We start from the raw sequence: 133,281 nt of genomic DNA, 5'->3' as shown, positions 1-133,281 counted from the left end.
CAGGGCTCTTCAAGTAAAAGGAGAATGGAAAATAAGATAGGCCCGGACCCCTGAGTGATACCTCCTGCTTCCCCCTTCTGTCTCTGAGACAAGGAGCTAGAACAGAAGGAAGAAGAGGTCAGGCCAGAGTTGTCCCAAAGGGCCTGGCTCTCCAGGAAACAAAGGCTAGCTGGGTCCCCTGTGAATCAGCCGGCCCGCTCCGGGGTTTGTGGGGGAGCTCTGTCCTTGGGAGCCAGCTCCTAAGGCATATGTCCTAGTCTTTTGGGGCTGCTTCAACAGAATACCATAGACCGGGAGCCTTATAAACAACAAATTTATTTCTCACAGCGCTGGAGGCTGGGAAGTCCAAGATCTCAGTGGTGAGAGCGGCTTTCTGGTTCAGAGAGCCATCTTTTCGCAGTGCTCTCTCATGGCAAAAGGATCGAGGGAGCTCTCTGGGGTCTCTTATAAAGGCACTAATTCCATTCATAAAAGCTTCACCCTCATGACCTAATCACATCCCAAGGGCATCACCTCCACACTTTGGGGTTAGGTTTTCAATATACAAATTTTGCAGGGACACAAGCATTCAGTCTGTGGCAGCACAATAGCTACCTAACTTCATGGCCTAGTGAAAGCCCTGTTTTGCCTTTTTTTGGGGGGGGGGAGGTGGAAGGGGTACACATTAAGCAGGGTTCTCCAGAGAAACAGAATAGGAGGTATAGATGTTTATATGAAGAGAGAAGCTGGAAAGTCCCATGATCTGCCATCTGCAAGCTGTAGACCAAGGAGAGCCAAAGGGGACGTTTCAGTCCAAGGGCAGGAGAAGGCCCGTGTCCCAGCTCGTGCTGTGAGGCAGAGGGAGAGAATTTGTCCCTCCTCACCTTTTTGTCTTATTAAAATCCCTCAACAATTTGGATAATAACCATCTGCTTTGGGGGGGGGGGGAGGGCAATCTTTCCTGAGTCCACTGGTTCAAATGCTAATTTCTTCCAGAAACACCCTCAGACACACCTAGAAATAATGTTTACCAGATATCGGCATCCCAAGGCCCGGTCAAGTTGGTAGGTAAAATTAACCCTCACAGGGTTCTTGGTAGAGGAAGTGAGCAGAGAAGTGAAAGAGTGGGAATGGGCCTAATGGGGTCACTGCACAAGGCCCTCACCACTTCCTCAGCCACCCATGGTGCCATCGGGTCCCTCCTTCCCACGAACCTGAGTATGTTGGGCACTGAGTTAGATACGGTGAGTGAAGGAGGACTTGTCCTGAGCAGGCTCATCTCCAGGAGGGGCGAGGAGCACATAGTAAAAGACAGCTCTGCACCTTGAACAGGCCAAGGGCTGGATAGGAAGGGGCCCCTGAGAGCAAGTCTGGCCGGTGTGGCTGAGCAGGCAAGGAAGGTGTCACCCAGGTGGTTGCACTGAGATGATGGGCCCTGAAGAAGGAGGCAGCAAGGACAAACCAGTGGTGTCATTTAATAGTCTGGGTCCCCAAGAAAACATCCAGGAAACTCTAACCACTCATTGTCCAGGTTGGGGTGGAGGCCACTCCTGGCAGGGGCACCGTTAGGTGGCCCGACAGCAGCTGGGGTCCTGGAGAGCTGGGCCTGGCAATTGGGGGCAGGAAAGGCCCAAGCAGGAGGGCAAGAAATACCCTGGAGTCAAGATGCCGACAAGTTAGGTCTGGAATCAGTCCCAAGGAATGAAGGGCCAAAATGAGAGACAAAGGATAAAAAGGATAAAAAACGGAAGTAATTCAAGAGCACAAAAACAGAGATTAGAAGCGCTCATGGGCCCCGGACAATTGCCCCCAACACATCCTTGGCCATGTGGTTTGAGAGGTCAGCTTGATTCAGAGGCACAGGGTGGAGACAGGTACCTTGAGCCCACTCACGCAGTCACCCCAGGCCAAGGCCCAGGCCTCTGGCTTCCCTGGTCACAGACGTCCTCTCAAGCAATAAAATAAACGGGGGCGTTCGTGATACAACAGGTAAAGTGAAGGGTCTGGAAACTGAAGTACAGCGAAGCCTCGGGGTTACTGGACATGAAAAGCTACCAGTGTCTCAAGCTTCTCTTTACTCCAGAGAACCGATCAGTCTCTCATCTCTCTTCTCTCGGTGGCACTGACCTCTCCTCTCGTGATCAACATCTTCTGTTTGCACAGGGCAGTGTAACAGGGCTACCGCTCACCACCAAAGCACCCGGCCCCACCATTTCTAATTCCCAACCCTGGGAGAGCAATCGGATGGCTACCCTCTCGCATCGGGGGTCTGCCCTTGATCCCACAGAGAGGGGGGTAGAAGCGGAGGAAGAGGGGGCATGTGGTAAACGAGAGTCACAGAGCCAGAGAGAACATGAGCAAAGCTGGACAGGAAATCTGCACTTGGCAATACAGGACTAGGAGACTGACTTCGACAACAAGCACCAATGGAAGGGTTACTAGGCACCAGAATTCAATTCTAAGCACTTTACAGATACTAACTCATTTAATCCTCACTACGATTTATAATGTAGCTAGTATACCTATATATATATATATATATATATATATATATATATCCATGTATATCTATCTATCCATCTAGCTCTGTATGTACTATTATTATTCCCATTTTACAAATAGGGAAACTGAGTTTGGAAAGATTAATTAACTTCCCGCAGTCACATAATGACATTTTTAGACATATCTCCATTGAAACTCAACCTTGTGTGAGTTAATCTCTGTGCATTTCTGCTCCTCCCTGTGGAGTGGGAATTATAATTGAACCTATCCAGTGATGTTGCTGAGGGGGAGGTAAGATGATTCTTTTGTCCAACTGCCCAGTGTATGAGTCAGCTCGGGCTGCCATAACAAAATACCACAGGCTGGGTGGTTCAAACAACAGAAATTTACTTTCTCAGAGTTCTGGAAGCTGGAAGTCCAAGATCGAGGTTCCAGCTCTTGCTGGCTGGTAGATGGCTGCCTTCTTGCTCTTTGCTCACATGGTTAAGGGAGAAAGAGTTGTGGGGAAAGTGGGGGATGTGGAGAGAAAAAGAGAGTGCTCTCTCTTCCTCTTTTTAGAAGGCCACAGTCCTATTGGATTTGGGTTCCACCCTTAGGACCTCATTTAGCCTCTATTACCTCTAAGACCCCATCCCCAGAGAGTCACAGTGGAGATTAGGGCTTCAACATGTGGATTTTGTTTATAGGACCCGGCATGGTTGCCATTCCAGAAACATCAGGTATTCTCATGATGGTCCTAATTACCCAGAGCCGGAGAGTCTTGAATCACAGGGGTGCCAGTTTCCTCTGCAGATGAGGGGCCAGAACTGGCGGCCCTGCACTCTCCCACTCCCACATTCCCTTAACGCTTAGAGCTAGGACCGAGCTGGAGAACCGGAGGCTCAAACACTTTACTTTTCAAATGAGAGACCAAAGGCTGAGAGCAGCTGAGGGGTTTACCGCCCATCCGGGACAGCACTTAGGTTTCTTGGTTCTTGGTCAATGCAATTTCTCACGTCTCTGGTTTTGCCACTATTCCAGTTCTCAGGCCACTTTGCTGTTGGGTAGAACCATTGGGCAACTCCTGCTGCACATTCCCCCAGAACAGTACCTGGGCCGTTATTGGTGCTGCTGAAAATCCCAAGAGCTGACCCCGGGCTTGGTGGGGCAGGCAGTCAGAACCATAAGGCTTGTAGCAAACACTGTGAGTCAGTATGTTGACCTGTGCATAAACTTGGTGAAATGGATCCAACTGCATCAGAATGAGGAGACTGGGTGGGCTCCACAGTGGAGTCTCTCTGTGGACATGGAACCGGGGCAGGTGGTGCTTCCTGCCTGCTTGGCCCTTCATTCGCTGTGGGACCAGCACTGCCCTACTCTGACCCTCAGCTTGTTATCAGGAAACAGAGAGTGGCCCGGTCTTGACTCCTTCTAGGGATCCCATGGAATGTGCCAGGTTCCTCTGTTCTGCAGTTCTAACCAAGTGTTCTTCCTCCTGCCCGGCTTGGTGACTTTCCTGGAACTTGCCAAGACCAAGGTGATAAAGCCTGACCCCAGACTAAGAGGTGATAGCTCCCAGGACTGCAGTCACTGGATTAAAATCATGGCCTTTGCTGTTGAGGTGTTTTAATCCCAACCAGATCTGCAAAGCCTTGGAGGAGCTCTTTGGTCTCCTAAGGAGAGCAAGAGGGCTTCCTGGAGGCCACAAGCCTTGGGCACATTTGTGAGCACCCCTAAAAACTCCAGGCTCCCCGTCCTTCTTCCCCAGCAGCTTCACTGCCCCTCCAGCTGGGGTAGGACAGTGGGCTGGGCAGAACCTCCAGGCCTCCTTTCAGTTCCTCTTCCCTGGCAGGGGCTCAGCTAGCTGGCAATGTCTGCGGCACCAGCCCTGGATACACCTGTCAAAACAGAGCCATGGGAGCAAGAGCAAAGAGATGACAAACCACACTTTCTAGCAGGGTTGGGCTTGGCTGGGCTGACAAGGAACTGCCTGGACACATATAGGGAGGGTCCACTGAGCAGCCCCTGGGGACTACTTGACCTGCAGAAGCACAGCTCATTTGTTTTCCTTGCTTTCACCTGTCCAGTCCTTTTGCTTGCTTTTCAACACTTCAAAGTGCAAGGTTCAGTGTTTGATGCCCTAGGGGACCTGCAAAGCTTGGTGCTGTGGTCTTAGTAGGGTAACCACCTAGGACCCCATAGAATTGCAGACAATAGGCCTCCACCTGAGACCCACTGCCTCAGAATCGCAGAGATGGGGTGGAGTAGGAGTCAGGGGGAGGATTCCCCAAGGAATTCTGACTTTCCATATAAAATTTGAGAACCACAGGTATAAGAGATAAAGAAAGAAAAATACTGTTTTTTGGATTTATGTATACTATCTCATTTGATCCTCACAAACTAAATGTATTTTCATTTTATAGGTCAGACAACAAGGCTCAGGAAAGTAAAGTAATTCATTCAAGGCCACATAGATGTTAAGTGGATTTGAACCCAGGATTTATGGAATAGTGGCACTGGGACTGCAATGGGCCTGTGTTTCCTACCCGAGAAAGCCAGAATCGCAGAAATGGACTTGCTGAAGGTCCCAGTGTAGCTAGTGACAAAGCTATAACAAGGCCCCAAACCTCAGAGCTGCCAGGCTTCCCCTATTCTGGCTGCCTTGTCACTAAACATAACTAGTGCTTAGTGTCAGCAGTGCAGGAGTTAGACACAGAAGCACGCTTCCCACTGTGACAGCGGGCGGCTCACAGGAGGAAGCCAGATGCCAGTCCTCAGCCCTGTGGCCTTTCCCTGAAACCCAAGGTCTCCCAAATGGGTGCCCAACTACACCCTCCAGGGTGAGCAACGAACTATTACATATTAAAACATCTTCTTATTGTGTTTCATCCATTTGAGGTCACACTTTGTTTTCCACATAAATAGATATGACATAAAGCCAGCCAAAAAGTTTGGAATAACCAAGAGGACGATTTGAAAATGAATTTGTATTTACTGTCCTTAATGATAAACATCACCCTAAGTGCAATTATGCCCTAAGGCATTGGCCAATAATAGAAATATAGACAATAATTTCTAAATACATTTACATATGGATATATAGATTCAATGTAATCTTAATAAAAATCCCATCAGGATTTTTTCTTAGGAACTGAAGCTGATTCTAAAATTTGTTTGGAAATGCAAAGAACCTACAAGAGCCAAAACAAGTTTAAAAAATAAGAACAAATTTGGATGACTCACACTACCTGACTTGAAGAGTTTCAAAGCTACAGTAATTCAGATAATGTGGTATTAGTATAGAGATACTTATAGATCAATGGGACAGAATAGAGAGTTCAGAAATAGATCTATATATACAGCCTATTGATTCTCAACAAGGGTGCCAAAAGCAATTCAATGGAGGAAGAATAATCTTTACAATAAATAGTGCTATAACAATAGTGTAGTGATATACAATGTATGAACCTTGACCCTTATCTCACAACATATATAAAAATTAACCCCAAATGGATTATGGACCTAAATGTAAAAGCTAAAACTATACAACTTCTAGAAAAAACAATTTAAAAATTTTGTAGTGACAATGAATTTGGCGAAGATTTCTTAAATGTGGCATTAAAAACACCAACATAGACTATAAAAGACATTTTCATATAAACAAAGGTAAGCATAGATACAGAGAACAGCCTGATGATTGCCAGAGGGAAGGGGGGTTGGGTAAAAAGGGTGAAATTATTAAAAACTACAAACTGGTAGTTACAAAATAGTCACAGGGATGTGAAGTGCAGTGTAGGGAATGTAGTCAATAATACTGTAATAACCATGTGTGGTGCCAGGGGGTACTTGAAATATTGGGGGGTTGGGGAGTGTCACTTTGTAGAGTATAAGATTGTCTAACCACTGTGCTGTAGACTTGAAACTAAAACAAAATAATATTGAATGTAAACTTTAATTGAAAAATAAATTTTTAAAAGGCAGAAAATGTTAGGCTAGATAAAAAAGAAAAATTTGATACACTTCTTGAATATATATAAAAAAAGATAAGCAAACATTTTAAAAATTTGTATTAAATTTATTGGAGTGACACTGGTAAATAAGCATTTTTTTAAAAAATGTAATCAATATACCTTAAATACTAATCATAAGAAGGCTGGAATGACTAATAAATATCAGACAAAACAGACTCCAAGACAAGGACAATCACCAAAGATAAAAGACATTTTAAAAAAATATTTAAAGTTTCAATTCATTGAGAAAATATAAAAATCCTAAGTGTATAAAAACCTAGTAACAGACTTTTGAAATACCCGAAGCAGTAACTTGACAGAATTAAAGAAAACATACAAATATTCAACTGTAGGTGGAGGTTTAACATGATTTTCCAGGAAATGAAAGAACAAGTAGACAAAAAATCAATAAGGCTATAGAAGATCTGAATTAGGTCAATCAACTTGACATAACTGACATTTATAAATTACTAGAACCGTCAACTTCAGAACATACATTATTTTCAAGGGCACATGGAATATTTACCAAAATAGATCATATACTGGGCTGTACAATAAGTCTCAACAAATTTCAAAAGATTGAAATTATACAGACAATATTCTCTCTCCATAATGAAATTAAATTAGAAATCAGTAACAGAAAGATATATATAATGTCCAAAGTTCTTACATATTGTTTTTAAAACCACACTTCTAAATAACCATTGGTCAAATAAAAAAATCGCAAGCAAACTTAGAAAATATTTTGAGTTGATATTGTAAACACAACATACCAAAATTTGTTAGATGCAAATAAAGCAGTGTTTAGAAGGAAATTTAGCACTTTCAATGACTATATAAGAAAAGAAGAAAGATTTTAAATCATTGCTTTATGTTTCTACCTTAAGAAACTAGAAAAAGAAAAGAAATTTAAACAAGTTCAAAGAAGGAAACAATACAGATTAAAGCCCAAATCAACAAACTAGGAAACAGACAAACAATAAGGAAAATCAACATAGCCAAAACTTCGTTCTTTGAAAATATAAATAAAATTGATATACCTCTAGCTAAACTCATCAAGAAAACAAAGGGAGAAGAAATAAATTAACTATATCAGGAATGAAAGAGGGAGCTACACTATGGAGCCTACAGATAGTGAGGGGTAATAAAGGAACATTGTAAAAAGATTATGCCACCAAATTTAACAAGTTGGATGAAATAGAAAAACTCCTTGGAAGACAAAAATTACAGAAACTAATATAAAATAGCTGACAATCATTATAGCTTTATTTATTTATTTATTTATTTACTTAAAATATATCTTTATTGATTTCAGAGAGAGGAAGGGAGAGGGAGAGAGAGTTGAAACATCAATGATGAGAGAGTCATTGATCGGCTGCCTCCTGCTCGCCCGAGACTGGGGATCGAGCCCACAACCCAGGGGTGTGCCCTGACCGGGAATTGAACCCTGATCTCCTGGATCCTAGGTCAATCAACGCTCAACTGCTGAGCCATTCCTGGCCGGGCACCTTATACATATTTTTAAAATTAAATTCATAATTTAAAGGTTTTCCCTGAAGAAAACTCCAGGCCCACATGGTTTCACTAGTGATTTATTTGAAACATTTAAGAAATAAATCTCAATCTTACACAAGCTCTTTCAAAAGAGGAGGAAGGAACCAGTAAAGTACAAGAAGATAAAATCATAGATCAATAATTCTCATGAATATAAATGCAAAAATTCTTAACAAATTGGCAGTATTAGCCAGTCAAATCCAGCCATACACAAAGATAATCATTCATTATGAATAAGTGAGGTTTATCACTGTCATACAGTTTAACATTTTGAATATCAATTAATATAGTTCATCATATATACAGAAAAAAGGAGAAAAACCACTTAATCATCTCAGCAGATGCAAAAAAGTTGTTAAAACTCAACACTTCATAATTAAAACCCTCAACAGACTGGGATCAAAGGAAATTTCAAACTTGATAAAGCTGTCTTATGAAAACCCTTCAGCTAACATTATACTTAAAGGTAAAGACCAAGTATGTTCGCTCTATAATCAGAAACGAGGCAAGGGTGTTGGCCCTGCACTTGCTTCCAGCATTGTACCCGCGGCCCCAGCCAGTGGAATCCGGCAGGCCAGGCAAAAACAGAGGCGGGAGAAGAAAAGGGTCTCTATTTACAAGCGAAACAATTGTATATGCGGAAATTCTTAAAGAATCTACAAAGAAACCTTCCTTTTACTAAAAAACAAACTTATCAAGGTCACAGGATACAAAATCAATATATAAAAATCAGTTGTATCTTTATATACTAGCTACAGAAAATTGCAAAGTGAAATTCAAGAAATATCACTTATAACAGTATCAAAGAACATAAAATATTTGGGAAAAACGAACAAAATTTGTGTTAAATCTCAACATATAAAATGCGGCTGATAGAAAATTTAAAAAGCCAGAATAAATGGAGACATAACATATTCATGGATTTTTAAAAATCATTTTTTATTTTGAGATTATAGGACATATTCATGGATTGAAAGACTCAATATTGTACATTCTCCCCAAATTGATCTATTGTTTGTGTGTTTGTTTGGGTTTGTTTTGTTTCTGTTTTTGTTTTTGGTAGAAATTGAGAAGCTGACAAGGCAGAAGTGAGGAGAAGAGGGTACCCCAAAGTGAGAAGTATGGCTAATAAGATTCTTGCTGTTGCAAGAATCTGGCAGTAATTGCTCCCATCCTGCGCATTACAGATTTCCCCACGATTGGGAACCAGCTGTTTTCTTGTGAAACTGTGGTTGACTCAGAAACACACCATTTGATATTTGTTTTTCCTCCTTTCTAGCCTTTTTTTTTTTTAAATATATATATATATATTGTTGACAGTATTACAGAAGTCCCCCATTTTCCCCTGCTTTACCCCCCTCTGCCCAACCCCTCCTCCTCTCAGGCCTTCACCACACTATTGTCTGTGTCCATGGGCTATGCATATAAGTATGTAAGTTACTTTCCATTTTATTCTTGCTTCCGGATAATAAATTAGTACCTAAATGTGAAAAACAACAACAAAAGGTGCTGGAACAGCTGGATATCAATATGGAGGGAAAAATATATCTTGACCCTTACCTCATAATATAAACAAAAATTAATTCAAGGTGGATACATATAAAAGTTAAAATTATAGAGCTTCTAGACTAAAACACAGGAAAACACCTTCATGATTTTGGGATAGCAAAAATTTCAGAGCTAAAACAAGAAAAACATTAATCATAAAAGAAAAGGATTGATAAACTAGATTTCATAAAATTCAAATCTACACATTAAGAGATCTGGTTAAGTAAATAAGGTGTGTTACACAGTTGGGAGAAAGTATTTGACAAATAATTCATAGATAGAAAATTTAAATATCTCTTGCAACTCTTATTCTCAGTAACAAGAATATAAACAACCCATAAAAATGGTGAATTGCTTCAACAGACATTGCGCAAAAGACATTAGTGCATGAGAAGATGGTCAGCATCATTAGTGATCAAGGAAATACAAATTAAAACCACAATGAGATATCACTATACAACAATCAGAATAGCTAAATTAAAAGGACCAGCCATGCTGAGTGTCGGTGAGGACGTGAAACGACGGAAACCCTCATATACTGCTGGGGGACAGTTTAGTAGTTTCTTAAAAAGTTCAACATAAACCTATCAAGGGTTCAGCCATTCCACCCCTAGGACTTTATCAAGAAAAGTAAAAACATATATCCAAAAATATTTATGCAAGAATAGTCATAGAGCCCTGCCGAGCGTGGCTCAGTGGTTGAGCGTCGACCTAGGATCCAGGCCATCGGGGTTCGATTCCCGGTCAGGGCACATGCCCGGGTTGTGGACTCGATCCCCAGTCGGGGGCCTGCAGGAGGCAGCCCATCAATGACTCTCTCTCATCACTGATGTTTCTCTTTCTCTCTCCCTTCCTCTTCTCTGAAATCAATAAAACATATATATATTTTTTAAAAACCAGTTTGCCCAGCAGGGTGTGGCTCAGCAGTTGAGCATCGACCTAGGATCCAGGAGATCTTGGTTCGATTCCTGGCCAGGGCACATGCCCGGGTTGCGGGCTCGATCCCCAGTTGGGGGCGTGTAGGAGGCAGCCAATCAGTGACTCGCATCATTGATGTTTCTAGCTCTCTCTCCCTCTCCTTTCCTCTCTCTCTGAAATCAATAAAGATATATTTAAAACAAACCAAAAAAAAGAATAGTCATAGAAGATTCATTCATAATAGCCAAAAAGTAAAAACAAACCAAATGTCCATCATCAGAAGAATAGATGAGCAAGTTGTGGTACATCCATTCAATAGGATACCACTCAGGAGTAAAAAGAAAAATGTAATGCTAGACACAAAAGTATGGGTGAATCTTAAACTAATTACACTGAATGAAAGAAGCCATACCAAATGAATGGTACATAGTGCATGACCCCATTTATATGAAATTCTAGAACAGGCAAAACAAATCAGATGTGGTAGAAATATGATTAGTGGTTACCTGGAGCATCAATGGGGCATAATTGACTGTAAGGGGCCATGAGAGAATTTCCTGAGATGATGGAAATGTTCTATATCTTGATTAGAGATGGTGGTTTTTACAGGTGTACACATTTGTCAAAATTCATCAAATTATACATTTTAAGTATGTGCATTGTATTGTATGTAAATTACATCTCAATAAAATTGATTATAAAAAACAACTGGGACACCACATTTTATTCACTAGGATAACTGAAATGAAAAAGACTTAAAATGTCCAGTGTTGGTGAGGAGGTTCCTGATGGGAGTGTAAAATGGTAGAACCTCTTTGGAAAACTGTTTTGCAATTTCTTATAAAAGTAAACATGCACCTACCTCATGGCTCCGGTACTTCCACTCCTAGATGTTTACCCAAGAGAAATAAAAACATACTCCACAAAAAAAAACTTGTACAAAAACATTCATAACAGCTTTCATCATCATAACTGCCCCAAACTGGAAACAACCCAAATATCCATCAACAGAGGAAGGGATAAACGAATTGTGGTATTTTCATGCAATGAAATGTGAACTCCTCCAAAAGAAGGGGAAAGAGAAAGGGGAGAGGGGAAGGGGGGGCGAAGAAGAGGAGGAGCGAGAGCAGCCACGGGATGCAAGCAACGGCAGAGAAAAGTCGAGAACACTGTACTGAGGACAGCTAGATACGAAAGGGCAGAGAGCACATATAGCCCGATTGCATGTACATTAAATTTTAGAAGAGACAGAGCTACTCTACCAGGCGCAAGATCGGAAGAGCGGCCGCCTCGGGTGCAGGGGAAGCGCAGGGGTTGATGCAAAGGGCAGGCGGGAGGTTTCTGCCGTCATGGAAATGGCCTGTATGTTGACAGGCGCATGCATCTGATAACACTCAGGCTACACATGATCTGCCCATTTCCCTAAATGTACGTTAACACTCCCTTTTAAAATTTTTATTTATTTATTTATTTTTAAATATATCTTTATTGATTTCAGAGAGAGGAAAGGAGAGGGAGAGAGAGAGAGAAACATCAATGGGAGAGTCATTGATCGGCTGCAGCCCGCAACCCGGGCATGTGCCCTGGCCAGGAATCGAACCAAGATCTCCTGGATCCTAGGTCGACACTCAACCGCTGAGCCACACCCGGTCGGGCTACACTCCCTTTTTTTAAATCATAAAAAATAGAAATTCACTTCCAAATGCTGCTGAGTCAAAAGAGAAATTAAAATAAAATTAGGTTGAAATCAATATAGAAAATACTGTTAAGCTATTTTATAAGGAAGAGACTAAATCTCAGAAGTTGAGGAATGTAGCCGAGGCAGGCCTTGGAGAGAAAACACTTATACTGAAAAAAAGAAGAAAGGTTAAAATGAATGAGCTAAGTGCCAGACTTAGAAAGTTTGAAGAAGTGCACCGGAATACACGCGAAGAAAGCAGAAAGAAGAAAATAACAAAGAGCACAAATTAATAAGATGGGAAAAAGAGGTTTCGAATAGAGAGCGTCGAGAAAGCCAAAAGTTGGTTCTTTTAAAAGGCTAATAAAATTGATAAACTCTAGGCAATACTGATCAAGAAAAATGAAAGAAGGCAAAAATAAAGAACATTAGAAATGAGAAAGGGAATGTTATGAACATTTCATGTCAATAAATTTGTAAACTTAGCCGAACAAACAAATTCATAGGAAAATGTAACTCATCAAAACTAACTCAAGAAGTAGAAAACAGGAATATTCTGAAACCATTAACGAAACTGAATCAAGTGGTTTAAAATATTCCCACAAAGAAAACACCAGGTCCATACACAAAGACTTTCAGTCAAATTCTACCAAAACATTAAAAAAAGACAATTCCAATCTAAACTCTTCCAAAGAACAGAAAAAATAAGAAGTATTCCCCAATTTATTCATGAGGATAGAAACCCTTGTTACCAAAACCAGAAAAGAAAATGGGTAAATAGATGGGGGGGAAAGCACTTAGTAAATCAAGCATCCATTCATGACTTTTAAGAAATTTTATCAAACTAGGAATAAAAGGGAACTTTTACACATAAAATATAGTTCTACCAAAAAAGTCCACAGTAAACATCTTTCATAAAGGTGAAACCTGAAATCATTCCCTTTAAGAGAACCAGACATCACATACCTCCTGATATGATGCAATAGAAAGTACGCGGCACACCTACACAGACTTGCCAAAAAAAAGAAAGAAAAAAAAACTGACCCTAAGAAATCAAGTCTCTAGATCTATCTTCCAGTTTATAAACAACAGCTCCAAAGAGAGAAATATGTTAACACCACCTCCACGATCTTAAGATGTTGGCCAGTCAAACCAGAATGACTCAGTTTGTTCAACAAGTAAATGCCACGGGATGAGTGAAGAGTAGAGGAAATACTATAGATCAAAAGATACTTACATTCCACTTCTGGGAATTTATCTGAAGAAAACAAAACACTAACTAGAAAGGATATCTCTACCCCCGTGCTCACTGCAGCATTATTTGCAATAGCCAAGATATGGAAATAATCTAAGTCTTCATTGATGGATGAATGGGTAAAGAAGACGTAGGACATACATACAATGGAATATTACTCAGCCATAAGAAAGAATAAACCCTTGTCATTTGCAACAGCATGGATGGACCTTGAGGGCATTATAAGTGAAACAATTCAGACAGAAAAGACAAATACCATACAATCTCACATATTTGTGGAATATTTTTTTAAAAAAGCTCATAGATACAGAGAACAGATTGGTGGTGGTGGTGGGGCAAAACAGGAGAAGGGAGTCAAAAGGTACAAATATCCATTTATAAAATAAATAAGTTACAAGAATGTAATATACAGCATGGCAACTATAGTTAATTAATACTGTATTGCATATTTGAAAGTTGCTAAGAGAGTAAATCTTAAAAGATTTCATCATGAGAAAAAATCTGTAACTCGCATGGTGATAGATGCTAACTAGATTTGTTGTGATGAAAACTTCACAATATATACAAATATTGAATCATTATGTTGTATACCTGAAACTAATATAATGCTGGTATGTCAACTACACCTCAGTTTTAAAAAGAGAGACTTAAAGTTATCTTCAAGTCAAAGTTTATTCATGAGAGAGACTTAAGAGATGTATCAACCAAATGCAGTGTTTGGACTTTGTTTGGATTTTAATTCAAACAACAAACCAAGTTATAAAGACATTTGTTTTTAGTAAATCATAGAAATGTGAACACAAATTTGTTAGTAGACCATATTAAGAAATTATTAAGAGTGATAATGTACCTCCAGGCTTAAATCCTGCCTTTCCTGCAAAGCCAGCTCAGATGCGGCCTACAGCAGATAGCTGTTGTTAGTTTGCCTTTGTTTAAAGAACTGTAACCACTTCATGTTGTCAGGATGGTATTGCCCTCGCCACCCACATGCCCTCAGGGGTGGACCAGGCACTCAGGTTTGACCAGGGAGAATGCCATTGCTCTCGCCACACTGTGGGGATGAGCATGTTACCCAGGCGGGACCAATTAGCTTAAGAGTGTCACCTCCACACTTTTGCTGGAAATATGAAAAAAAGAGGCACTTTCTCTTTATTGGGTAACCAAGTCAGGAGACTGAAAGCCTGGAGTGGCTGTGGCCATTTGCCTAGAAATGAGATAAGACCCTGTGTAAGAAAGAAGCCACAATAAGAAAGCAGACTCAGAGCCTGATGACAATATTATAGGCCCTGAATACAGCCACATCTCCTTCCCTCCAACCACTCCCCCCTCCAATACATTAATTAGTAAAATACTCTTGAAGGAGGGAGAAAAGGAAGGAAGGAAGGAAGGAAGGAAGGAAGGAAGGAAGGAAGGAAGGAAGGAAGGAAGGAAGGAAGGAGGGAGGGAGGGAGGGAGGGAGGGAGGGAGGGAGGGAGGGAGGGAGGGAGGGAGGGAGGGAAGGGGAAGGGGAAGGGGGGGGAGAGAGAATATGCATTCTCTTTAGGATCAAGAGCAAGGGTGTCTGCCTGAAACTAATATATTGTATTTCAACTGTAATTGAAAAAAAAAGTTAATGCTAAAAAAGAACAAGGGTGTCTGCTGCTATCGCCACTTTCATTCAACACTGAACTGGAGGGCCTGTAAACTTCAATAAAGTAAGAAAAAGAAATAAATGATAAAGGGCATAGGAGCTGACATGTGGTAATAAAAAGTAAAAGGCACATGGTGTCTGAGATATTTTTTGCTTATTTTCTGCAACGATGAGCTCATTCAGTCAACATCCCTTATTTTGCCATTTGCCTTTCACCGTGAACTTAATAATAACCTGGCTTTCACGTGATCCCATGCCTGCCATCCGAGAATTCACAGACTCCTCCCACCCCTCCAACAACTTGGAGGAGATTTTCTTTGGCCCCTTCTCTTCCCTACTCACCGGGAAACAGAGGAACAAGGCTGCGGCCTGGGGGGCCTCGTGTCTAGACTTGAATCTCAGCTCCGACCAGCTGTGTGACGTACTGAGCCTCACTCTCCCTGTCTATAGAGGGAGGATAATAATTCCCTCCACAGGGTTGTGGAGATGTAGGTGACATATGGGTGTAAGACCCACAGCACACTTCCTAGCACACTCTGCTCTGCTTCCATTCTTGGTGCTGTTCTCTTTGGAACAACTAGTTTTGGGTTTTGTTTTAGCATAAATCAGACCACACCTATTCCGTGCCTAAATCCCTTCCAGCAGTTTCCCATCACACTTAGAATAAAATCCAAACTCTTTAACAGGGCTCCTGAGGCTCTGCCTGCTCTAGGCCCTGCTGAGTTCTCTAGCCTGTCCCTCTGCCCCTCACTCACTCCCCCAGACACAGTGGCCTTGGTCTTCCTCAAACAGGCCAGCAGGTTCCATTCTCGGAGTATAAACACTTGTGGACTTTGCCGCCTAGAACTCTCTTCCCCATGACCTTCATCCGGCTTACTCCTTCTCATCCTTCAGAACTCCACTCAAATGTCCCCTCTTCAGGGGGGCCTTCCCTGATTAACTCTTCAAACGGAGGGGGAGACATTAATAGTGTGGCGATGGGTGAGCTGCGGAGAGGGAGCATTTCACACTGACTGCTCGCCCCGTTATAATCTGTGTGAAGATGTGCTCTCCCACCAGGCTGTGAGTCCTTGAGGGTTGCACTGCGTTTCATACGTTCATCTTCGCTTCTCCAGAATCGAGTGCTCAGTCCAGGTGAGCCGAAACGGACCCAATACAGCCCTCAGCTGGTGGTTTCAAGGGAGCCCGTCCTGGCTTACCTGGCTGACCAACTGGGTCGGTTACTATTAAGCAACCGTCTCTCAGTCCCAGACTCTGCACTCCTCCACACCTGCTTCTGATTCTGGCCTCAGGTCTCTTGGCGCCTGCCCAGGGGCACTAGATGGAGGGGGAAAAGGGGCTCACTCCTTCCTGCCTGCCTCCTGGAAACCTTTGGTTCTTGTGAGCATCACCCCAACCTCCCTTCTTTACTAGTAACAGCAACTGATTCCAGTTCTAAGTTTGTCCAACACAGAAAGAGCCGACTGCAGGCCCTTCTCACGTTGGACACACCAGTACCCCGTGGCTGGTGCCCTTCTCAGAGGGCTGGGTCCTCTTTTCCAAGCTCGGAGACCCCAGCATCAGCTAAGCCAAGCCCCCTTCCTCAAACATCTGATTTTCAGCTTCATGGGCCCCCCTCCAAGTTTTTGAATTTTGATAGTTGAATCTCATTGCTTTGTTCCACCAGCCCCGGAGGTGGCCGCCGCGGCCTGCAGTGCCCGGCTCTCTGATGCCTTAGGGCTCTCGCCTTGCCTTTTCTCTAAGGGACAACTTTATAGCAGCCAACACTTCTTTGTATTAAATTCTCTCCATGGGATAACTGGTGTGGTTTCTGCCCCTGAGGGGACCCTGAAGATACAGCAAACCAAGAAGTAAAGATGAGAAATCAGACCATTCTGTCAAGGCCTCCGCCAAAAGAACAGGAGGAGACTCAAGTTAGACAACAGGGAGAAGCCAGGAACCGCCGGGAAGCTGGCTGGTTTCTTGAGGTTTCAGGTAGGAGAAAACCCTGAGCCTGGGAAAAGGCTGGACAACAGGAACGGGTCCAAGAAAGTTTTATTTGTTCAAAACTATTTATTGAACGTCTCCTGTACTCTAAGCATTCTAACTAAAAATGATGGACAGAGATGGATCCTGTGCCCAGTCCCGTACCTATATCTGGTTTTACTCTGAAGTTATTTTCATCTACGGTAAGGGATGTTTCGCTATACTCAGGACTGATGGCCAGTCATGACCTATCGTGAAGAAGACGAATAAAAATGACCTGAGATAAAGGGAAAAAACTGCCAAAGTCCTCGATAGTGGCTAAAAAAACCCCAAAATACTTTTTTTTTTAAAAAGGGACTCCGTTGGCCAGGTGACTCAGTTGTTCGGAGCACTGGCCCGTATACCAAAAGCTTGTGGATTAGCTTCTTGGTCGGGGCGTGTGCAGGAGGCAATTGATCATTGTTTCTGTCTCTGCTTTCCTCTCTAAAAGTCAAGAAAAACATATCCTCAGGTGAGGATTAATTACAAAAAAGAAAAGGCAAAGGGAAGATTTACCATAGCAAACCACGTCTCCTTCCCCTATGCATTTTATTTAAGTTTTTTTACCTACTAATGACTTATTCCTAAGCGGTTGGGTGGTGGGGTGGAAGGCCAGGGTTGGGAAAGAGCAAAGTTCCAGAGCTTCGTAGACCTAGAGAGAAGACAGCAATGTGTGTGATTAGATGCTGTGAATATGGCAAGAGGGCCGTTCAGGAAGGGCATTAACTCTGTGTTTTTCAGACTTGCTTAAGAGGACAAATCTCCCCTGAATTTCAATTATTAAATAGATTAGGGAGGGTCACAAAGGGGGCTTCTGGGGAACTGGCTATATTCTATTTCTTGACCTGGTGAAGGGTACATGGGTATTGGCTTTATAATTATTTTTAAATGACATATGTATTTTTATACTCTTCTGAATGTAGGATATATAGTCCACAATCTTTGGAACTCTGTGGTTAAAAGAGTTCCAAAGCAATTCAGGGCACCTCCTTAGAACCTGGAATTCCATGGGAAATACTCTGAAAACACTAGTGACTAAACCAATCAATCAGAAAAGCCTGAAAATCAGAAGCAGCCCTAGAAGGAGTGTGTCCAGACAGCCCAGAAGGGTCCCAAGTGAAAAATTTGATAAGCCAGTTCCAGAAGGGTCCAGGAGAGCCACTCTCTGGGTTCAGGGGTCTACAGATCCTCCCCCCCCCCCCCCCGGCCCCAGGTTCCAACCAAAAGACTGGCTTGGGGGGCCAGCAGGGACAGCTTTGGTTTCCTTGGAATCTGGAAAGCTAAGCGGGAAAAGGCTTTGAGCCAGCTGGGGGTGGAAACGCCTGAGGAACGAGGAACTAAAACAGGGGTTGCTGATCTAAAACGTGATTACTTTGTGGCAGTTCCAAGCTAAACCAAGTGACCCGATGTGCTGTTAACGCACTGGGCCGTGTCTCATTTATATCTCATGATCTTCCCACACCACAGAGGACAGACTCAGGTGGACAGAGCAGGCTTCTCAAGGCCCTGTCTTTGGAAACAAAAGTCCCCTTATGCTTAGATGTGGGTGTGAGGGCACTGAGAGGACACGCAATTGCTCTAGAATCTGTGTTTGGGGTGGTTTGGCCGGGTCATCTCAGGGCCCCAGGGTGTCACAGAACCTGGTGCGATGGGAACAGGCCCAGGTGAGCTCTCTCACCTCTGCTCAAGCTGAGCCAGACCCAGCAGAGGATCCCGAGCCCACCCCTAAGACCAACTTGGACCAGAAAGCTGATTTAGGTTATTTATCATGAAGGATACAAACATACTTCTAGAGATCAAATATCTCCATCCTTTATCCAGAGAGATGCAACTTTTCCCTGTATTAGGGTACCTGACAGGCTGATCAGAAGTTGCCCAGTTAGCCCTGGCCAAGTAGCTCAGTTGGTTAGAGCATTGTCCGAATACGCCAAGGTTGCAGGTTCGATCCCCATTCTGGGCACATCCAAGAATCAACCAATGAATGCATAAATAAGTGGAACAACAAATCTCTCTCTCTTCCTCTCTCTCTCAAATCAATAAAATAAATAAATAAAAGAAGTTGCTCAGTTAATTTGGAATTGCCAGCACCTTGCTGAGCTTGACTTCCTTGGACAAAACATAGGATTTACTTAACTCCGTACCTCACAGCATCATCGGAAGAACTGAGACAAGTTGCATATGTAATGGTATCTCCGCTCAGTTTCCTCCCGTAAGTCAGAGAGTTTACAGGCCAGCTCCACCTACTCACAAATGAGCAGCGAGCACGCATTTCAAGAAGGGAGACAAACATTCTCTATATTTTAAAACACATATATCCTTTGACTCTGCACAGCCACTCCTGTGTATGTTCAAGGGTGTTTATTGCCCAGTATGTAATAGCGAACGATTGGAAAGTAACCTGAATTCTTATTAATAGGAGACTAGTTACATTATGATACATCTATAAGATGGAAAATTATGTGGCTGTTAAAAAGTAATAAGGCAGTTCTCTATGTACTTTAAGGAATAATTTTCAAAATATGCTCTAAAACTTAAAATTTATAAAAAGCAAAAGGGAATATACAGTGTGCTATCGCTTTTGTGAAAACCATAAATATATACGTAGCTTTTTTTGAATGCTGAGAATGTCTTTGGAGGATCCCTAAAAGCTTGATAACAGAAGTTGCCTCTGGAAAGGGGAACTGAGGAACTGGAGGCAGACCTACTTTTTCCCGTATATTCTTTTGCCTCTTTTGGATTTTGTGACTGTTTTAAGGAATTATTTTTATTTTAAAATTAAAAAAAGTAAAGAAGTCAGTCTGCCTTTCCAAAGCAAGGAGTATTCACACTTAATCCAGACAGGGGAGAGTTTAGCAAATCATTATATTCATCCAAGACTACAGCTTTCTAGGGAACAGTCTTGTGGGTTGTTGTTTTTTTAATGTTTTATCTTTATTGTTGAAAGTATTACAGATGTCCCTTTTTTTTCCACCATTGATCCCCTCCACCCAGCACTCCCCACCCCTTGCAGGCCTTCACCACACTGATGTCCAGGTTATGCATATATGCATATAAATTCTTAGGGTAATCTCTCCCCACCCACCCACCCCGGCCTTCCTAGGGAATGCATTTTTTAATCCCCCGACTCAGTCTCTCTCCCTCGGCCAGGGTGGCAGAATCTCTGAGATTCTTTCTTCCCATCACTTTTTCTCTCTTTTTCAAACTCGCCGGCACCGTCCTTTCTTCTCGCGCTTGTCATGACATCATGCTTCATTTCGGTACACTTCCATAACATGCTAACATTTCCAACCAGACCAGTCGTTTGGTCCTGATTGTAGGTGATGGCACCCTCCTGCTGAGACAAGGAGCCGGCTGCACTGGCCGCTTCCTGCTCTCCCCGGAGAGTGGCTTCTGGGAACACTCCTGACCCCTGCGGGTTCCTGTAAGTTTCAGTGCCCAGTGACCCTCTTATCTGTCGCCTGAGGGTTCTCTTCCCCCTCCTAGATCTTGGGCCCATCCCCTTCGGAGTCCTATGATTCCCTTTCTGCACTTTTCAATTACTTACACCCCTGAGCTCCCCTGCCAAGTTCTCCCACTCTTGTTCGCTCTCCTGTGCCAGATCTCGACCGCTCCCAGGCCACTCAGGTTCCAGGCGGGAGATTATAACACAGGCCCCCCGCGATGCGACAATTTCCTTCAAAGCAACGCAGGACCGTGGGTCTACTGCGCATAGATCTTTTTCCCTTCATTCTAAACTCATGAGTCCGGGAACTACACGCCCTTTGAATGCATTTCTTAACAGACATCTTTCTGGGAAGAAAGTATTGTTTAGTAAACAGAGTCCACCTTTGAACCAGAGAGTTACCGGTTTGAATCCTTGCTGTGTTGTTTACCAGCCGTGTCTTGGGCAAGTTACTTTTCCCTCATTGAGCCCCAGATTTCCTTCTGAAAAATAAGTGTAAGACTCCTTACTTCATAGAACAATAATGAGGATTAAAGGAAATTTGTATGTAAAGGGTGTATTTTAGTGCCAGTGCTTAGTAAATGTAGTTCTCTCCCCAGGGATGTTCTCCAACTCTTTTCCCAACTAATTCCACAGAAACTTTGTCACATACACTCTCACCAACATATGCAGAAACACCCCTCATCAGGCATATATATGTAAATCAGTTTGCTTATATTAGTCATATGTAATATATATAAATATTCAAGTTTATTATAAATATAAATTTATTTCCATCTATAAATTGATTTACATAAATATATATATAATTTACACAAAGATGTATAAATCATACTCATATGACCCAAGAGACAAGAATTTTTTTTTAAATAGGAAAAAAAGTAGAGAAAAAGCATATATTAAAAAAATAAGGAAAGAGCAGAGAGTTGAAATGAACAGCTCAGAAGGGGAAGGGGAAGGGATGTGTGGGAATAAGAAGTAAATAGAGCTCGGCCGGTGTTGCTCAGTGGTTGAGCATTGACCTAGGATCCAGGAGATCGAGGTTGGATTCCAGGTCAGGGCACATACTCGGGTTTCGGGCTCGATCCCCAGCAGGGGGCGTGCAGGAGGCAACCGATCAATGACTTTCTCAACACTGATGTTTCTCTCTCCCTCTCCTTTCCTCTCTCTGAAATCAATAAAGACATATTAAAAAGAAGTAAATGGAGCTCTGATCAATAAGAAGCTTACCTCTATGATAGTTTGGTAACTATGGGTTATTTATGATTTAATTTGTGAATGTGACCCATGTAGGATGACAGGAGACGTGGAGGAGGAATGGAAGCTGGCCATAGAAAGAGAGTGGTGCCTATTTATGGCCTGTTGGGAGTGACCCATTCAAATACTAGCAATTGACTTTCCTCAAAGTCACCAAAAATTTTCAAGGAGAGAAGAGTCTTGTCAACAAATATTTTTTTTCCATTTGGAGAAAATAAACCTTGATATTACCACACACTATACACAAAAATTAATAATTCAATTTCTGTAATATATATGGGACTATTTTTTAAACCAAAGTGGTGTTATTTGTAGTATGACATTTAATTTACAAGTATTTGGGAGATTTTCTAGATATTTTATTTTTATCAATTTCTAATTTATTTTCATCGTAATCAGAAAACATATTATGTAAGATTCCAATCTATTAAAATTTATTGAGACAACTTATGACCCAAGATATATTCTATTTTGATGGCAGATATTTCCTTGAAAGGAATGTTTATTATACTGTTACTTGGTGTAGTTAGTTCAAGTGGCTCCAGATCCTCTATATACTCATTGATTTGTTTTTGGTCTCTTTAATTCTATCAATTACTGAAAGAGGGGTGTTAAAATACCCACCAATGACTGTGAGTTTGTCTATTTCTTTCATTGATTGTTATTTTTGCTTCATAAGTTTGAAGTTCTGTTATTAAATTTATACAATTGTAATATTGTTATGTCTTTCTGGTAAATTAATTGTCTATTTTATTCAGACACATCCCTCTTTATCTTGTTTCCTCCCTTTTTATCTCTTATAATGTCTTAAAGTCTGCTTTATCTGTTGTTAATATAGCCATGACAGCTTTCTTATGCCTGCTGTTGCCATGATACAACTTTTGCCATCCTATTACTTTCAACCTATCTTTGTATTTAAAGTATATCTTATGTAGACAGTACCTGATTGAGTCTCTTTAAAAAATCTAGCCTGACAATCTCTGAGTTTTCATTAGAGTGTTTAGTCCTACAACATTTAATGTAATGATTGGTATGTTAGGGTGTAAGTCTACTGTCTTGTATTTGTTTTGCATTTGTTCCTTCTATTTTCTATTCTTCTGTTGTTCCTTTCCTGTCTTCTCATGATTAATTTAAAAAATTTAATATTCCATTTTATTTTTTTCTAATGGCTTCTTAGCTATAAGTATTAAATTTTAGTGCCTGCTCTAGGGTTAATAATATGCATTTTAACTTACTAAAGTTTATTTAGCATGAATATTGTAACCCATCAAACTTTATAATTCACAATTTCCACTTCACACTTCCTATTTCTCATTTCATACCTGACATCCCCACTTCACACATCCCATTTCACTAATGTAAAAACTTTACAACAGCACAATTTCATTTACACACTTCCCCTTATCTAACATGCTATTGTTATAATATCTTCCTAACACATTGTAAGCACATACATTATAAATGTCTTATGACCTTATTATTTTTCTTAAACTGTTAGGTGTCTCTTAAGAAAATTCAGAGAAGATAAAAACTCCATAGATTTTAATGCTTATCCACTCATTCACCATTTCTGCTGCTCTTCCTTCCTTCCTATAAATACACATTTCTATCTGATATTTCCTGTTAGCATTAAAAAGAACCTTGAGCCATTCTTATAATGCAGATATTCTGGCTCTGAATTCTATGAATTTCCATGTTTCTGAAAATATATTTGTTTTCCCCCCTTCATTTTTGAAAGATATTTTTACTGGATATAAAATTCTGTTGACAGATTTCATTCCATTGTCTTGTCTCTATTGCTTCTAATAAGAAATCAGTGATATTTCATATGATTGTTCCTCTATATATAATATGTCTTTTATTCTCTGATTGTTTTCAAAATTTTCTCTTTATCTTTGGTTTTGAGCAGTTTGACTAGTAAGTGCACAGGTGTGATATTTTTCCATATGTCCCTAAGGGTCTGTTCACTTTTCTGCTGTATTTTTCTCTTTATTCTTCAGTTTGGATAATTTCTATTGATTTGTCTTCAAGTTTACTGACTTTTTCTTTTCCATCACCAATGTGCTGTTAATTCCATCCAGTGAATATTTCAGTTTATTGTAATTTTTAGTTTTGAAATTTCCACTTGCTCTTTTTTATAGCTTCCAATTCTCTTTTGATATTCTGTATTTTGTCACTCATATGAGCATATTTTCCTTTAGTTCTCTGAACATATTTATCTGATATGGACCACAGACCTAAATGTAAGAAGTAAATCTATAAAATTTCTAGAAGGAAACATAAGAGATCATTTTCATGACCTTATGATAGGCAAAGATTTCTTAGTATACAAAAGTGAAAAGCCATAAAAGAAAAATCTTGATAAATTGGACTTTATCAAAATTAAAACTCCATGCTCTTCAAAATATACCTTTAAGAAAATAAAAAGGCAAACTATGAACCAAGAGAACATATTTACCATACATATATCAGACATAGAATGTGCACTCAGGATATATAAAGAACTCTTAAAAGTCAGTTTTAAAAAGGATATACAGCCCAATTTTAAAATGGGGAAAAGATTTGAACAGACATTTTTTAAAAGAAGATTTATGAATGACATGTAAGTAAATGAAAAGTGTTTAACTTCATTAATCACCAGGGATATGCAAATTAAACTATGAGAGATCATGAGGATGGCTAAAATGTTAAAAACTGACAATGTTAAATGTTGGCAAGCATATAGAGCAACTGAAACTCTCATACATTGATGGCATGGTTGTAAAATGGTACAACCACTTTGGAAAATTTAGGCAGTTTCCTATCAATTTGAACATATATTTAACCTATGACCCACAATTCCACTTCTAGGTATTTACCCAGGAGAAATGAAAACATATATTCACACAAAGACTTGTAGGTAATATTCATAATAGCATTGTAATATTCATAATAACATTTTCATAATAGCAAAAACCCAAACTGGAAATAACCAAAATGTTCATTCACAGGTAAATGGATAAACAAATTGTGGTTATGTCCATACTCTAAAGTAAAAAAAGGAACAAACTACTGATGTGCACAATATTTTGGTGAATCTCAAAAATGTTATGCTGAGCAAAGGAAGTCAGACTCTAAAGAGCACAGATTGTGTGAGTTCACATATATGATGTTCTAGAACAGGTAAAACTAATCTATAGTTACAGAGACCAGGTAAGTGGTTATCTGGAATGGAATGGTTAGGATGGGATTGACTACAAAGGAGCCCTAAGGAAGTTTTTGGGGTGACAAATATTCCGATTGGTGTCATAGTTACACGGATATATGCATTTGTTAAAATTCATTGACCTGTACATTGAAGTATGTACACTGTATTGTATATAACTTATACCTCAATACAGTTGTTTTTTAAAAAATCTACCCATAGTTCTCCATTATTCACAAATGTCAGCATGGTAAAATTTCCCAGCTCCCCTGCCAAGAGCTAGTCTCTGCCACCAAGGAGTTTCATGCCTTTGTATACCCTCTATTAGACCATTCATCACACACTATTTATTATACATCTGTCACTGTTCCCAAGTCATGAGCTGCTTGCAGTCTAAGGCTGGCATCACCAATTGACCAGGTTTTGAATATTAAAACTGGGAGAGCCCTAGGCAAAACGAGGCTATCGGTCACCTTATCTGGGACCTTGGGTTTAGTATCATATCAGGTACATGATGTATGCTAAGTAAATGTTTGCTGAAAGCCTACAATGTGTGGGTTAGTAGCGATCTCAAGGTTGTGCAACCTTAGTGCCTTCAGGCAAACTGAGGCCCAGAGAGGTAGTGGCAGATCCAGGCCCAGATGGCAAGCTGTTGTGTCCTGCCCATGGCTCATGGCTCCAGCCTCTCAACTATGCTCTTGGGTGTTCTGGAAGGCAGATAAACAAGCCCTATTTAAGTTTTATGTAGCGGCCAACGTCTTCCAGAGCCTCCTCTACAGGAAGCTCCCCTCCCTGCCGCCTGGCCTGCCATCTCCCCAGCTCCGGTGAAGTCATCTGACCCAAAGTGGCCTACAGTTTCCTTTCTTCCCCCACCTCCAAACCCAATCCCCAGTGCTGCCTGGGATTAGCACTGACCTTTCAGGAAGCAGTTTGCTCGGAAAGTGCCTTTATGTAAACAAAAACAGCCTTCAGGTTTTCCAGAGGCCTGCTTGTTTTCCCTTTCAGGTCCTTGGTAGAAAAATAACCAGTGGGAGGGAGGTGAGAGTGACAGAGGGAGTGACCCTGCCTCCTGAGACCTTGGGCCTCTGTCCTCTCAGGCCTGTCCCTCAGGGCCTCCTTTCTCGGAACTCAGTTCTCAGTGGGGAGAGGGTATGGGGGGAGGCCAGGGGTATTAAAACAATGCCACTGTGTCTGGCAGCTGGAGCTGGATGCTTGGCCCGATTAGGCTCCATGAGCCTGGGGATAGAGAGGGAGCAAAGGCAGGCTGGAGAAACTGTTTTCCATCCCCACCCAAAGGATTTTTCTTCCTTGTGTTTCCGCCAAGGCCTCTTCATGGGTGCAAAGATCATATTGTCTTATTGCCACAGGGCCACGATGGTCTCTCTCCTCTCAGCCCGGACAGACACTTTGACCTGCTGGCCCCATGCTCTTGCCTTTCCTTCCCACCAACCAGCTCCCAAACAGAGAGTGTTTATCACACTCACAGCTCTCCCTCCTCAGGCCCTGCCAGGGCCCGAAGCTGGGCCTGGGAGTCCAGCTGGCACCCACATGAAAGCCCTTCCTGCTGAGAACCCACATGGAACCGAAACTGCCCACACCACAGCCCTGGCCCAGGGTCCCTGAACACAGGGCCACGGAAACTTGGCGGCGATCCTCCCGAGGAAAAAACAGCCCTGAGCCACACAGGAGAGGAGCCTCCTGAGCGGAGCGAGCCGCACCACCACACTGGGCACCTCGATGGGGAACGGAGCCATGCCCGGGAACACTTAGCGCCCTATTGTGCAGCACCTGTGCCTGGCACAGGACGCAGAACGTGGGGAAAGTGCTTGGAGCAGCACTTTGTGTTTGTTAGTACAGGTGGAGGGAAAACAGGAGCAATTCCCAATGTGTTGGCAGAAAAGTGAAAGCTGAGAAGTCAGGGGTGAGGCGGGAGGGGATGTAAGGGGGTGCATGGCTGGGCCAAGAATCCAGGTCCGACTCTTAAAATGGTGGCAAAAAGCAACAGGCTGGGGCTTCCTTGAGAGAAAAAATCTCGTTTCTCAACCTGGGTGTGGCCTGTTCCTGCAATGTGGGCACAGCCTGGGGAAACTGAGATCTGGGCTGCTATTGGGGGGTGGGGGTAGGGGGCTGAGGGTGGCAGGGGTTGTGATTTGCTCAAGGTGGAGCTTCAGCTACAAGCCCAGGCCTTCTGACTTCGAAAGCATCTCCTAGTAGATTTTTTAAAAATATGTTTTTATGGATTTTAGAGAGGAAGGGACAGGGAGAGAGAGAGAAATATCGATGTGAGAGTAGAACATCGATCGGCTGCCTCCCACACGCCCCCTACCAGGGATCTAGCCCACAACCTGGGCGTGTGCCCTGACAGAACTGAAGCGGCAGCCTCTCAGTGCATGAGACGATTCTCAACCAACTGAGCCACACTGGCCAGAGCAAGAATCTCCTAGTAGATTTGGAAGGGGTTATTCTTATAGAGAAATCTGGAGGAACATACACTGAAATGTCAACAATATGATTAGGAGATGACTTTTTTTTTTTTTTTTTGGTTTGTTTTGTTCACCTGAATATTTCTAATTTATTTTTATTTTTATAATGAACAAGAATTACTTGTGTAAAAACACTTAAGGGGGAAAAAGAATTTTTATTAAATGACATACCACACACAAGGTGTTTAGCAAAATGAGGGGCTGGCATGTAATAATATATAAATAAGTGTTAGATATTATCAGCTTAAGGTGAGAAGATGAGAGCAGGATGCAGGGGGAAAGGGAAAAGGAGAGGATCATCCAAAATGAGGAAGGAATCAAAGCAAAACAGGAGCGACAGAGGAAAGGGAGAGAGAGCAGCGTGGACATGAAGCTAATACTCTCCTCATGCGTTCCTGGGGCTCCTGCGGGGCCTCTCAGAGGGTAAGGCCTGCCGGGGTGGCTCGGTGGGCCGAAGCGTCATCGCATACACTAAAGGCGGCAGGTTCGATTCCCGGCGGGCACATGCGTAGGTGCAGGTTTGATCCCTGGTTGGGGTGTATGGGGGGGGGTAACCAATCGATGTTTCTCCCTCTCTTTCTTTCCCTTCTCTCTTTCTAAAAAGCAATAAAAACTTATCCTCGGGCGAGGATTAGAAAAACGAAAAGAGTAAGGCCTTAGGAACAGCTAAAGAAATATTAGTCAGCATCCCTTCATTTTCCTTCGGGTCAATATTATAGATCCTAGGCCGGGCTGGACTAGAGGGAAGCTTCCTGAGCTGGCTGTGGTTCCAGCTGTGAGGACACTTTAGAGCATTTGCAGAACCCCTGCACGGGTGTGTTTCACAGCGCTGGTCAGGGGGACCCTCCCTGCCATTCTCTCTGTCTCTCTCCCTCTCTCTCTGTCTCTCTGTCTCTGTCTCTGCCTCTCTCCCCCCCGACACACACACACACACACACACACACACACACACACACACTCAGGAGACACTGGGCCAGCCCCTTCAGAAGCACCCCTCTGGCTCTGAAAAGAGTGTTTTTCTCCTATTTCTCCTGAGGACGAGCTGGAGCTGCGAGAGAGGTGCCTTTGCTGCCAGCGCCCCACAGAGTAATCAAACCATCCTTGGTGACATCATATTTTCTGAGTGGATGTTTGTTTCAAAAGCTGCAGAATAATCTGAACTTTCTGCCCTGACTTCTCCCCAGAGGGCAGCGTCCTCTGGATTTGACCAAAATGGGAACTCACACCTCGGCTCATTAGGGAGCCATTAGTGAGGGCACTGACAAGCTGCCTCCCTCCCACTTCCCACTCACCATCCGCCACAAAAATCCTCAGTCTGAGTTTCGCTGGGTGTCAGGGGCGAAGAAAATGAGTGCTGAGGGGAGCTGGGGGAAGGAGGGAGATGTCCTGCTACTGGGCTGACCCCTATTGGCCTCTGTTGGGGGCCAGTGTCTTTCATTACAGGCACTTGCCTGGCAGCTGCCCACTGCAGGGCCTTGGCAGACCCAGGCAGGAGCAGCTGGATAAAGCCACCCCAAAGGGCCCCGGAAATATAACCCCCAAGGGGATGAAAGCCAGCATCTCTGAGCCAGAGGCCAGGGGTTTTAGAAAAACAATGTAGCTCAAGAGATGAGGTACCCATCACCCAATAGGGACTCAGGCTTTGGAACCAGAGGGGTGTCAGTGCAGATTCCGGCTGTGTGACCTTGAATGATTTGCTTGGGCTCTCTAAACTTCACTTTCTGCATCCTGAACCCGGAATCCAATCATTTATTCACATATTCCTTTGTTCAACACATATTTATGGAGTGCCTACTATGTGCCAGGCACTATGCTTGTCACTGGGGATGCACTAATAATCCTCTATTGCCCCTGCTCCAGATGAGCTTGTAGCTGAGTGAGGACAAGTGGTGTTACTACAGAGATGTACACAGGAGCACAGGAAAACTTTTCCTGAGGAAATAACACCTACGCTGAGTCTAGCAGGATAGGTAGGGTCTTAAAAAGAAAAAGGAAAGCAAAAAGCAACGTGTGCCCTGCCCAGGTGGTTCTGTTGGTTGGAGTGTCATTCCATATACCAAAAGGTTGTGGGTTCGATTCCAGATCAGGACACATACCCAGGTTGCAGTTTCCATCCCTGGTCAGGATGCGTATGGGAGTCAACCAATTGACGTTCCCCTCTCACATGGATCTTTTTTCCCCCCTCTCCTTTCTTCTCTCTCTCTAAAAAATAAAAAACAGCCCAGCCGGGCGTGGCTCAGTGGTTGAGCATCAACCTAGGATCCAGTTGATTGGGGTTCGATTCCCAGTCTGGGCACATGCCTGGGTTGCAGGCTCGATCAATGACTCTCTCATCATTGATGTTTCTATCTCTCTCTCCTTCTCCTTTCCTCTCTCTGAAATCAATAAAGACATATTAAAAAAAAAAAAGAACAAAACATATCCTGAGGATTCAAAAAATAGGCTTAGTCAGAGGAGAGAGCACGGATTCACAAAGGAACAGAAATAGTTTGCCCCAGCTGGCGATAGCGCGTGTGCAGTGGGCAGGAGATCAGGAAGGGAGAGGGTGGCCTGGGCAGTGGAGACCTGCCTGTCCATGCCTGAGTTTAGACTATATCCTAAGTCTAGACGTTAACGGAGGCTTTCAGCAGGGGAGAAGATGATGGGATTTGTGTGGCTATAGGGTGCAGAATGACTGAAGAAGAGATACACACAAGGGGGTGAAGGAGGCTGTTGGAGGGAACCAGGCAAGAGACAACAGGGGTCTGACTGTGGAGGAGAAGTGAGGCAGAGAAGGGGGAAACGGGTCAATGTGAGAGGTGACTGAGAGGAAGAATCAGTGGAACTTGGAAATGGAGTGGGTGTTGCAGGAAAAGAAGATGCTTTGTTGGTGGGAGGAGTAATAACTATCGGAGCACTGAGGAGGAGAAATGGGCTAGTTGAGAATGGTACCTATGAGAAAAGAGCCAAGCCATGCCGCAGGCCCTGGAGAGGTTCAGAATGTGAAGGCACCAGGAAGGGAGGGGGCAAGGGGAGGCGTGGGAGGAAAGTGAGGAAATAGATTAGAAACCTATCTGCCTTCAGAATGCCAACAGCTAGATACTTACTCCCTAGGCAGGAGACAGGATTCATTCTTAGGAGAAGAGGTTATGGACTTGGGGGCTCCAGGCACCGAATAGTGAGGGTGAGATTCAGGGCTGAAAAGCAGGTATTAATTGAAAGTCTGACTATGGAGCACGTAGGCCTCTAGCTCTTCCTCTTCTACCCTATCTGTTGGTGGGCATCCTTCCTCCAGGTAGGAAAATAGGGTGCTTTAGAGAAAATGAATAGTCCCCAAGGAAAAATATTCCAGATTGTAATACTTGGGGAGGCATCTTCCAAAGAAATGGCAGTCTCATCTCAGTCACCATAAAGTGACAAGCAACACAGAACTTCCAATCAACTTCTGTAACTTCTCATTCTTAAATATGAAGAGACAACCTATCTCATATGTTCACAGAAATAGGAGAGGCCGTGAAATAAGATCAAGGTGCTATGAGAAAGGAACACTCATTCAATAGGAAAGAGTCCTTGGAAAGGAATAGGTAAGATAAAACATTCAACAGAAGGCTTAGAAGGTAAGATTAAGGACATTTCCCAGAGAGCAGAGCATAGAAATAGGAGAGAAAAGACAAGAAAATTAGGGGATCAACCCAAGAGGTTCAAGATCTGACTAACAGAAATTCCAGAAAGAAAGAAAATAGGAAAAAAGAAATTATCACATAAATAGCATAAGAAATGTTCCCAGAACTGCCCGGCCGGGTGTGGCTCAGTGGTTGAGCATCGACCTAGGGTCCAGGAGATCAGGGTTCGATTCCTGGTCAGGGCACATGCCCGGGTTGCGGGTTAGGCAGCCGATCAATGACTCTCTCATCGCTGATGTTACTATCTCTCTCTCTCCCCCTCCTTTCCTCTCTCTGAAATCAATAAAGATATGTTTTGAGAAAAAAAAAAAGAAATGTTCCCAGAACTAAAGAGTACATGTCACTGAATTAAAACAATGTGCCAAGGGTCCAGAACAAAGAATTTGAAATGGCTTAAACCTGGGAGCTTGATCCTAAAATTCCAGGACACCAAGAATCAAGCAAAAAGTTTACAAGATTCCAGAGGCAGAATAAAGAAAAAAATTACACACAAGGGAATAAGAATGGTATTAAACTTCTCCCGAGCAAATGTATCTCAAACTTACGATAGAAAATTTTTTTTAGTCTACGTTTCTGTACCGAGTTAATCTATCAGCCACGTGTGAGAGCAGAAAAGAAATGTTTTCCAAGCATATGAAGATTCAGAAAATTTAATTCCCATCCACACTGTCTTAGGAAACTATGGGAACATAGGTGCCAGCAAAACAAAAAAGTAAACCCAGACAGAAAAAGATGTAGATTCCAGGAAATGGGGTTGCAGCTCAGGGGAGTGGTAAAGAAGTCTCAGAGGATGTTCTAGAGCAGATCTCGGGAGTGCCCGCTCCAGGCTGGAGAATGGAGGGTTCTGAAAAGGAACTCTCTAGAAAAAATATAGACTTGATAACATAAGTGATAAGGTAGATTATATGATGGAGCTTCTGGAAAGAAGTATGGAAAATTATGCAATTAAAAAAGCAATTAATAACTCCAGGAAAAACAAAAAGCTACGGGAAAGAGAACTTAATCATAATGTGCTACTTGACTCTGCCACAAACAATATTTATAAAGTCTTAATGATGTAAACCCTGATTACTGACATAAAATAAAAAATAGTAATTCAACTATATTGAAATCATGGGGAGACAAGAGGTAGGGGAGGTAATAAGCCAGCTAATAGCTCATATACTATTATAACAAATGTCAAGATATATTATGTCAGCTCCAAAAGAAGCAGTATAAGCATATTATTTTTATGCTATAAGGATAACTAGCCAAAGAAATGGGTGAAAGTGGTTGTCTGAGTGGTGGGTGGGGGACAGTTTTGGAATGTGGGGAGAAAACAGATAGTGACTGTATTTCATCACCAACTTTTAAAACCACATATGGATGTTTCTTAATATAATTTTTTAGTTTAAAAAAGTAAATGTAAATACACCCCCCCCCAAAATAGTGAGTTCCCATTTTCCCCCCTTAGAGTGTGAAGAGATTCCCAGCAGAGTAGTAGCCCTTGCATTTCAGAGTCAGGAAAAGGGAGAGAGTAAAGTTGCAGAAAGTGTATCTACAGTCTATGACTATTGCTTCTTGGTCTTTTGGCTAAGATCAAGTGTACAGTTTATAACTGTCTTCTGAGCAGGGAGCTCTAAGATGAAGTTGGTAAAGTACCCAACACAGAATATATCCTTAAGAAATGTCAGCTTTCCTTTCTTCCTCCTTGAATGAGCACTTCCCATATATTTGTTTATTTAATTAAATAAAGGATCAGGCAGGATCAGATTCCAAAAACCAAAGTCAGAAGGAGATGGGTTGAGTGCATGGTTTTAATGTGTGATCATCAGAATCACCTGAAGAGGTTTTTATAAGAAAAGACTTCTGGACCCTACTCAAGACCTGGGGTAACTTGGACCCAGGGAGGAGGGGTAAGTGACCAGGCCAGGAAAGTGGCCCTGGAGTCCTGCCCACAATGCTGTGGCCTCCACACACCCACCTAGGCTTCCATGCCATCCTGGTTTTCTCATTAATTCCCCCAACTGGGTCCAAGAAACTTCAACCATGCATCTCTTTGGACAGAGCTGTTGAGATTCAGTGCTGGGGCAGGGTGAATGGTTGAGGGGATGCTTCAAGTCCCATGGAAGCCAGCTCAGGCTCACTTGCCCAACCTCAGATACCCTCAGCCCAGTAGAGCCCCTTTGCTAAGTGGGCAGCTGCTTGGCTTCCCCAAATGCCCTCTGTGCCCAGAGGCTTGGGGTGCTGGCCCAGGGCTGGAGCCAGAAAATCCAGCTGTGTGATTTGCATGGCCAACCTAGCGCTGATGCCTGGTTCCAGCCAACTCTGATTCACATACTTCATCACTTGGCTAGGATCCCACCCGCTGCCCTTCCTTCCTTCCCTCCCTTCAGATCTCCCTCCCTGCTGGCCCAGGCAGCTCTTGCCCTAGGACGCAGATGTCAGGATCCCCAGGTCAGCAAATTCAGTGGTATATGGTTGCAGGAAATCAAAGGGAGACTTCTCTTAGGCTTGAATAATTCCCCCATACACCTTTTTCCTATATTCTTATAGCCTGAGGCCAAGAAAAATCCTCTTCTGGAGAAGGAATTGAAAATAAAAACTATCTCGCCTTACATTTGAAAATCTTTTTTACATACAAGCTCTTTCGTATATATTATCTCAGATATTTGAGCCTCCAAGCACTCTTTACAGTTGTTATTGGAGGCTTGAAACCCAAGACCTTACACTGCCTGCGGCCTCACAACCTCTTCTCTTATTTCTGCTCCCTTACTGTTGGGTGGAGGGAGAAGGAAGGTTTTTGGTCAAAGGCAATGCTATTAACACAACATGTCAGAGGATCTCCTGCCCCCTACGAAGAGTTGGGAGGCAGGCTAAGGGAGGCACCAGAGCTGGCACAACCTAGGCAGAAATTAATAGGCACAATGGGTTTGACGACATTTAGCGGTATTATGGATAATTTAAAGCATACAAAAGTAGACAGCAATGGACTACGATGTATTGATCACCCAGATTTTTTTTAAAAAGATCAGCTTATGGTCACACTTCCTTCAACTGTATCATTACCCACTTACTCTTCTCATCTCCACAAATGAATTGTTTTGAAGCAAATCCATACTATCATCAAATAGTCAGTATTCAAATTTCCCCAAATGTTCATATAGCATTTGGGTAATAGGTCTCTTAAGTCCCTTTGAATCTATAGGTTCCTGGTCCCTCTTTTTATTTTTTTCTTGTAAACTTCATTTGTTAAAGAAGCCGGGTCATTTTTCCTAGCGTATCCTATATTCTGGATTATGCTGGTCACATTTTTAAAACATGTTCTCATCCCAGGTAGCTCCTGTAAACTGATAGTTAGATGTATAGATGTGAGGTGTGATTTTGAGCAATAATACTTTACAGTCATGTGATGCTGTACCATTAGGAGGTACATAATATCTACTGGTCTCTCTTTTTGTGATGTTAGTGGATATTGAAGATCATTATCTAGGCCCATTAGCACATCAGGACTTCAAAAAATGGTGATTCTCGCATTGCATATTCACTTACCAGCTGGAATTCTTTCAAAGAGAAACTTTTCTCCTCAAATAATGATTACAGTTCCTACAGGAAAGGCAGAGTGAATTCCTGATTCCCTTCCTCATTTTCCAGTTTTCAGAATGAGTTGGTTCCTACACTGTATCATCCCAAGATGACCCATGAGTTCTTTTCATTATTTTTATTATCATGAACTCATGGATTTTAACAATTTTGACGTGTTTTAATCAGTTGCACTTATTATTTTTATTGTGCTCTAATAGTCCCATCTTTGGCCTCTTACGTATTCTCCAAATCCTTCGATTCCAACCTTAGTAGTCTTTGATAGCTTCCTTGCTTTCAGGAATGACAAAATGTTCTTGGCTTATCTTGTATGTTTCCTGACTTGGACCTCTAATCTGACATTCTTTAAGGAACTCAGATCCCTTTTGATGGAAAATGGTATTTAGAATTGATAATCTGGGCACAGGAGACACTCATTGCTACTGGTTAATCACTGTTTCTGAGTCACTTTAATAGAGAGATCTAAGAAATGTACAGTTTTTAATGCTATCGCTTTTTAGTTTTGAAAAAAAATTTCAAACTTACAAAAAAGTTGCAAGTAAAGTACAAAGGACTTTCTTTCCAAACCATTTGAGAGTAAGCTGCTGGCATGAATGTCATGTAACTCTCACTTTAGTTGTATTTTCAACAAACAAAAACATTTTCCTCCATAAGCACAGTAGAATCACCAAAACCGGGAAAGGAACACTGACTGATATTTTACTACCATGTAATAGTCACACCACATTCAAGTTGTTTTGTCATGATCTCAATGACATCCTTGATGGCAAAAATTCAATTCATAATCACACATTGCATTTAGCTGTCATGTTTCTTTTGTCTCCTTCAAACCAGATTAGTTCCCTGTCTTTCCATGAAATTCATGCCTACTATGAGCCAGGCACTCCTAGGTATTGGGGTACAGAGTTAAAAATCCCTGCCCTTAGGGAGCCTGCGTGGGATTAGGCTCAACAAATAGACAAAAAAATATGTAGTGTGGCAGATGGTGATACATGCATTGAGCAAAATAAAGCAAGAAAAAAAATTTTTTTAAACCAAAAAATAAATTAAAAAATAAAGCAAGAATGAGAGCAGGGTTGGTTTACTGCCCATAAATGCCGTGGGTTTTCAGTGTTCTGACCTTTGGTAATGATTGATAAAAGAACAATGAGGTTGGCTCTGGTGGCTTTTGGTGAGACTGGGGGCCTTGCCAGGAACACTCAGGACTGCAGCTCAACCTTAATTCAGGGATGATTCCGATGTTGTTTGGCTTAACTCAGTTCACAGATGATTAAGATTCTTCAGTAATCAATGCGCCTTGCTGACGAGTGTAAAATGGAATGAGATGTTTATTAGTGCTAAATCTAAACATAGGGATGGTAATACATCTATAGACATGAGCCAAGGATGTGTTAGACTGTGCTGGCTTCTATACGATGTGGGAAGCCAATGTATGTTTTTAAAGGCCTCACGTTTTTGTGTGCCCTGGAAAAGCTCGCAGGTATTGTGCCCAGTGGATAAACCATCTTGTTATGAACGCCCCCCACTGGGGCAGGTGCTCCTGTGGGCGTGAAGATGAAGATCCAGCAGGCCCTGGCGCAGAGCACGCACTGCTTATGTTCCCTTCTACTCTGGGCTTCTGCATTTATATCAAGTAGAACATCTGCACCCCACAGGGTGTTTTGAGGCTTCAACATGATCACTCCTGGTCTTCATGCAGATCTCCCCAATCTTTGTGCCTTCACCCCTATTATCCACACCTCTCCTTGAAAAACCATTCACCGCCCGGCAGGGTGTGGCTCAGCGGTTGAGCGTCGACCTAGGATCCAGGAGATCGGGGTTCGATTCCTGGTCAGGGCGCATGCCCGGGTTGCGGGCTTGATCAATGACTCTCTCATCATTGATGTTTCTATCTCTCTCTCTCCTTTTCCTTTCCTCTCTCTGAAATCAATAAAGATATATTTTTAAAAAAAGAAAAGAAAGAAAAACCACTCACCAGCTCCCCTACTATGTCCAGCAACTCTCCAATCCCCTCAGCCCTGTCCCTGACAGCCTGCCTCCCAGAGCTGCATCTGCCCCTACGTGCCAGCTCTATCATCGTGCCTCTCCGTCCACTCTCAACCCCTTTCTCTTCTTCGCCCATCTCCGTAGCCAGAGCGGCTTTCCCCGGTACCGTGGGGACATCTCCCACTGCATCACATTCTACGATCAAGCAGGACACTGCTGTGTTCCCCGCTGCAGCCTGTGGGCCATGAAACTGTAACTGTCTCCCTGCTCCTCTTTTGAAGTTTGCATCGGTTCTGGCACTTTCCCCTTCAACTCTGTGACTCTGGCACCTAACGTGGGGGCTTGATGCCCAGACGCCAGTGGCGCTCACCTGCACGGGGACGCCCCACCTGAACCTCCTGGCATCATTCTCTGCCGTCTTCAGCAGCATGCACCCCACTTCCCCAGGCCACACTGTCACCCTACTGTGTGTGTCCATTCACCCAGGGTCTCACTCAGTGTTTCCCCTTTCCTACCAAAACCAGAACCCACGCACCTCTCATCACATCGCCACAGAACCTGTCCTGTTTTCCCAGTCCTACCCCCTTTTGTCCCTTGGCTGCTGCCCTCACAAATGGCCTAAACTCAACTAAATTTACCCCCTCAGCCTTGGAATACTCTGCCTTCTTCCTCCTCTCCTGTTTCTGGGCTGGCGGAGAAAGTTATGATTCCATGCTAAATGGACTGAATACACAATCATCCTAACTCCGCCGTTCAATTCATGTCTCATGATTGCACGCTTTCATTACTCCAGTAAATATCCCAACCGTGCCCCTACACCCTCAAATTCCTAAACCCACTCCTATGGCCAATTTCTTACAAGTACTTTAGCTATGACTTTCCAGAAGCCAGTCATCAAGAGCTTTGTCCTGTTTCCTTTTCTGTGCTAAAAATGCCTTCCTTGTCTCAGCGGATTAGTTGTCTCCTGTTTTCTCCAAGTCATAATTTCCTGGCCCAGAAAAAGGACACTCCAGGTATTGAAAACCTGTGAAGGGAAACCACCCAAATGTTATTTGTGAACTTTGAGAAATCATGGCAAGCAATAGATCAGAAAGTGTAGTGCTGATTTTCCAAAGGCCAGTTTCCCACAACTATAGGCTTGGTGAACCTGCCATCAATCTCAGGCAAAATTACAGGAAACAAAGGGCTTCTTTGTTATTTAGAAAATGGTACAGCAATTACTAGGAGGCATCCTGAGTACTCTAAGCTTCATTTTAACAAGGTTTCTGGACTGGTAGATCAGGAAAATGCCATAAATATATTTTATCTGGATTTCAAGCAAGATAATCATCATCAGAGCAAGTAGGGAACTAGAATCTGGATTAAAATTAAATCTGGAGGATTAGGTATGATAAATGTGCCCAAAGTGTGCTGAATAACTGATTCATCAGAGCCAAAAAGGATGTCTCTAGAAGTTTGCTGAAAGCGCTACCGAGACCTACCCCATTCAATGTTTTCCCAATTTTTTTTGGATGACAATATAGAGGGAATGCTTATAAAAATGTAGATAATATTTGTAAAGGGGATTATGTTAGACTCTAATAACGTATCTTTAGTAGGGGAAAGTCATTAAACACAAAATACTGAAAGAAACAAGTAATAGAAAACAATTACAGTAAGATTCCATTTATATAAAGTTCAAAACAGGCAGAACCAAACAGTGTATTGTTTTGAGAAATGCACGTAAGGGATAAAAGCCAGAAGAAAAGCGAGGGAATGGTTATCACAAAAGTCAGGAGAGTCGGCAGGGAGGAAAGGGGTGTGATTAGGAACGTACACAAAGGGGGCTTGGAGTGGGGGCTGTTCTATTTCTTAGCTTGGGTGAAAGAACACGGGTATTTATATTATCCTTAGAAATGAATACTTATTTCCATGTACTATTTTGGGTGTTTGTTAAATTTACAGTAAAATTTCTTTTTAATTAATAAATCTAAAGTCCTCTGGTCCAAAACCCCCCCGAAGTCCCAATAGTCTAATCAACATAATGTGTGGAAGAGACTTTGGGTTTTGTTGACAATATTCGTCAGTCAGGTGATCCAGGCTGCTTGTGGGGACAATGGTCTCTACCCTGCCCTGTGCAAGCCGCCGGGCCCATGGTGGGCCCGCGCACAGTTGGGGAGCACCTCTTCCCTTGGGAGTCAGGCAAACAGGAGAGTTGGGGGAACTTGACCCACGTGATGTGAGGAACCATCTTCTGTCCTCGGATGCCCGCTTTTCTTGCCACTTGGTGATAAGCAGCAGTCACAGGTGGCAATTGTTATCTTCAAACCTTTCAAGGCTGTGAGATGGGAGAATTCAACTTGCCCTGTGTGACTCCAGAAGACAAAATAATGGCAGAAGTCACTGTGGGTGGACTCTGGCTCAGTAAAGCAACTTTCTAATGGACAAATGGCTTTATAAAGGACAAGCTTTCCATCTCTAGACGCATTCATGCTGAGACTGGAGGAATTCTGTTTCAGGGTGTTGTAACGGCATAGAAGTGCATGCTTGGCTTAGACGACCTTTCCAGTCCCTTCCAACCTCCACTGGCTATGACTCTATGAAATTCTATGATTCTATGAAATCTGTTCCTTATGCTTAAAAGCTGGAAGCTGATTCTGAAACAAGAGATTTGTTTTTAAATATAAACATTATATTTTGACAGCCATTTTCTTTTTAAATTACATGGTACTGGTTTAGAAGGTTCGGGCATTGTCTACCTCACATTTCTAAGATTTCCGTGGCAAAGAACCTTGAAGCCGATCTCCCACCCCCAGAAGTATAGCTTTTCTAGATAGACTCACAAGGACATGGAAGCTGAGACCCATGCTATTCTCTCCTGCCACCTGCTGGCCCTTCATCTCTTGTTTCTCCAGGACACTGGTGGTGTGCACTCAGGATAATACACTTCCAGAAGGCCTCTGCCACCCAAAATTCCCAGGTGTGTGTGAGGGAGAGCTGCCTAAGAGGGTAAAGCCTGGGTGACTTCCAGTGGATCTTGCTAAATCTATGAAAATCATAAATTCACAGACAATGAGGGCTGCAAGAGACCTTAGAACTTGTTCTAACCCAGAATCCTCAAACTGACAGCTCACGGGCAATGCACAGCCCAGACAGGCCTGGTTTGGTCCAGCAGTGTGGAATAATTTTGAGCTAACATATACGAATTGGGATATTTGACTTAAAAATCAGATTTATAATGTAATTTGCTACTGTGTATCAGAAGTGTCAAAGCTGAGAGCTGTAGGTAGTTGAGTACACCCATATTCTAGTTGCAAGACACACCAATAACCAGATTACAATAGTGACTGTCACAAAAGACCCCTACCCTTGGCCCCCGTGGAGGAAGATTAAGCCTTAACCTTCCTTAAATCTACCTTTTTAGCCTCTGCCCGCTTCTGGAGAAGCCGGCTGCTGGGGAGCATGGGGGCTGAGTTGGAAGAGGCAAAGTGAAGGATCAGACCTGAACTAGAAGGTGGGTTGATGTGTTGAATTATATTTATGATTACAAACGTGAGTTAAATGAGACTGGGACTTAATATACACAGGGAAGTTGTAATTTTAAAATGGAAATTGTTCCTGTATTGAGAAGTGATTGGAAGGTCACAGAATCTGGTCTATTCATCCAAGATGTCATCAAAGGGCTGGGAAGAGAAATCAGAGTATTGAAGAAAATGACTGGAAGAAAAAGGCCATTTCTTTTTTTATTGCCCTATCAAGTTCAGCCCCTTCAGTGACTCAGTCAGTCACTGGTTTCTCTTATAAACTCTGTCTCCCCCTGGCAATTCTTAGCCAGAGCAGAGGAGCAGCTGTCCTCTTTGGCAGAGCCAGGAGCTCACACACGGGGCATGCACGCACTTGCTCACCTCGCCTCACTGGCCCTCATTTCCATCACTTGCCTGACCGCTATAGCACTGGAATTTATAATCCTTGCTCTAGTCCTGTTCTACGTTTTCCGGTGGGCACGAGGAGGCCGAGAGGGGACAATTGACTTGTCTAAGTCAGGTAGAAAAGTAGCTGAGTTGTATTCTATAACCTACACTCCTAAAGGTAAAATCTAGGGGTGGAAGAGGCGTATGGCTCCCTGTGCTTCATTCTACTGTGCACACCCTCCCCCACATCTTCCCTCTCATCCTTCTGTCTCGGTAAGAAAATGTGCTAGGGCCCTGGGTCGCTCAGGTGGCAGACTGGGGGTGGGAGAGAATCAAAGGGAGTTGGGGCGTTGACATCTTCAGTTGCCTGAGGCCAGTCCTGAAGCACAAACTGAGACGAAAGCAAGTGGCCTTCTTCCTGTCCTTGGTTCACTTTCCTGTGGGCTGATTTTAATTGGAACACAGCAGCGTATTCAGAGACAACCTGTTCTGTAACTTGGTACACAAGCAGAGGTTGCTTAGTAGGCGGGGACACCGAGGCACTCTCCACTCCCTTGTTCCCGTGCATTTCTGAACTCACCACCTTTCCCTAAGCCCCAGCAGCGAGGTGTGATGTCTGGGAAGTGGCTGAGCATTTTCTCTTGGATTAAATGCCCCAGGTATGCAAAGGTTCCCTTATTCCTTAGCTGAGCCACTGGTACATCCAGGCCATGAAGCAGGCGAGAATCTCCAAGTTCACCGAGTCCAGATCTAGAACTACTGCCTTTAATAAAACACAACCACCACCACCTAGTAATACTGGTTGCCTCCAAGAACGAAAACTGGAAACACTTATCCCCTTATACCCTTTTCTTCTTTTCAGTAGACTTTTTTAGAGCAGTTTTAGGTTCACTGCAAAATTGAGCAGAATTACAGAGATTTCCCATTTATCCCCTACACACACATATTCCCAGCCTCCTCCATCATCAAAATCGCCCACCAGAGTGATACACTTGTTACAATTGATGACCCTACGTTGAAACATCATAATCATCCAGAGTCCAGTTTACACTGGGGTTCACGCTTTTTAAATTTTTTACCTTTTTTTTTTTTTAATTTCAGAGAGAAGATGGGAGAGACAGAAACATTAATCTATGATGAGAGTCACTGATCAGCTGCCTCCTACACGCCCCCTACTGGGGATCAAGCCCGCAACCCAGGCATGTGTCCTGACCAGAAACCAATCTGTGACCTCAACCACTGAGCCACGCCGGTTGGGCTGGGGTTCACCCTTGGTGTTGAATATCCTGCAGGTCTGGGCAAATGTATAATGACACATACCTACCGTTATAGTTCCACTGCCCTAAAAAGCTGTGCCCTATGGCCTTGCATACCTTTCGAATTCTGAACCATGCGTACCTACTCACATAAAGAAAAACATTTGAAAGTCTTCCCAACTCTGAACCCCAGGGGGTCCTGGGGGCCACTCCCCCAGTGGAGCTCAGGGTCACAAGGTGGAAGGAGTCGGGTTGGCATGCTAAAACAAGGGAAGGTTTGCATGTTTGCTTTACCCTCTTTATTCCCTGATATATGAGCGGTTATCGGGTAAAAGTGAGGGAGAAAAAAAGGTCCGGGTAATCTATGTATTGTTCTGCTCACCAAGGTTTTACTGTCACAAAGCCCCAGGAACAGCTCGTTTTAAATGCGGCAGCATAATGCTTCCCACCTGGCAGAAGAGGAACCAAGGGCGAGGGGCTTCCCTCTGGGCAGTGCCGGGAAGAAACATCTTTTCCTTTCTTGTTGAAAAAAGAAATATCTAACCACAGGCACCAGGAAGGCTTTTTCTGTAACCAAATCTAAGCTTTGTCTGCTTCAGGCCTTCTACCCCTTTCTAAAGACTCTTAAAGCAATTCTAGTTTTGAAAACAGTTATGTAAGCCTCATTGATGCTGAGTACACTAACCATAAAATAAAAATGTCAAAGTTTAAGGGATGTAAAATAATGAAACTAAGAGCTTCCCAACTGAAGAGACGTCTGGCAAGGCTGAGCAGGGTAAAAGGACACCACTTCTATATTTTTCTCTTTACCTTTTTCAGTCTGTAATTTTGACCTGTTGACCCTGAATTTGACCAAAGAGCCAAAAAGGTTCAAGACCAACAGAACAGCCTGTAACACCTGAAAAATGCTGTTCTCAGAAGCATGTCCCAGAAACGATAAGGAAATGTCTTAGCCTTCCCTGTGCAAGGCGAACTGGGGAGGCAGAAACCAACACCCCGGCAACAGCGCAGGCAGCAAAGGCCTCCGCTAGGCAGCATGTGAAGTGTCAGGCCATGAGTCTTACATTCTTACTGCCGTGGTTACAGGACGGGGTTGATGTGGGAATGAAAAACAATACTGACTCGGGAGAATTCCTTCTTTTCTCCAGCCTTAAACACTGACACCCACTCACCAGGTTTGGAAACTAGCAGAAGCTGCACGGGCTTCTCGGGCGAGCATTCATCTCCCCTGGCCTCCATCCCTTGGCTGTCAACAAAGGCAGAAAATGCCAAGTCAGCGCCAATCGGTGCATGCCAAGAGCAGAGGGCAGAGACCTGTTTCTTTTTTCATCTGGCTGCATGAAGAGCTAGTCACAACCGCTGAGGTAGAAAGCTCAGTTACCCCAATAACTGAGGCCACCATGAAGTCAGAAAGACAAACAAGGTGAGACCAAAAAACAGAGGTGCATACATTCTAATGATAAGCCACAGTTAATAAACGGCATTTGATAGCTTTTTGTATTTTCAGTATACTTGAGTCCACTAAGTATACACATGCATCTCTACATTTTTCTATATGAAAATTCTGGTTTTAACCTAACATTCCCCCATGTAGAATAATTTACTCAAAACCTTAAATCCCAGAATTCTAGTAGCTAAGGGTGTTATAACCAAAAGGATGTAGGTATTGCCCTGATTAGTGAGAAATATAACCCAAATGCCCACTTAATAAATATTTAAGAATTCAAATATGCTTTTACCACTGGGAGAATGTTTTGGGAGCTCCCTCTACCCTAATACCTCTCTGCAAACATACTGAGTGATGTTAGAATAAGTGCTACCATGGAAGGGGTGAATGTATATATAGAACCCAGGTCTGAAGCCACCGCCTTCACCAGTGATACCATTCCAACAAGTCTTCATGTTGGCAGCCTCGCCCTAGTCAAGACCTCAGGCAGAATCCTAGGAATTGGGGAGCGGGGGGAGAGGGGAGCAGAGGGGATCAAGTTGTAAACTTCAATTACTAGAGCTCAAACATCCTGATCCTTGAGCTCCGGGTTCTATGGCTCTCTTCCAGGAATACTTGGGCAATCTTCACTAATTTGCTCTTCTCCTCCTGCTAAAGAGCAAAATTCAGTTTGAAGGCATCACGTCAAGTAGCCAAGAACCTCCTTCTCCCTACCTGCACATCCCTGGACTGAGTCTTGGAGGAGAAAGGTGAAAAGTGAAATCCCACACACATACACACACTTGGTTTTACTTAAACTAGAAGCTTTTATTATATTTTACATATCATTCATCCAGGACATGATCAAGAGGCAGCTGGCACCATCTCATTTGTGAAATGATACAATGCACATAAAGTCTCTTGCCTGTGCTAGGCCATGTGCTGGGCAGAGAAGAGCTCCCACTCAGTGAACTGGAACGGGAGCCTGTCGGGCACGAGCAGTGCTGCCCTCATTTCTGAGCTGTCACATGCTTGCTGGAGTTAGATGGGTCGAGACTGACAATTAGCTTGGACTTTAAGTTTCTAATTTTACACTTTTAATTACAGTTTGATTGTTTTACAGTCTACTTTAAAATCAAAAGGTCACCCACTCATTCTAGTAGATCATTCTGAGTATGGGATATGTTATACACAGCGCCATACTTCAAATCTGAGAAAGAGCAGGCTTCAATTCACAGCTCAGGAAAAATCGGACAGGTGTTCTTTCCATTTCTCCATCCTGCTCAGTTTTTCCCATAACCTATTCCAGCCTGGAAAACGAGAGCAACCCCTCTCAGACAGGTGCAAAAGTGGAGGAAGAGCTTTGTTCTGAAACTGGAGGCCAGAGCTGAACTCGCCCTCTCTAATCTTGCTGTATGTGTGCTCCCCCTCCTTCCTGAGGGAAACCGTTGGCACTAAACAGTTACAAGTCTCACCAAAACCCTCGCTTCAAGAAAGTAAAAACAATGTAACAGAAGATACTGAAAGGGTTCAGCTACAGCCTATGGCTGCCTCCTAATGCACAAACCTTCCATATGTTGGTAAACTTCCCAAGCTCTGTGACAAAGCTCTTGCCCAAAGGTTGTAACTTAGGTGCACAAAGGTGGATAAGAAACGAATTCTAAAGCTATAGGGATGTAACAGAGCAGTTTATGAAATAAAATAAATGACAAAGTGAATTTTACCTGCATGCACATCTGAGTACAGAAACTGGAGACAGAGTTGGAAAGAGAAATCCTCAAGATGCACGAATCTGATCAAGGGCACAGCTCATAAAAATACCAATAATTTGGAATTTTCTGATAGGAAGTTTAGGAAACATGTCAACAGCAAGAAATGAGATGACTTCAGAGCCAACAGTCTGACCTGCTGGTACTGTCATGTTCTCAGAAGAAAAGATCCTTGCTTTCTCTGGGTCCAAGAGAGCTGTGGGGGAAAACTACCCAACACACAGGCAGAGGTAGGAGGAAAACAGCACAGAGCAGCTGAAAAGGTCTGAGAGCTTGGAATTCAACTTGGAGAATTTGGAAGAGAGGCCTTGACATTTTAAAGCTGAAAGTTATAAAGCGTTTAAAATTTGGACCCTTGGGACTCTTAAACTCTAGCAAAAATAGATGTGGCTTTCAAAAGCTCCATCTACTACATGCTGTAACATGGGGTACAGAGGAGTCCTTCAGAAGCAGTAGGAAGTTGAGGTGACACAGGTGATGCTGGAGAGCACAGCTACTACCAACATCCATCAACAGTGTGTCTGGGAAAGGTCACCACTTTGACCCAGTGGGCATCTGGGGAAGACACAGTTATCAGTGAGAGAGAAGATACCCCTGTAGAACTGGCCAGAGACTGAGCCTATGACAGGTGACGTTTTTTGCTGTGTGTTTTTTATAGCCAGAGCCCCCTTAAAACCAGCTTGGGGACAGAGATAACAAGCAAATTCTAATACTATCCTTCCAAATAAAAAAAGATTCTTTATTATTACATTTTTAAATCACATGACTCCAGGTTGAATATCATTAGACACACACACAAACATTAATTTCTGGAATTGTCTCCCAAACTCTGTCTCAAAATTTGGCCAACTTATGCCTCAGAGAATTTTCCAGTTCAACCCCATACCCCAACTTGAGATACATAGAAACACTGAAGTCTTTTGGTTTTAGCCACAGTTCCAAAGTGCTATTACAGATAGAAAATTTGTTAGAGGTCATTTTTGCTGTGTTAGAACAAGAATGCTCCATGTACACTTCTGGGTGTGGTTAAAATGTGAATTTGTATGCCTCCTAGCCTTTAGGCTTTGTTCTTGTTTCTTTCTGCAGGGGGTTGCCTTACACACTTTAATAAAAATATATCTTCTATTCAAAATCACACTGGAAAGCAGGTGGTTTGAATGAGTAGTACTGTTACATAATAAATTACTGAGTCTACAATGGAGAAATCTGAACTCTTGGGTTACAACTCAAAATAAATATTATTTCAAGGTAAATAAACAAACTACTTGGCTGGCTAGTGAAAGGCTTAATTCTTTTTAAAATCATAATTACAACATGGGACTTCTGCTTTATACTGTATTCCAAGACAAAAATCAGGTAGCCTCCCTTCTACTTCTCCCCTCAGGGCTGAGAAATAACTCCAGGGCCTGGAAGTTGTAATCTCTGTGGCTTGGGTTATTTGGTGTTCGGGTAAAAACTGCCACATGGTCTAACCTAGATTAACACCAACTATTTATTTAAGTCTCATGGTACCTTAGATAGAGGCCCTCACTCAGAGATAATAAGGATGAAGAATGTATAAGCCAGGGCAAGCTGAGAGCAGAGGACAACTCTGCTAATTGACTCAGACAACACAATGGAACTTGAATGAAAATATCACTATCATCTTTAAAACCCATATGCTTCTTTTTCTAATCAGGAAATCGAGGGTAAGAGGAACATTCCTATATATTGCTCACCAATACCTTCATCTGAAGAGAAGTGAAGCTATTTTAAGAATATGAAAAGCTTTTCAAGACATCTGTTTTCAGGGACAGACCACAGTACCAGAAATACTTTTCAGAGTTGGTTCGTTCTAAAGTCTATCCCAAGAACAAGGGCAGCCAACTTTCGTGAGCTACCAAGACATGTTCAGGCACATATATTTTCACTTTCCTAAAGTTATATTCTGTCTTCAAGTCCAACTATATCTGATTATATATATATATGATCCTTTTCTGTCATCAAAAAAGGGAACAAAATTTTTTTAAACTCCCAAGTTGATATTTGTGTAGACTGAAGGTTGGTTGTTTTTCATAATTCAGAACATGGATGACATCAAAACATCTGCAACTGTCCCTAAATTCACATCTTTAAAAGGTCCATTTCTCCATTCACATGAATTCATCTGAATCATTGCCGTCCTGTAGGAAACAAAAAAGTGAAACCATAATAGCCTTCAAAATAAATAACTCGATTTGTAAATTTACAATTAAGTCTTAAGTAACAAGCCGCCTTATGCCTAACTGTAGTTAAGAAAGAAAAAATAAAATAATTAAATTCACTCATCACTTCTCTATCTTAAATTGTTAATTGTTTAGAATAGGTGATTAGCAGCTATATTCTCTAAGGTGTCATTACACGGCCTGGATTACACATCAGGCGACCAATGATATCCAAACTATGATATAAGGCCCAACCGACCGAGTATAGGAGGTAACAAAAAAATGCAATTGCTCCTTTAACAAATATGCCATATAATAGGAGACCAGACAAATATTGCCTCAATATCCTTATGCCAACGATGCCTATATGCAACAATACTTTTGGCCTAAATTGCACTCTTTTGAGTTTCAAGGCTGTCACATAATTGTGACTTCACAGATGGCTTTGAATTTTTTTAAAAAAAAAACTAGGAAAAATTATTAGGAAGCCATAGGCTAGTTATCAAGTCAGCTGGCTTGCCAAGTTTTTGATTAAAAAACCTTTTATGTTTGTGTACAGCATAAAGGAGCTGATTTGATTGTGTGGAATATAAACAAGTCCTAAAGATCAAATACAAAAATAGAGCCCAGACTCATTTTTTGAGATACTTGCACACCCTAAGAAACTGCACTGAAGGCTAACATTCACTAATAGCGCAAGTTCTGGTACATTAGCTTGAAAATGTCACCACTTGAATGTCATTTGTTTCAGCTTCTCTCACGTTCCCACTGCATCATACCCGAGCTGTCAGAGAGGACTTAGGCTTATAGGTATACATGCTTTTCTCCTTCTTAGTAGCTCCTACTTGAGGTAAGTAGGCAAATACAGATACAGGTAGGAAACAACAGTTTCCGTGAAGCCTGGTTTAATCTCCAGTTTCACTCAGGAGTTTTCTGTGAGCTTCTCTTCAATTACCTAACAAACTGAGGCCATATTTAAAATGCCTTATATAAAAACTATACAAAGAGCACACTAATGTTTGTCTTTTATGCAAGCACAAGAACTGTGACTAGAGTCCTGAACTGACTAATAGCATTAGAGAGGTTGAAAGAGTCATCCTCTATCTCTGAAGGTTAGCTTTAGATTCCAAACACTGAGAATGAAAAACTCACCAAGATAATTTCAGTTGGTGACGATGAAAATGCGTAATTCCTTATAAAGTCCATGAGTTATATCTCATGTGTCTAAGAATCTGTATTTTAGGATTATAGTAACTTAAATATATATCTGAGCTCCAAGACTTTATTAGAACAATTTTTATATTTTAGATTCTCTGTAAGAGTGAATATGCTTTTCAATATAGCAAAATAGGTTTCCTGTTGTCCACTTATAAGATGCTAAGCGCATAAAATGTTAAAAGTAATTGTTATGGTTCCTGATACCAAATTTAGAAAGGGTAGAAAGAAATTATTCATTGAAGAGAACTAATCTAAAATAGGAGAGCACAAACTCAAAATTAAAACCAACTTCAGAGCGGAAGACTAATATTTTTCCCACTTAAACACCGGCCTTTAACTGAAAATTAACTGATCATGTTGCCAAAATGGAACATAAAAGGTCTGTATCCCCTTAACAGAGGATGGTTACAAGGAGAATTAAAGCTTATTCTTTTGAAGTACAAGAAAAAGCTTTAAGAGCCCTTCCACTGCAAGAAATAATCAAAACACCAAGTGCAAAACTTCCTTGGAAACTTGAACGTGATTCAAACCTGAGCTCCGGAACAGGGGTAGCAAGCAACAGAGGGAGAGGAAAAGCAGAAGGATTAGTAATCCTTTGATCTACAAATCTGATTTCCTAATCCTAGAACTTTTAACATCTGTTGACAATCAAATGGTATTTGTATATATATGTACATTCATGTGTGTATGTGTGTGTTTACTTAATAATTCCAGATCAACATCCAAACTTTAAAAATCTATAATGATGGGAATGAAAATGCCTGAAATTACACATAATATAGGTGCCAGATTTCTGCTGGAGAGTAGCCCCTAAGGGAAACCTTCAATAAGCAACCACCACCACAACAAAGATATTAGATTTGGGGCATGTCAAAGACTTCTGTTCAACTGTTAAACTACTTTAACAGTTTCAAGAAATCTAAGAATAGTTTCCAGAAGGGATTATATACATCTCACCTTTTGATACTGATACTTTGTGGGAAAATAACAACTAAGGACTCTATGAGTAAGAAATAACAATGACCATTTATATTCATAGAGTGACTAAGGAAGAACTTTCACATATGCCCTTGTTTAAATTTTAGAACAGCCCTATGAGGTAATATGTCTCCTTTTTATTGCTGATGGATATACCCTGAGAGGTTAAATAACTTTATTAAGCTTATTCAATTAGTAAATGACAGTTTCCATCTCTAAACTTCAAATTCAAGGTTCTATTTAATTACTGTGGAATTTTTCAGGAATAAATTAAAAGATACATCTCAGACTCATAAAGAAGCCTCATAAATTTAGTTCTCCTAGGAATAAAGATATTATATTACATTCAGAAGGATATATAGATATGAACAAGATGTAAAATCCTATTAACAATTCCAATTCATGCAATAAATATGGGCTCTGACTAGATGATCTTTAAGGGGATTTCAATTCTGTTAATTATTTCCAAGTATTAAGGCAGTGCTGTTTAATAGTATTTTCTGTGATGATGGAAATATTCTATTTCTGCACCAATATGGTAGTCCCTGGACACATGTGGTCAACATGACTAAGAAATTAAATTTTTAAGTTAAATTAAATTTTAATTAACTTAAATTTAAATAACCACATGCAATCATGCCTAGCATATTGGAAAACACAAATCTAAAGCACACTTGTAAACTATATTAGACTGTTTAACAATAGCTAAATTGTGCTACCTCCAAACACTTCAAAATAAACTTTGGGAAAGATAGTACTCATGGACAATAAATCCTTGACATAGTTCCTGTAAAATAACTAGGTAATGCTAAGAAGATCCTTTCAGTACTATAATACAGATTACCATTTCTCTTAATCTCAGGTCTTGAGGAACATGAAAACAACCAATGTAGTTACACTACAGATAAGATCTTAGGGTTAATACTTCTGTTTTATTTTTTAATCAAAGGTGATAGTTTTGTTCTCGCTCAGTTATAATATAGAATCTAAAGTCACATTAATACAAAACACTAATAAAACAGGCACTCTTGTATGCCTGCAACTAGGAAAGAGGGAAATGAGGAATGAGAAAGCCCTGTAAGTACTAACAGACCCACACTTCACAACAGACAAGGTATGACACAAGGTGACCCACTGAAAAACAAACACAGGAGGAAGTCCACAAGGAAGGAGGGGCAATGTCTAATAGAATCCACCTGAGTGTTCTATAGTTGTGCAACATGTGAGTCAATATTGGCCAGTAACTCTATTAAAAATTTAGTGAATTATTTCAAGGCACGACATTAGAGCAAATAGCTTGAGCATACCTGATTTGAAGACATATTCTCAACTTTCATTAGTGATGAATAGCTCCTGGAAGAAAAACATTGAAAATAAGGTTATCCAGCTGGCAAGAATTACATGAACACTATGTGTATCTAGCACTGCTGAGGGTCTTTTGAAAACAAAAAATACAATCCCTGCCCTCAAGGAGACTACAATATATGCATCAATGTAGGATGGGTTGTTGGGGCACTCTGTTCAGATGAGGTAGAACCCAAACTGAGCCCAGTAAGTGGGGATGGGTGAGGGGACAGATTCAGAGAATGGTATGAACAAAGGCGAAAAGGTGGTATCCACAGTGGTATTTTGAACCAACTCAATCAAACCAACTCAAGTGGGGTCTAAAAGCAAAGTACTGGGAAATCAGGCTGGGTGTGTGAGGCCCAATTATATTGTCCTAATTGCACGAGTTAACACAATGTGATCAGCAAGAAGCCACAACACATGATAGAAAAGAGACATATGAGGTTTGATAAGTATTTATTAAGTAGCCATGATATGTAAGACCCTGTGCTAAGCCTGGTGAAGGGTGGGATAGGAAGAAAATAGAAAAAGATGAATAAAACAAAACCTAGCCCCCAAAGAACTTACCAGGAGGGGAAATAAGATCTATTCAGCAATAGCTATGCAAAAAGTTATATTAAAAATACACAGAGACAAAAGAAAGTGAGACAGTATGATACCAGTGTTTTAAAGAATAATAATCTGTAGCAGACAGGAGAGAGGAAGGGAGACTAAAGCAAAGATCAGTTAATAATAATAGTATTTCCCATTTACCAAGTATCCTTTATTTGCTAGGACCTCTGTTATGTACATAATAAATTACTGCCAATTCCTACAACCACCTCATGAAGCAAGGGCTCTGGTACCATGCCCACTGTACACACAGTCAGGGAAGTTAGGGAAGCTAGCCAAGGTCTCACAGCTAACAAGCAGAGAAGCTAGGTTTTGAACCCAGCTCTGCCTCCTAAACTCACACTCTTGCCATCATGTTCCAGTCTACTGCAATATCCCAACTAGAGGACATGAATCCACAGCATTGACAGCTGTGCTGGTAAAAAGGGATAAATCTGAGAGGAATCAACAATGACATCAAGTTTTCTAGCTTGGGTGAAACAATGGTACAACTGAGAGAAATGAGATAATGTTGCAAAGATGTGCTTGGTTTGGAACATGCTACTTCTGATGTAATGGTGAGACATCCAAGTAAATATGAACTGTAGAAACTGAAAATTGAGGACTAAAGGGCAAGAGAACTGTCACAGTTAAGAGACAATGAGCTGGTAGATGACATCCAGAAAGAGATATTAGTAACAGTAAGTGGTATTTATAAGAAATAAACAGATAAAATCAATAAGCTGCACGAGCAGAAAGTAAAAAGTGGTTATAACAGAGAATCTCAATCCTGGCTGCATTTTAAAATCACCAGTGAAGATTAAAACATACAGATGCTCCACTGTGGGCATCTATAACCCAGGTTCAAGAACCACTGGATCTAAATACCCACTTATACGAAAGAAACACAAATTTACCCTTCTTTAGGCCACAGGTTTCCTCTGAGATCCATCAATCCCATCCATCCAACAGCCTGACTCTTTTTAAAAAATATTTTTATTGATTTTGAGAGAGAGGAAGGGAGAGAGAGAGAAACATTGATGTGAGAGCGGAACATCGACTGGCTGCCTCCTGTACTTGCTCTACTGGGGATCGAGCACACAACCCAGGCAAGAGCCCTCACAGGGAACTGAACCTGAGAACTTTTGGTGCACAGGACAACACCCAACCAACTGAACCACACTGGCCAGGGCCCTATTTTTTTTGGATGCCTCAAAGGTATTTTCAGTTTCTTATATCCGCACCCAACTCATGGTCTTCTCCACTATCAAAAATGGTTGATGCCCTAGCTCAGGGCATCAGTGGCTCACTGGTTAAGCATTGGCCCTTGCACCAGAGGGTCTCGAATTTGATTCACAGTCAAGGGCATGGGTCTGGGTTGAAGGATCCATCCCTGGCCCCGGCTGGGATGCGTGTCGGAGACAATCAATCCATGTGTCTCTCTAACATTGATGTTTCTCTCTCTCCCCTTCCCCCACCCCTCCCTTCCACTCTCTCTAAAAAGATTAATGAAAAAAACCTGTGGATACTTCCATCCTCAATGGAAAAAATATCCTAAGGATTGACAAAAACAAAACAAAAGGTTGGGTTCTTTTCCAGTATCCCCTACCTCAAAGAACTGCATGGCTATCCATTCCATTTCACAAATCAGAAACCAAGGAGTCATTCTTTTTCCCCAGTCTCTCCCCTCAATCCAATCTATCTCCATTCAAATCCTGTCATTTTATCTACAAAATTACTTGTCATTGGTTCATGTCTCTCCACCTCCACATCACCACCACAGTCCAAGGTACCACTGTGATGCGGATAACTGTGTCCTACCTGGCCTAGTCACACCCACCTGGGTTCTTCTTCCAATCAGGTCAGCAAAGTACAAACCTTATCATACTACCTCTTGCTTAATAACCTTACACAACTCTTAGGATGAAGACAAATATGGTCTATGGGGCCTTGCATGGACGGGTACCCTGATCCAGTGATCCCTCATGCCAGCTGCTCCAGACATTTGGGCCTACTTTTAGTCCTGTGTTTTGCCTCGCTCCCTCCCACACAGGGTCTTTGCACAAATATTCCCTCTGCTTAGAGCTATATTTCCATCTCGCCACCCCTTTTAACTAGCAAACATAGTTTTGATCTTAGCTCAAGAATCCCTGTATCAGGGAAGCTAATCTCAGTTACTTATTCATTCATAATATATTGACTAATCACTCACTGTATATGCAAAGCACTGGGTCACATATAAGGGGACACCAGGATGCATCTAAGTGCTTCTTTGAAAGAGCTTATCATTAAAAGGAAGAGTGGTGGCACACAGCATTATTTATAGAAGGCAGCAGTAGTAGTGCGTCAGAGAGAAAAAGAGGTACAATTAAAGGAGTCATTTCCACATCAGGCTATATCATCCTTTTAATCAAGGTCTCACCATTATCTCTTTCTACATGTTGCCACTAAACTCATCATCCTTACAAGTCTACTTCTTCCTTATATCTCAAGAAACCTCCAAGGGCTCCTTAACACTCACAACATGAAATTTTGGACTGAACCAAACCTTTTATTCTTTTTATTTCCCTAGGTATAACCTTGACTTGGGCCTTGCCAACTTGTTCATTCTTTGACTTACAAGCAGCATGGTATTGCAGCAGTATGGACTTCGGAATGACAGACTTGAGTTTGAATTCCTGCTTTGCCATTTATCAACTATAACCTTTTACATTTCACATATTAACCTCCTTGCTGAAGTAGTCTCTGCCCCCAAATCAAGTTCATGTCAATGTTCAAACTGATGATGCATGTTACCTGTGTGACTTGCCATTTTACCTGGGTCTTGTACTTCTGACTTCAATCACCTGAGCCTTAGGTTCCAATTCTGATCTCCCAGATGCGTACTTTAAATATCCCTATCTCAGGTTGCCACAGTTCTTACCTTTTGTCTTTTCTGACCCGTTACTCACTTATCCTCTATTAACTACATTTCCCTGACTCTTGTTTATTTCAACATTCACATGGTGAGCTTGACTTTGATGTTTGCTACAGTCCCACAAAAACTAAGTAAGAGAATACAAAGTTAAAATAGAGCCAGGTAAGCTTTCACTGGACTATACCATTGGACGTAACCACTGAGGACTTATAAGAGCTTTAATATCATAACCTGTGGCCCAATATTTAGATTTTTGCAGCTTGAGCTCTGAAGCTGCTTACAAAGCATAACTTTGCCCTTCTGGGCTTCTAAACCACCTGCAGAGCAAGCAGCCCCCCTTGTGCTGTTTGTACTGTTTGATAAATCATACTCTTTGCGTTGTCAATAAATAACGTTCCCTGTACTGTAACTGTGTGACCAACAAAACTTTTTGTTCAACATGCCTGGGCTGAAACTAGGACGTTGAGAAATACCTGATCATATATTACCATCATTCTCATCTCACAACCCCACTTGCTTGACCAGAGTCAGCCGACTGTTGAAAGTCCAGTTGCCCACACCACTCAGAAAACAAATGATGTAAGTTTGTGGTCTCGTTTCCCCTAACAAAGCATCTCTAATCATCAGCCCCTTGCAGCTTCTGCAAGGGCACATACCTAGGTTGCAGGTTTGATCCCTGGCCCTGGTCGAGGCGTGTGCGGGTGGCAATCAATCAACGTGTCCCTCTTACACCGCTTTTTCTCTCTCTTCCCCTCTCCCTTCCTCTCTCTTTAAAAAGCAATGGACAAAATATCCTCTAGTGAGGATTAACAAAAATAAATAAACAAAGGAAGGAAGGGAGGGAGGCAAGCAGCAGGGATAAAATTATGAGGAAAAACATGGACTAGGAGAGTGACTTCTAGTTTATTCCACTTACATTTTCCTTTTTATGTACATGTACCAGAGCGATATAAAGATTTATGTCTGAAGAAACAAGTGGAACAACTACAAATGACTAGAAACAGCTTAGAAAATGGGAATGATTAAACTTTTGAATCCAAAATTTTATTGAATAATGAGAATTGTTTACATGAGTATTTTATATATTGTTGACACTATAAAGTAAGTCCAGAAGATATGAAAACTGTGTTTTAGCAAATGGATTCTTCTGTTTAAATGCTTGTAACTTTTTAAAATAGTGAAATCAAACATACAAAATTCCCTAAATTTTAGCTGTATACAGCTTAATATGAAACAAAAATGTAATGTAATTTAAGGTAAATTATGGCATCTATGTATTACTTGATTGATATATATGGAATAAATACTTTAACATTGAATAGACTAAACAGAGGGCTGCAGAGTATGGTAATAGTGTATGTAAAATTGAGAATCAGACTAAGACTAGCTACATGAGTTTAGGCAAGTTACTTAACTGCTTCTTAGTCTGTTTCCTCATCTACAAAGTGCAAAAATTATCTACCTCATATGGCTATGGTTAGCATTAAATGAGATAATGCAGTAAAGCACAGTACAGTGTTTGGCAGATGACAAGTGTCCAAAAATGTTAGGTATTCTTTCTTATTAAATATTATAAGAAAATTAAATGACACTATATTTCTAACATATAATATTATGTATCCAGACAAAATTATTTCAGATTTGTAAAGGGCACAAAAAGACATGTTTTCAATTTTTTCCCCATGCCGAACTAAAAACAAAAAAGAATAAACTACTCTAAATCCCACATCACTCAAACTTCCACAGAACTGATGAGCTGATCATTTTTCTTTCACTACTAACAGAAGCAGACTTACAATTCTAGATCGTATCAAATGTTTAAATCTAGTATTAGTCTGCCCCACATTAGCAAATATAACTCAGGATAACATTTTGGGAGTTCTCCGTTTGAATATTATATTTTAAATGTAGTCCCTCATTCTGTTTTAGCAGAATCCCCAACAGGAATATGTGTGGATAACTAGTAAGTTCCACTACTTGATCATACCACAGAATTCTGACAACCTTTCTAATAATCCAGATGTTCAAGGCAACTGGGTCAGGACATGGCAAGAGAGCTCACTTTGATACTACACATTCCCAAAGGAATAACATCAACACTTTTTTTCCTTCTTTTTGGTATATTTAACACATAATATCTATGGACAACTGTGGGGAAAATCTAGGAATTAGAATCAACTTCCTTCTTTTCACGAAGAAAAATTATGGGCTCTTCAGGTATAGTACTATACATCTATAGATTCAGTGTGAGAGACAGAATAATGATACTACCCCAAGACGTTCACATGCTAATTACCCAGGTTGTGGGTTAGACCCCGGTCATAAATATGTTACTTCATATCTTCTCTGCAGATGTGATTAAGTTAAGGATATTAGATGAGAGATTACCATGGATTATCTGAGTGGGCCCAAAGTCATCATACTAGAACTTGAAAGCAAAGAAGCTGTGATTAAAGAGGGGGCTATGACTGTGGAAGAAAGGTCAGAGAGATGCGATGTTGCTGGCTTTGCAGATGGAAGGGGGTCACAAGCCAAGAAATGTGGGCAGCCTCTAAGAGCTAGAAAAGAAAACAGACTCTCCCCTGGAGCTTCAGAAAGGAACACAGTCCAGCGGATGCCTGAATTATAGCCCAGTGAGAACTACATCAAACTTCTAACATAAAGAACTATAAAATAATATATCTATGCTGTTTTAAGACACTAAGTTTGTGCTAATTTGTTACAGTAGCAATAGAAAATTAATATAGTCAAGTATGCTTATGGCCTTATACACTAGAATTTCAGGATCTGAATTATATTTTAGTTACTATTTATTATTTTTAAATGTAGTGTTTTGATGCCCTGGCCAGTGTGGCTCAGTTGGTTGGAGGGTCATCCCATGCACCAAAAGGCTGCTGGTTCGATTTCTGGTCTGGGCAATTACCCAGGTTGTGGGTTAGACCCCTGGTCAAGGTGCGTATAGGAGGCAACTGATGGATGTTTCTCTCTCTAAAATTCAATAAAAGCATTAAAATATTAAAAAAATGCAGTGTTTTGAAAAAAAAAAAATTATAGACACAGACAACAGTATGGTGATTACCACAGAGAAAGGGGAGGTGGGGAGAGGTAAAAGAGGACATGGGGGGGTAACTGGTGATGGAAGGAGACTTGACTTGGGGTGAACACACAATGCAATATACAGATGATGTATTATAGAATCATACAACTGAAAACTATTTAATTTTATTAACCAATGTCACTTCAATAAAAAAGAAAAAAAATGCAGTGTTTTGGAGCAGACCTCACTACATTAATTACTTTGGACTTTCAAAATGTAAAATAAATATATAAAATGTAAAAAAGAGGTTTTAAAAACAACTTTTAAGACTTATTAGCACTGGTCTTTAGAGCAAAGACAACTTTATTCAAATATCATAGCTAGTCAATGTTAAACACTCAATATAGCATTTTTTCTTTTCCTGAAGATGTTTATAAACAAAACTTTGAGGATAACTTATTATGGTTTATCCCGAGAATAAAATTAGCTATTTTATTTCATACACTCTCATATCCTGCCCCTATAAAAGGGTAACCCATTTGACCAACACATGAGTATAAATGTCTTTTTCTAACTCATATAAAACACAGTAAAGAATCTTCAAGGTCAATACCAATGCTATAGCTCCAACATACCTAAGTTCGTCCATTTCCCTCTTCTTCTTCATCTCTTCCTTCTCTCTCTTTTTCATTTCCTGAATTTGGGCTTTTTTCTCATTCCTCTCCTCTCGGTCTCTGCATTCCTTCTCTGCTGCTAGGTCTGGGAACCGCTCCAGTTTGGTTTTTTCTAATCTGTTCAAGATCTCATTCACTTTCTTCTCCACTGTCACAATTTTCACCTTTGAGGGATACGGGAAAAAACACTGAATCTTTATTATATGATTTTCTCCCCAGAACAGGGAAGAGGCTTTCCAGGGGCTTAGCAACCCAGCTTGATTCCCTTTAGAAAACATACAGTATGCTGAGCCCTCAACAAAGATGTTAGACAGAAAAGATGACACTCCACTCGTAGGGCTCCGCCCCCTCAGTGCGGACACTTACATCCTTCTGCCTGTGAAAGCCTATCTGTCCCACATCCATGTCAGCCGTTTTCTTCAGGTTAGACCACGGTGTGTATACCACATTAACGTTGTTCATCTTGCAGCCTGCCAAGAGAGACTATCTTCAACATGCAGGCAGGACGACACTGAGCAAAGTGCTCCCTTACCCACTGGCAAATTACCACAATCCAACAAAGGAAAAAAGCTTAGAATGAACAAGGTATCGCGTGTTTCAAACCACAAAATACTTTTTTTAAAAAAACACCCTCAATTGGCAAATGGTAAAGCTAACAAAAACGATTTAAGCAAAAGTATGACAGAAGCAAGCAGGGGTCCATAGGTTTGCTCCAGGGACTTCTGAAACTCTCTAAAGTTGAACGCAAAACTTATTATATGCGGCTTTTAAAGGGAAAAGGTCTAAACAGATTTGTTCAGATTCTGGGAGGAGTCCTTGATCCAATAAAGGTTACGCAGCAAGATAAAACAAAAAGCCATGGCCTGGGATTCAAGAGGCCTGCACTCTATCCTGGCCCTACCACAAACCAGCTGTGCCACCTTGGGAAAGTCCACAATGCTCTCAGAATCTCATCTGAAACATGAGGTAACTGGACCATAGTAGTAAAATTTTTGTTCTTTGTTTTTCTTTTTAGCAGTAGAACCATTTTTACCAAAGGAACATATCAAAGTAATCAAAGCAGAGATGCTCTGGATGAAAGGGATGCCAGATACCGTTTACTGCTTCTCTTCCCCTCTCACCACCTTCAACTCCCATTTCCCCTCTACACTGATAGCCTCCCAGGCAACTCGAAGAATCACAGTTTAATGGGTGGTCCAACACTCTTTAAGGCCTTCAAAATTAGATGGCAATATATTTCAGTTTATTAAATCACGACGTGTGTTGGAGAAATCTGGTGACTATCACCCTACTTCGCTTATGAAGTATTACTGCCTGACAATTCGTAATGTGATCCTATTCAAGAAGAAGCACCGGACCAATCCAAATCATGGGATATTCTACAACTGGTCTCCACTCTGGAAGCATCAGTGTCATGAAAGACAAGGAAGTGTCTCCAGATAAAAGGAGACTAGAGAGACATGACAGGTAAATATAACACATGATCCTGGATCAGAAACAATGCTATGAAGGGACAGTACTGGAACACTGGGAAAACTTACATACAGACGTTTATTAGAATATTTGATCTACGTTAAATTTCCTTAATTGATTATTGTAATGCAGTCACTTAAGAAAATGTCCTTGTTCTCAGGACATAAATGATGGGGTTATGGTGTCTACAATTTCCTTTCATATTATTCAGCTAAAAAAGTTCATCAGAAGTGTATTACAGAGAGAAAGCAAATAAATAAAAATTGCTCAATCTAAGTGAAGCATATACGAGAGCTGTGTTTTTCTTGCAACTTTTCGGTAGGTTGGAGTTTTTCTTAAAAATTAAGTTTTTAAAAAATCTCCAGTGAACAAGAGGGATATAAACATGGATTAGACAATGCCTTCCAAGAACTAAAGGGGGGCAGATAAGTAAATAAATAACTTCAATTAAAAGTAGAACTCATCAAATTTTGGAAAGGTACAGGTAAAATGCTAAGGTACAGAGAGGGCAGTGGTCACTCAAAGCTGGAGGAAGGGAAAGGCTCCATGAGAGAGGTTAATATAGTTTAGTGGGTAAGACAGAAGACTTCAAAGTCAGACTGACTTCAAATGCAGCCTCTATCACATCAGAGCTCTGATACCTTGGGTAAGTTCCTTAATTCTCTTTAAGCTCTGCTACCCCATCTATAAAATGACAATAATAATATCTAACTCAGAAGGGCTGATAAATAAAATAATTTGTAAAGTTTTTACCACAGTGTCAGGCATAATTAACATTCAGTGTTAGCTATTACTACTACTACTATGTGGACTTGAACCTTAGCTTGGACGTGGACTTGTGATGACTGACAGGGACAAAACGGAGAGCAGAGGGAACCACACACTCATGCGCCACATAACGATGTCTCGGTTAACAACAAACTGCATATGATGACTGTCCCATAAGACTGTCATGGAGCTGAAAATTTTCTATTGCCTAGTGATGTGTGAACGGCATCTCAGGAGGTTCATCCGAGACTGCCAAGGATGTGCAAAGGAAGAGGAGGATGCAAAACTCGGCGGCTGTGGCTGTGATGGCGACCAGCTTGCACACAGCGCGGACAATGACACACCGAGGCGCTCCCCGAGCTGCTTCCTGAGTAACTGGCCAGTGAGGAGTTACTGGGACTGAACAGGAACACACAGCCGAAGAAGAGGCCAGAGAACAGGAAGCTTCAGGGTAAGAAAAAAGAAGAATCCCCAAGAAAATTCACTGTGAAGGAGGGTTTAGCAGAAGCTTCTGCAGACCTCAACAAGATCCTTCAAAAGTTAGAAAACATGGACCCCCCCACACCGAAAGGTTTTCATTAATACAGAAGAATATTTATGGTGCATTATTTGCTTACAAGAAAATCTGATGAAAAAACCCAAACAAAAAACAAACCAAGGAAACCACTGTGGACCTATTTCTGAAAAGAGTGACACCTCCTGAAGAGCCTCAGGCAGGTCCTTCAGGAGGTGTTCCAGGAGAGGCAGTGTTGTCCCGGGAGATGGCAGCTCCGTGTGTGCTATCACCCCTGACGGCCTTCCAGTGGGACAAGCCGTGGAGGTGGAAGACAGTGAGAGTGATGATCCTGACCCTGCGGAGGCCTCAGCTAATGTGTTTGTTTGTATCTTAGTTTTTAATAAAAAAGTAAAAAAAAAAATATTTTAACAAATTAAAACTAGAAAAAAGCTTATAGATAAGGTTATAGAGGAAGAAAATATTTTTGTACAGCTGTACAATGTATGTTTTAAGCTGTTATTACAAAGAGTCAAAAAGTTAAAAATTTTTAAAGTAAAAAAGTTGGGGGCAGGAGGAGAGTGGGGGGGGTTAATGGGGGGAAGGGGACATATGTAAAACTTTCAACAATAAATAAAAAAATAAAAATAAAGTAAAAAAGTTACAGTAAGATAAAGTTACACTGAAGAAAAATTTTTTTAAATAAGCATAGTGTTATTAGTATTTATAAATACTATAAGTGTAGTATAGTATTTATAAAAGCTACAATAGTGTACAGTAATATTCTAGGCCTTCACATACACTCACGCGATGATTCACTCAGAGCAACTTCCAGTCGTGAGAGCTCCATTCATGGTAAGTGCTCTATACATGTGTACCATTTTTTATCTTTTATACCACATTTTTTACTGTACCTTTTCTATGTTTAGATACACAAATACTTACAATTTCCTATACTATTCACATTAACATGTCATACAGGTTGTAGCCTAGGAGAACAGGCTACATGTGTAACAGGCTATACCACCTAGGTTTGTGTAAGTTCACTGTATGATGTTTGTACAATGACAAAATCACCTAATGACGCATTTCTCCGAACATATCCCCATCACTAAGTGACACATGACTGCATAAGCAAAGGTAGAAAAACACCAAATATTTGGTTTGGCTGGAGCATGAAATATGTGAAGGGAAAAGGAATTCTGTAGTCATATCAAAGATGCTTAAATGCCAGCTTAAGTTTGGACTTAACTGAATAGACAAGGTGGGGGTGTCATGAAAAGTGTCTAAACCTTTAGAAAGTTTAAGATGAAAACAGGCTGACCAGATTCTATGAAGACAAACAAGTTTAACCCCAACTCCCTTGATTCTGAGTGCTGAAGGTGGTCAACCATGGAGGAAAACATTTTAACTACACAAATGGGGAGTACTTAGCAAATCTCACAGCAAAGAAAATCTTTACTCCTCAGCATCCTCTGCTATTTACTCACAAGAGTGAGACTCTCAGTTAGGCCCATCTCCTTTTTCTGTTAAGTGAACTGTCACTGTGAAAGGCTGAAGAGAGAAAAGTAATTCTGTGTCACGACTCCTCTCTCCGATTGTTTTCTCTAAAACCAGTAATCTATACAGAGATTTAAAAAAAGAGGCTGGGCCAAGAATAAAAAGTCTAAAGCCCTTTTAATAAAGTCACATCTGCTAGTCAGGGGCATGGAAATGAGACAAGAACCTGTGAAAGAGGTTGCAACAAATAAGAGAATAATAGTTTTAGTTTATATTATTTTTAGGTTAGTAACTGAAGATCTTAACTGGAAATCTTAGAAACTGTTCTACTCATGAAAATGGAATGTTCTAAAACTAACTGCAATTTAATGATTTATGGAGTTGAAAACCAGTGGCTCTGTAAGACAAGACTTCCACGTTCTTTGGCTATGTACCTGACTCATTAAAGCTGCTGAATTAGACTCAGAAAATGCAGTCTAAGTGATGGGGAAGGGGGTACAGTCCCCAGCTCCTGCTCTGTAATCACCAACTCCTGGTACCTGCTACTGGCTATGTGTCTGCCCCATGCTTATCTTCTAACCTTATTTCTTTCCAACCCTCTGGATCTTCCTCCAACTTCATATCAAAACAAACTTACCTCTACCCTATCTAGGTCTATGTCCTATATTTAAAATCCAATCTAACTCAAACATTCTTAGCAGAACACCATCTCCTGGCTCCCCTTTTTAACTCCCACCTCCACCTCAATAATTGTCCTTCTTAACCTATACTACTATTGACAGATTAAATCTTGCACAGTAGAAATAGACAAGGACCAAGCCCAGTATTGCCTAAAACACTTAACACCAATTGTTCTCAACCCTCTCTGCACATGAGAATCACCTGGAGAGCACGGCAAGCATACTAATACTCACTGGATTACCCCAGACCAATTAAATAAGATTCTCTGGGAGAAAAAGATCAATTGACTTGATACCTTCATAATTTACCGGGAGAACAAAGGGACAAGGGAAGAAGGAAAGAGTGACTTGGAGACTTGAGTTCTAGTATCTAATGACAAAGAGTGGAAATAAAGCCATCAAGCAACATAAAAATAAAGCCATCAGACACATTTCTTGCTTAGCTATTAACACAGCCTGATTTCAAAAACTCTCTCTACAAATATCCTTAAGGGTAGGCAGGTATAGACAACCTACTATGCAAGATAAGAAAAACAAAGTTAAAGAGTTGAGATAGGGCCATAAACATTAGACAGGTGGGGAAATTAGTTTTTAGTTCTTTGATGGGTAGAAGAACTGCCATCTTAAAGAACAAAACAGGGCAAAGGCATATTACATGGTAGTCCTTAGATTCAAGCCAAAGTCAGGAACATGTTCTCTAAAACATAATCCATCTCACACAGAGAAATCATTGCTAATTCTGAAAGCACCTCTAGGAAAACTGACCTTGAATGCTGTTGGCCTTCACAAGATGGGCACAATCCATCAATACTTCCTTTGGAATGTCTTCTATGTTCTCCCCCTGAAACACAAAAATAAACCAAATGGTCCACTGCTTTCTTACTGATTGATACCAGAGCACTCATTGAGTTTTGCCCTTACCAGGCACGGTTTTGTTAAAAGCAGGGGCTCTTTGCCTGGCCAGTGAGGCTCAGTTGGTTGAACATCACCCATGAACCTGGAGGTCATGGTCTGATTCCCGGTCAGGGCACATGCCCGGGTTGCGGGCTCGTTCCCCAGTAAAGGGGTGTGTAGGAGGCAGCTGACAGCTGTTCCTCTCTCATCATCGATGCTTCTCTCTCTCTCTCTCCCTTCCTCTCTCTGAAATCAATAAAAACATTCTAAAAAAGAAAAAAGAAAAAGCAGGGGCTCTTCAATTGTATTTCAGAACACTGAAAAATGAATCTGTTACAGGATTATTTATTTAAACTGATAAGTAAAAAATACAAACACAGGGCATGAAAGAAAATTACAAAAAAATTAACTGTAATTATGTCTGAGTAATTTCTCTTCTCATTCTTACTTCTAGAAACCTTGTGGGAAGTGGTGTCTATTTTTGATAACTGGAAGTCTTCTTAGCTGAGGTCCCTATGACCTTCCTCTCAAAGAGACATCTTATAGTTTTGGATCTCACACATCTAGTAGGTCATCTATCCTCAGCCTTAATCAGGAAGCAAGCTCTTGGTGTGTTAAATAAAACCACCCACTATAAAGGAGAAATAATATTGATTCTTTTCTCTACAGATACTGTATCAAAGTCAAAGCTGAATAAGCAAAGCCATTTCAGAAGAAGAAAAATATTTCAGAGGCAAGAGCAAATGGAAATCAACTCTGTATTGGCTCATACAAGGCATGGTATTACAGACGCACTTATGCCTGGGAGTGAAATGTTCTACCTACATAAATATTTGAGATAAATTAAGTGTATTCCATTATGTTTCTACATTTTTTCTTTATATTAAATGTTTTAAATGGGAATCTCTCAAATATATAAATTTTGACCCCAAACCAAGTGATTTAAGTTTGTCACTATTTTAATGATGTATCTCATCCTGTGCAATTCCCTGACCACATAGAGGATTCTGAATTTAACATCTTGATTACATAATGTCATCATTATAAATATCAACCACTATACTAGGCTATAATATAGTTATAGTGATGCCTTCAGGGGCTTCCACAAGACACAGGAGCTGATTGACCCTACGCTAAATAAACCAAAGTGAATAATTAAAAAACAAAACAGTAACTACTAGTTTCTGAGTACCCACCACATGCCAGGTACTGTGTAAATAGCCATATGAAATGGATAGTATTATCCTCATTTTACCAATGAAGAAAAGGAAGCTTAGTGAGGTTAAGTAACTGGGCCAAGGTCCCACATAGCTAGTTAAGTGACAGAACTGATAGATAAACCCAGAACTAGAACCATGCTCTAAGAATTGGCCCCAGAGTATGGTGCTTACTGAGTTCTTGTGGAAATACTAGTTCCTTGGCCTTGATGTCAGGCTATGTCCCAATATCCCTTCTTACTACCTGTGGCTGTCACCATTCCTGGAGCAATCTCAGCTTCCTGATTTGCAACTTCTAATATAATATGAGCAGGAAAAAAAACCAAAAAACCTCACTCAGCTTAGCATTATGCATAAAGTCAGAGTAAACAAACTGAGTGGAGAGTCTAAGGTACTCTCAAGATGTAAAGGTCAGATTTTAACTGTAGGCTTTGTGCCATCTATGTTAATACAATAAGAAACCTCTAGATAAGTGAGATTTATCTATGAGTTTTTAAAAATAAAAGAAGCCTAGGAAAGAGCACAGTTGAATATCTATGGTCTTCAAGGTTTGGGTAGAATTCAACTGAATTCAGTAAAAAAAATAAAATTAACACATAGTGCTTAGCATATGCCAGGTATTATTCTAAGTGCTTCAGATAGACAAGCTCATTTAATCCTCACAATGACTCAATAAAATAGGTACTGTTAGCTGTCTTTTACAGATGACAAAATGGGCACAGTTAAGTTAATTTGTTCAGTCACAAAGCAAGCAGCAGAGCCCGTATTCAAACCCAGAGTCTGGGTTCTGAACCACTTAGTCCTATTACATATCCAACACTTACTTGGTACCTACTAGGTACAAGGGCTCCATGCCATATACTTACTGCAGGAGGTCAACCAGGTAAGAGTTCCTTAAAGAGCACATATTTTTATTGAGTACAATATGTGCTTCCAAAAGAAAATAACATTAAAACTTCTATTCAAGTAAAAACTGGTGGTAATGTGAACTTGGGACAACCACCATTATTTCCATTTTCTAACATAGCAGAATCCAAAGGAAAAACTTTAATGTGAACCAAAAGGAAACTTGGTAACACCACACTCTATTTTTTCTAAACTTAAAATAGTTCCAAAATGGCAAGAAGTGGCAGAGGAGAATTCATAATTTTGTTTCAACACGGAGTTCACAATCCTCCATTTTTCCTTTATAATAGTTCTCAAAAACAAAAGTGTAAGTAAAGATGCAGCACAATGCTTAACCTTGCAAACAAATTAAGAAATGAGTATTATAACCATAATGAAATAGCATCATGTATTTACTAAAATGATCAAAAAGGTTGCTTTTTTTTTTTTTAAAAAAAGTTATAAAATTCCCAAAAGTATCTGGAAAACCTATATTTATGTGATAGCATTTAAAATTAGCACAATACTTTCAGAGAGCAATCTGGCATAAAAGGAGTTACCAAACTGTTTATATCTTTGGCCCAATAATTCTATTTCTAATAATTACTCTAAAAAATATTTCAAAAGAAAAACTGAAAGTAGTTCATAAAAAGATATATCTTGCCCTGCCAATGTGGCTCAGTTGGTTGGTGTGTCAGCCTGTAAAACGAAAGGTGGCAGGTTCGATTCCTGGTCAGAGCACATACTCAGGTTTCAGGTTCAATCCTCCAACAAGGTGGCCGAGTATGGAAGGCAATCGATCGATGTTTCTCTCTCTCTCGCCCTTCTTCTCTCTCTCCAAAAAAAAGATATTTCTTGTTGGAGTCATAATGCTGAAAACTGTAAACAATCTAAATTTTGACATAGAAGGTTTCATATTAATTGTGGCATATTGTCAACTCAAAGCAGTCAGCCAAAAAATAAAAAAATAAAAAAATTCAGTAACATGAAAAGCTTTATAAGCTGTTGCTTAAAAAGTAATACAATCACCCAGCCAGGCATGGCTCAGTGGTTGAGCATCAACCTAGGATCCAGGAGATTGGGTTCGATTCCCAGTCAGGGCACATGACCAGGTTGCAGGCTCCATCCCCAGTCAGGAATGTGCAGGAGGCAGCCTATCAATGACAACTCTCTCATCACTGATGTGTCTCTCTCTCTCTCCCTCCCTCCCTTTCCCTTCCTCTCTCTGATATCAACAGATATATTTAAAAAACAAAACAAAAAAACAATCAACCAGGGGATGCCAGGTTGGAATGTGGACTGAGACAAAAAAATCTAATTGTATTACAAGTGTATGACACAACATCACTGAAGGGGGTTGGGGTGGGAGGAGCTTATAAGTAACTGGAAAACTGTTTTGACTCGAAACTGTAAGGCAAAAACTGAAAACAATTGCACATAAACACTGTACTTTAGTTGATAAAGTTGTTTCGTATGGGAATATGGGTTAACAAATCTGAAACCACTTACACATATATTGGAGTCAAATAAGCAAGCAAATAAATGGTGGATGGTGGAAGCCAGGCTTCTCACTGTCTGAGAAGGAACTTAACAATAAGCAAGGAAGAAAGGCTAGAATGGCCCATGTAGTAATGGATTTGACAGAGACATTAGTATGAGCTCGTGTTTAGCTAAATGTGGATACAAATGGAGAGATACAGAAACAACTGATACATAGAAGTGTATACATGGGTTAGGATAAATACATACATTTCCTAGCTGTCAGGTGAGAGGACCTCTGTGCTATTCTTCCCTCCAAACCCATAACTCCAGTCTATTCATGACAAAAACATCAGATAAGCCCAATATAAAATACTTGACCATACTTCTCAAACTGCCAAGGACATGAGAAATGGGAAGAGTAAGAAACTGTCACAGACCAAAGACTAGGCAGACACGACAACTAAAGGCAATGTGGGACCCTGGACTGGATCCTGGAACAGAAAAAGAACGTTAATGGAAAAACTGATGGAATCAAAATAGAGTCTGCAGTTTAGTTAATATAAATGTACCAATGTTGGCTTCTAAGTTCTGACAAATCTACCATGGTAGTATAAAATGTTAACAATGAGGGAAACTGGGTGTGTGGTATATGGAAACTCTGCACTTTTTGCAAGTTTTCTGTAAATCTAAAATCATTCCAAAATAAAACATTTTACAGAGCAATACACGTAACAGGTATATATACCCTATGACTCAACTATATAAAATATAACATATGGATGTAAAGACAGATTGGAAAAATAGTGGTTTTATGTTACTAGGGAACATTAAATCTTTTCCCTTTACTACTATAATGCTGTTTTAAACCTCCCAAAGCCCTTGATAACTGGGAACATCTGCCCTTGGTAATACAGGAAAATCACATGAGCCTGAGCAAAAAAGAAACCACAGCATGATCTCCACTGGCAAAGATAGAAAGTCCAGTAGTGTCAACTGAAATGAAAGGGAGAGAAAGCAGAGGTGACAGAGCACACACCTGAACTGGCAGGAAAAGCAGTGCTTGTAGCTGGGAAATAGGCACTATATCCAAGCCTCAGAAATCACCAGAATTTGCCTTAGTGATTTTCTGGGAGGGGAAAAACATCTCTTTGTTTGCTAATTTTCAGACTTTTTTACATATTTAGTACTTTAAGCAGTTTGATTGCAGAAAAAAGAACAGAGGACAAGATATGATGCTTATCACTAAAGAAAAAGTTATGAATCCATGTTGAAATCCAGTTACCTTATGTAATCGAAGGTATACATGAGCTGAAGAGAGTTTGTCCACATGAAACCTACAAAGAATGAAAACCACTTTTAGCAAGACGGTACAAGACAACCATCTCCTTGGGTCACTTGCATTTAAAGCATTCCAATCCAGAAAGTATTAACTCAGTGCCTGCCACATGATAAGCACCATGGGGAGCATAAAATACAGTCACTGCTTCCGCAGGGCTTACAATCAACTGGGAGAGATAAGATAAACATGGAAAGTTCTGTAGCTGTGTGAGACTAAGTGTCAAGCTGAGTACTAGAGACAATAAATGTTACATGCCCTGGGACGGGTGCTATTTCAAGTGAGAAAGTGCTATCAGTGACAAAGGCTTCACTGGCAAACTGAGATTTGGTGGGTCCCTGACTGAAGCACAGGACTTAAAGAAAACAGGGAGAGGATTTCAGTTGAGAAGAGAACGAAAGTAGTCAGCAAGACTCCAATGCTGCAAGCCTGGGAGACTTGCAGAATCACTGTGGGAGAGGGCACCAGTTTAGAGAAAAAGATGAGGGGTTTGGTTTGGGACATCCTGAGTTTCAAGAGATGGCAAAACAATCCAAAGAGAAGTCAGGCAGAGTTGGAAGAGTCATGTGAGGAATGAAGACAGTAAACAGACACCATAAAATGGGTCAGAGTCCAAGAATTCACCCAGCCTTATATATGACAATGGCACTAATATATGCCTCCTGGGAGAGCACGGTGATTGCCCTTTATGACATTGTCCTAAAAACATTCAGAATGCCCTCCCACCCCAATGTCCTAAAGTTAACTTTCAGTAAGGCTCTAACATCCACCAATTTAATTAGATCTTTTAAAATGTTCTTTCTTTTTCACCTGATTGAACATTTTGAGATATTAAGTTTTTCATAAATACAATTCACCAAATGAAGGTGACTTTCTTCCAACACCCAGAGATGCCCCTGGAATCCTAGCATCAAACGATAATAAACAATTGTCACTATGTGATTCTGTTAACTTGAATCATCTCCTCCTCAGTCCTTACCTGTAGAGACTGAAGAATGCATAGTAAAACTCTAAGGAGGTACATACCATTATATATTTCTCTAGACATTTTCTTAGCATTGAAAATGTATTTTTTAGAAGTGAAATGGTCACACATTCACACAGTGTGATCCTATATAAATGTTAAGATTATGCTGTTTCTAATGTCCCTTTAAAGAGGTTGAGCATCTTGCTAGTCACTTTGGATACAGAAAAATACTACACATTTTTGGCAGCCTATGATGCTGCTAGGTTTTATTCTTAACCATTACTGATAGCCAGGAATGAGTATAACATCTTAGTTTGATTTATTTTTTTCCAACTGGTTCATTGACTCATTTGCATTTCCATGTAAGAGAGTCCTACAGATTATCATCTCAGCTTGGCATTCTCCCTCCAGAAAATGTGTTTGATTTTTTTTTTTTGCAAATCTAGAAATTATATATCTTATTACCTCCTCTCAGGATCTTAGGAAAATGCTCCATTAATAAGCAAGCTCAACTGAGAAGTAGCTTCTCCCATTCCAACTTGTTTTAAGCCACTTCTCTATTTACAACAGCTCTCCTATATATGCATAATAGCTCAATTGTATTCTGATTTTTCTTAAAGGTCTCTGATGTTAAATTTTACCAAACAAAATACACAAATAATTCAATATATATTTAATAGATTCATACATAAGTAATCAAAGTACTAAAACACACACGGGAATATCACTGCCGCTACCCATCAACTTCATGCTCATGGGTACACCTCTACCTAAAGGGCAGGGGGATGCATAAAAGCATGGGTCTTTGGTTGAAATGTAAAGCAAACAAAAAAGCGAGCTCTGTAAATAAATTATCTTGAGCAAGTTTCCTTAAAAAACTTCCAAGCATCCCAATATGCTTACTCAAAGTTTAAATTCTGCCCACTAGTTCCCTCTTCTATCTTCCTCTCTCTGCTTAATCACTATTACCTTTACCAAGTGCAGAGACTGCAAACTTCAATATATGAGAATCAATGACCTGAGAATGAAGAAATGCAGGGCCCCAGAAGCTGCGTCGTTTAACTCCTTCAAGTGAGATCTCTAGAAATACTACTCATTAAGGAGGTTATTAATGCACACTATTTCTATTTTCCTTTGTTTAAAGATTAATTTAATTCCATTCTCATTTAGTCCTAGGAAAATCCTCTGCTTAAAGGCACCTCAGAAGGTTTCCTGGTATAAACTCAGATGTTGACATTTAGAGGTAAAGCACCAGAGTGAAGTGAACCAGGAAACCTGCCCTGGAATGTCACCCACTGCATCCTTCTTAGCACACTCAGGAATGTTTCCAGGATTGACAGTTTATGCACCAGAAGAGGTCTTAAATTTAGGGCTCTTTCAGCTCACATAGACCTTAAATAGCTTCTGAAAGTAAGTCAATCACTTTCAACAATAGTCCTTAATCTCAAGACTATTAAAGAGTGTCAAAAAGGGTAAAGGGTGTGTAGGTATTGGTAGACACCACTGTGGTTAAGTAGTATTCCAGGAAATAATCAATGTTAATGAAATGAAAAACCAAGTCAGAGTATACGGGGTATACGTTGTAAACTGGAAATTTCTCTTCCACTTAATTTTTTTTTTTTTTTTTAAATCCTCACCTGAGGATATTTTTTTCCGTTGCTTTTCAGAGAAGGGGGAGGGGGGGAGGGAGAGAAACATCGATGTGAGAGAAAGACACTGACTGGTTGCCTCCTGCAGTCATCCCAACTGGGGCGGGGGATCGAGCTTGCAACCAAGGTACATGCCCTTGGCTGGAATCGAACCCGGGACCCTTCACTCTGAGGGCCAATGCTCTAACCACTGAGAAAACCAGCCAGGGCTATTTTTTTTCTTAAATGTCAGATAATAGACTGTGGTAAATTGACTTTCATGGTACATTTGAATATATAATCTTTTCTATGCAGATATCTCTGCCTCAAGCCTGATATGTTAAAAATTTACAAAAGGTAACTTAAACAGGTGCAGTTCTCATTTTGAAGAAATGTCCAGTAGAGATTATTTCTAGACAGGCGGAGAGCTAGTCAATTAAGAAGTCAACAAGTAGTTACTGAACACCTATGTGCCAGGTCCTATGCTAGGTACTGGGAATATAGTACTAAACAAAACAGATCATTATCCTCATGGGGCTTATAGTCTAGGGTCATAGGAAGCCCTCAGCAGTGCAAACTGTCCACCTGAGGTAAGGCAGTGCCAAGCACTGTCCACCTTGATGACATATTTGAGTTCAGAACATGGCCCACAGCACTGGGACAGGGGGAAAATAAAAAAGACTTTAAAATTCCTCAAGTTTCTAGTGTCTCTTGGTTCCTGGCATGTGGACTTTAGAGAAGGAAGAACGAGAAGAAAGTATGTCCATTGGGGTCATGAATTAGCCCCTTCACAATGGGATAGGCTGGAACAGGAGAGGGGGCACCCATTAGCAGTGCCTGCAGACAGATCTGGGCATAGAAGAAGTAAGCAGAGTCCAGGGGTGGCTTCAGTTAGTCTCTGTAATATTTTCCCTATTAAATGTTCAATGCTGTATATCTCACTGAAAATCAATCAACACGTCTGAAAAGTGGCAGCCTAAACTCTGTCACTATAAGGAATTAAGTGAAGGACGTGGGCCCACAGTTGGAGAAAAGAGGTCCACGGAGAGCCATAACCACAGCTTGAGGGAAGAAAAAAGTTACCTGAAGCCAAGAGTAGCAGCTCAGAGGGAGAGAGAAGCAGTGACTTACAACTACAGCTAGCTGGAGGCCAGCAACAACCAGAGCAGATCTGTTCAGTTTCTCTTAGCCTTAGTTTCCTCCTCTGAAAAATGGGCACATCGGCAACTGTTTCACAGGGTTAATATGAGGTTAAATGTATTAATGGAGGTAAAAACATAACAGTATCTGGCATACAGTTAAATGCTCAATAATGGTGATTATTACTATCATTAAAGCAACAAGATCCAAGAGCTTATCTTCAGGAAGAGTACTTGTTACGGGTGTTAGGAGCTGTGCAGACCATATCCCACTCTATAGGCAGAATTAGGCTCCAGGAGAGAGACATCACAAGGGTCAGAATGAGTGGTGGAAGCTGAAGTAGAAAAAGTAAGCAAACTGAGTCTGAGAGTGTGAGTCTGAGAGTCTTTCTCTTTCTTGTGAAAGAGAAAGAGCCTGGCCGGGTGTGGCTCAGTGGTTGAGCGTCAACCTAGGATCCAGGTGATCGGGGTTCGATTCCTGGTCAGGGCACATGCCCAGGTTGTGGGCTTGATCAATGATTCTCTCATCATTGATGTTTCTGTCTCTCTCTCTCTCCCTCTCCTTTCCTCTCTCTGAAATCAATAAAGATATATATATAAAAAAAAGAAAAGAGAAAGAAAAACGAAGCACCAGGAGTCCACGCAGCCCTGAAAGGTTCTGGATCTGAGTGGCAGAAAAACCCACGTGGTGTGTAAGGCAGTGAGAAAAAGAACAGAATTCAACTAAAATGAAGGGGTCTTTTTCCCTTTATTTACTTTTTTATTTTTTGGACTAGGTTTTGTGAGCAGCACAATAAATTATCGTGAAAGGAGTCTAAGAAAGTGTGTATTATTATTTAAATTTCCATAAATTATTTTAGAAAGAGGGGGTAGAGACTGGATCAATACAGGGCTAAACTCATGAGGGAGTTAAGAAGACAAAGGGAACCCAGTCTGTGTTTTCTTGAAAGCTGGAGCTGATCAGATGCTCTATATATTCTACCCACATAGAAGCTTGTGTCTATTTTCTTCAATACTTCTTTGAAGCCCTCACGTATCCAACCAAGAAGAGTGGTCTGCCCTGGCTGGGTGGCTCAACTGGTTAGAGTGTCATCCCATACACCAAAGGGTTGTGGGTTCGATTCCCAGTCAGGGTACATACTAGATTTCAGATTCATTCTCCAGTCTAGGGGTGTATAGGAGGAAACTGATAGATGTTTCTCTCTCACATCATTGTCCCCTCCCTCCCCTCCCCCCCTCTTCCTTCCTTGAGTCAGGTGGTTGGCCAGGTCTAAGAAAGTAAATAATGATCCACTGAAAGCACGACCAAAATAATTGTTACTTACCAAATATCTTCAGGCCAGCCATACTTTATTAGATCCTCATCTACAGGGAGATAAGAGAACAAAGAAAAGGTAAAAAATCGTCAAATGAAGATATGTCAGAGTTCACAGATAATTGGAAAGGGAGAAATATCAATCCTTTCCACAACATTTTCCCCTTCCCTTAAAGAAGAAAAGAGTAATTCAGAGAGGTTTTGATGCTTGAAAATTCCGTAAAAATAGTTTTTACAACTGGACAATGATAATTGTTGTAATTTTCTATAGTAATACTTATAATATAAAGTTCAAAGATATTTCTATTTGAAGATAATAAAACTGACAAATCGGAGCAGCTGAGAAGCTACATGTCTTAGAAAACTCATTCACTGTAATAATATTGGTATGCTAAAATGGTTTTGTTAAAATTTTAAAACCAATGGATTCCATTTTACTTCTTTAAAAAAACACAAAAACACCTCTCAATTATAAAACTGCAGAAAATTAGGAAATAACACAAACACCAGAGGTATAAAAATTCATCTAAAATTCTGAAAGTAAAAATAAAATAGAATAGCAAAACACCAAAAGTAACGTCACTGGGGGTTAGAACATGGGTACTGGAAAGGATGAGTTAGGAACTGATGTTTTTTATTACAAGCATTCTGTTACTATTTAAAACTTTAAACAATGTATGTTAGGTAAAAATAAAATAAGATTTTAAAAGATTTTTGGCTCTGGCCAGGTAACTAACTCAGCTGGTTAGAGCACTGTCCCCATGCGCCAGGACTGCGGTTCAATCTCCAGTGAGGACACGTACAAGAATCAACCAATAAATGCATAAATAAGTGGAACAACAAATCGACGTTTCTCTCTCTCTCTCTCTCTCCCCCCCCCTTTCCTCCCTCCCCCCTTCCCCTCTCTTTCAATCAATAAAAAAATTTTTTTAATAAAAAAGAAAAACAGTTCTTTGGAAACAATGACAACTTAATTCTATCATATGGATGAGCTTACTATTGTTGACATCTGGATTGTTTCAATAATTATTTCTAAATAAATGTCCATATTCCTGATTATTTCCTTAAGGTGTATTTCTAAAAGGTGAGTATTCAAAATTTATGCACGTTTTTAAGGCTAATAATATATATCACCACAGAAAGGTTGTATTTATGTATAAAAAGTGGGGCAAAAGTAGGTTTACAGTTGTTTGTATGGAAAATAATACAAAAATACAAGAACAAACTGTTTCTCGTACTCACAACTGTAAACCTACTTCTGCCCCACCCTGTGCTTCTAATAGCCATATGAATAATTAGTAACTAATTGTGTTTAATACAAGAAGCATTACAGTATTAGATACAAAGTTAAAAACTATAAGGTAAACAAAATAATTCATATATGATGATTTAAAATGCACCCAAGAAAGTAAAATGGAGTATTTATTTCACAGAAAAGTGAAAGGATGATGAACCTTGGATGACGGTACTCTCAGCAACTGCAGACACTGAGTTTTCTGAAGGGCTTTCTACTAGCTTAAGCGGGAAGCTGAGCAAATAGCCAACAGGTAATCAGAACAAATAAAGGGAAATCTAAAAACCTCTTCCTCAGGCAATGTTTGGCTCCCTGGTGACACCTGCTGGCTTATAAAAGGAACACAACTGAAAGTTTTTAGTGAAAGTAAATAATTCAATTAAAAATTCATTTATAGCCCTGGCCAGTGTGGCTCAGTTAGTTGAACATCATCCCATGCACCAGGAGGTCACCGGTTCGATTCTGGGTCAGGGCACATGCCCAGGTTGTGGGCTCTATCCCCAGTAGGGGGTGTGTTGGAAGCAGCTGATCAATAGATGTTTCTCTCTCTCTAAAAATAAAAATAATATTGAAAATTATAACCCTGGCCAGTGTTGCTCAGTGGTTAGAACATTGGCCCACACACCACAGGGTCAAGGTTGGATCCCAGCCCCAGTCAGGGCATGTGTCCAATCAATGTGTCTCACATCAATGTGTGTTTCTCTCTCTCTCTCTCTCTTGCTCCCCCTCCCTCCTTCCCTTCCACTCTCTCTAAAAAACTCAATGGAAAAAATATCTCGGGTGAGGGATAAATAAATAAATAAATAAATAAAGATAAATAAAAATTAAAAAAAGAAATTTGACCCTATGCTTTTACTGCTGTTCTGTGCTGCAACTTCTTTAAAAAATACATAAATAAAAACGTTATACCTTTCTTACCAAGTAGACTAGGAAAGCTGATACCTCCAAATGACTCTAAGAGTTCTTGGGGAAAAAGCGTTCTATACATAGATTTTTCCAACATACATTTAATGACAACAAAACACCACTCCAGTGGACTCTAGATAGAATCTAAATTTATGTATGTAGACATAAATTCTACATCTAGATTTATATTTCTAGATATAAATTCCTCCAAAGGACATTTAAAGGATTCCACATACAAAAAGAAAACAACAAAGGATTCTACAATCTAGCCCATTCTAATCTACTCCTCCATGAAGCCTTCTCAGCTTTCCTTAAATCACATTTACTCTCTCTGCCCCCTCCACCTCTACAGTATTTGCTATTAATGTATTTTGCCTATACTTTTTTTATAGACTTTATTTTTTTAAAGCAATTTGAGTTTCACAGCAAAACCGACCCATATTTGTTTTAGTGTGTGTCTCCACCCGAATACTGTGAAAACACAGACTAAATCTTCCTCTTTGGATACTCAGAGGCTGGCACAAATAGACCCAGCAAATAGTAAACTAAAATGGAAGGAGTAAGAAACAGGCTGGGAACATCACTGGTACAGCTGCTTCAGGTTAGTCAGCACCACTGGTAGCCCATCAGTGTGAACCAGAATCAAGGTAGCTCTTCATTGTAAGAAATACTCCACCCACCACCACCCACCGCCACCCAGAGCTGCACAATGAAAAGCCTGCACAACCGCACATAGCAGCTCTGCTTTAGGTGCTTCACAGTAACCTCAGTCTTGGGTTCGCACACTTTATGTGGTAGAAAGAAAAGCAGATTTGGTCAGGTTTGGATCCACATTTACTGTAGATATATAACCATGGCTCTTATAACTGTGCCTTACTGTTCAATGTAATATAGGAAGGTAGCATCCCCCCTACAGCTACATTCATCAGGAGAATGCTATGAGAAAAATACAAATTACCCATGACAATTGATGGGTTACTAGGAGAAATATAAAACTCTAGTATTGATATACAGTGGAACCTCAGTTCTTGAACTTAACTCATTCCAGAAGGCTGTTCAAGAAGCGATTTGTTCAAAAACCGAATCATTTCTCCCCCATTAGAAATAATGGAAACTGAATTAATCCATTCCAGCAACAAAAGCAAAAAACACGAAAAATATTTACAGCACAATTTCCTGAGATGTTAATGAGACTTGGTTTAATAGTGAACTGATTCATACTTGCGCACTTTCTCCTTTGTCACCTGAGAGGCACATGACTGACCATACAGGTATCATCAGCATGAAAGGGTTGTTGGGTTGAGAACTGAAGTTTTGTTTGACAACCAAGACATTTTTCCTTGAACGACTTTGGTCAAGAATCGAACTGTTCGAGATGGGACACATTCGAGGACCAAGGTTTGACTGTAATGCAAACAGTTTCTCCCTTAAGTCACACCCAGAGTCAATGTCATAAATTCATTGTAAGGGAAAACTGTTTATAAGTGAGTTACATTATTCTGTTGTTTTTTCCTCTTGGCTAGGATGTGATAGCCTTGCTTATCCTGATTCTGCTTTACAGCAAGCAGTGGTATAGCAAGGTTTTAAACTGTTCCTATAGATATGATTTATAACTACACTTATATAACAATTACCTATCACATTGTATATCATATATGCTGCTATATATTACATGCATGTCATATTTTAAATATAATATACATATACTAACTATACAATGACATCATTATTCTTTGACAGCTTTTACTTTTTGGCCTTATTTATTTCACTAATGTCAAATGTCTCATACTGAAGAATGTTATACTTGCCTCTTTTAAAGGATCAAGTTTAAACTGCTGACATTTTCAAACTGCACCTAGAACAGATACTGGTAGTTTTAGAAAAAGAAACAAAAAGCAATACCTGAAGGTTAAAGAAAGGTGACTGTAGTGAATTAGCCAGCTCTCAGACTACTTAGGCAGAGTCATCAGCCCTGGAATGTTCCCAGTAGAGGAGGCAGCTTTGGGGAGCTAAAGAAGTTCCAGTGATGGTTACTACTACTTACTGAGTGCCCAGACACTTTACCCAGGTGCTTTCATTAACCTTCATAACGCTGCAAGGTAGATACCATCCCTTGATCTTCTTACATCTAACAAATCTGACATTCAAAGATGTTAAGTAAATATAGCTAATTTGCTACAGATCTCGAATTTTAACCCAAGTTGGCCTGATTTAAGAGCTGTCTTTCCCAAAACATTACACTACCCCAAGAGATAGGCAGCTGTGTTTTACAAGCTTAAAGAAGAGAAATTCTGGCATTTTCTCCAAGAGCTCTTGTTGCCATTCTTTCCTCCCTCACTTCAGCATTCTATACCCTGAGGGTCAGTGCTTTCAACTCACTGCTCTCTAAATCAAGAAAGCTAAACTTCACTTTCATCTCCCTCCTCACTCCTGCAGTGAAAAAGGTTACACCCTCAGGCAGTTTCTTTTAAAATGTAGTTCAAATTCATTAGTGAGACTTTATTTATTTATTTATTTATTTATTTATTTATTTGAGACTAGCTGTTAAAACATGAAATAAAACTGAAAATAGAGGGCAAAGCAAAGGATATGGGTATTTTTTGTACATTTTTGTTTTAATTACATGAATGTGTACAGCATTTAATGCTATATGATTGTGTGCAGTATGAAATACTGTATTTCATTCTGAAAAATATGGTCAACAAAGTTAGATAAAAACTGTTAACATTTCATGACTTAAGAGCCATCTTCACGGGGCGGGGGCTGGGTGGAGATGGGCAAAGGAGTAGAAAATGGGGACATCTGTAATAGTGTCACCAATATAAAGTTTTTAAAAAAAGCCATCTTCAGCCTCAGAAAACCAATAGATATGATTCCACTAATCTTAAATGTGGTAAAAATATGTAGAAAATTATCTTTTCCAAGTTTAAGTCACAGATTATTTTTATTTGATTTAAACTAGCAAAGGTTAACCTCAAATTCATATCAACCTAAATCAAACAATACCACAAAACTCTTCGTAAAGTTTCAAATGAGCAACAGGTGGTCCAACTAGCTCAAATATTACCTAATATAACTAAATTTTAGGAAAGTTAATCCCTTGGAGTTCTTTATAATGGGTTAGTTAGTAGCAGTTGAAACTTCATATCCAACATACCATAGGGAGAAAAGGCAATTAACGCTTACCTTATGGAAATTTCAAAATCAAATGCTTTTGAAAACTTACTTTCATATTTATCCTTTCCCATGTAAATAGTGTAAGCAGATGAGTTAACTAAGACAAAACAAAAATAAAAAGTGGTTAGATAACTTCATTACCAAAAGTGTTTTATGGGGAAGAACAAGTGACAAATAATTTGGGGTTGGCAAAAAACATGGCCCATATGCCAAATCCAGCCCTCTTTTTAGACAGCCCTCAAGCTAAGAATTATTTTTACATTTCAGCAGGTTGAAAAAGCAAAACAAGGAAGAACAAGCTATAGAGATGTGGCCCACACAGTCTAAAATATTTACTATCTGGCCCAAACAGAAAGTTTATTGACTCTTAATAAAAATAGCTACTTTCCTCAATAGAGTTCAATGCAATTCCAGTTCTGCCCTATACTTTTGCCTTCTTCAAAAGAATTTTCAAAAAAGAAAAAACAACCTTCACCTCAATCATTTAAAAATAGGTTCCTATACTTAGCCAAGTGTTATTTTTCATAATTTTATTTAGCCAATATTAAATCATATCCCAGGTGTGCTGCAAATTATAATGGGCTCCCTGTCCCATTGGGGCTCTTAAACTTCTAAATCAGTTGCTCTGAAACCTGATCACATATTAGAATCACCTAATTATGCCCCAGCTCCACCTAAGACTAACCAAATCTTAATTTCTGGGAGGCAGGTGCTGGTGTTTTTTAAAAAATCTCCCAAGTAATTCCACTGTGAAGTTGGTGTTAGGAACCACTATCCTAAATCAAATAGAATATTCTGGGTATGGCTTACTTTAGGAAAGACACTTTACTTAGCTAGTGTGTCTTAACCAGGGCATGCTCCATCTGGAGTCAAACAAAAAGTTTTCTAACGAAAGTGCTAACTGGGCACTGGGTTTCCAAACTAGTCTACCAAAACTTACTAGACCCTATTTGGATCTAAACTCCTGAATTAAGTCACTGGGTTCTCAGTCTACAAGCCTGACAGACAGATGCAAGGGTGGGCTAGGCAGTCTATTGGCTGTTACCCCAGAGCACAGAGCTACCACATGTGAGTAGAGCTCTGAAGGTCAGGGAGCAGCACTCTTTCATTATAAATTCTAAAATTCGGGATTGACTGTACTTTCAGTAATGAAACACTCCTTAAGTTATCAATCATAGTTGCTTTTCTTAGGGAGGGAAAACTCCTAATTCCTTCAATTAGCAGTTATAATGTCTACAGTCTGTAATTACTTGGAAGTAGGTGAGAGAAATATCTTGAAAGGAGAGAATGTTTGCATTGACTAGTTAACAGAAATACTTACCTATAATTGAGCATTATATTAGCTTGATAAGGCCTTGGCGTGGCATATAACAAATGCCAAAAGTGCAGGAATAAAACTAAAAAGTGTTTCAGATTCTCTCTGCACAACTTGGCAATATTGTATGTATATATACCCTTTTGGTCCTAGAATATCACCACTAGGAGTATATCCTACTAATTAAATACTCCATCAAGCAATGATGTTCTTTTTACAACCTAAACACTAATTAAGACTGGTTAAACACATTATAGTACATCCATAAACAAAATGGCATGTACTCATTAAAGAGAGGGCACTGCATTTTTGTGTCTCTATATATATTAAGATTCAATTTGTAAAAAATGCGTATGTAATTGAATATGCATATATATGTTTATATATTTTTAATATATGCACCCATTTTCTTTATATGTATGGAAGGATATTGTGTGTGGGTGTGTGTGTGTGGAGAGGGGGGAATTAAGATAAGGCAAATGTTATAATTTGGTTAAAAAAGGTAAAATGTTAAAATCTGCAGAAACTAAGAGAAGGATATAAAGGAAATCTTTTACTACTCTTGTAACTTTTCTGAAAGACTGAAATTATGCCAATAGAAAATAAAAAATAAAAAAGAGTACAACAGCTGAGCAAGAAGTCTAAATTAAACTCCTGTCCATGTCAAAAGAGATGAAAGAAAAATAAACTGAATTATTTTAGTACTTTTGTTATTCTCACCTAAATAACAGGGTTGATTAATATGGGAAGTAGTCATCTTGAAGATACCTGATTCAGGTGTAGCAACCAACCCAACTTGAGAGGCTCTGTGATAATTTCATAATTTACAGAACACTCTATCCTAAGATAGATGCTATTAAAAGGTACTAAAAGTACAACTGGACTTAACGAGCAAAGTGCAGGTATTTTGTGGGTCCATAAAACAGGATCTTGAATTTAACACTGGAAATATAATAAAGCTACTGTTCATTATGCCATTATGAGAAAGCATGAAATAGAACACATTTTAGTCAGAGATACTAATCTTAAAACAAAAGGGAAGGCAAAAACTTTCTATTGAGATTTTCTCCCCATTTAAAAAAAAAAGGTTTTATGCAGTAACCACTTGGTTGAAAAGCTTGGGCATATATACGAAGTCATTTCCTGAAGATCCTGCATTTCAAGTTGTTTTCCATATTGGAGTATGTACTTTTACTATTTAACCGGAAAAGTTATAATTTTTCCATTACCTTTGCAATTCTAAAAGATCTGCTGCACAAGTGCAGTTTTATTAGACTTAGAGGCTAGATATTTTTCCAACAGGAAGCAGTTCTGACATTATATTTGAAGCCAATGAGAAAAATATAATCCACAAATCTGCTGAAGCACTCTGTTCTAATTAGGGCACCTGATACATATAACTAGCGCTCAAAGAATTTAGAATAGCTTTAAGAAAAATAAAGCAACTAGCATAAAATACATTTAGCACCTGTATATCCTGCCGGTACTTTTTACTCCCCTTTGAGCTTGCATAAGTATCTATGTTGTTGGGGACTTTTCATGAGTGGAGACGCTACAAAGAGATGCTCAAGTTATGACAGAGGGAGCAAAACAGAACAGGAGGAGGAATGAAAATGCTATAAGGGGCCTATAATGATTTTTTTCAGGCTAGTTTGAACTTTGTGTCTAGTAATTTTAACAATATGGGTAAGAACAACCAAATCTACAGAGGCAGGGAAATAGCATATGACACACTGTGGAAGTCTAAACTACTGAGAAAAATAATGAGATGTGACAGTGTCATTGAGTAGGAGAGGTGTGTGAGGGAGTGGTCTGTGAGATATAACTTCTCTGGGCCTCAATGTTCTCATCTCAAAAAAGAAAGTACCACCGTATTCAAACCCACACAAAAAACATGCAGCTCATCTTTAACAAACAAGCAGAGACAGTAGCAACAGAACAGTGTTATGATTAAGTAAACGGATAACACTCATTTATTCAACATGCATCTACGGAGTAGCTATTATGCGCCATGCACTATGCTAGGGAAACAAGGTAAGGAGATCCTGTCCTTGCCCTCAAGGGGTTTCCGCTCTCGCTCAAGCAGACAGCGTTTAATGCCATAACGACAACGCAAAAGCTATACACGGAGCGTTCAGGGGGTCCCCGAAGAGGTACACCTAACCAATCCCTGGGTAGGAGCCGGGTCGGGAAAGGCATTTGAAAAAGATAAGCCAGAGCTGTCTTCAGGGGGTAGCAGTTAACTGGGGGTTGGTTCTAGAAAGGGAACAACACAAACGAGAAACGAAGTCTAGTCACAGCCTTTCCTGGCAACTTAAAAGCACCCTTTCCCTGACTGCCAGCGACACATCAGAAACATCCTCATATGTCACTTTTCAAGATCTGGGACATCCGTTCTGCCCAGTGAGTGGCTTTATTACCATTCCAAGGTCTCTTCATTGCTCTCTGTTGCATCCCAGGCCTCGCAACCCTTTCCTAGAAAGCTAAGGGGTACCGGCCCTAAGGCAGAGTTGTTGACAAGTGTCTCCTTTTTTGGTTGTTGTTTTTTTTTTTAAATCAAAGTGCATAATTACTAGGGCACAGCCAGAATAAAGGCCTCGGGTGTGTGTCTGGGGGAATGTCTTGAAATGCGGTGTGAAGAAGCCCACAAACCGCCCGATTCCAGGTAACTACGGAAGGTCTTCCCGACTGAGGCGAGAGAACACTCCGGATGCAAAGGCCCCAGAGGAGGAGTCTCTCCGGGCCCCCAGGCCCAGACGAGGGGGTACTCGGGGGCCACTGGGACGAATACCACGGGGGACTTGAGAGGGCACAGGCAGAAGCGGCAAACGCGGAGGCGGCGCGTTAGGACGAGGTCCAGGCTCCGCGACGGCCTGGGGGAACGCGCCGGGGAGCAGGGACCCGGAGGTGGCGGCGCCCACTCACCGCTGCTGCTGGTGAAGTAGAACACCATGATCTCCGCGGCGGCGCGGCGACTCCAGCGTGGAGCAGCAGCACCCAATTCTCGAAGCTCAGGACAGTACCCGCCGAGGCCGCCGGTTCCCTAGAGCCCCTCGGCGCCCTTCCGGCGGACGTTGCGTCACGTCATAACGCCGGCCCGCCTGCGCCATCTTTGATCCTGGCGAGGAGGAGGGTGTTGGAGCGGGCAGGGATGGTTCAGGGCCAGGAAGATGGTGCCGGGACAACTGGTGGTTAGAAAACATAGCGGGGAAACGCCATCTTCTTCGGTTTTTCTTCTTTTTTTGTTGAATTTTATTGGGGCGACACTGGTTAATAAAATTATATAGGTTTCAGGTGTACAACTGTAGGATGTACATCATCTGTATTCTGTATTGTGTGTTCACCATCCCGTCAAGTCTCTATCAACATTTATGCCCCCTATACCCCCTTCTACCTCCCCCACGCCCCCTGAAACGCCACCATATTAAAAGAAAAACGTCACTGGCTGACTTTATTTTCAGGCCTTCACCCAGAGGTTGGTTAAGTCCTGAGGCTTATTATCTGCTGCCCCTAACGCCTGCATGGGCTCCCTAAGAGCAGAAACTAGTTGCCTTCTTCACACTGGGTGCTCACTGCCAATCCCGGTGCTTGACGCTTCTTCGTTCACAAATTTTGAATGAACCCAAATTCCTCCACTATTGTCATTCTAGCTCCACCACTTGTAAGGCGCGCCTTTGGGCATATTCTGTGCTTCATTTACTTCCCCTGCAAAGTGAAGATGAACAGAGCTGCTAATTCATAGATTATTTTGCTAGGGTTAAATAAGTTAATGGCAGGAAAGGGTTAGAACATAGCACTCAGATGAGTTGTTAGTGATATTCCCCACGGGCAATATGCCTCTTGGATTTGGACTACGACTGTTCTGCCATTAAGATCTGCCAACTGTTACCTGTGAGACTGGGCAAATTCCAAACTGTGAATCTCAGATATCTTCCTGCTGTAAAGTAATGATAATCTTACTCCGGCAAAGCTCACACAGTACTTAGCTTGGACCCATTTCTCTTATTTCATTCTGAAGTTAAGGGCATCATTTAAATTTACTTAAAACTAAAAATGTTCCAGAGACAGTAGTACAGGAGCTGATTACACAAAGATAAAAGCAATAGCTAACAACCAATAGACTGCTTTAGGAACGTTCCAGTTCCCCAAAATAAGAACCTAGTTATGTCCTATAAATAGTAATTGTTTTCAAGCCGTCGGTTTTATTCTCTGTAAAATGGGAATGATAATACATATCTCATTGATTGTGATGTGCAATAAATAAAACACGTTAAGCGTGCAAGAATGCCTGGCACATAGCAATATTAATAACATTGATTTAATTTTTTACTTGAAAAATTTTAAAAATGAGCTACAAACCTAACGTATTACTAATTTAAAAAAGCTTAACGCTAAAGCTTCAAATTTGAAATATAACTGCCTCAAGAATATGGAAGAGGCTACTCCACAAAAACTTACACCAAACGACCCCCAGAACGGTCCAGAGGGCGCCTTTATTCTACAGAAAACTACAATTCCCAGAATGCACTTTAACAAGGCCTGGGGAATGGAACTCCGCGCTGCCGCAAGGGATTGTGGATGGCTTGGTTTCCGGGAGTAGCGAGCATTTTGCCTCCCAAGGGCGGGAGAATCTTGGAGACCCCCTCGTAAATGGGTGGGGCAATAACTAGTGTGCGACCAATCATCGAGCCAGTTTCTGGAAGCGCTGAGAAGCGGCGAATCAGAACGCAGCAGCTCCCGCCTTGCCTGGCGCGCGATAATTTGAACACAGTGGCGGAGCAACTGGCTTTGCGGAGGAGAGGTCGCGGGCTCTGTGGCGCAGGTAATTGCTGCAGCGGGCTGGGGCTTGGGATGGAACACCGAGGATTCTATAGAACATGCGGAGGGTGAATGTCAAAGAGAAAAAGAACTTTTGCTCTGGGCTGGGCGCGTCGGCGGCTGGAGGCCGAAGCCACCAACCTGTTCCCCGCACTTCCAGGTCACCGGGTTCCAGTCTTCCCGACGCCGTAGTTTTATTTTCTCCTGAAAGGTCTTCTTTTCCTCATGCAGCCTTAAAAGGGTCTTCCCGTAAGCCACAGCTGGGCATTAATTCCCAGAGACCCTGGTCTTTCTGTATGTTTAACTTTGAAATCACGCTTGTGTCATTTTTAAAATATAAGGGGAAAGGGAAGGGGAAAGTTTTACTTAGCAACATGCCATCTGCTCGAGAGTTAAGTTGGATGATGCTTTGTTTTCAGTAGCCTTAGAAGGTCAGAGTATTTTATAAAAAGGAAACAAGCGGCTTGGTCAACGCTCCTCAGCGAGTAAAATAGGAGAGGAGCTCTGGCCGGTTTCCTCCTGGTTAGAGCGTTGGCCGGCGGACTGAGGAGTCAGGGTTCGACTGGGGTCAAGGGCACGCACCTCGGTTGTGGGCTAGATTCCCGGTCCCTGTCGCCGCGCGTGGGGGATGCAGCCAATCGATGTGCCTCTCATATTGGTGTGTTTCTCTCTCTCCCCTCCGCTCTCTCTGCAAAGTAATGGAAAGAGTATCCTCCAGTGAGGACCTAAAAAAAGAAAGAGGATTATGCTTCCCCCGTTTTCTTGCTGGACTCTGATGAAAGTTAGCAACCCTTCATTGGATAAGCAGGCTATTGTAAAACAGTTACACCAAAAAGAAAATGTCTTAAGTGGAATATTAAGGAAGCATAGATGGAATGGAAACATAGGGCAGCATCTAACAGTGTCAGGGGTGGGGTGAGGGCAAGGGCAAGGAAGGCATCGCAGATGAAGAGTGTTTAAACTTGGTATGAATCAATCAGGCTAATTAAAGGAGAAAGTGTGCCCGGAAATGGGGTAAAAAATACTTCCTTTTTGGTAGGATCATTTCCCTGCTTGAATTTCCTGTTCTAATTGCTACTGTGATGTAGTGTTTTTCCTTTTCTTTTTTTTTACCTTCATAGTTTAAATCTTTATTGAAGTGATTTGCTTTAAAAATAATCCTTTTTTTGGATTCTTTATGGACCCATTACCCATCTGAAAAATTTTTCAAACTTTTAAGGTATAATTTTGATATAATGACTTTTATGTACATTGGATGAATTTGGTTAGTATAATTGTCCTGTTGCTTTTAGGAGTTCAATTAAGAAGATGTCAGCTTTTACTCCGAGGAAAAGGAAGCGGAATTCTTTGAACTGTGACAAGTGAGTCTCATCCTGTGGGTGGAAGAAACGCTTAGAAAAGAAAAATTCACCTTCCTGTCTTTCTTATCCTCTCTTAAAACTTTCATTCTTCCACTGGCCTACTCCTTGTGGCTATAGTATTTTATATTTTAATTCTAGTCTGGAAATATTGTAAGCTTTCATAATTATTTAATGCTTTTGCAGGAAATCAGAGAAAGAGCTATTTCTCTATGGCTTTGAAATGTATGTCAAATCTTTCATTACCTTGCTCCTTTCTGCTCTCTTATGTAATAGTTAGCATAGTATTTTGCATACAGTAGATGTTTGTTTGTAAGCAATCCTAGAAAGTCTGTGTGCTCAGTACTTACTACATGTCGTACTAGATATAAATTACTCCCCACAGAGCAGGCCCTAATTACACAGAATTAATCATTTTAGAGGACTTGTAGCCACTCAAGCAAAGTATATGAGCTATAATTTGTATATGGCCAGAACTTTGAAATAGGTTTTAAAACACACACACACGTATCTCAAAGCTTTGTAAACAGTGTTTTCACAAACACTCTCTTACTTTTGAAAAATATTTGAATGCTTTGTTTGGTAACAACAGAATTTGAGAATCCTACTGTTAAAACTAATAGGTAATGTGTATGGGTGGATGTTTGGTGTAACCATTGTCTTTTAGTGTGACCATTGGGTAGAATTGTTTATTAGCAGTAGATTGATATAAAAAATTGAAGCAAAATAACATTTCTTATCAATGAACTTTGTTTCTTTTCATAGCCTATTATCAGCCATTCCATCAAAGAAATTAATTTTGGACTTTACTGAAAATATATTTTCATCACCTAATAAAAAATACATTTGCCAAGGTAGTGATGAAAATGAAGAAAAGGTGCATTGCTCTCAACAAGGCCCTTTCATTTCAAGTCTGCTCAAAACAACTAAAAAAGATAGATTACCATCTGCAAATCAAAGTTCACCTTTTAAATCTTGTGTGTCTGCTGTATCCTTTTACAACAAAAATAAGTGTTACCTCAATCCATTGGAGAGAAAGATGATAAAAGAGAGTAAATCCATTTGTCTAAAAACTAATAATGAAGATAAGTCTTTTCCCAGCATAACAGAAAAAATGCAGGAAAAACCAGTCTGCTCCAAGAAGATGAAGAAAAAAACACAGAAGAGTTTAACTGCTAAGGGTCAGCCAAGTTATAAGTGCATCAAGCCTGTATCAAAGAATTCTAAAAATTCCAAGCAAAATCGAGTGGCCTACAAACCAATTGTAGATAAAGAGAATAATTGTTATTCAGCTGAAAATAATCTGAATGCTCCTCGAGTTCTAAGCCAAAAAGTCAAACCACAAGTAACACTCCAGGGTGGAGCAGCATTTTTTGTTAGAAAAAAATCCTCTCTTAGAAAACTGTCTCTGGAAAATAAGCCATTACTGGGACTCACGCAAGAAAATAAATCAGAAGTGATTAAAGATTCTGATGTAAAGACTGTCAGTGAAAGAAAAAGTTTTGAGACAAGGCAAGTGCCACAGTGCTTGTTACTAGAAAAGGAACTGAACATTGAGCTGCTGGGTACAAGAAGTAAAAATGAAGAGAAATTAAAGGTAAAGAAAACTAAATATATCATTTTTAAAACTAAGTTGGCTATATACCAAACCTCAATATACATACTATATATGTAACATAATTGAACAACATTTTATTTTTCTTTGCTGTCTGGAGGACTGCTTTTATGAAACCAAATACAGTGGTACCTCAGTTTTCCAGCGTCTCCGTTGATGAACATTTCGGTTTACGAACGCCATAAACCCTGCAGTAAATGCTTTGGTTTTCAAACACGCCTCGGCAGTTGAACATGCCACACGGCTTCCATTGAGGGCAAGATCCTGAGGCTTAGCTGTCGGCTGCTAATCCCTCAGTTTTCGAAAGTTTCAGAACTTGAACAGTCTTCTGGAACGGATTACATTTGAAAACTGAGGTACCACTGTAGTATAGTTTAATCACTGTAAAGAGTTTAGAGGCGGGGTGGAAAGATGGGACATTTCTCCCCTTTTTGTCTTAAGGAAGCCTACCAACATTTCCTTGGAATTAAGGTATACATTTTATTAAATTCCCTCATGACTAAAGTCCAGAGAAGCTTAACTTTTATTTAGTAGTCAGCGATTAAACTATACTAGAGTGGTACCTTGGTTTTCAAATGTAATCCGTTCCAGAAGACTGTTCAAGTTCTGAAATGTTCGAAAACTGAGGGATCAGCAGCCAACAGCTAGGCCTCAAGATCTTGCCCTCAGTGGAAGCCGTGGCATGTTCAACTGCCGAGGTGTGTTCAAAAACCAAAGCATTTACTGCCAGGTTTATGGCGTTGGCAAACTGAAATGTTCGTCAACAGAGACCGTCAAAAACCGAGACCACTGTATTTTATGTAGTATATTTTCATGGTTGCCATTCTATGCTTTTTGATCTTGCTCATAAATTTAACACAGCTAGCCCAGACTAGTGCTGTGTAATAGAAATAGAATACCAACTGCATGTAATTTAAATTTTTCTGTGTCCACATTAAAAAAAGTTTAGCATGATATATTTTAAGTGTTACCATTTTAGTATAATCAGTATAAAAAGTTATTAATGAGACATTTTACTTTTTATTTATACTAATTCCTTAAAATTCATGGTTATTTTTCTCTTGCAGCATATTTCAATTGGAACTAGCCAGTTCTTGCAAATTCTCATTAGCCACTTTTGGCTGTAGACAGTACAGGTTTACCCCTTCTACTGTTGCCTTTCTATCAGTAATGTCATCAGAGAAAGTTTTTTTGGTTTTTGTTTGTTTTCAGGTAGCTAGGGACAGAAAGCAGGTGAGGCAGCAGGCTTTAAGAAAGGCTGTCTTCCAGTGTGGGGTTTCTATGTCTGTAATGACTTATTTATACTTATCACAATCTTTGCAGCTGGAGAAATGATAGGCTTTCACACAGTGCCCAGTACAGTCTGAGACTTTATATATTGAACAGTAGTTATTTATCTCCTCATGTACCTCCACTCATTGTTCTCTTAATTGCCTCCTCTCAAATTCAATCCCAGATCATATCTTTTATAGTCACTTAAATTTCAAATCTCAATGACAAAGATTATATAAATTGGTGGCCAGTGAACCATATCCAGCCATGAATGTTTTGCTTGGCCTATATAATGCTTAAAATTTTTTGAGCCAGCATTTTTTTTTTAAATGCAAGATAACAGGTTTCTCGTGCTTCTTGAAAAATTGAGGTCTTGCTAATAAGCCCTCATTCCTGCATGGTAATAATCTGCCAGAACAGAGTATGAGGCTACTATTTTGACATGTGTGGGTTCTTCATTTCCCTCCACTAAATCAGCACATGTATACCTATTTAGATCAGTTTTGCTATTAATTTTATTATTTTGCTATGAATTTTACTTACCTGCTGCCCTTCTAGGCATTTAAGTTTGCAGTTCCCATTGTAAATGTTTCTTCCTGTTTATCAAGTATTGCCAATTATATATTGTTAAATAGAACATGTTCTGTGGTTACACAGTGACAGTCTAATTCTACTAATTCTTCATATCGTTTCTGCCAAAAAAAAAAAAACTCCACCCCAAAACGTATGTCTTTGCGTTTAGGTTACATGGGTATATAAGTTTATCAAAATTCACCAAACTGTGTACTTTATACCTGTGCACTTCACTGTATATAAATGTGCCTCAGTTCTTAAAAATTTGGGGACCAGTTCAAGTTAAAATTAATTTCCATCCAGCAAAACAAAGTGGAGCACCCAGCCATCTCCTCGTTAGTATTCTCTGTATTTGGTGCAGTGACATGATGAATTCTTTGCAACACTCTTTTCTACCTTATTTTCTGAGCTTCATTTTAAGGTGCTTGATATTGGATTCTGTCTAATTGTCATCAGCCTGAGAAGCTGTGTTTTTGTGCATCTTAAATTTGTGGAACTAGGTTCTCCTCTCTTAAGAGTTTGTTAAATACCCACTACTAGTATTCATCTCTACTAGCTAAGGGTGAACCTGTTTTCATTATTGGGTACATAACCTTTCCCCAATTCATTATGGAGCCCTGAGATATGGCAAATTGATGGGTTGTCCCATCTCTACCAAGATATTATGGTCTTGAATAGAAGTTCTACTTTAAGCAAAAGTTTTTTCCTTTCCCCCAAGCTATATATTCTCTAAGTCTCACCAAATAGTAGTGTTGGTGAAATTTGTCAGAATTTTTTTTCTACTTTGTTTTCCCCACTTCCCAGCTGCTCCCCAACAGGAGCTGGAAGCCTCTCCAACTACTCCAGAATGTTCTTTTTCTTTCTTTGGCTGCTTGTTTCTTTTTTCTTTTTCTTTTTTTTTTTAATATATCTTTATTGATTTCAGAGAGAGGAAAGGAGAGGGAGAGAGAGAGATAGAAACATCAATGATGAGAGAGTCATTGATCGAGCCCGCAACCCAGGCATGTGCCCTGACCGGTAATCGAACCCCAATCGCCTAGATCCTAGGTCGACGCTCAACCACTGAGCCACTCCCGGCTGGGCTTGGCTGCTTATTTTTTAAACCTTATGACAAAACATTGTCCCTTTCCAGTTTGGTGGCTACTGGGGAAATTTTTGCCATTTTCACTAATTTTTTTTGTTCAATTTATTATGGAAAGGATGTTTTATAATCTTCATTCTGCCATCTTTATCAGGAATTATAACATTTTTGACAGGATGACAAATTACAGACTTAGATATGCATACTGTGTCTTTTAAAAGGTTATCTATACTGCCCTGGCCAGTGTGGCTCAGTTGGTTGGGCATTGTCCCGTGCACCTAAAGGTCACAGGTTCGATCCCCAGTCAGAGCACATACACAGGTTGTGGGTTTGATCCTAGGTTGGGACAAATGTGAGAGGCAACCAGTTGATGTTTCTCTCTCACATCAATTTTTCCCTCCTTCTCCCTTCCTCTCTCTCTCTAAAGTCAATAAAAACATAATAAAAAGTAAAAAGTTATGTACACTTAGTAAATATAGAGGAAATTTTTCTTAACATAGGCTGAAAATTGAGGATTTAAAATCATGTTATAAAATAATTCATAATCTAGATTTTTGTTTTAGAAACATCTATTGGAATTCATTCACTAAATAGAAAATGATTAAGAATTGTAGGTTTTCTTTAATTTTACTTATTCATTATCTTCAGGATTCATCAAGTGGAATAGTTTCTTCAAGGGAACACAAACCTGACGAATATAAGTGTTTTCCTTTAGAAGATTCTCACAGTGAGAACAAGGCAGGTAAGAGAAAACTTCCCAAAATGAGTTTATTTACTTACGATAATACTTCATTACATGTATCAATATGAAATCATATACAATATTTTGGGTTGTTTTTTTATATTTAGTATGTGTGCCTGCATTTGTACCTTTGTGTTTATCTTGGTGACACTATTTTGTGTGGTAAGCAATGCAGCACGTTTGTTTGTCTGTTTTTGTTGTTGTTGTTTTTTCTAATGCAGTGCATTTTTAAAAGGAGGAGACAAGGAGACCTTAGACTGGAACTTAAAACAAAATATTGATGCTTAATTGTTCTATGGGATGTGGTCAAGTTACTTAAACACCCTAGAGCTGGGTGGTCTCATACTTACCCTATCTTTTACCCTAAATAACAGGAAGAACTAAAAACAGTTTATGTTTTATATTTGATCAAGTCCCAAATACAGGGGTGGGCAAAAGTAGGTTTACAGTTGTGAGTTCATGAAACACAAGAGCTTATTCTTGCATTATTGACTAATTGTTGTATTATTTTCCATGTGAAACACCTGGAAACCTACTTTTGCCCACCGCTGTAAGAGCAGAATTTACTAAGCCATAGAAAGGACACTGAATTGTGCATTGGAAACTTGATCTAGGTCTGCCACTAATTAACTGTGTGATCTAGAAAAGAGATCTCTAAAGTAAGGGGTTAGTCCTAATTTTTAAATTCCTCTTTAATCTGAAATTCTATTACTAATTTATAGTGTCATTGTTCAGTTAAACAGTATTTACTAAACTATGAATTTATAAAGAGGTTAATTAACATTCTATTTACCAACCAGGTTCTTGGTAACTTTACCTCATTGGTTATATCTATAAATTTGGAAATAAATTTAAATTCTAGGAGTAGACATACTGACTATATACAGTGAGAAACTAGGTCATAGGAAGAAAATTTTAAAAATATAAAAACTAAAAGCATAATCTGCAACAATAGCCCTTAAGAGTAGATGTATATACATATATATAATTTTATAAATATGTATGTATTTATATAAGTATTTGTTTATAATGATTGTTGATAGTGGAAATAGCTAGTATTTACTGGGTGATGATTATGTACTAGGCAGTGCTAAGTATTTAGTATGCATTATGTTTCCCATGGTTGTGCTATCACTGATATAATGGAACATGTAACAGAAAAATAATGGCTTTCTTTTTACAGTAGTTATAAAATTTTCTTTGTGTTTGTCATCTATATGTCTTTGGTGAACTGTCTATTAAATCTTTTGCACGTTTTTAAGTGGATTGTTTTCTTATTGTTGAGTTGTAAGAGGTTTTTTTGTATTTTGTATGCAAGTCCTTGATCAGAAATATGATTGCAAGTATTTACTCCCAGTCTCTGGCTTGTCTATATATTTAGTATTTTTTGTACAGCAAAAAGTTGAAATTTGATCAAGTCCAACTTAATTTTTCTTTCATGTATTGTGTCTTTTGTGTTTTGTGTAAAAACTTAGCACTAAACCTAGGTTCGTGCAAATTTTTCTCTTATATTTTCTTCTAGAAGTTTTATAGTTTCATATTTTACATTTAGATGTGTGATCCATTTTGAGCTAAGGTATAAATGTGAATGTTGTCATTTTTCTGCATATATATGTCCAATTGTTCCAGCACCATTTGTTGACTATCCTTTCTCCATTGAATTACCTTTGCCTTTTTGTCAAAAATCAGTTAGTTGACTATACTTACCTGGCAAGGGAGATACCATGATCATGAAGGTGGTTTTCCCAGGGTGAGGCTTATCCATTGCACTCTGGATGTGCTGACCCTTGCGTTTTCCCCAAATGTGGGAAACTCAACTGCATAATTTGTGGTAGTGGGGGACTGTGTTTGTGCTCTCCCCTGGGGGGAAAATCAGTTTACTGTTAAGTCTTCACGTTAAGTAATGTATTTTGGTCTATTAGCTTTTAAAATCTTAAGATATAAAGCTTTGAGTTTATTTTGTAATACAAATTATTGTCATTTTTTTCCCCTACCAGTTTCTCCTGAGTCCATTGTCTATCCCATCTTCAATTCAGCTACAGTCAATACAAAAAGGTAGGATTTCCTCTTATTTTAATGTTCAATGATTTTTTAATTATGAGTCTTATGGGTCTCTCCTTTTTTTTTTCTTATACTATTTAATTTGGAGAGCAGTTTTTCCTTCTCCACTAAGAGGGTCTTAAGAATAGAAGATGAAATCATACCCTTTCATAGAAACTTCATGAGAACCTAAGAGTTGAGGGAAGAGAAAGGTCTTTATGGGCTTGAGGAATAATAATTGCTAACATTTTTATGTAGAACCTGGCCCATAATAAGTAGTTTATATCCATTATCTCACAATCCTCACAGCAAGCTAGAAGGAAGATACTAATATCAATTCCATTTTTAGCTGAGGAAATTTAGTAATTCAGCCACAGTTGCACAGCTATTACGTGGCAGAGCCAGGACTAGAATCCATATCTGAATCAAAGTCCATTAGGCTATATTGCCTTCCCTGGGTAATATATTAGAAATAGTTAATGTTTAATGATTATTTACAACCTTATGATGTAGGTACCATTATTATTCCCATTTTATGGGTGAGAAAACTCTGGCCAGAAGAGTAAGTAATTTGCAGCAGCTTGGTATTATAAATCCCAGCTGAACCTCCCACTATCCTGGTCAAAGCTAACAGTGGGGTGTGGGGAAGCATGAGTAAATATGAGTATGATAGGTGAAAAGCTCTGAAAAAGAAGTTTCTTATAGTCTGGACATTTTCCTAAGCAGCTTTGGTACTTCTCTCCATATTTGATGATAAATAGCTATAGGTACTGAGCAAGGAACTTCCTAAATTCTACTCTTAGGGGTTCCTCACGTTAAATCACCTCAGAGATTGGGTTGGATAGGCAACTTTCCCCCTTCAAAGGCCGTAGTCCTAATTTTTTCACCTTTCCCTTTTCTCATTTGTCTTTCTTCATGACTCTTTATTAAGGGTTGACATCTATCACAATTACCTGATAAAAGTGTGTAAATTAATTTAATCTAACATAAGGAAATATTAGGATACTGTTGGGTGAGTCATTTGAAATTGCTCTTTATGTATGACCCAAAAGGTCAGATGTCATCAGTTTCTTACGGTTTACTCTATAGTGGAACCTCGGTTCTCAAACTTAATTCGATCCGGAAGGCTGTTGAAGAAGCAATTTGTTGGAAAACCGAATCATTTTTTTCCCATTAGAAATAATGTTAATTGAATCACCCCTGAATGATTCCGTTTTAACCTTTCCTGTACACAGTACATGTCCAATGTATTGTTTAATCTAAAAACAAACACTTCTTTTCTTAAATTTATCTAACCACCCCCTACTAGCCTTAAAGAAATCACTTTTAGCACTCCTTCCAGGTGTGCAGCACTTCCACTTTTTCACATATCATGCATTGCCTCCAAAAAGAAATGCTGTCACTGTCTAACTGCTTTTCATTAATCCAGTTCATTAATCCAAATCATCAACAGTTTTTCCTACCTCTTCAGTTGCCTGTGATTTTGTTTTTTGAGTGCTTATACATCCTTAGCAACATCAGCACACTTAATGGCCTCTTTATGTTTTAAAATTGGGCTAATAGTCCACTTCACCAACAACAAAAGCAAAAACCGAAAATATTCACGGCACAATTTCCTAAGTTGTTAACAAAGGAGGTTCAGCTGTAAACTGGCTTGAATTCTCTCCCTTGTGGCCAGAGGGATGCTTTTTGTGAAGTTGATGTATCGTAGGAAAGGGTTGTCAGGTCCAGAACTGAATTTTTGTTCGAAAATGGAAACATTTTTTCCCTGAACAACTTGGTCAAGAACCGAATTGTTCAAGATGAGAGATGTTTGAGAACTGAGGTTTGACTGTATTTTTACTTTAGGTAGACTACAGCTTCTCTGGGGTCATGGGTTCACATTCGTTTTTTTGTTTGTTTATCCCTTCATTTAACACTTACACAGCGCTATGTGATAATTGAACTATACTGAGGTTTTAGAGACATGAAGATAAATAACACATGGTCCTGCTGTGATTAAAGAAGGGTAGGCATTAAATAAATACATATAATAAAGTGTTAAAATTTCTAAGATAGAAGTAAAGAGATTGTGGTCATGCATGCTGGGATGGGAAAAGCTGAGTCACTTAGCAAAGGCTGCATAAAGAGGAGGGTTTCGGTAACCTGGACGAGTGTTTTCTATACTATAGGTATTTATCCATAGTAGCTTGTCAAATCAGTTTAAGGACATTATTTAGTTGTATGTGTGTATCTCCATCGGTCATGATATAAAATATATTTTGTACCATAGGTTGTGAAGTCACTTTGAAAGCCATTCTAATTAAATGATCACAATGAGACAGCTTGGCTTAGCTTAAAAGCATTAGCTTTTTCTCACTGTTTTCTTGTCAGTTTTTTTTTCTGTTTGAATCTTTTGCTTTAGGTACTTGGTTTGTTTCCTTGCCTATTTTCTCTTACCTCTTCTCTCTAGAGATATCTATTCCTTTGCTCCTTGGAAAACCAAGGTCCTTTGTTCTATAAGGCAAGGGTTACAACCTCTGTGCCAGGGTGGGTGGAGACTAGAGCCAACTGGAGAATGCATGCCCCCATCTGAAAGAACATGTTCTGTTTAGCGTCATCTGGTGGGTTCTTTGAAGAAATACAAGTCTAGAAATCTTATAGTGTCTCTTGCAGTATTGGAAATAAGACATTTTTAAGTGAAATCTCTAGATTTTTAAATTATTGGTAGCTAATCCAAAATTTTAAGTACTGTGTGAGTCATTCAAAATTTATCTACTAGCTGAATTTAGCCTGAGGGGCTTCAATCTGCAACCTACATAAATAAATCCCAGAATTCTTTTCTAATTGGAAAAGGTTTCCTCTGCATGTATCCAGCCAAAAAATTTTTTTCCTAAGAATTTGAGAATAGTAGGGTGCTGCTTTAGGTATGAGAACAAGTGCATGTATTAACCTCAACCACTGCCCAAGTAAAAGGTTGTTGGGTCTCATATGCTGATGGCCGACTTCCTGTGGACCTGTGAGCCTTACTATTAGAGTCTACTTATTTGTTGTAGTATTCCAGCATTTTCTGTATACTCACATGGGTAAATATTGTCCTAAGATTTGATAAAGCAAACAAGATTTTTTTTACAAGCATGAAGTCAAGAGATCCTGCATATGTGCATATGATACCGTAGATGAAAGTCCCTTGGATTTGGACTTACAAGATGAGGATTTGAGTCTTACCACCGTTCTTTACTAGTTACTGTAGATGAAAGGGGCTGCATACTAAACTTGAAAAGCTCAGGGCAGGTCTGCGTGGCAGCCTTGCAAACTCAGAGACCTAAAATTTACCACAAAGGATGGTCTGAAAGTAAAACTTTTTAAACATAAGCAATTTATGGTTGGTAGCCATGTCCTGAGGCAGTATTTTCCCAACAAAGGTTAATTTTCACTTTAATTTAACTAAGCCTGTCGATTATCTTTTGACATCTGAGATAACATACCTGATTAACATGTGCCTTTGCAAAACACAGTAATTTCCCCTTTTTCTGGGCCCTCAATGCACCAGGGCAGAGACCACCAATTCTCTCATTGTTTTTGATATCTTGTTGACTGTTGACTGTTAACTATCCTGTACCCACTTATGTAAAAGAAGTATGTGTCTGTCATTTTACTTTTTATCCAATTCCTGAGCCTCGTTTTGCTTGCTCCTACTTCTCTAATCTATGAATTTCATGCACCCCACTTGGGTCTTTGAATTTCATGCAACCCACTTGGGTCTTCTTCTTTGATTGTAACCTGTAAAGCAGGGTGCAAAACTGCAATTCTCAGGAGCATTGTTTCAATCCATTGAGATTTTGGCTCCCTGGCAGTTGTCGACAGTTTGGCTCAAATAAACTCACAAAAGATTCTTCACAGGTTTGAATGTTTTCTTATGTTAACATTACTTTACCCTAAGTAAATTACTGATCCTCTTAGTGGGCCTGAGGTTTCTCATTGTTCCTGGTCTTATTACTTTATCAATTTATTGTCTATAGAAAGCAATAAAAATTGTCAGGTGCTCTGCAGATGTTATATACATATCAGTTTTAATTGTAATTCCTTAAACATTTTAAATTATTAAAAATGTTTATCAACTTTCCATTTCAAGATCTCTAGTTGAAGAACAGTCTTCTGTGGGATCCATCAGATCTACTAACTTACTGAAACAGATCAACACACAGAAAAGTACTAATGCCAGAGATACAAATAAAGAAACAAAAGACCAGCTCATCATTGTGAGTAGATTCAAAACAGTGTTCCACCTATATATAGCTCTCGCATATAGAACATGAAATCACACATATTGTCTTAGCATAGTTAACATGGGTTATAGATATTCTAAGGTTTGTAAATGTCAGCTTTGTTGTAATGGCAGCATATAAAACTAGTCAAGTATAGTTTCAAATTGATAGTGTTGGGTGATGCTAGTAATTTAGCAGAATGCTGATGAATGAGTTGTCTTCAGATAAGGAAGATTATTGTTGATCAGCAAAAGATTTAATGAGGATATCTACACTGTATTGGACCTGGGTTTGGCAAACTATGACCATGGGCCAAATCTAGACCATGGCCTATGAGCTTAAAATGACTTTTCCATTTTTTAAAGGTTGGGGAAAAAGGAGAAGAATATGTGACAAATCATCTGTGGTCTGCAAAGCATAAAATATTTACTCCCTGGCCCTTTGCAAAAAAGTTTGCCAGCCCCTGTATTAGACTGTTCAGAATCTGGTATTTTCAGTAGCATTAAGCAAGGCCTTATGAGATAGAATAGGGGTTAGTTAATAGCCACGGCATTGAATATTCCTGACATCCCTATATTTATTAATTTATCTGTGCTTACCTTTAACTTTTATTATGTATTATATTTATTTTTATCAACTCATGGGGCAAAGAATTTTGATATTCCTAAACACTTAAGGGAAACACATATGTATATATAATATAGAAGTCCTAAAATTTTTGCCCTTCCTCTTTGAAATAAGGCTTTTTTAGGTCTATTTAAGAGCTTAATAAAGAAGTTTCCATTGTCCATCTTAGCTATAAGTTTTATGATTTAATCTTATTTCTTCTTAGAACTATGGGTCTATCTAGCTAAATAATCTTGATTTTTTTTTTTTAATTTTTATTTTTTTACACTGTCCATTCCAAGAGATAGTTACATTTCTTGTATTAATTTGTTGCATTTTTAGGTCTTTTTCATTTTGTAAGTAGGGAGGGAAAGGAGGGTATAGTAACCAAACTTTCATTTAGTATTTAACTTGTGCCAGCATAAAAGAAAAATAAGGAGACATTTGAATGAATGGTTACATGAACTAAGTGTGGAGCTATTGTGGTATGTTTAGATGGCTGCCCCCTGCCCCTTCATTAACAGGACGCAGGTCAGAAACATTTTGGAGCCACCATGTGTAAGTCCTGTGGCATGATCTATACTGCTTCCAACCCTGAAGATGAAATGCATCATGTTCAGCATCACCACAGATTTCTGGAGGGAATCAAATACACAGTAAGTAAAAAAATAGTCTTTCAACTTGTTCTGAAAGTAAAACTGCTTTAAAAGATACACTTCTATTGCTTAAATATTAAAAGATCTATATATCCATAAATATTTCATCATCTGCAGTTTTGTTGTCCTTAATATTTGCGGCTGAGAGTATTTAAAAGTTAACTTTCTTAAAAAGTGCTATTTTAAACTACCCTAATATAAGAGAAGTATTGTTCTAGGTTAAGCGAATACCCTGTGTTCATACCTCTAGCTTTCTGAGCAAAGCTGAACAGTCAAGATACAAAATTCAAAGACTTGAGGATTCCTTTCCCTGCTTTAATTTCTACTTTATAAATAGCCTTAGAAAACAGCTTTTCTATGACTTCTCCAGGCTTTTTCTTTTCTAAGAGAGGTCTCTTTATCAAGCAACTTTCTAGTCCAAATACATCCTGTTGTTGGCCTTATCTTTGTGCTTGTACCTGCTACTCAAATGCATCCTCCCTCCCCCCCCACCCCAGTTTTTATTGCTATAGTTCAGACCATAATATTTTAAGCCTGGTTTATTATCCTCCCCTCCCCCATTTTCCTGCTCCTAGTAATTTTTTTTTTCCAAGTTAGTAGGTATGATGGATATCATTACTGTTCTTTTTGTCCTCTCCAAACTAAATTATTTAATGCTTTGGGGGTTTTTCCCTCTTCAAATTAAACTGACTTTTTTTTCCTTTGGTAGGGCTGGAAAAAGGAACGTGTAGTAGCAGAGTTTTGGGATGGGAAAATTGTGTTGGTCCTGCCACATGATCCAAGTTATGCTATCAAAAAGGTATGGAGTAGTGGTTGCCAGAGGGAGGGGGTGGGGGGCGAAGGGAGTCTTAATATGTGGTGACAGGAGAAGATATGCTTTGGGTGGTGGGCACACAGAGCAATATACAGATCTTGTAACATAGAAACCCACACCTGAAACCTATATGTTCATATTAACCATTGTTCCCCTAATTTAATTTTTAAAAAGAGGTATGGAACATTAGCTTGCTTTTTTTTAAATGTTTTTATTGATTTCAGAGAGAGGGAGAGAGAGAGATAGAAACATCAATGATGAGAGAGTCATCACTGATTGGCTGCCTCCTGCAAGCTCCTGACTGGGGATTGAGCCCGAAATCCTGGCATGTGCCCTGACCGGAAATCAAACTGCACGCGATTGCCTGGATCCTAGGTCAATGCTCAACCGCTGAATCACACCCGGCTGGAGGGAACATTAGCTTTTTAATCCTTGTTCTCCTCCTACTCCCTCCCCCACCAAGAAATCACCTATGTTGAATTGTAAAACACCTTTGCTGATAATCCACTTTGGTGCACACGTGAGGATTATTTTCACACTAGTTCATACAAAACTGAACTCGGAATTACAAAACAAAGGAGTCACAGTTGGAGATTAAAGACAACAGGCGTTACCTTTATCTTCCATATGTGAAAGATAACCTACACTTATCATTGTTGAGAGATGAATAGACCCAGAGACTCTTAGTTAGTGAACAGTTAGCCCCAGTGAACAACAAATAAAAGGGAAACAAAATCTCTTTTGACACTTCCTACTCCTTCTTCCTCCCAGGAATCTGAATTTTTTTCTGCTGAAAGTGATCTTTGAAATAGGGACTTGCCCTAGCCAGTTTTTCTCAGTGGTTAGAGCATCAGCCCTCAACTGAAGGGTCCTGGATCTGAGACCAGCCAAGGGCACATACCTTGGTTGCAGGCTCCATCCCTTGCCCTGGTGGAGGCATGTGTAGGAGGCAACCAATTGATGTGTCTCTCTTATATCAATGTTTCTCTCCCTTCCACTCTCTGAAAAGCAATGGAAAAAATATTCTTGGATGATTAAAAAAATTTTTTAAATAAATAGGTTCTTAAAACCCTGTTTCCAAAGTGGTGGGTACATGTGTCAATAGTGAAATAATTTGGGGGGGATATGTAAATTTAAGAAATAAAGCTAAAATGATAGTAAGTATAAATTTTGTGTATATAATTATATATAGTTTCTGTTGTACTTTTTAAAGCAAATTTGCCTCTTGGTTTTTATGTCATTTAGGTAGAAGAAGTGCAAGAACTTGTTGATAGTGAATTGGGCTTCCAGCAAGTTGTTCCCAGATGTACAAACAAAATCAAAACTTTTCTCTTTATATCTGATGAAAAGAGAGTAGTTGGGTGTTTAATTGCAGAGCCCATCAAACAGGTATGTTATAAGTCTTTTAAATTATTGGCATAATTTGTGAGCAAAATTAAGTAGTTGGGAGACATCTCAATAAGTATTTAAGACTACTACCGTAAATTACATTTTTTCCCCCTACTCAGACATCCTTGACCATATGAATAATTGAAGTTATTCTGTTAGTATTTGGTATTTTGCTCTGCATAAGCAGGGTAAGTAAATCTTATGTTCATGTAGTAATTTCTATATAGTGATTTAAACTAAGCAAATCTATAGAGCCCAGTTACTGAATATGTGGCTTAGCACAAAAGTCATTATTTGTCCCTTAATTGGAATCTATTTTAGGTATTAATTAGCAATGTTCTAGCAAAGGAGTTGGCAGACTTGCCTATAGGCCAAATGTTTTTGTAAATAAAGTTTTATTGGAACATAGCTATGCTTATTAATTTCTATATTATCTGTGGTTGCTTTTGTGCTAAATGGCAGGGTACAATGGGTGCAACAGAGACCACATGGCTCAAAGAGCCCAAAATATTTGCAATTTGGCTCCTTATAGAAAAAAGTTGCCAGTCCTTATTCTAGAATAGAGTTTTTGCCTTCAAGGAGCTTATAGGGTAATCTTTAGCTGGAGATTTGTAGTTCAAATGTGTTGTTCTTACTTGACTGTGTCATATTCCACACTTATATCTCCTTCCTTTTAAAAATACTTGTCTCAATACGTCTTGAGATGAAGCTAGCGTAAATTTATATTATGCTTTTTGGTGGGGGGGGAAAGGTTGATGGGGTTATAAAGAGGTAAGTAGCAGGAGGAAGGTTTTTGTGATGATGCAATACCTCTGTATTTTGGGGGTGGTGGTGATTAAATGAATAATGAATACAGGTATAATGAGTTGTCATGAAACTATGCACATATATTATACCCATGTTAACTTACTGGTTTTGGTGTTGTATCATAGCTATGGAAGATGTAACCCTTGGGGGATACTGGGTATAGGATACACAGGTCCTCTCTGTACTAGTTTTCAACTTCCTGTGAATCCATAATTATTTCAAAATAAAAAGTTTTCTTAAAAAACCTTAGATGCCAACCAAATTTGATAATTAACATGTAAAAATCTTTTTTGTGTTAAATATATATTTTTCAAATATCATATATACATTTTAGGCTGGAAAGAATGGGAGAAGTTTATGCATTTTATGTACTAAAAGTCAGAGTCTGATTTTTTACTTTTTTTTTTTTAAATAAAAGAGGGAAATTTCGTAATGGTGTGTGATACACTGGCATGTTGGGAGAATCTCAACACTACTAGTATTTTTTTCAAGCATTATGTGACTATAAAAGGATAAGAATTCTATAAGTACAAAAGAATTTTAACACTTTTGGTGAAGGTATAATAAGATTAATTCTAGATTCTTAAGTTTTATTTAAGGAATGGCTTTTAAAAAGAAATGTGAACTTATCTGTATCATTAACTCTATATGCTTCGATGTATCATTGCAGGCCTTCCGTGTCCTGTCTGAACCAGCTGGTCCAGAAACCCCAGGCTCTAAAGAATGTCATAGGGCTTGGCAATGTTCAAATGTACCAGTACCTGCAGTCTGTGGGATAAGTAGAATCTGGGTCTTCAGATTGAAGAGAAGAAAGCGCATTGCAAGGCGACTGGTAGATACTCTCAGGTAAGAAATAAAATGGATTTAGACCCAGATTAGCTTTCCTAGAACTCTTTCCAGCACATGACTCAAAGGGAATGAGGTTAGTAGAACACTTCTGTATAAATTCTGTCAAAGTCAGGCAAGTGTTGGCACTGAAAAAACACACCAAACTAAATATACTCAGTTTAGGGCACAACATTCAAGGTCTGAAACATTCTAACAAGGTGCTTTTCAAACTACCTGTGGTGAAAAACTAGTTTAATTTGTTACACACCAACACTTTAATAAAAAAAAAGAAGATGAATTGCTAGACAAATAGAAAAACAAAACCAAGAAATGGAAAATGCCCTAATTTTATTCTATTCAGCAGATGTAAAATTACAATATATTTAATATGATTAAAAAATAAAACAAAGAAAATAGACGTTTAAAAAAAGAATTACAGAAATTGTACATGTCCATTGATAGTGTGTGAGTAGGTAATTAATGCTTACTAGAACTTGTAGTGTAACTAAGGTAAAAGTGAATTAGCAAGACAACCCACAGAATGGGAGAACATACTTGCAAATCATTTACCTAAATAAGGGTCTATTATATCTAGAATAAAAGAACTATTTTAATACAACAATAAAAAGACCTATAACACAATTTAAAAATGGGCAGGATTTCAGTAGACATTTCTTCAAAGAAATACAAACAGCTGATAAACACATGAAAAGGTGCTCAACATAATTAGCTATCCAAACCAAATTGCAAATCAAAACCACAAGATTCCACTTCATACACACTAGGATGACTAATCAAAAAGGGAAAGTAACAAGTGTTGGTCAGGATGTGGAGGAAATTGGAATCTTTGTACTTTGCTGTAGGAATGTAAAATGGTGCGGCTGCTGTGGAATGCAGTCTGGCAGTTTCTCAGAAATAAACTGTTACCATACGACCCAACAATTGTACCACTGGCTATATATGTAAAATAAATGAAAGGATAAATCTACACACTAGCTGGTATATGAATGTTCATAACAACATTATTCATTAATAATAGCAAAAAAAAGCATAAACAGCCAAGTTCATGACTAATGGATAAATACAATGTGGTGTATCCATACAGTAATACAGTAAGATATTATTCAGCCACAAAAAGGAATGGATTAGACACATACTACAACATGGATGAACCTTAAAAACACGCTAATGGAAATAAGCCAGTCACAAAAGAGCCCATATTGTATGATTCCACTTACAGAAAATACCCAGAATAGGCAAATTAATAGATAGAAAGTAGATTAGTGATTTCCAGGGACAGAAGGGTGAATGGAGAGTGACTGCTAATGGGCACAGGGGTTTTTTGAGGGGTAATTTAAGTGTTCTGGAAATAGATATTGGTGATGGTTACACAGTTTTGTGACTATTACTAAAAACCACTGAATTGTACACTTTGAAGGATTGAGTCATAGTACATGAATTATATCTCAAAAATAAATGAGCAGTTCTCCATTTTAAACTCATGTGCTAACACTGTATATTGATACTTAAAGTTTCTAATGTGAAAAATGAGCTTGTTTCTTGCTCATGTTACTTTACCTAATCTAGGTTGGATGGGTAAATTTACTTACTCTCAACTTCTGTACTTGATAACAGATTACCAAACAGTGCCAACCACACTTTGGCCAAACCAAGAACCACACTTTGAGTAGCACTATTCCAGCCTTTTGAGATGTACACTTTTTAAGAAAGAACACCGAAGACCACTGTGGGGACCCAATCTTTGGTCATAATCCTACTCAGCCATAAAGGGGAGCAGTGAGCCCTAGCCAGTGTGCTTCGTGGTTAGAGCATCAGCTTGCGCACCGAAGGGTCTTGGGTTTGATTCCCCGTCAAGGGCATGTACCTGGGTTGCAGATTCAATCCCCAGCTGGTCGGGGCTCATGCAGGAGGCAACCAGTCTGTGTGTCTCTCTCCCCTCCTCCCTTCCACTCTAAAAAGCAATGGGAAAAATATCCCTGGGTGAGGATTAACACACACGCGCAACAATAAAATAAAGGAAAGCAGTGAGAAAAATTGGCATCTATATAGAGGTTTTTATTGGATAGTTAGTTGTGAAATACCTCTATTTTCTATATTTTATATTAAGAGATACATAAATAAATATGATATGAGGAATCCAGTCTCTAAGCTAGTTCCACCAGGCAGTGGTCTAGTGCTTCTTAAACTTGAAAGCGCACATGAATCACCTGGAGATCCTGTTAAAGTGCAGGTGCGGTGCAGCAGGTCACTGTGTGGCCTGAGATTCTGCATTCCTATTAAGCTCTCAGGCGATGCTGAATGTTGCTGGTCTGTAGATCATATTTTGAGTACTAAGGCAGTAGGTTATCTCTAAGCAGTAATGAATAAAAATTAAGTTGCCCTCAAAGGAGAAATATAAAACACATTGATTTGAGAACATGTCTTTTCTTACACATCTGAATTGAAGATACAAATAACATAATTGACAGCTATCTTTTACCTGAGGAGCCTTAGGTTGAATTGTCTCTTGACTATACAGGCAGTATGTTTAAATCCTCACGAGTAGAATATTATTCCTAGTTATTTTACAGAAGAATCACCTGAGGCTCAGATGGGATTATTAAGTGCAAACTTACACTGATGAGCTAGTAAAAGGACAGTTAGGACTCAAACCTACAGATGTAACATTTTTTCTATAGCTGATATCATTAATAAAGTCAATAAGAACTATTTAATCAAACCAATATTTTGCTTTGGACATTTAGCAATAAACTTTGTATTCAGTTATATAGTAAATACCAGGAGCTTATATTTTAGTTTCTAAATTGATGCAATTCTTTAATTTTTTTATTTTGAAGTAATTTTAAATTTACAAAGAGTAGCAAGAATACTAAAAAGAGCCCCCTATTGCCTTTGCCCAGATTCATCAAGTTTTAACATTTACTGTACTTTCTTTGGACTTCAGTGTGTATTTCTTAAGAACAAGGATATTCTTACATAAGCACAGTTCAGTGATCAAATTCAGGATATTTAATATTGATATAATGCTTTTTGTCCAACATATAGTTCATATTTCAGTTTTGTTGTCTGTCTCAAGTGTCCTTTATAGCAGTATTTACCCCTGTGCAGGATCATATATTGCACTTAGTCATCGTATCTCTTTAGTCCTTGTTTTCCTTAACCTGGAACAGTTTTTTAGGCTTTGTCTTTTATGACATTGAAGAATACAGGCCAGTTACTTTATAGGCTATCCCTCAATTTTGTTGAATTCTTTCAACCACTTCATTTTATTACTTTTAATCCTAATTGAGCTCTGTATCAAGGAGAGTTGTAGTCAAAATGCAAAATAGATTTTTGCCTTCTTAGAGCTCTGAGTGTGTGGTGTAGTTGAAAAGAATTACACATTTGGTTAAAATTGGTGATGGTTTCTTTGGTTTTTAATTAGCAATATTACCTCCTATTAGTAGCTTATTATCATGGATCACCTGAGTCAGGTGTATGGTTTGTATGATTCCCTTTGCCTCAGCAGATTTTTTTCTGGACCTGTTTTCTCGTCTGTGAAATACTAGACTTCTAAAATCTAAAGCATTAAGTCATTTTATCAATAAAATGTTGATTTTAATTGAGTATTTAAAGAGATTTAATTTTTATATTTGAATTGCTTTAAAATAAATTATGCTGTTTAATCAAAATTTAAATTCGATTCCATTGTTAAATTGCCTTTTCCTCTTTTTTTTTAGGAATCGCTTCATGTTCGGCTGTTTTCTCCGCACTGATGAAATAGCATTTTCTGACCCAACACCAGATGGCAAGTTATTTGCAACGAAGTACTGCAACACCCCTAATTTCCTTGTATACAATTTTAATAACTAAAACCAATTTCAGTTATAGAATAGTTACTACATGGATGAATTAAGACAGCTTCTTGCCATACAATAAGAACGATTTAGTAAATGTACTGAGACAGGCACACACACAAAACCTGGCTGCTTTGTTCCTTATATAAGAGTTGAAAAGTCAAGGACAGATTTGTTGAAAATTATCTGGAGATTCAAAGAAAGGAAAAATCTTTGGATGGTGTATATATACTGTCTACTACTCTGAATCCTTAATTATGAAACTTTGTAGATATAACTGGAAAATTACTTGCCTTTTACATAGGAACACTGACAAAGCAAGGGTTTTCCACAGAAATGTGACTAGTTACCTTTCATAAAGTACCACTGAACCAGGATTTCTCATGCTCAATCAAAAGCAAATAGGAAAATTTAAAGACAAATAATTTTCATGCCCAATTTTTAAAGGTAATTCCTGAATTCTGTACAGAATTCTCACCTTATAGGTAGCAGCAAAGTTGAATATATTTAGAAAGTGTTTCAAATTTCTAGTTTGTATAATAGAGTAAGACAGTAAAGAATAAGATTTCCATGTACTTTTATGTAGAACAGAATTCTATAGCTTAATGTTTTACATCTTTTTAAAGATTATTAATCAAAAGCAGTTCTTGCCAAATTAATTCAAGTTAAACTTAGTAATTGCACTACTGTAATTTAACTTATGGTGTATGAATATGCTAATTGTGCTACTTTAATGACCTTATTACTGATAATTGAAATGATCAACAAAATGGATGCCCAGTGGGATTAGATGATTCATATGGTTACATTTAAAATTTTTTTGCATGTCTAAAATACACCTTACTTGTTCTGAGACATCTAACAAAATGTATAGTGTCAGAACCAAGGTTAGTGAATAAATATTATATCTAGGCCGATGGGTCAGAGAACATGACATTATGTGAGTATACCTAAATGTTTTAATCTCTTTAAAAATCATCGTTTTCTAGTATAATTCTTGGATACTTTGAAAAGCAAAGAATTATTCAGATTGTTGATTCAAAAAACCATTTAATTGCTACCTGGCAATAATACTCTAGGGAAGTAGTTTCCCAGGTTATAACTTTATGTAGAATATGTTCATTTACATTCTTTTTTTTGCCTATAAGTTAACATGGTTCCAAAATTTAAAGGCCTGGGTTCCAAAATGAATGTGGAAGCGTTAAAATGTGTGTAATTATGCAAACTTTTTATTTTCTGCACTGATGTTTTTTGTTTTAAATGTTTTATTTTAAAAATGTTATTAATATTATTTGCTTGTTCAATGCTTTTGTGATGGATCAATTAAAATCTTTTTCAATATTCTCCTTGTCTATTCTCATCCAATAGAATGTACTGATTTCCTTTTTAAGTTAACTTTTGCGGTTATAATAGTACACGTTCCCCCTGACCCAATAGCTCAATTGGTTAGTGTCATCCCAATACACCAAGGTTGCGGGTTCAATCTCCAGCCAGGGCGCATACAAGAATCAACCAATGAATGCATAAATAAGTAGAACAACACATTGATGTTTCTCTCTCCCCCTTCTCTCTAAAATCAATAAATAAAAAAACTTTTAAAAATAGTACATGTTCTTTGTAAAAAACAAAAACAATCATTGAAAACATATCCATCCACACAAAAACCTGCACACAGATATTTATAGCAGCTTTATTCATAATTGTCAAAGCTTGGAAACAACAAAGATGTACAAACAGCTATATCCAGGCAGTGGATTACTGTTTGGCACTAAAGGCATGGAGGAACCATAATTGAATATTAAGACAATCTGAGGCTACATTCTATGTAATTCCAACAATATGACATTCTGGGAAGGAAAAACTGGAGACAGTAAAAATATACGTGACTTCCATGGGTTGGAGGGAAGGATGAGTAGGAGCACAGGAATTTTAGGGCAGTGAAAATACAGTATATACTGTGTATAATATGGTGGGGATACATGCTATTACACATTTGCCTAAACTCAGAATGGACACAAGAGTGAACCCCAATTTGTCCATGTAGATTAATCAGTTGCAACAAATGTACTACTCTGGTGGGAGATGTTGATAACAGGGGAAGCTATGCATACGTGGTGGCAGGGGGTATATGAGAAATCTCTGTACCTTCCTCTTAATTTTGTTGTGAACCTAAAACTGTTCTAAAAAAAGTCTAAAAAACAAGAAGGAAAGTCTGACAAAATATTACAGCCAAAGAGACACGACAACTAAATATAATGTATTCTGGAAGGAATACTGGAACAGGAAAATGACTTCTGGTAAAAACTAAGTCTGAATAAATTATGGATTTTAGTTAGTAGTAATGTATCAGTATTGGTTTGTTGTAACAAACATACTAATGTAAGATGTTAATAGAGGAATAGGTGTGGAATATATGGGAATTGTCCTTGCAACTTTTCAATGAACTAAAACTTCTTTGAAGGTTTAATTTTTAAAAGATACCCAGTTATCACAAATAACTTCATAACTACTACCCAGGTTAAAAAAAATAGAACAGTCATCTTCCCGGAAGTCTTCCTCTTACCCCTTCAATCACTATTACATCATCTTCAAATGTAACTTTAAAAAAAAATCCTCACCCAAGGACGTTTTCATTGATTTTAGAAAGGGGGAGAAACATCGATGGGTTGCCTCCCATATGCACCCCGACCAGGGATGGAACCCACAACCTAGGTATGCCCTGACAGGGAATCAAACCTGCAACCTTTTGGTGTACATGTCAACCAAAGTGAGCCACCCAGCCACAGCATGTAACTACCTTTTGATTAGTCTTTAGTCTGTTTTTAAACTTTACATAAACTGAACCTTTATATATATATATAAATGTGTGTGTATATATATATATGCATTTATATTATAGTATCTAACTGAATCTCATTTTCATTACTGTATAATATTCCATCAAGAATACACCCTAATTTATACTACTGATGAGCATTTTAGGTTGTGACTATTCAAGCCTCTTGTACTTTTATTTATGGTTTTTTACTTATTGCTTTTTACTTTTTACTTTGTCAAAAATTGTGTCCATATATGTGCAGGTCTCTTTCTGCCTGTTTATTCCACTAGTCTTATTGGTTATCTTTATGCCAATACAATATTCTTGATATTTGGTATAGAAAATTCTCCCACTTTTTGTTTTTGTTGCTAGAGGAGTATTTTTGTTTATTCTTGGTCCTCTGCATTTTCATATATATTTTAGAATAAGTGTATTAAGTTCCTCAAAGAGCCATCACTTACAAAGCTAGTATGAAGGTTAAAAGACAAATCACCCTCACTTTAGATTAACAAAATAAGGCCAAGAGAAAAAATCCTACTCACATTCACTTGGCAACTTTAATGATAACAGATCAGTGGAGTATATATTTTTTAAATATATCTTTATTGATTTCAGAGAGAGGAAAGGAGAGGGAGAGAGGGAGATAGAAACATCAATGATGAGAGTCATTGATCGGCTTGCAGCCCACAACCCGGGCATGTGCCCTGACCGGGAATCGAACCCTGATCGCCTGGATCCTAGGTCGATGCTCAACTGCTGAGCCACGCCCGGCTGGGCCAGATCAGTGGAGTATAAAATAGGTAAATACACTTCTGGTAACCAAAGTTGCTTTTATTCTATATCCTATTAGTTTTATTAGTTTTACACCAGAACTGTAAAATGCTTAAGATCTAGATTAGTAAGTAAAAAATAAAAAAAAATCTCAGTACAGAAATAACGTTTAATAAATGAAAGCAAAAACCAACGATCTGGGGAGAACCAAGAGGGTAAGAAGCCTTAACCGGAAATGTCTAGAAATACCCAAGGAGCTACTCTGAGCCATATTCTCTCAGCTTCCAGTGACTGTATTTAATAAGCACATCAGCTAAGAAAGACCAGCAAAGTTTAAAAGACAGTCAAATGTAGACTTATTTTATACTACGAAGTGCCAATTTAAATAGGTCCATTAAAACAGAATATTTAAGAATGATCATTAATAAAAGTAGTGGTTCCTCTACCTAAATTAATGTTAGACATAGGAGTTTAAGGCTTTTTGTTAAATCTCTATGAAGAAGTTTCAATACTTGTTCCTTAAACTTAAAAGTTTCTTAAGCTTTATAGAAAACCCACTACAATATCAAATGCTGATCATAAGGATGCATGAAATATCTTTATAATAGAAAGTTTTTCAAATGTTAACAAGGTGCTATGGTTCTAAAACAGGTCACTTTCAAATAGTCTAATAAATATGGATTATCATAGTAACTATATAAATGTACCACAGTAAACAGAACAGTTATATACATGAGCCATACTTGAGGCTCAGGTAGTTATGAATATGAGATCACTGGATATCTATTTCCAAAGCTTGAACAATGTGCGCAGCAGAAGGACGATCTTTAGGATCTTCATTAGTGCATACAGAGAAGAGCTCAATCACCTTCTGGTATGTTTCATCCAGTTCTTCCATATTCACAGGTGGCCTAGTTCCCAAAGCTGCATAGTATGCTTCATCATCGAAGTCACTTTCATCAAAAGTTTTATCTGCTCATGAAGGAGTTTGAAACAAAATCACTTTAAATCATGGAAAAACTTATCAACTGCTCAAACTCACCCTTCTGAAACAAGAATTCATCATCCAGTATGCTTTTCATTATACCACAGTCTCAGCTGTCCTGCCCTGGTATAGATTAGCTACTGTCATTAATTTATTACATGGATTCAATCAATGGTTATCAACCCTTACTATGATAGCTTTCTAATCTTCTCAGGCAAGGGGAGTTTTTTTATTTTATTTTATTTTTGATTAAAATATTACAGATGTCCCTTTTCCTCCCCAATGACCCGTTCCACCCGGTCCCATCCCTATCCCCACCACTGTCCGTGTCCTTAGGTTGTGCATACAAGGGCAGTTTTTAAGGTAACTTTTTGCTCCTCCAAATTTTCTCAATTTATCTCCCTGTAATGAATTAATCTACATCTCATTTGTATAAAATTAAACTGAGATGGTACCAAATCAGTCATCAGCATTAATATAATCTGTATCTCATGCCACCAAATCAAGCACTTTGCTTCTTTAAAAATTAACTTAATAGAAAAATAAAATATAATTTTATAAATTGATCTTATTTTAAACCAAACAGACTGAGATTTACATTAAAAATATGTAGTTATACCTTCATCATCATCATCTGAAAGAGTAATGTGTGGAATACATAAAGTCATCATTTCCCACAGAGTAAGGCCAAAAGCAAATATGTCTGCCTTGTCAGTAATAACACCATTCTCCTCCAAAGCTTCCTTGGGTTTCCAAGGCTCAGTGCCAATATAACAGGCCTCAGGGTCAGTTACTGAAACAAGTAAAACACAAGTAAAACTGTCATAAGGGCAAGCACTAGAAACCACTAAGAAAGGCAAACCACCTCCCCTATCCTGCAAAAAAGAAAAAAAAAAGGGCTAATTATTTGACAGGTAAAGGTTATCAAATGTAGCCAGTAAACATGAAAAAATACACTCAACCTCATTAATACTTTTTCCTTACCAGGTTGATAAATATTCAAAAAGCTGGATAGCTGGCAAGGGTGTAGAGAAATAGCAATTCTTTTAGAAAGTGGTAGAAGTATAAATAGATTGTGGATGTCAAGAGTACAGACTCTGGAGAAAGACTGCCTTGCCTTGGGTTCAAAGATGTTTGCAAGCTGTGTTACCTTAAATAGATCATTTAATCTTGTGCCTGTTTCTTCATTTTTCAATCTATGCTATTATTCGACTGAGAGAAGTACCATTTCTATGCTTCTATGAGTGCTAAATCGGGAAACGGGAAAGGGTTGAATCACATACTGGCTTCTGCCCAGGAATGACACAGATCCACTCACTTTTCCATTTAAATTTGAATCAACTTGTTAATTTCAATGAAAAAGCCAGCTAAAATTCTGATTAGGATTGGACAGAATCTCTGGATCAGTTTGGGAAGAATTAACATCTTAACAGTATTGAGTCTGCCAATCCATAATCATAATCTTTCTCCATTTACTTATACCTTATTCAACTCTCTCAGGAATGTTTTTTAGTGTTCAGTATATAGCTGACCTTTTTGCCAATTTATCCTTAAATATTTTATGCTTTTTGGTACTTGTAAATAAAATTTTATTTTTCACTTTCCAATTATTAAGTATATATAAAAATATAACAGCTATCTTCACTTATTTTTTGTTGTTGTTAATCCTCACAAGGATATTTTTTCCATTGATTTTTAGAGAGTGGAAGGGATGGAGAGAGTGGGGGGGAGAAACATCAATGTGAGACACATCAATTGGTTGCCTCCAGCAGGCACCCCAACCAGGGCCAGGGATGGGACCTGCAACCCAGGTGTGTGCCCTTGACTGGGAATTGAACCCTCAACCCTTCAGTGCGTGGGCCAATGCTCTAACCACTGATAACACCAGCCAGGGCTTCACTTATTAATTCTAGTAGTTCTTTTGTAGGTTGAGATTTTTTTACTTAAACAATCACATTAACTGTAAATATGAACAATTTCCTTTCCAATCTTGATGCCTTTTATTTTTTCTTGCTTTAATAGGACTATAGGACAGTGTTAAACAACACTGGCCAGAGCAGGCATGTTGGCCTTGTCCTCTATGTTGCCTGTAGGTTTTTCTGTAGATACCCTTTCTGAGGTTAAGTTCCCTTCTATGTCTATTTAGCAAGAGTTGTCTTTTTTATCATGACTGAAAGATGGATTTTGTCAAATGCTTTTTCTATGTGTACTGAGATAACCATGTAGTTTTCAAATCTGTTAACATGGTGAATTGCGTTGACTTTTGAATATTAACTTTTCTTTCCTGGGATAAACAGTAGTTGGTCAGATGTACTATCCTTTTTACATACTGTTAGATTTTTTTTTTTAATGTTTTTATTGATTTCAGAGAAGAAGAGAGAGGGAGAGAGAGATAGAAACATCAATGATAAGAGAGAGTTATTGATCGGATGCTTCCTGCAGGTCCCCCACTGGGGATGGAGCCTGCAACCCGGGCATGTGCCCTGACCAGGAATTGAACGGTGACCTCATAGGCTGATGCTCAACCACGGAGCCGTGCTGGCTGGGCAGGAGGAATACTTTTCATTGTACACTTTTTTTATTAATAGTTTTTTTATTTTTAAAGAATGTGAACTTATCTATTTAAAAATGTAAAAATTAGAATACTACTTACCTGTCATATTTTCATCCAATGGTAGAGAGACTCCTACATCACAGATTTTAATTGTTTCAAAATCACCTTTAATTACAACATTTGAAGACTTTACATCTCCATGAAGCAATTTCTTATCTTGGTGCAGATACTAAGATAGTGGAAAATTTAACACATCTGAGCAAAAATACAAACTAAAAAAATACACATATATAATATATATAAATAACCTTCAAACAAATATAATTTGAACTCCCTTCCTAAACTACAGGATTATACCTGTCCATCATTTCAAATTATTTGAAACTAGAGAAGGAAACATACCATGTTATCCTGGTCTGCAATACCGACCACAAATGTAAAAGATTTGTTGGAAATGGATGTCTATTTATAGATAAGTTTTTTATTTACAAACCCATCTTAATACTTTTATATCAAAAGATGCTACAGCAGAAGCCCCGGCTGGATGGCTAAGTTGGTTGGAGAGTCGCCTCATATACCAAAAAGGTTTTGAGTTCAATCCCCAGTTGGGGTGCATGCAGGAGGCAACTAATCCATGTTTCTCTTTCACATCGATGTTTCTCTCTCTCCCGCTCCCCCTTCCTCTCTCTAAAAATCAGTAAAACATATCTTTGGGTGAGGATTAAAAAAAAAAAAAGATGCTATGGGTATCAAAATATACTGCAATTTTATTTGAGGCTACAAATTTTTAGGAATAATTTTGGAATCTTCACAATGAGGCATACTTTCTTCAAACTGAGATAATGCAAAACAATAGATAACTCAGGGCTACACATAATTCACAAAAAGAGGAAGCAGAAATGTAATCTAAGACTATTTTGTTTTACACATTAACCCTTTCTTAGAATTGACAACTAATAATATTCATACTAAAAAATGTCCTATAAAAATGTTATTTGTGCCTGGCCGGGCATGGCTCAGCGGTTGAGCATTGACCTAGGATCCAGGCAATCGGGGTTCGATTCCCGGTCAGGGCACATGCTCGGGTCACGGGCTCAATCACTGACTCTCTCATCATTAATGTTTCTCTCTGTCTCTGTCTCCCTGTCTCTCTGTCTCTCTCTCTCTCTCCCCCCCCCTTTCCTCTCTCTGAAATCAATAAAGATATATTAAAAAAAAAAAAAAAAAAAGTTACTTGTTCATTGATCAGCATTTTAGCATCTACTGTGACTGGGTTTGAAAATGATGCAGAGATAATTTTTGGAATGTAACTTGAAATGCTCACTGTGCTTAATTTAAATGTTGCCCATCATAAAGAGAATATGCATGAATATATTACATAATACATTAATTCCATTATGTATATTTTAAATCATTTATTAAAATTCAAATTAATGATTTAGTTTATCCATTTAAAATTGGTTTTTCTATACACATATTAACAATAGTTATATTTAGAAATATTGCCTTTTTCCAGTTTCACGTTTCACAAGTCAACTTTATTTCAACTCTTAACATGCAACTTTGCCATCAGTATCATTACATGATCTGCGTTGGAGTCATCTGACAGGTTTCTGGGGCCATCAATACTTATGTTTAAGTTATTTAGGATATAGAATTCTTTTTATTTCTAACACTGTCCATCCAAATGCACAATAATTTGCATAAAATTGAGACTTTTTCATTTGACCTACAGATGACTATTCATGATGCCCAAAACTTATCCCACAAAGCAATTTTTAAGAGGCTTGTTTACATCAATAGAGGGTTAGGCTACACTCCCAGGAATAATTAGTAAATTTGTGTTAAATTTAACCCTTTTACAACTAAATCTAACGTGATCTCTGTAAGCAAAACTACCTGACTTGGGTTATTTCATTATTTCAGACTATGTGAAGACCTCAAACAATCAACTCTGTTGGTCAAATAAGGAAATAGTGCTCTCTGCAATATAAAAGATTCCATAAGGCAACTCTCACTTAAGGCAGACCCTTCTTTTGGAGGTTGGGGAGAATCCTACCATGTAACTAGGTATATAAAGTACTTAGTGTGTTTTTTATTAAAATTATGTCTTTTAAAAAATATTTACCTTTATTGTTGAAATTATAGATGTCCCCCTTTTCCCCATTGACCCCTTCTACCCCACCTCCACCCCCCACCCAAGGCCTTCACCACACTCTTGTCTGTCCATGGGTTATGCATATATGCATATAAATTCTTTGGTTAATCTCTCCCCACCCCTATGTTCATAGCAGCACAATTTACAATAGCTAAGATTTGGAAACAGCCCAAGTGCCCATCAGTAGATGAGTGGATAAAAAAGCTGTGGGACATTTATACCATAGAATACTATGCAGCTATAAAGATGAAGGATCTCATACCCTTTGAGACAGCATTGGTGGGACTGGAGGATATTATGCTAAATGAAATAAGCCAGGCAGAGAAAGACAAATATCACATGATCTCACTTATATGTGGAATCTAAAGAACAGAATAAACTGATGGACAAAACAGATTTAGAACATTAAAATATTTAGTTTTTTAATGTTCCACAAAAATCCCATAAAATATAATGGTATAGTTACCTTTAATCCTCTTGCCATGTTCAAAGCAACTTTTAAAATTATGGCTGCTGGAAAAGGACCTTGGCTGTCTTTATTTCGTTCTTCTATTAAGTCATTTAGAGACTTTTCACCCCCATATTCCATAGCAAGACATAGACTACCATCACTGGCTTCAGTGAAAGCACGATAACCTTAAAGAAACAAACATTTTCTTACTAGGATAGGGACGAACAACAGTACTTAAGTTTTTTATAGTACTGTGACTGAAAATGGACCTGGATTAACACTGACAAATATACAATGAAACAGCTATTATTTATGAAACTAATTCAGTAATCTAATTTAAAATGCCTTCACTGTTTACAAATAGTATCACAAATTAAAGTTTTAAAATATTTTATGCATTCCTAAATATAATGGTTCATAAGCCCTACTTATATTAAAAATGAAAACAAGGAAATTACATAAATGAAAATCACTTTATATTCCTGAATTCTCCATAGTACCAGCATTATGATGACTGTAACTATTCCCATGTTTTAAATATATACTTAAGCATCTAAAAATATTATATACTTTTAGAATGTCCACATTAATTTGATTCTTACCAAACTCTACCACCATCCTTTTCATTTTTATAACTGAAACTGGTTAAGAGATTATATAAACTGTTTCTGATAAACAGAGTAATATACCAGATACTGCTACCAAATAAATTTAAACTTACCTATAATGTTTGGATGATGGAGGCTTTTTAAAACTTTAGCTTCATCAGTTAGTCTCTTTTGATACATACTTTGATAATGACCATTACATCTAGAATTAATCTTTTTCACAGCCCAAGGAGAATGAGACAAGCCTCCTGGAGATCTTTAAAAAATTATTAATTATAAAATATATAAAGGTTAATAAATATAATACATTGCAAATGACTAACAAGGACTTCCAAATTTTGAAAAGAACTTGATAATGTGGTTTTTTTTTTAAAACTTACAAATTTTATACTATCAGCACCTCTGCTACATTTCCTTTTTAATTGGGAGATAAATAGCTGATATATCTACTGATTACAAAAGTAGTCTGATATTTATTGGTGAAAAGGAGGGGACAAAAAGAGAATTAGAAGGAAAAAGATGGAATGTCATAATTTTTAAACTTCAAGACTATTTTTAAATTTTTCTACTTAAGCATGTTGCACTACCAGCTACTTATCAAACATTTTACTATATGTACCACAGATGAGTTCTAGAATGCTAAAGTAATAAACACTAATCTCTAAGAAACAACTTAAAGAAGAGACATACAAGAAACATTTGGCCCATATGTAATCATCCAAATAACAGACTGTTCTTCTCCAACAAATATTGTGTCTCTTCACTAACCAATCCACCTTATACCTTTCACTGACTACTCAAAGACATGAGCTTAAGGCAATAATAATAAAGAAACAAATGAGAAAAAAATGTAAGCTGTCTATTTTGTAAGAAGACTAGCCATCTTAATATTTAAAGTATAAATGTTTTGAGGCCTAAATAAACAAACAGATAAAGTCAGAGAAAGGTTTACCTAACAAGGTGGCCGTTTACTTATGAGTACAGTGAATTATGAAAGCAAAGTGTATGCAGCATTACAGGAACAAAAGCTAGTAAAAGAGCTTCAAAAGTTAATCCATAAGAACATAACAACAGATTGAACCAAGAATTCACTTAGCTTTGTACTACCTCATAAGCATAGCTCTATGATTATAGAACCTTTTTTTTTTTAAATCAAAAAACATGTACTCAAAGGATCACTAGATTTCTTAATTCATATACATCATCCATACATTAAACTATTCTTACACCTCCAGTTTCAGATAACAATAGCATTTGGGGATAACCTCCTTCATGTCACTTTATTATGAAAATATAATTTTCAAGTTTCAATGGGTATCCCATAACTCTTGGATGTTTAGAATTCAGTGACCAAGTCCATCCTTCACCTTTTCCATAATATATCCTGATTTATAGAATGAAAAAACATATTTACAAAATCTGAATTAAATACTTTGCCAAGCTAAAAGCTGGTTTACTGAAAAAGCTAATAAAACAGATTTCTGATGGGAATGCACAAGGAAAAAAATAAAAGGCACAAATAATATTGCAATAAAAAATGGGGAAATAACTACAGATACAGCAGAGACTAAAAAGTATAAGTGGATAAATAATAAAACTTTTACACTCATAAATTTAAAAAACAAAATGGTCAAATTCTTAGAAAAAACTAAGACAAGTGATGAAAGAAGAAATTTAATCAAGAATTTAAAATCTTCCCACAAGAAATACAAAGCGTAGATAACATTCCAGGTGAGTTTACTCAACTTTCAAGGAACCTATCATTCAATCTATTCCAAGGAATAGAAAGAAAAGGAGCAAGAGTCTAGTATAACCTTAATTTAAAAAATCAAACAGAAATAGCAGTAAAATAAAAATCACAGGCCAATTTCAGTTATATCATAGATGAAAAAATTTTAAACAAATAGCAAACTGAATCTATCAGTATATTTAAAAAATAATACATCAAAACTATGTTGGGTTTAATCTAGGGATGCAAACTTGATTTAACACTAAAATATACTTTTAGATCAAAATGATAGCTTGAACACACACATATAATTTTGATCCCTCTGAAGCCTCACTCAAATAAAAGCAAAAGGATAGTTTAAGACATACATCCACCAAAAAGGATGGAAATAAAGAAGAGATAACAGCAACGAACTTTTGGAAGCTGGAAAGCAGATGAAAGTAAATGACTTAACATGCCCAATGAACTTCTTGAAAGTTATTAAAAAAGCAGGTGGATTCCTAGATACCCTCCCTGATTCTGTATCTCTAGGAAGAAGCCCATTCCCTATCCCCCCCAGCTTCTCAGGACTGAAAACTAGCTTTGAAAGGGGCTAAAGCAGAGGGTATTTAGTTTGAGGTTTACTGGCAAAGCTGAATATCTGTGAACCATACAGGAACACAGTAATTCATGACCTTGTGCATAGTAAATGCTCAATGAGTTTTAATGCGTTATCACCATCCAGATCAAGATACAGAATATTTCTAGCACTCCTAAAAGACAGGATGCCATTTTAAGAAGGAAAACTTTCAGATAATTAATTAAAAACAAGATAGACAAAAATGAAAACCTCAATAGAAGTACCAGAAGATGAGGTTGGAAAAATCTCCGAGAAAATAGAACAAAGAGAAAATAGGAAAACCAGAGATCAATCCATTAAGTACAACATTCAAATAATAGGAGTTCCACATAAAGAAGAGAAAAACAGGGGTGCAAATCACCAACAAAGTAATTTTAAAACTAACTTCTTAAAAATTTAAGAACAGGAATTTTCAGAATCCAGGAGGCCCACATCCATACATCCATGCATATCACGGTGAAATTTCAGAACACTGGTGAAAAACAGAAGATCATACAAGGTTTCAGAACACTGGGAGTAAGAGATAACATAAAACAGATAACAAAAAGAATCAGCAATCAGAAAGGCTTCAAAATTCTCAGCAATACTACAAGCTAACAGATAATGGAACAGTGCCCTCAAAAGTGTGGAGGAAAATTATGTCCAATGAGAATTCTGGCCCAGAAAACCAAAAAGGGACATTCAAGTATGAGGGTAAATGAAAACATTTTCAGAAATGCAAATTCTCAAAAATGTATCTCCTGTGCACCTTTTCATAGGGAGCTACCAGATGTCCTCAAACAAAACAAGATATAAAGCAAGAAATAGTTAAGACATGAGGTACAGCACAACAGAGTATCCAATTTACCAGAGAAGCAAAGGAAATATCCAGGTTACCAGGAGGGGAACATCCCAGGGACACATTATGAGTGTGTGGTACGATCAGGCAGGGACCACTATTTTTCAATCAGCTGCCATATAAAGCTTTTTGATTAAGTTATATACAGTATAACTCTGTTAACAACACACTTTACATTTAAAGACTTTCTTTAAGAAAGGAAAAAAATGAGATTAGCCATGAACCTATGAGAATTTTTTCCTTTCAAAATAACTTAGACAAGAGTTTTCAGGCACTGAAAAACAAAACAGCATACAAACACAAAGGGGTGTTTAAACTGCAAAAATGTTTCAAGAATACCCACTTACATAATATTGCTATGCTAGTCACAATTTATTAGCTTTTTATTCAAGAATGCATTTCTATCTAGAAACAATATAAACCTAAAAACACGCTGTGTTGGTCAGGTTGATTCCCTCCTCATACAAGCCAAGAGAAAATTATACAGTAAATTACAGTTCCTTTAATAGTCCATCAGGAGAACAGCTAGAAGGAAAGTATACCAGGCAGAGCTCTGGTAAAGTTATAAAAGGTTCTGAGACTGGAATATAGCAGTCAGGTAGGATCTGGAACACACCTCAAATCTAAATATTTGAATTTTCATATTCCTTTGTCTCCAAGTACAGTGGCCTCCAAGTACTAGGGTTCCATGTAAAAAGGTTAATCTAAAATCTTACACTCACCTTTTCATAAGGTAGACATTTACCCCTGTGCCATAGCCAAGCTTCTGCATAAACGGAGAGGCAGGAATATTTATACATGGAGTTGAACATAATGCTAAATGTCAGAAAGAAATAAAAAATAAAATTAGTATTTGAAAAGATCTCTACAAATACATCTGAACATTTGCAACACACTACTGTTAAGAGTACTAATTGGCATAATCTTTTGGAGAGCAATCTGACACTATCCATCCTAATTTTAAATGGAGATTCCTTGACCAGGTCTATTTTTGGAGCTCTATCTTATAGTAAGTAACACTAAAGCAGGGGTCAGCAAATAGCTTGTTTTTGTATAGCCCACAAGAATTGTTTTTTAAAGGGTTGATTAGAAAAATAGGTAAAAAAGATATGCAATAGTGTTCTTATGTGGCCCACAAAGCCTAAACTATTTACTATCTAGCCCTTTACAAAGAGTTTGCCAACACCTCAGCACAGCATGTGCCGAAAGACATACACGCACATGCGTGCAAGCATATATATTTGGAATATTGGGATTCACTTTTGTGGCTTCAGAAAACATGCATACACAAAACCCTTAGTAATCACTATTTATTTAGTAATCCTAATTATAGTATATCTATATCACAAAGCATTATACAGTCATAAAAAAAGATGAGACAGAGAAGTCCTACTTTTGCTAATGAATAATCAACTGCTCTTGGAACTGCCATCTAGAAAACTTGACAAAATAGAACAGTTTTCATATACCTGACAATAGGCAGAGCAGGATTGTGATCTTTGAGAGAAGAGAAACAAATGGGGTGAGCCCTATCACTGCCCTAATTTACTGCTTAAAGGCAGTTTCCAGGCCACAGCACAAATACACACAGCTCAGAGGTCTAATCATATTGAGGAGACAGATCAGAGGTCAAGGAGACCTAAATAGCTGGAATTTATGGAGCAGAGAACTAAAGAGGAGGCCACAAAATAAGAGAAAAAACTCCAGAGATCTAAAAAGGGGTCTCCCTTTAAGCATTTGACTAAGTACTTTCTGCACATATCATGGACATGACTACCCAAAGCTGGGGAAAACACCAAACCCAAACAGTAGGCTAAATCATTACAGGAGATTACACAGGTCTAGGAATAATTCACTTACCATCAGCCAGTGTGCGGTGACTCTGTAACACAAGCTATTGAGTAAAGTTTTCTAAAGGGTCATGACTTTGTAGTACAGCTAAATTTTAGCCCAAGGAAAAAGTTTAGAACAAAGCCTAAAAGCAAGCCTCAAAAGAAACAGGCTAATGCGCAGTAAACTTAACTGCAAGGGGGGGCACAACAAAATCACACACCCTTCAGAGGAATAACAAAGTTCAGCACTCAACAATGTGAAATGTCTCACAGCCCGTTAAAAATTACCCTATGAAAGAAGCAAGAAAATATGACCCATTCCAGGAGAAAAATAAACCAACAGAAACATACCATAAAATCACAGCGATGAAGAAGTAGCCGATAAAAGCCTTCAAATATAAATCTTAAAAAATACACTCAGTAATGTAAAGGAAAATGTGAGCATAACAAGTTGAGATAGAGAAGTAAAAAAGGATCCTAATGGAACTTAAAGAAATGTAAAAATACAGGGGACAAAAATAACACCATCTTAGAGCAAAAGGTCACTAAATTTTAAGACAAAGCAACAAACAGTGAAGCACAGAGAAAAATATAAAGAAAAAAATAAAGAAATCACCAATTTGCTATGGGACAGTAGAAAAATTGATATAAATCCAACCACAGAGAATTACATTAAATGTTAATGATCTAAACAATGTTGTCCAATAGAACTTTCTGTCATGATGGAAATGTTTTATATCTGTGTTGTCCAGTACGGTAGTCACTAGCCCCATGTGGTTACTGAGCACTTGAAATGTGGCTAATAACAACTGAGAAACTAAATTTGTAATTTATTTAATTTTAATTCATTTGAACAGAAATTTATATTGCCACATGTGGACAGTAGCTAAATAGTCCAATTAAAGGCAGCAGTTGTCAGGATAGAAACAAGACATAACTACATGCTATATAATAAACTCACTTTAAATATAAAGACACAAATGGGTTAAAAGTAAAAGGTTGTGAAACATAATATTCAAACACTTATCAAACTGGAGTGGCTCAATTAATATCACATAAAGTGAACTTTGAAGAGACAGTACAACACCAGTTTAAAAAAACAATTCATGCCCAGGCGAGCATGGCTCAGCGGTTGAGCGTCGACCTAGGATCCAGGCAATCAGAGTTCCATTCCCAGTCAGGGCACGTGCTCAGGTTGCGGCTCAATCCCCAGTCGGGGGCGTGCAGGAGGCAGCCGATCAATGACTCTCTCATCATTGATGTTTCTATCTCTCTCTCTCTCTCTCTCCCTCCCTCTCCTTGCCTCTGTCTGAGATCAATAAAGATATATTTTTAAAAAAACCAATTCATAACAGTAATGGGGTAAATTCATCAAAGAAATAACCTTCCTAAATGTGTATGTACCTAATAACAAGCTTCAAAATATATAAAGCAACAAATGATAGAACTGAAAGAAAAAAATGGACAAATCAAAAATTGTAGTCAAAGACACACCTCTCTCAGTAATAGAGTAGACAAAAAATCAGTAGGGATACAGAAGACCTGAATAAAACAAAACAACATAAACAAGTCACTGAGATTGACCTAACTGATATTTATGGAACACTGCATCCAACAACAGCAGAAAATAGGATCTTTTCAAGTGCATGAAACATTCACCAAGATAGATAAACTGATTTAGTCTGATCAAGGAAGAAAATATATCAGAAATCAAAAAAGGAGGTATCACCACAGATCCTGCTGACATTAAATGGTAATAAGAGTATATCATAAATAACTTTATGCCAATAAATTTCACAACTTAGAAGCCATAGACAAATTCCTTGAAAAACACTAACAAAGCTTACACAAGAAGAAACAGATAACTTTACTAGCCCAGTATCTATTAACTGTGAAGTGGCAATTAAAATCTTCCTACTTAAGAAAACTCCAGGCCCACATGGCTTTACTGGCAAATTCTACCAATTAAAGAAGAAATACTATCAATTCTACATATACTCTTCAAGAAAAGGAAACGTTTCCCATCTTACTTTATGAATACAGAATACCCTGATACCAAAAGTAGACAGACATTCCAAAAAAAAAACACCCAGAAAAAAAAATAGTTATAGTCCAACATCCCTCATGAACACAGAAAATATTAGCAAGTTGAACCAAGCAATATATAAAATACATCATGACTAAGTTGGCTTTCCCCAGAAGTGAAAGGTTGGTTTAACATTTGAAAATTAACATAATTTACGATATCAACAGACTAAAAAAGAAAACTATCCCAATAGATTCTGAAAAAGTTCTTGACAAAGTTCAACACACATTCATGATAACCAGGAATAAAAGGAAAATTCCTCAACCTGATAAAGGGCATCTGTGAAAAACCTACATCTACTCTGCCAGGGACGTTGTTGGGCAGGGAGGAGCTATGCCTGTGTGGGGACAAGGGGTGTATGGGAAATCTCTCTAAACAGAGTCGATTACAAAAAAACACAAAAAACCCCTTCTACATCTAATATAAAACTTCATATGAACAAGGCAAGGATATCTACTCACATCTATTATAAAATATGCTGGAGCCAGTGCCATAAGAAATAAAGTAATACAGATTATGAAAAAAAAGTAAAACTGTCTTTATTTATCTACAATATTACCAGCTACGTACAATGTACAACTGTACAATACCCTAAGCAAGCTATTAAAAGCTACCAGAATAAGTGAGTTTAGCATGGTTGCAGGACACAATTTCAATAAACAAAAATCTATATATAAAAATGAACGACATAAGATTTTCTCCTGTTATATTCTAGAAATTTTATAATTTTGACCATTTTTGTGTATGACGTGAGATAAAGGTCAATTTGCATATCAATATCCAATTGTTTTTACTTGTTGAGGACTTTATCCTCTGTCCTTTGAATTGCCTTGGAAAATATGTTTCCCTCACAAGAGCAATGAATAATAAGACAGTTCTAACGGCAGTAACAATGAAGAAAGGTTTTATATCTTACCAGATTTTCTTTTTTCAGATAATTTGCTTGGTGTCTTGAAATTATTGATTTCTTCCATTGTAATAATCACTCTAAGTCCTATGATAAAAGTAAATTGAAAGTTACACTGCAGTTATAAAGACTATAACTCTCATTCAAGAAGAAAAAATTCCTATAATACTATCTCTCATTTGATCATAAAAGCATAAAATTGAGAAGTGAAAAAGACCATGACAAATATCTAGTCCAATTTTATTTACAATGAGAAAACTGAAACCCAGAGAGTACAATTACTTACCCAAGGCCATACTACTAGTGATAGTTTTTTTGTCTTAATTAGAAATATATGCACTTGGTTAAAAAAAAAAAAACACAAAATCACCTAGTACAAAAAGGTAACTAGTAAGTCTCCTTCTCATACTTCCTGAAAGTAGTTAACAGGTTTTTTTATGCCCTTTAAAGAAACTGTCTATGCAAGCAGCATTATTCATAATAGCCAAAAAGAGGAAATAGAAATATCCATCAGATGATGAATGGATAAACAAAATATGGTATACAATACACACAACAGAATTAAAAAAATACATATTCTATACAATAGAATATTAATCAGTCATAAAAAGGAATAAAAGAATAAAGTTCTGATGTCTACAACAACATATAAACCTTGCACACATTATGCTAAGTGGAAGCAGCCAGACACAAAAGGCCACATATATAACTCCATTTACATGAAATGTCGAGAATAGGCAAATCAACAGACAGAAAATAAATTAGCAGCTGCCAGAGGGCTGGGGGGGAAGGGAGGATGTGGAGTAGCAGCTAGTGGGTGTGGGGCGTCTTCTGGGGTAATGAAAATGTTCTAAATTAGGTAGTAGTTTAATATAGTCAATTTGGGTTGAATATATCACTGAACTATATACTTTCAAAGGGTGACTTTTATGCTATTGAATTATATTTCAATAAGCTATAAAAACTGTCTATGCAAATAAAACGTACATACTGCACATACATGCAAGTGAACCAAAGCTTTTTATTTCGTCCGTAACATATTTCTTAAAGAACCTTTTTTACCAAATTAAAAAAAAATTGTTTTCTTTTTAAAAAAAGTTAGGTTTCGTATTAGTAGAGTTATTTATTGTACAGCAAACTGTTCCTACATGTCTGTAAGCTCATTTGGTTTATCTATAAAAAACTAGGAAGCAGCCCAGCCAGCGTGGCTCAGTGGCTGAGCATCCTCCCAAGAACCAGGAGGTCACAGTTCTATTCCAGTAAGTGAATGCCCAGGTTTGGCCTAGATGCCCAGTGGGGGGTGTGCAGGAGGTAGCCGATCAATGACTCTCATCATGTCTACTTTAATTTTTTGTAGAGCCCTTAATAAATAGCATCTTTAAAAACTCCGTGCCGAGAAAAAAAGAAATCATCTCAAAGGCACAGCTTTAATTTTCTATTAATAAGAAGCTTTTGTGTTTTTTAATCACGTTTTCAGATTCGCCTTAATTTAAAACACTGAAGATCCCCCTTTCATAAATTTATAAGCCACTGTAGGACTTAACAAATACATACATACTACTGGCAAAGCTAAAGTGTAGATAGCCAATAGAAAAAAAGGGGGGGGGGGGAAGAAGACGGAGATAAAAAAAAAAAAAAGTAGACAATGGAGAAAAAAGCAAAATAGAGGGAAAAAGGAACATGTAAAAGAAAGGCTAAGTTCTGATCAGATTCTTTCTAAAGTCCTGTACACTTTACACCGTCAGTAGGATTCCTGGGGGTAGAGGCACAGACTGTTTCTCCCTAATCCGGGAGTTTGTAGAGAGCTGGGTGTCAGCTCCCCTGAAAACTAGAAGCAACATTAGTTGAGGGATTCAAAGTAGGGAACTGTGCTCCACACTCCTTTCTCAACCCCCAACCCCCTCCATTCCCACCAGAAATCCTTCGCCAGTTCTACCCTCCCTTAAGAGCTGAAACACAGACTCGGCTAAGTAAGGAACTGTTTCCACCAGGCAGCAGCCCGAGCTCAGATCTGGTGTAGAGCTGAGACGTGCCTCAAGCTGGGGTCTCGCCTCGCGCAGGGCAGCCGGGCCTCCCCGTACCCAGCAGTAAGGCCAGCTGTGCATGGCAGCTTGCCAGACCAGGGGTTCCCAAATCTACCTAACCATCGGGTTCTCTATGAAGCTTCCAGAGAAGGTCCAGATTGCCAGGCTTCGCTTAGAAAAAGAACGATTTCTTTCAGGACATCCCCATCCTACCCCGTGATTCAGATGCGCACTCGAGTTTCGGTCGCAAAGATGAATCCTAAGATAATTCCCAGTTTAACGCCAAATTTCCAACGTCTTCAACTTTCCTTCTAGGCCTCGAGCTGTTACGAAAGCAAACGCACGGACGTCGGCTGGGGGCGGGGCGGCGCTCGACCCCGCGCCCGGGCCCGCGCGCCGTCGGGGACCCAGAAAAGCTCCCCAAACCTGGGCCGCGGGGGCTGCAGTCACACTCCAGGCAGAAAAGAAGCCGGTGGACTAGAGGTCCGGGCCAAGGCTGCCTTAAAAACTGGTCCCGAGTGGCCCCCAAGAAGACCCCGCAGGTACCTCAGCACCTACCGGCGGAACAAAACACCCGCAACGGTTGGGGCTGCGCGAGACCGCCCAGCTTTCAAATGCGCGCGCACCGCCCCGGCGGCGGCCGCGAACTACGGGGCGGCGCGAAGGTCAAAACTAGCCGCATTTGCCTTTCTTCTTCCTTTTGGTCTTTCTTCTTACTGATTCCATTTACCACCAACTAGGGATCCTTTAAGATAAACAGAAGGAAGAGAGGCGCGGGGAAGGACAAACTTTTTATAGCCACTGCCAGCCCTTTAGAGGAACAACTCTGGTTTAACAGAATACATATGCCTGTATTTAAGGCTGAAATCCTTCCCCAATTACAAATACTCTGCTCAGAGTGTGTAATGATTATTATAAATTTGTACTACGAATTTATTTGGCCTCGAAACACTATACTAAGAACGCATTAGCCTAGAGTAGCAATCAGTTTTGGCTGAGAAGAAAAATAGATATTTAGAAATTCTGGTATCTTGTAATTACCACATTCAATTCAACATTTGTTCGTTTATTCAACAAATATTTATAGCACCTGCTATGCTCCAGGTGTGTATTGAATGCCCACGCAGAGGAAATACTATAGCAGTTAATGCAGGAGACACGAAGGTGATTAAGTCACAGAGCTCCCCCGGCTTAGCAGGAGCTTAGACTCCGTGGCCGGGGGGGGGGGGGGGGGGGGGGGGGGAAGTGCCCTAAGAACAGAAACACACACACTTCGAAATACAAAAGAGACTTTTATGTAGGATGCTATGATCATATACCTCACTTTCCAAATGAGGAACCTATGGCACAGAGAGGTTAACTAATTTGCCTAAAGTCACAGAGCTAATAAATCGTAGAGTCAGGATTTGAACCCATGTTGAGCTTAGACTTCCTCTCTAACAAATGCGCACAAAATCTCTTCCACCTCCAGAGCCTTCCCATTCTTGGTCACCCTCTCTTAAGAATAGATGGTCACATCGCACCTTCACTCTCTTCTCATTCTAAATTTTTTGTGAAGGCATAATGTAGACCTCACCGTCTTATAAAAAACATCTATAATATTCTACACTTTTAATTAAGTCCTGCATTTCCACAAGCCCTCTATTTTCTATTCTTACTGGCTACTAAAATCCTATCTAAATCCAGAGCTCCAGAGCTTCTTAATTAACCACTTCTTGTGAAAGAAACTCCAGGGAGATGAGGATATTGACACAGGTGTAAAGTGAGGCAGAAAATATTCACAAGAATGAAGGCCTTTGGGTAAGAATACACTATAACCGTTCTGTTTCCCATCTTGTAACCATAAAAGTACTTCCAGAGATTATTCATAGAAACATCAAAACTCCACAAGCATAATGTTAATGAAATGTAATCATTAATCTCAAAATCTTGCGTACCAGTTAGTTGCTATGGGAAACAGCTTTCAACCTGAGTAAGTTATTTCTCTCAGTGTATAAATGGCCTGGATTCCTCGACTTAAGCAAAAGGGCCCCAAACTCTGTACTTCACTCTTGGCTAGTTGTGCCCACAGGAATATCTGCATCATCACCTTTTTATGGCATAAGCTCCAACTTTTGTTCCATTTAGGGCCTCCCTTTTGACTATCAAGAGTCCCGTTTGAAGGGGAAAAAAAAGAATATTAACATTTCTCCTCTGCTTTTCTACTGCTCTTACATTTAAATTCTCTTTGAGGCCCTCCCTGTGTATGTTGCTGGTTGGCTAGAATAGTGAGAACATTTGGGGAAGAAGAAAAAAAATAAAAATTCTTAAATTTCATCTTATTACATCTGTATATCCAACCAGTCAACTCAACATGTCTGTCCACAGGGTGTTGCTCAGGCATCCTCAAGCCATTGGGTCCACAACTGAGGTTACCCCCTACTTCCCCACCCCATAACCTTACTTCCCTTCTGGGTCCCAGTTTTGGTGAATGGCACCTCCATCTATCCCCAAGGCATGAGCCAAGAGCTTCCCTTTCCTTCCCTCATCCAAAGTTCTGACAACTCTTCCTCACGTACCTCTAAAATCCCTTTCCTGCTCCCCATTCCACCTTCCTCTGCTTTGGACCATAAATTCTCACGTCTCACTGGTGGTAACTTCAGTAGCCTACTAATCCCCACCCCCCATTCCTGTCCTCCGGTGATTGCCCCATTGCTGCCCAGATAATCTGTCCGAGATGTAATCTGGTCGGGTCACTCCCTTGCTTGAAATCCTTGGAGGTTCCTCATTAACTTGAGGGTTTAAAAAAACCCTCTTAGGATCTGACCCTAGGTGCCCCTAGCTTGAGTCCTTCCCGCTCCCAATCTGGTTTCCAGCTATGCCAAGCTAATGGTAGCTCCCAGGCACTCATGTTTTCTTATGTCTCCTGCGCATGCACACACTTCCCCCTCTGTCAGGAAAAGCCCCTTCCCCTCTTCCTGGCTGGATTAGCATCCCCTCAGCTCTGAGTGCTGAACGGTAAATAAGTGAAAACTTAGTCCTTCGAGCCACTTGGTAGTTTGAGGCCTGCCCCAGACACTCTCTCTAATGCCCCTAGTCTAGGCTATTCCTCCTCCAAGATCCCAGAATGGCTTCCCACTCTCCCTGTCCCAGCATATATCCCAGGGAATGGAAATTTTCTCTCTAGCACTTCTGCCTCCCCACTGCCATTGTCAGCTCTGTATCCCTCCTCTACGTGCCTGCAGGAATGTTTGGTGAATATGTGAGCGAACAGCAAGAGAGATAAACATCATGCAATAGAATTCCACCCATTCTTCAGTGACAAAGAATATGCCAGGTGGTCTGAACTAATTTAATGTCTCAGCAATGTTCCCTGAATCAATGTTTGCTGACTGCTATAGGCTGAATGTTTGTGCCCCACCCCCAAATTCATAAGTTAAGGTCCTAGCCCCCCACTGTGATGGTGTTTGGAGGCGGGGTCTTTGAGAGGTAATTAGGTTTAGATGAGGTCAGGAGGGCGGGGCCTTAGTCCGGTGGGATTAGCGTCCTTACAAGAAGAGACACCAGAGAGAGCACTGTCCCCTACCCTTCTCTCTCTGCCCTCTGAGGACACAGTGAGAAGATGGCTCTCTGCAAGCTAGGAAGAGAGCTCTCAAGAGGGCCCAGCCATGCCTGCGCCCTGATCTTGGACTTCTAGCCTCCGGAACTGTGTTGTTGTTTAAGTCACCCTACCTATAGTGTTTTGTTATGGCAACGTGAGCAGACTAAGACACTGACCAGCTCTGAGAGTAGTCAGCTCCAGCACAGGGGAAGGGAGGAAAAGAATCTGAAGGAAATTGAGGAGTTTTTATTCCCGTATACCCCTCACTCTTGTATTTACCTGTTTCCCAATAGCTTCTCTCTCTCTCTCTCTCTTTTTTTTTTTTAGAGAAAGAGAGTGGAAGGGGAGGAGGGCAAGGAGAGTGAAAGGGGTGAGAGAGAGAAAAATATGGATGTGAGAGAAACACATCAATTGTTGCCTCCCACATGCACCCCGACTGGGGCCTGGGATAGAGCCTGCAACCCAGGTATGTGCCCTTGACTGGGAATCAAAGCCATGACCCTTTGGTGTACAGGCCAATGCTCTAACCACTGAGCGAGACCAGCCAGGGTGCAGTAGCTCCCCTTTTGATAACTAAAAATGCATGACTCTCCAAACCAGACTCCATTCCCTCCATTAATCAGTGGACTTGTCTAAAATCTGAACTCATCTGTAATGGAACTACCCACTTCTCTTCCCCCACCCCTTCCAGCAGCACAGTCTCAGAGTTGAGAGGAAACATGCCTCTGCATCATCTTGTTCCAGCAAGAGGTCTTCAGACATGCCAAGCAGCCCATTTCTTTCCATACAGCTCTATTTTTCAGAACTTTTTTCCTAATATTGGGACCGAAATTGGACATATCACTACAAACTCTAGCCTAACAACAGCATTTTAACTAATATTTTTGACACAACTACTGTATGCCAGACAGGTGCTACACACTGGGGAACCAACAGTGGGCAAGATCAACAACTTGTCCCCTCCTTTTTTTATAGAGCTTACTGTCTACTGGGGAAGGTAGACAATAAATAAGTAATTAAAGCACTTGCAAATGGTGATCCAGGCTGTGGAGGGCATATACAGGCTGCCGTGACAGAGAACGATGGGTGGTGGTGTAGAGGGTCCTACTCTCATAGGGTAATCAGAGAAGTTTTATCTGAGGAGGTGATTTTAAAGTGAAACTTCAGGGATCAGAAGAGCCACCCTCGTGGGGAGCTAGTGGAAGAAACTTCCAAGTAGAGAGAAAGGCAAGTGCAAAGGCATTGAAGTCTTTGGGAAGAGGGTGGGGTGGCTGGACATGGTGGGAAGTGGGTGAACGTCGCCCAGGATGAGGCTAGAGACCAGATGTCCTCTTAGTGCAATAAGAAGTCATTGAAGAATTTAAACCAGACAATGACCTGGTCTGGTTTTTAGTTTAGGGGATCACTCTGGCTGGAGCATAAAAACAAAACAACAACCAAAAAACCCTGTTATGCCTTTTTAACAAACGATGTTGGAGCAATTGGACATCCATAGGCAAAAGGAGGAGGGGGAGGGGGAGGAGGAGGGGAGGCAGCAGAGGGGGGGGAGAAACTAACTTTATTTAAACCTTACTTTATACAAAAATTAACTGATAACATCATCTTCATCTAGATATATACCCAAATGACATAACATATGTACACCAAAAAACATGCACATAATTGTTTATAGAAGCATTTTCTGTAACAGCCATACTGGTAAACTACCCCAAAGCCCATTAACAGCAGAAAGGCTAAATAAATGGTGATAGATTTATACAGTGGAATACTATACAGCCATGTCGCTGTCTGCACCAAGTGGGATTAACCTTACAAAGTTGAGCAAAGAAGCTAGACACAAAAATATAATATTGCAAAATTCTATGTATATAAAGCTCATAAGCATGCAAAAAACAAACAAACAAAAAACAACCCTGTAGTGTTTAGGGGTGTGTGTTTAACTGGCAAAAAAAAATTTAAAACCCACCAAGGTGATGATCATAAAAATCAGGGGTTTTGTCACTTAGGAGGAAGGGAGCAGGAAGCGATTGGGAGGAGACTGAGAAGGGCTCCTGGAGTGCTAACAGTCTACGTCTCACCTGGGTGATGCTACGTTAGGGTTTGCTTTGGTAAAGCATTGAGCTGAACATTTTGTTTCAAGTGATTTCTGTATTTTTGTTCTATTTTATAATAAATGAGCTTTATTTTTTCAAAGAAAAGGAAGGAGAAGG

At 39.2% G+C, this 133,281-nt stretch overlaps 3 protein-coding genes across 8 annotated transcripts; 1 reads left to right on the top strand and 2 right to left on the bottom strand.

The window, feature by feature from the left end:
• Positions 1 to 45,712: 45,712 nt before the first annotated feature.
• CCDC25 (coiled-coil domain containing 25) lies at positions 45,713 to 83,486 on the bottom strand. Of its 2 annotated transcripts, XM_081136409.1 has the most exons (9): positions 83,334 to 83,486; positions 79,143 to 79,190; positions 73,727 to 73,766; positions 68,614 to 68,665; positions 63,619 to 63,694; positions 58,306 to 58,409; positions 57,901 to 58,103; positions 50,681 to 50,726; positions 45,713 to 47,156 (listed from the first exon to the last, which is right to left on the bottom strand). In XM_081136409.1, exons 1-9 carry the CDS (start codon positions 83,359 to 83,361, stop codon positions 47,127 to 47,129), a joined length of 627 nt encoding a protein of 208 aa, XP_080992535.1. In that variant the 5' UTR covers positions 83,362 to 83,486; the 3' UTR covers positions 45,713 to 47,126. The 2 variants fall into 2 exon arrangements, with proteins under 2 accessions (XP_080992535.1, XP_080992536.1); XM_081136410.1 differs by lacking the exon at positions 68,614 to 68,665 and having other exon boundaries at positions 83,334 to 83,470.
• Positions 83,487 to 84,974: 1,488 nt separating this feature from the next.
• On the top strand, positions 84,975 to 108,455 carry ESCO2 (establishment of sister chromatid cohesion N-acetyltransferase 2). The gene is made up of 11 exons (XM_081135574.1): positions 84,975 to 85,230; positions 86,519 to 86,587; positions 87,350 to 88,181; positions 91,774 to 91,867; positions 93,865 to 93,922; positions 98,022 to 98,148; positions 99,285 to 99,416; positions 100,126 to 100,215; positions 101,476 to 101,619; positions 103,097 to 103,272; positions 106,995 to 108,455. Exons 2-11 carry the CDS (start codon positions 86,535 to 86,537, stop codon positions 107,125 to 107,127), a joined length of 1,839 nt encoding a protein of 612 aa, XP_080991700.1. The 5' UTR covers positions 84,975 to 85,230; positions 86,519 to 86,534; the 3' UTR covers positions 107,128 to 108,455.
• A 2,284-nt stretch (positions 108,456 to 110,739) lies between these two features.
• PBK (PDZ binding kinase) lies at positions 110,740 to 128,126 on the bottom strand. 5 transcript variants are annotated; one of them, XM_081136270.1, is made up of 8 exons: positions 128,050 to 128,126; positions 125,477 to 125,554; positions 121,365 to 121,458; positions 117,570 to 117,712; positions 116,864 to 117,033; positions 114,339 to 114,468; positions 112,305 to 112,478; positions 110,740 to 111,672 (listed from the first exon to the last, which is right to left on the bottom strand). In XM_081136270.1, exons 2-8 carry the CDS (start codon positions 125,532 to 125,534, stop codon positions 111,473 to 111,475), a joined length of 969 nt encoding a protein of 322 aa, XP_080992396.1. In that variant the 5' UTR covers positions 125,535 to 125,554; positions 128,050 to 128,126; the 3' UTR covers positions 110,740 to 111,472. The 5 variants fall into 5 exon arrangements, with proteins under 5 accessions (XP_080992396.1, XP_080992398.1, XP_080992397.1 ...); XM_081136272.1 differs by having other exon boundaries at positions 128,038 to 128,093; XM_081136271.1 differs by having other exon boundaries at positions 127,725 to 128,076.
• Between the last annotated feature and the right edge of the window lie 5,155 nt (positions 128,127 to 133,281).

The sequence above is a fragment of the Miniopterus schreibersii genome (genome assembly GCF_964146895.1).
Source record: "Miniopterus schreibersii genome assembly, chromosome: 4".
Taxonomy (NCBI): domain Eukaryota; kingdom Metazoa; phylum Chordata; class Mammalia; order Chiroptera; family Miniopteridae; genus Miniopterus; species Miniopterus schreibersii.
The sequence above is the reverse complement of the archived record's forward strand: the minus strand, read 5'-3'. Positions and strand labels throughout refer to the sequence as shown.

What these genes read in the sequence shown, in the direction of transcription:
- CCDC25 (XM_081136409.1), bottom strand. Translation starts at nt 83,361, where the DNA reads ATGGTGTTCTACTTCACCAGCAGCAGCG. An exon ending in TATACCTTCGATTACATAAG is followed by an intron (nt 63,695 to 68,613) that starts GTAACTGGATTT and finishes TTTGTGTTTCAG; the next exon opens with GGGGAGAACATAGAAGACAT. An exon ending in GAAGGCCAACAGCATTCAAG is followed by an intron (nt 58,410 to 63,618) that starts GTCAGTTTTCCT and finishes CTCTCTTGGCAG; the next exon opens with GCTGCAAGATGAACAACGTT.
- ESCO2 (XM_081135574.1), top strand. Translation starts at nt 86,535, where the DNA reads ATGTCAGCTTTTACTCCGAGGAAAAGGAAGCGGAATTCTTTGAACTGT. An exon ending in GCTACAGTCAATACAAAAAG is followed by an intron (nt 93,923 to 98,021) that starts GTAGGATTTCCT and finishes TTCCATTTCAAG; the next exon opens with ATCTCTAGTTGAAGAACAGT. An exon ending in CGACTGGTAGATACTCTCAG is followed by an intron (nt 103,273 to 106,994) that starts GTAAGAAATAAA and finishes CTTTTTTTTTAG; the next exon opens with GAATCGCTTCATGTTCGGCT.
- PBK (XM_081136270.1), bottom strand. Translation starts at nt 125,534, where the DNA reads ATGGAAGAAATCAATAATTTCAAGACACCAAGCAAATTATCTGAAAAA. An exon ending in CCATCATCCAAACATTATAG is followed by an intron (nt 117,034 to 117,569) that starts GTAAGTTTAAAT and finishes TGTTTCTTTAAG; the next exon opens with GTTATCGTGCTTTCACTGAA. An exon ending in TTCAGATGATGATGATGAAG is followed by an intron (nt 111,673 to 112,304) that starts GTATAACTACAT and finishes CTTCATGAGCAG; the next exon opens with ATAAAACTTTTGATGAAAGT.